We start from the raw sequence: 131,057 nt of genomic DNA, 5'->3' as shown, positions 1-131,057 counted from the left end.
GTTGTTGGAGCAAAACCAGTAAGGGTCTAGTTTTGAGCATGTATCTATAGCCCCTTCCCTTTTATCTGACAAGTCTATAGCACAACCCAAGATCCACACGTTCTTCAGCCTCCACCTCACAGACACTGGGAAGGGTTGTGAATTCCCCCTTCTACATCGCAAGTGGCATTTGGAGCTACTTCAAGTCCTGCTATCTCACCTTCTATCCAGGGCATCTGTTGCCTGCTTCCATTGTCTCCAAAAAAGAAAACCCCAAACACCACATGACTCTGATTTCCATCCCATCAGGGAACTGCAGGGACTGGCTTGTGACATTATTCAGGGTCATGGGTGACACCTCTCTGGAAACCTCCCTCACAGCCCCCACCTAAAACCAACTGCTCTCCTAATTGAGCTTCAAGACGGTACTTTGTTCCTCATATGTGTTCTCAGGTTCTCACGGAAAAGCAGCTGAGGATGAAGCTTTCCATCCCCACCGTGTGTACAGCCTAACCGAGTCTCCATTGTCCTCGTTGCTAAGTGACTTCTGCAGCATTCCTGCCTGCCTGCCTGCCACTCAGCCACAAGCTGAGCTCTTTCCGCATCCAGGTGGAACCCAGCTTCTCAGGCACCAGTTGCTTCCACAAGGTCAGGAGGATTAGAGCCGGCACAAAAGAAATCTCCGGATAGATCTATATTTAATTAATCATTAATGACATCACCACTCCCAATTCAGTTACACCCCCCCCCTTAAACAAATGGAGAGAAATTTCCAGACAACTATGCTTGCTTTAACTGAGTAAGGAAAAAAAAGGAGGGTAGGGAAGCGAAAACAAAACACAAAACAAAAGGCCAGAGCCCTGATGAAATCCTGGCTCTGGTGGAGCTCAGCGCATGCTGAGCAAGCAAAACCCCCTAAGCTTTCCACAAAGGCCCCCAAGGTGAGTCAGCTGAAAGGCCCTAATCGGCATGATCAGGGCCGCCTCAGAGGCCACAGAGCCACAGTGGAAGAGAGAGGGTAATGCGAGCTCTAACACAGTGGCTCTCAACCTTCCTAACGCTTAAACCCCTTAACACAGTTCCTCATGTTGTGGTGATCCCCAGACATAAAATTATTTTTTTCTTGCTACTTCATAATTGTGATTTTGCTACTACTCTGAATCGTAATGTAAATAAATATCTGTTATACAGGATATCTGACTCCTGTGAAAAGGATTGTTTGACAGCCCCCCCCCCCCGGGGTCTCAACCCATAAACTGAGAACCACTGCCCGAACACCCTACTGTGTAGAGAACGGATAGGGTAGAACTTGCTGGCCAAGACACCACCACCTTCACCTTCCTGCTTAAGTTGTGCGTCACTCATACAGCTTAGGCAGGACCTGCAATACGATGGTGTCTACTAAGCACTATCAGGTACCTGAGAAGGAGGCCCAGCTGATTAGCAAGGCCTGAGATTAGGTAACTGGGGCTTTAAACAAGGCAATCGGTCACCGAACTGAAATCATGGATAAACCTATTGGTGCAAAAATTATGCTGCAATAGTTGCCGGGAGCGGGAGGGAAGAAAGGGGACAGCAGTGACAAGAAACAGCACAGGAATCTGGCGGTGGGACACTCATCACAGGCTCACAGACTGAAAAGGAAGAACAGTTAGGATTCAGGAAATATGCCTCCTAGGCAGCAGTGCACACAGTCCTTCCTGACTTGTTGATTTGTCCGTGGTCAAAGTCCAGGGTTACACTGAACTGAATTCCAAAGCCCTTTGGCTCCAGTTCTAGCTTGGACCCCTTTCCACAACAGAGTTAATCCAGTTAAGAGCTTCTCTTGAGGCCATCGGATCAACTCCTATTAGTCAGAGGTCCATCCTGGGAGAAGCTCCCCCACCGCAGCCTGCTCCCAGGACATTCTAGATTCTCAGGAGGGTAATGTTAGCTGTCCCAGTAACAGGGGAGTTTAGTCTGGGCCCATACCTAGATGCTCGGTGTCTCGTCCACTTATCAGAGAAATGTCCCTTGTTCCAACCAAAGTGTTTGTGAATGAATGTCTTGCCGGCTATTTGTGTAGAAGACAAACACCTCTTTTCAGTATGAATACGAATTTCTTTCCCCACAATTTTATGATGAATTTTCTGATGACTTTTTTTCAGAGGTGGGGGTGGGGGAGCTGTGAACTTTATGTCAGAAGTAAATGAGTAGAGGAAGCTTTAAAATGATTATCATAAAATAAAGTTTGGGAGCTGTTTCCTGGGTCCTGTAGATTTAAATACTGATAGAAATTCCCTGACAACCAACCCCACCCAGAAACATGGAAAGCAAGATGTTCCTGGTTACAGCAATAGACCCAGGACGCACAGACGTGACGTTATCGGACCTCTCCACCACTCACTACAGTACAGGATGCTTTACTCCCCACAGCGCCTTAGTCCCCATGAGGACTTTTAAAGAAATCAATCCATTCAAGGTATTCCCCAGAGTTGTTGTAGTCCAATATTTTATCTCCCAATTCTCCCTTCAACTTCCTCATTCATTTAAAGCTTGAGCCCTTTATCTCCGCAGCAGTTTCCTTAAAACAGGATACTTTGTAATTTGCAGCTATAACATTCTGAAAACCCGGGGTGGGGTCAGGGCTTGAGCCAGGGTAGGACTGGGGGAGGGGGAGGGTCCTGCAGGAAGTTGGCTGTTACTCAGCACTAAAGAGTTCGCTCCTCCTCCTACAGCGCATGCTCCAGAACTTGGACTCTAAACCTGCTTGAAAACATCCCGGAGCTTGCTCCTTACAGAGCCATTTGTGTACTCGGGTGGTTCCGAGGTCACGATAACTGCATGCTCTAGCACCTGGCACACACTGGCTGACAGCAAATATTTGCAATAAATGAATGAATGAGTGAAGGGCTCAAGTCCAATACTTTCTGTGCTGCTATGCGGCCTGTCTGTACTCTAAATGATGGAGGATGGGGAAGACTCCCTAAACAAAGGGCAATACATTAAAACCATCAAAATAGCAAACCTCTATCTACTATTAAAACAACTGCGAAGAGCTACACACTTGTAAGTTAGCAAACATCTTGTATCAAATCTGGGTACCAGTTGCAGTCTGATGACACCTCAGCCGTTTGGGGGCTGCTATAACAAAGCACTACAGATTGTGTGGCTCACAAAGGACAGAAATTTATTTCTCACAGTTCTGGAGGCTGAAGGTCCGAGATCTGAGTGCCAGGTTGGTCCGGTTCTGTTGAGGCCCCTCCTCTGGGTTGCAGACTGCTGGCTCCTCATTGTATCCTCCAGTGTGGCTTCCTCTCCTCACATAGTGACAAGAATGCACAGATCTCACTGAGATCTCTTTTTATAAAGGCAGTGGGCGCATCAATGAAGACTCCACCCTCATGACCTACATTATCTGCCAAAGGTCCCACCTCCTAACAGCATTACAGAGAGGGTTGGGATTCCAACCTGTTGATTCTGGTGAAGAGACACAGAGAGTCCATGAAACAGACAGTTGTTCATATGGAGACTTGATCTCGACTGTCACTCAGCAGCCACACACTTTCTCTCTGGAGATTTCTAAAAGTCTCCCGACTGTTCGTCAGCTTGTTCCAGAGTTGCTTCCTTCCTGGAAAGCTGCCAGGCACTCTGTCTGTATCGGCACTCATTACATCCTAGATGGTGAGGTGGAGGACAGACCAGAGGAATGTGACTTATCATTGAGGAATGTGACCACTCCAGATGCCTCCGTTGTCAAGTTGTCAACCGAGTCAACCAGGAAGCCTATCTAGCCTGTAGCCAATACACTGACCAGTGCCCGGGCACCTCTATACACAAAGAAAATGCCCCGTTGTGAGTCTATGCTTTTAGGAAAGGCACCTCTGAATGTCACAGTCCCATTTATACAACTGCTCCCACCCCCACTTAGAATATATTCTTTGGATCCTAACTCAGAGGCTAGAGGAGAATTGGGGAGGGAGCTCACTTAGTGTTTGGAGCTTGTTGCCAAATCTTCCTGTTTCCTTTAGACCCACTTCCGGCAAACTCAGATTACCCAGTTTTCTGGAGCGTGGCACTCAGAGCTCCTCATTTCCTCATTTGGCAATGGCTGGATGTTCAAAACAGAACCTGGTGATGCTTTGTTGGGGATCTTCCCTTAGGACTAAAGGAAACGTGACTGGGTGGTCCTCAGTCACTCTCTCTCAATCCTGACTCCATATTGAGTCTAAGAAGACCAAACTGTATTTCTTGGAGACCCTGAGACTTGTGGGTAGAGGCTTGGGTGTGCCACATGGGCAGTCACTACAAAGCGACTGTGATTTTACCATCCATGTGCCACGTCCACACATCCCTCAGCACTAGTCTGGATTGCAGGCCTTGACGATATGAAAGCCAGGCCTCTGGTCATCAGTGTAAAAGGCCTCAGACTTGGTCTGAGGGCTCTAAGAGTTCTCAATGGGATTGTAAATATATCTAAGTAAGTAAAAACATTTTGCATTCTTCTCCATGACTACATAAGAAAAAAGTATCAGCACATTGCCTTTGCTTTTCTAGTTTTGATGGTGAGACTACAACTTCTGTCCTGAAATACTAGCACTGCACTTTTAATGCACTAGGAACCATGTCTGGCTGGTTTTGGCTCGCTGCATCCTAATGTTACGATTACGACAGTCTCCTAGCATCCGTGTGCTTATGAATGAAGAGACTTTTTCCCCTTTGCATTGATAATCAAGGAGTATATCCACAGGGGAAAAAGATCTAAGAATTATAACCTATTAAATACCATAGATACTGCAAATGAGAAGAATGATACTCTACAGTGGGATGATTCAGTGATTTGTCGTGACAAAGATAACATTTATACACAGACACACATATTCTCACATTCACACACACATGTTGGGCACATAAACTGTGCCACCAGAGGAACTGGCATGGAACTGGTGAGGTGGAGCATGCACAAATTCAGGATATCTCAAAAGCTGAGATTAGAATCTCATCCTGAGACCTGCAGGTGTAGGGCTAACTCCCTCCCTCTTTCTGTGCCTGCCTAGGAACAGGTTACCCAGGGACTGCCCCCTCCCACCAGGTGGTCACAAGTGGTCCATTTCATAGCGCAACATCTGGAATCCTCCCCCATGCAAATGAGACATCTCGGTAGCCTTAGCCTTCGGCCAACGATCTTCTCCCTCCCTGGAGAGTCTCACGTCTCTCCCCAGAACTATATAACTACAAATAACGGGTATTTGTTCAAACCCAATAAAGGCATATAACAGAGCCAAGACTGTCTTAGAGAGTTGCTTTACTAAAGTTTGTCAGAGAAAGCCTTCATCCAAAAGGGTCTAACCACCCCCCCCACACACACGCACACACACACCACACACATGTACACACACACGTACACACACACACACACACACACACACACACACACGTACTCCCAACCAGACCAGGATCCTGCTCATCCCAGACTCTGTATCATTGTCCCCAGGCGGGCTACAGACCCCACGTGTCCTAGACTTCGACCAGTCCTCTTGGAGCCAGTATATTGGTGGTGTCCTGACACCCTGGAAGGAGAGGCAGAATGCAGAACCACACAGACACTCACACTCACTCACACACACACACACATACACACACACTCATACATAAACTCACACAGACACATACGCACTTACACAGACACATATGTTTTGTTGATATTGTTTTTGAGACAGAGTCTCTCTATATAGCCCTGACTAACCTGGAACTTCCTATGTAGACCAGGCTATCCTGGAACTCACAGAGATCTACCTGCCCCTGCTTTTTAAGTGCTAGGATTAGAGGTGTGCACTGGCAGAATTAATCTTTTTTTTTTATTAAAGAAAATGTGGTATATATACACAATGGAGTACTATTCAGCCATTAGAAACAATGAATTCATGAAATTCTTAGGCAAATGGATAGAGCTGGAGAGCATCATACTGAGGTAACCCAGACTCAAAAGATGAATCATGGTATGCACTCACTAATAAGTGGATATTAACCTAGAAAACTGGAATACCCAAAACATAATCCACACATCAAATGAGGTACAAGAAGAATGGAGGAGTGGCCCCTTGTTCTGGAAAGACTCAGTGAAGCAGTATAGAACAAAATCAGAACAGGGAAGTGGGAAGGGTTGGGTGGGAAAACAGGGGGAGGGAAGGGGACTGATGGGACTTTCGGGGAGTGGGGGTCCAGAAAAGGGGAAATCATTTGAAATGTAAATAAATATATCAATAAATTTTAAAAAATTGTCATCTCAAAAAAAAAAAAAAGTGAAGTCAATCAAGGTAGCAAATGCTTTTAATCCCAGCATCAGGAGGCAGAGACAGGTAGATCTTGGTGTGTTTGAGACCAGCTGGGTTCTTAGAGCAAATTCCAGGATAGATCCTGTCTCCAACATTTTCATTACATTTTATTTATGTAGTCCTTTACTTTGTGTGCATGCATACACATTTGCTATAATGTATGTGGAGATAAGAAGACAACTTGTGGTAGTTGGACTCTTCTTCTGCCATGAGGGTCTGCAAATCCAGCTTGAGTCTTCAGGTTCAGTGGCAAGGACAGCTCAAAACCTGTATGTGTTAGTTTACTTGTTTGTTATTGTTTTGTTTATGTTTGGTGCCTTCTCCCCCTCTCCCCATCTCTTTCTCCCTCTCCCTCTCTCTCTCTCCTCTTCTCTCCTTCTCTTCCTCTCTCTCCCTCTTTCCCCCTCTCTCCATCTCTCTCCCTCCCTGCCTCCCCCCCTCTCTCTCTAGTGTGTGTGTGTGTGTGTGTGTGTGTGTGTGTGTGTGTGAGTGTGTGTGTGTGATATTTTTCCCTTTTTTCTTTCCAGTGTTAGGAACCAAACCTCCAGGACCTTCCTCTCACTAGACAAGTATTATATCACTGAGCTAAATCCCAAATCCTACTTTTTAAAAGCATTAATATATTCATTTGACAATTTCACCAAGTGAAACCCAAATAATAGCCTGGCCTATGATGCAAATGAAAATATGAGGTCCCTGGAATAAAGATAAATGGTGAGAAATTAAGCAATCATATGCCCTTTTGATAATATGGTTCACTGGCTATTCTAGTTCAAATTCTAGAGGGCAGTAAATCCACTCTCCTCTTTGCAAGTGGCTGTATTATACCGATCCTGTCCTCCACCATTAATAAGTAAAGAATATTTAGCAGCATCTCAGTGATGTGTTTGGGCATTGGTTACCCTTTAAGAATAATGAATCATCTGTTCAAAGGCTTGCATTGCTGAAGGGGACACTCAGCTGTAACAACAGCAACTCAGCATGGTACAGAAAAGCCAAAGCCAAGTTAGGCGAAGGGAAGTAGGACATAGGCTGAGTTTTCTGAGCTTGCACGTTCTTCTGTGTTTGGGGAATACACCACAGCCTGTCACGGCTGCTCTGGGTCAGGATCCTGGCTCAGCCTCAGCCCTCTGAGCATCGCCTTATTCACACAGACACACCCGTTCATCTTTACCACATTTCACTTGTTTTCTTTAGCTCATCGCCATCGAAAGCTTCCCATCCACCGTTTTCTCTCTGTTCCACACCCCTCCCCCCGGGGGGCAAGCCAAGAGAAGCTAAACTCCTCATCTATCTCTTGCATTATGGGGAAATCTCTGAAACACAGAACTCGATAGCACACAATGAATAAAATGATACTTTTAACTTGTAAGTTTATTCTTGAAGCTTGTATATGGACTAGTAGCAGAAAGATTTTGAGTATTTAAGTAATATTATGCTAGAGACAAGCTAAATTTTCACACTGAAAGTTATATATGGACGTTCATAGCAGCGTGATATAAACAATGTAAAATGTAGACCACCAACTGTCCATCAAGTGATGAGTGGATGAATGAACTGTGGTATATCTATACAACGACTTATTCTCAGCCAATGGTGGTAATGACGGGGCTGGTAGTGAAGGTGATACAGTGGTTGGTTGGATGGTTCAGTGGTTAAGGGCTCTTGCTGCCCTTGCAGAAGACCCGAGTTCAGTTCACAATACCCACCTCAATGGCTAACAACCATGTATGACTCCAGCTCCAGAGGATCTGAAATCTTTTTCTGACCTTGTGGACACACACACACACACACACACACACACACTCACATGCACATATTCATGCTCACTCACATGCAGTGCACATGCATGCATGCACATGAACAATAAAATAAATCTTTAAAAATTGCTAATGGCATCATGGAAGAGGGTGATGTGACATCCCAGCAGGACGTCACTCTACCTAAACAACTATTGAACTGACAGCAACTAGCCAAAATGATCGTCTCCAACTTCCAGAGCTTAAAACAACAACATTTACAGCATCCTGGGGGATAGGAAGACTTGATGAAAAGCATTTTGGTGAGTCTGGGCCTTTTTTCATGCTATGGCCTCAAGCCTTTGTCCTACCTTTATCCTTGCTCTGGACTGGCAGTCTCAGGGCAGCATCTCACATGCCTGGCATGACTTTCTGAAGGCAGAATAGGAAATAAGGACTTTGTCTTCCAAATAGGGAGTTATGCATTTATTGTAACTACCACCATGCCAAAACATGGACTGACAGGTTGTGTCTTTTCACAGCATTGGAATTAATAGAACCACAGTCAGTTCACAAGCTATGTCAGTTTCATTGATTTCAGTTTAGCAAGTGATCTTGAAAAACCCCAATAGCTAGCTCTGGTAACCATGGCTTTTTTTTTTTTATTTTGTTTTGTTTTGTTTTGTTTTCTCCGATCTCAATTACTAAAATTAATTCAGATCACACACTAGACCTCATGTAATTCACAAAGAACTAAAACTAGGACTAAATAGCATGCAACCAAATAGATCAGGGCATGAATAAAAAGGGTAGAAATACATTAAATCCAAATGGGAAAATCTAACCTGAAAACGACAGTTACTGGGATGGAGATTTCCCTGAAGACATTCAACAGCAGACTTGAGCAAATGGAAGAGATCTGTGAACACAGAGATAAGAAGATTGAAATCAGGCAGCCATACGGAAACTCGCAATGGTCAGAACGATGAGAAAAACTGACATTTGAGTGTACGACCCTAAACGAGATGTTTGTATTAGATCCTCCAAGGCTCAGGGAACATCAAAGAACAAGGAGTGGATAGGAGAGACTAGAGAGGAGCTCTGTGAAATGCGTCTGGGCACCGCACAGCAATGAACAGCCCTCAACTCAGTGCAGCTGTGCTTACCTGCACAAAACCTGTAGAAAGCCACATTCTAGCAGGTAGCACTGATTAGCATCAAGAAGCAGATGAGGAGGAGCAGGAGGAGGAAGAGGAGAAGCAGGAGGAGGTGAGGGATGAGGAGGAAGAAAAGAGGAAGGGGAAGAGGTGAAGGAGGAGGAGAACATTTTGAAAGATGGGTGAGAGAGTTGGAGGTCACTTCAATGATCAAGATACATTGTTGTGGTTGTTCAAATGAGAACGGCACCCATAGGCTCATATGTTTGAATGCCTGGACTACAACTAATGAAATTGTTTGTGAAGGATTAGGGGGTGTGGCCTTGTTGAAGAAGATGTGTTACTGGGAGTGAGTAGACTTTGACGTTTCAAAAGCCCATAGTATTCCCAGTTAGCATAGTATACTTGTTCTCGCGCCCTGTCCCTCCCTCCCTCCCTCCCTCCTTTCTCTCTCTCTCTCTCTCTCTCTCTCCTCTCTCTTCTCTCTCCCTCTGTCTCTCTCTGTCTCTTTGTCTCTCTCTGTCTCTCTCTGCCTCTGTCTCTGTCTCTCTGTCTCTGTCTGTCTCTCTTCTCTGTCTCTCTTCTCTCTCCCTCTCTCCATCTCTCTCTGTCTCTCTCTATCTCTGTCTCTCTGTCTCTCTCTTCTCCCTCTCCATCTCTCTCTCTCTGTCTCTGTCTCTCTCCATCTCTCTCTGTCTCTCTCTCTCTCTCTCTCTCCCCCCCCCCTTTGTGTCTCAGCCTGTAAGCCCTCAGACACTGCTCTGTCACCATACATGCCTGCCTGCTGCTATGTTTCCCACCATGTTGGTCATGAATTCTAATCTTCTGGATCCATGAGCTCTCGAATTAAATGCTTCACTTTATAAGTTGCTTTGGTCACAGTGTTTTGTCACAGCAACAGAGAATTAATGATGGCAATTGTGGAATAAGCACTCAGAAAGGGGACAAAAAGAAAATCAATATTATCCTGTCTGACAAGCTGAGCGAAAAAAGGAAAAAGTGTTTCCTTCTGACAAGCTGAGAGAAAAAGATAGTTTATTTGATTTCAATGATTTTCAAAAGCTTTGAGAAAATGTTAATTTGTTAAGACCTCACCTCAGGCTTGCCACAGGAGAACTTAAACCTCTGTTTGGTAGTCTCAAGAGGAATGCAGCCTTATTTATAATAGCCAGAAGCTGGAAAGAACCCAGATGCCCCTCAAAGGAGGAATGGATACAGAAAATGTGGTATATTTACACAATGGAATACTACTCAGCAATTAGAAACAATGAATTCACAAAATTTTTAGGCAAATGGTTTGATCTGGAAAATATCATCCTAAGTGAGGTAACCCAGTCACAAAAGAATACACATGGAATGCAATCTCTGATAAGTGGATATTAATTAGCCCAGAAGCCCTGAATACCCAAGGCACAAATCGTATAACAAATGACTCCCATGAAGAAGTATGGAGAAGGTCCTGATCCTGGAAAGGATTGATCTAGCATTGGAGGGGAATATAAAGACAGAGAAAAAAAGGAGGGAGGTCATTGGAGAATGGATGGAGAGAAGAAGGTTTATGGGACATATGGGGAGGGGGGATCCAGGAAAGGGGAAATCATTTGGAATGTAAACAAAGAATATAGAAAATAAAAATATTTATAAAAAAAAAGAGGAATGCAAATCCTAATCCCCTGGACAGTTAACTGGTGAGGGATAAATAACAGTGCAAAAAAGTCAATTGTTGGCTGTTTCAAAGCTGTCCTTTGGCAAAATGGACCATTAATGTAAATTCATATTTCTTCACCTCCAAGTAAAGTTTGAATATCCTATTATAAATCTGTTGCTATGTTAATACAAAATTATAAGATAGAATCATAAAAATATTTTATAAAAGAACTATATTTATTCCTTAGTCCAAACAGCAATTACATTGGTTATTGAAAAATACTAATATTTGGCCTATTGCATAACAAACTTTTTAAGCAAATTTGATAATCATTATTCCAAAGACAAGTTTTTAGAATTTGCCTCTATGCATACTTTTGTAAATATATACATACAGCCAACAAAAATACATTTGCTATATTTATAAACAGCTCCTCTAATGATAGAGAAATATATATAATTAGATCACATCTTTATTCTTTTAAATTTTCCTCCTGCTTCACAAATAATTAAATTATGTGCTATAGCCACTGTTTTTTTAAAACATTAAATAATCAAGCTTTTAATTTATAGACTGATAATTAAAATAGATAGCTCATGGCTTACAAGTGCTTAAAATTATATTTTTTATAGATATTGCTAATTTTCAAATTTTATACAAATACAGCTTAATTTAAGAAGCATGTACTGTTTCTTGCTTTTAGGACACTTAAAAACTCATACTAGATTGTCCAGAGTCCTTAATAAAGACAATGCCATAGCAGATTTATATATCAGGCAGATTATAGACTTTACACAAAGGTCTCATTCTTTACATCATCAAAATAATAATAGCTTAAGACAATAATTTGATATTTCTAGAAAATATACAAGTCAAATTATAAAAACTTGTCCTCAGTGTCCTCAATTTTTTCATGTACCACATAATAGTGTTAATCCTTAAAGATTCATACCTAATCAAGACAAATAGATGTAACTCATATTTCTGATTTAAAAAAATTAATTTAAAATGTATATATGACTATTAACAGCTTTTCAAACTTTCTAATTACAATTACAATAACAGGAAAAGCAACTAAAACTAAAATTAGTCATTGCCTATGTTGTTTTTCTATACTAGATGTTTCAAATAAAATTAAGACAAATATTATAACTGACTATTACAGTCAGTCATTTGAGATGTTTTGTTAACAATTTAATATTAGTCATATTACTGAGATTTCTTATGATCCTCAAGGACAAGATATTGTGAAACAATCCCATAGAACTTTAAAACAATATTTTTATAAATAAAAGAGGGGAGAATCATATCTTCGTACACCACAAAAATTTTAAAATTTCAGTGCCAAGAAATTCTCTGAGTGTGGGGAAGAGGGCGTGTTTGTGTGTTTTCTGCAGGATGCTGAAGGAGCATGCTAGCTGCCAGAGTGATTAATGAGAGATGCTGATCATTGAAAATGGCCACGATCCTTGACACCTTTAGGTGCCTCCTGCTAATGCTGATACTACAGACATCTGCAGACTCAACATCGCCCTGCAAAATTTTATGTCTTCAGAACATTTCAGAAGAGAGAAACGTGCATTATTTTTGCCCTTTGTAATCGGCCTTTCCCTGACTACCTCTGTGGTGGTTGCTGGATTGGCAGGTGGATCATTGGGACATTCTATTACAGTCACCAATACGTTAGCTGAACAATTTCAATTAGCTACAGAGACTTCTGCTGAATCTCTGGCAGCTGTAAGATGTTTTCTTCTTCTGGGAGGGCACAGTGACCATTGACCACCCGATCTCTCCAAGGTCTGTAGCTGAGGAGAAGTCAAAACCTAAGCCTTTCTTTAAAATGCACTCTAAACATAAAGTAAGGTCAGTTTGGCTCCTGGCAAGAAGAAGTGAACAGAGATTAAGGAGAGACTCTGAAATAGCACGTAGACCAACATACACATTATGAGAATTCCAGAAAGAGAAGAGGAAGAGGAAGAAAAAATATTAGAAGAAATAATAACAGGAAACTTTCCAAATGAATGAAATTAATCTACAGACATGAAAAACTCAACAGACTCTTACTAAGGTGTGCTACACATAAACTGGCACAGAAGATACATGGATGGTAAGGACACATGTGAGATGTCCAGCAGCATATGACATTGGGGAACTTCCACTTACATAACAATGAGATTCCCACCAAGCACCTATGAGAATGACTGAAATACAAAGAGCCAACGACATCTAGTGCTCAACCATGTGGACCACACTGCTGTTGGGAGTGCAGACTGGTAGGTATCTTAGAAGGGGCAATTCTTTTCTAATTTATTTTTTTTATTAAACTAGTACATTTATTTTAAAATATACAACTCAGTACTGACATTTTTTAAATCATCAAAATAATTTATAATAGTTAAATGTGTCTTAAATAAACATGATATCTTCTGAAGCTAAAAGTAATATGCACTCATCCAGTTTTTAAAAATCTATTGGGAACATTAAATATGATAGAAGTAGAAAAAAATCTCTTATGAAGTTCTCTATGAAAGGAAATTGTGACAGGTTCCTGATTAGAAACTGTTCCATTTCCAAGGGAGAATACACAGTATAACTGTGGTTCATAGAATGAATTGGGTCATGTTCCATCTGTTTCCATTTTGTGGAATAGTTTGAAAAGTACTGGTATTAGGTCTTCTTTGAATGTCTGAAAGAATTCTGCACTATAACCATCTGGTCCTGGGCTTTTTTGGGGGTTGGGAGTCTTTTAATGACTGCTTCTATTTCTTTAGGGGTTATGAGACTGTTTAGATGTTTTATCTGATCCTGATTTAACTTAGGTATTTGGTATCTGTCTAGAAAATTGTCCATTTCATCTAGATTTTCCAGTTTTGTTGTAATAGGATCTGATGATTTTTTAATCTCCCCAGTTTTTGTTGTTATATCTTTTCATTTCTGATTTTGTTAATTTGGATACTGTCTCTGTGCCCTCTGGTGAGTCTGGCTAAGGGTTCACCTATCTTGTTGATTTTCTCAAAGAACCATCTCCTGGTTTGGTTGATTCTTTGTGTGGTTCTCTTTGTTTCTACTTGGTTGGTTTCAGCCCTGAGTTTGATGATTTCCTGCTGTTTACTCCTCATGAGTTCTTCTTTTTGTACTAGAAAGTTCAGCTGTGCTGTGAAGCTGGCTGTGTATGTTCTCTCCAGTTTCTTTTTGGAGGCACTCAGAGATGAGGTTTCCTCTTAGCACTGCTTTCATTGTGTCCCATAAATTTGGGTATACTGTGCTTTCATTTTCATTAAATTCTAAAAAGTCTTTCATTTCTCTCTTTATTTCTTCCTTGACCAAGTTATCATTGAGTGGGGCATTGTTCAGCTCCCATGAGTATGTGGGCTTTCTATTGTTTTTGTTGATATTGAAGACCAGCCTTAGTCCCTAGTGATCTGACAGGATGCATGGGATTATTCCAGTTTTCTTGTGTCTGTTGAGGCCTGTTTTGTGACCAGTTTTGGTCAGTTTGGGGGAAGGTACCATGAGGTGCTGAGAAGAAGGTATATTCTTTTGTTTTAGGTTGAAATGTTCTGTAGATATCTGTTAAATCCATTTGATCCATAACTTCTTTATTTTCGATGTGTCTCTTCCAATGAGTTCTTCATGGTAGATTTTTCCTTTGATTAGTATGAAGTGTCCTTCCTTATCCTTTTTAATAACTTTTAGTTGAAAGTTTATTTTATTTGATATTAGGATGGCTACTCCAGCTTGTTTCTTGGGACTATTTGCTTGGAAAATTGTCTTCCATACCTTTACTCTGAAGTAGTGTCTGTCTTTGATACTGAGGTATGTTTCCTGTATGCAGCAAAATTCTGGGTCCTATTTAAGTATCCAGTCTTTTAGTCTATGAGTTTTTATTGGGGAATCAAGTCCATTGATATTGAGATATTAAGGAGAAGTGATTGGTCCCTCCTGTTATTTTTGATGTTATTTTTATGTTTGTGTGGTTATCTTCTTTTTGGCTTGTTGAAAGATTACTTTCTTGCTTTTTCTAGGGTGTAGTTTCCCTCCTTGTACTAGAGTTTTCCATGTATTATCCCTTGTAGTACTGGATTTGTGGAATAATACCTTGTAAATTTGTTTTTATCATGGAATATCGTGGTTTCTCCATCTATGGTAATTGAGAGTTTTGCTGGGTATAATAGCCTGGGCTGGCATTTATATTCTCTTAGGGTCTGTATAACATTGCCCAAGACCTTCTAGCTTTCATAGTCTCTGGTGAGAAGTCTGGTGTAATTCTGATAGGCCTGCCTTTATGTGTTACTTGACCTTTTCCCCTACTGCATTTAATATTCTTTCTTTATTTTGTGCATTTGGTGTTTTGATTATTATGTGGCCCAATCTATTTGGAGTTCTGTAGGCCTCTTGTATGTTTATGGGCATCTCTTTCTTTAGATTAGGAAAGTTTTCTTTTGTAATTTTGTTGAATATATTTACTGGCCCTAAAGTTGGGAATCTTCATTCTCTTCTATACCTATTATCCTTAGGTTTGGTCTTCTCATTGTGTTCTGTATTTCCTGGATGTTTTGGGTTAGAATCTTTTTGCTTTTTGTATTTTCTTTGACTGCTATGTCAGTGTTTTCAATGTTTTCTTCTGCACCTGAGATTCTCTCTTCTATCTCTTGTATTCTGTTGGTAATGCTTGTATCTATGACTCCTGATCTCTTTCCTAGGCTTTTTATCTCCATGGTTGTCTTCTTTTATGATTTCTTTATTGTTTCTACTTAGATTTTTAGATGCTGGAAGGTTTTGTTCAATTCCTTCACTTGTTTGGTTGTGTTTTCCTATAATTCTTTAAGGGGATTTTGTCTTTCCTCTTTTAAGGGCTTCTATCTATTTACCTGTGCTCTCCTGTATTTCTTTAAGAGAATTATTTATGTCCTTCTTAAAGTCCTCTAACATCATCTTGACATGTGATTTTAACTCAGAGTCTTGATTTTCAGGTGTGTTTGGGTATCCAGAGATCACTGTGGTGGGAGAACTGCGTTCTGATGATGCCAAGTAGCCTCTGTTTCTGTTGCTTATGTTCTTGCTCTTCACTCTCACCATCTGGTTATCTGTAATGTTAGCTGGTGTTGCTGTCTCTGACTGTGGTGTGTCCCTCCTGCAAGCCTGTGTGTCATTACTCCTGGGAGACCAGTTCTCTCTGGGAGGAATTTGGGTGTGGAGAGCTGTGACACAGGGTCATTTCTAGGGTGCAGATGGAAACTGGAAGGATCCTGTCCCATATTGTTCCTTGATTCGTGTCCTGATGACTCTGGGCTAGTCCCTCTTGGGCCAGGAATTTGAGCAGAAGTGGTGGTCTTACCTGTGCTCACAGGTGTGTCAGCACTCCTGGGAGACCAGCTCTCTCCTCATGGTATTTGAGTATGTAGCGCTGTGGCACAGGACCAGCTCTGGGTGGAAATTGGAAAGATCCTGTCCCAGGCTGTTCCTCTATTCCTGTGACCTGAGGACTCTGGGTGGGTCCCTTAGAGCAGAAGTGGTGGTCTTACCTGTCCTCACAGAGGTGTGTCAGCACTCCTGGGAGGCCCGCTCTCTCCTGGTGGTGATATTTGAGTATGGAGTACTGTGGCACAGGATGAGCTCCGGGCCAAACGGAAACCAGAAGCGAGCAATTTTTAATAAAGCTAAACACATTCATAGCATGTCTTAGTCAGGGTTTCCATGACCAAAAGCAACATGGGAGAAAAGAATTTATTTCATCTTCTAATTCTCCATCCCATTCCATGTCAGGATTAAAAGACAGGTGATCTGGGAACTCACCCAGGTGTCAGCCCAAGATTGGTGTGTACTGTCTACTTTCACATTTCTTTTATATCTAAGAAAGAAAGAAATCTCTCTTGTGTCACTGCTATTTGAAGGGTTATAGTAAAATCACACACAAGTAAGGATGTTTAGGTCAGTAAGGGACCATACATATGACTATAAGGTCCCATAAGCTTATATGGAGCTGCAAGAGACCTGTCTTCTAGGGATGGCACAGGTGTTGTAATTACTGCCCTCATGTCCTGCTTCCTCCCATGCTCAGCCTGCTCAGCCTGATGCTGCTATAAACTATTTTAAAGGTGCAATTATCTACAGTGGGTAATGTTAATACAAAATGACTACTACTGGCTTATGCATTTATTGTACTGTACCTTGTATCATTATTTTGAAGTATATACCTACTTATACAAACAAACAAGCAAGCCAGCCAGCAAACTCACTGTAAAACAGTCTGCTGTGGTAGCAGTCAGCAGCCTCTTACATCTTGTGTTTCTATTAACTTCCTGTTTGTGCCAAGAAGTCATGTCAAGTGACTTGCCTATACCATGTCTACATTCCAATATTCACATGACAAAGACATCTGATAATACATACCTTATAATATGCGCAGTGGTTTGAATAAGAATGTTCCCCATTAGGCTAATATATTTGAATGTTTAGTTGAAGAGGAAGTTTCTAGTTGTGTCATGTGATGCAGAGTCATGTGGTATTTTGCTGAGGCAAGACCCTAGAGAGAACACGTGATGTTTGGAGAGAGTATAAATAGACTAAGATGGAGAGTGATGGTGTCCTTGCATAGCTAGCTGTGCAATGCTCCATTTGTCTTGAGTCTTCCCTGATCTTCACTTCTTTGGGAGAGGCACATCTCCTGGATGTTCCCGCTGGTTCTGGTCACTTCCACTGTCTTATGCTGATTCTGCGGAGACTTGACACTTTCTTCTAGATTGTGGCATCATTATAGATTCATGTTTAATATCCTGACACTACTGAACTGGACTGCTGGTATCCTAACAATGGAGATTTGAATAGCCCCAAAGAACTACTTCTAAATAGGCCCACATCCCCTTGTCCTATTTAGAATCATTTTCCTTCTACCTTTGGATGGTGGACTAGAATGGGGGGGTCAACGTGTTCGAGAACCCTTAAATAAGTAGGTTTTGAAAAATCTAAGCCTACATTTAATCATCAGGGAGTGGCACTACTTGAGAAGAATTAGGAGTTATGGCCTTGTTGGAGCTGTATCACTGTGGGTGGGCTTTGAGATTTCATAAGCCTATGCCAGGTGCAGTGGCTCCCCCACAGCCTGCATATCTGGATGTAGAACTCTCAGCTCCTTCTCCAGCACCATGTCTGCCTGCATGGTCCCCACTATGATAATAGACTAAATCTCTGCAACTGTAAGTCAGCCCCGATGAAATGTTTTCTTTCATAAGAATTTCCTTGCTCATGGTGTCTCTTCACAGCAATAGAACACTAAGACATGACATGTCCCTATTGCTAAGTGACATATCTCTGTTCAGTCACAGTGAAGGCTAACCAGAGTCTAAGATTTGTTAATGTGACCATGGCCAAGGTGCATTCCTTCTCCAGAACGTCCCATGTGCTTAGTGTCAGATGAGTCTGTGTGTATGACCCAAGTCCTAGAGCCTTTGCCTGGCCAAGAACGAGCTCTCTTCTGTTGGGAACAGCACCCCAAGTCTTCTATTCCCCTCTGTTTTTCATCCTTATGCTTAAACAAGATAGCATCGGTCCTGGCTCCAGCAGGAATGGGACCAGGATCAGTGGGCACGGGAGCAGTTGCCATCTTGAGCTGTTGCTCTCACAAGCATGCTGAAGCAGGAACTCAGCAGCATGCCCACTTCTTAATCCTGACACAGAGCTTCTTGGGCATGCCAGGCTATGAACATTAAGCCCGGCTGAGGCTACTGATGTCCCCTAGCATCTGCCTGAGTTGGTAAAGCTTTGCACTGAGGTGCACCTGATCCTCCCCACCCCAGCAACCCGTCCTGTGTTGATGTGGCTGGCACTGCAACTTTGTCAGCCAGCCTGACATGAGGCATTTAGGAAACTGAGTCCTAGAAAGACAAGACTGCCCTAGATCACAGGAGGTGGGCAGATCTGGAGGATGTATTACTGTTCTGTTCCACAGCCCCAGGAAGAAGAGGTTGAAGGTACCTTCTCTATATGGCAGTGGCATTCGGTCCTCTAGAAATATGTCTAGGGGCCCAAAGCATGGGCATGAGGAATCCTAGGACTCCTTAATGTCTCCAGAAAGCCTTAAGAAGACAGCCCCATGGTCCTGAAGTCCTAGCACCCAGAACTACCTTCGCCATAGTATTTATTAATAGGGATAGAAGCTTCAAGGTAGAAAGCTTCTGTTTTCTCCATTATGAATTGGTGGGTTCAGAGATTGTGACCCCAATAGTTCCACATGCTCAGGAAGTATCTCTCAACCTAAGTTCTTCACAGTGAGTTACTGTGCTCTGTGCGCAGAAAAAATGCTTCTGTCCCCATGCAGGTTATTCAGTGTGGAGAGAGTCTTGGGGCTCTCCCTGGAAGAGAAGGTTCCAGAGTGCTGCACCCTGGTTCTGGAACAAAGACAGTTTTTGTTGGATCCCTGGGGAACTTCTTTGCCAGTGGGGGCGAATCGATGTCTTTTGTTGAATGGGAGCCTTTGTGAGTGAACTGGATCACCAAGCAGGAGGTGGGGGAGTTTGGCATAGATAGACAAGGGAGGTTCCTATGGTCCCTACATTGCTGCCCGGAGACCTTGGAAAACCGTAACCTTGAGATAACACAGGAAAAGCATGTGATATGTGCTATGGGACTCCTGGCTACCTGGCTGAAAAGGTGGGATTGGCCAGCAGTGGTGGACAGTTTCCTGCATCAGTCACACCCCTGGGTCATGATGAAACCATGAAGGGTCTTGCAGCTGTCATCTGTCATTCTGGCCATCCTCCTGCCTCAGGTAAACTTGCATCTTCTCTTGTCATCACCACACCGAGACTCTGAGCTGATCAGAATGGGGGAAGCGGGGAGGGTTCCACAGCCTTCCCTTTTATTTGGCAGCCTTGCCCTTGGGACGGATTCACACACAGGCACAGTGGTAGGCTCAACATGGCTTGGAGAACATCACCAGCTGGTCCTGGCTCCTTGGCTGGGGCATGGAGCAGATAGATACACAACCCAGGGCTGGGAGGTGTACATGGTGGAAAAGAGGGAAAATGGAGGAAACAGGCTGGGGCCGAGGATAAACAGGGCAAGGGGTAGGGGCCTCCGGAAGTGACATTTGTACCGTGAGCAGCTCAAGTCTGGGAGCTGTGTGCCAGCAACAAGCTCTGCTGGGACAGAGGTTCAGACAGAAGTGAATCAGGCACAGGAAGTTAGGACAGCCAGGGTAAGGGAAGGGGACCTGAGGGGACTGACTGGAGGGTCAGCTCCTGTGATGCCTGCCTATCTGCTCTTCTCATAACACAGGCACTGTTGATATGCTAACAATTCATCTCTCACAGAGTCTGACGACCAGGAATCTACATATGGCTTCTCCGGGAGCCTCAGGTCCCTCCGGATGCTGGTGATGCACTCTTCCGACGAGGCTAGAGTTGGGAGAGTCTGTGGGTGTCAGAAAGTTCAAGCTGCTGTCGGTGGCCTGAGGTCTCCCTGGCTCTGAGAGTTGGGTCTGAACTCTCGTTGGCTCTTTCAACATGAACCTTTCCCATAGAATGACTCTGAATATGGGCCCTTGAATCCCCAGTAGAGGATTCTCGGGGAGGGTGGAGGCAAGGCTGAGCTGGGGAGGGGAAAGGAAGAGGGCTGACTGTAGAGACAGGAAGGAGGGAAGATCCACACGGGAAGGTGAGAGAGCAGGGAAGTTATAGACAGTACAAGGAATGTTTATGGTACCTCAAAATCTTACATTAAATCCTAGTCCCCACGGTGATGGCACTGGGAGACGGAACCTCAAGGAAGTAACTAAGTTATAAGAGTAGAGTCAAGAGAGGACCTAGTGCTCCTTTAAAGGACAGCCCAGAGAGCTCTCCTCCTCTTTCAGCCCTGTGAGAAATAGCAGCAAGAAGTTGGTGCTCTAAAACCTTGCAGCCAGACCTTATCAGAGCTCGTCTGTATTGACATGCTGATAGAAAACGTGCAGCCACCAGCTCAGAGAAAAACAAACGCCTGTTCTACAGGGCACAGCCATGTTCTCAGATAGCTTATGCCCACAGCGACAGGGTAGCATCCCACTGATCTTGTCATATTACATTAGTCAGAAGTGAACCACTAACCACTCAGTGATTACATGAGGAATGGGAGGTCATGGCATGCTGCTGCTTACCACACAGGCTGGAAAGAGCACACAGTCTGATTCTGGGAAGCCATCAGAAGACTCTGGACCACAGGATGGCAATATATGAACTTTCAATCCCACGCCCGAAACAGCACAGAGAGGAAAACAAGGCCCACAGGCTGTCGACATGGCTGGTCAGTGTCACAGGGTGGAAGCCGGGGAGGCTTGAGCTGTATTCTCATGACTCCTCCCATTCTGAGTCTGAGCCTGTGCATGTGCCGCTTATGACCCTGACTGCGGGTTCTCTGTCAACTCACATTCACCTAGCGCTATCCCGCAGAAGCAGACTCAAGAACAAGCCCCAGTGGCTGGTCTGGAGGTGGGAGAGGCACAGTGAACTGTTGAGATCCTGGAGCCCACAGCCCTGCAGCCACGGAAGCATCCACGTCCTCTCAATGGCAGTGGCCAGGTGCAGTCAAGGAAGGGAGGAAGGGGAACAGCCACTAGATGAGGAGCTTCGTGGATCTCAGTAAAGGAAGGAGACCAGGTAATGGAACCTTGGAGAAGCGACCTCGATTCCTGGTGAGAGATCTCCGTAGCTCTTAGAACTTTGGGAAACAGACAAGCATATTCTACAGACAAGCATATTCTACAGACAGTGCCTGTCCCATGCCTTTCTCGTGAACAGAGAGCTTCAGAGGAGCAGAATACCTAACTGCTACACAGCTGGCTTTTCCTGTTGTTGTTTGCTTTGAACACATACTGTATATATGTATGTATGTATGTATGTATGTATGTATGTATGTATGTGTGTGTGTGTTTGTGTGTGTATGTATGTATGTGTGTGTGTGTGTGTGTGTGTGTGTGTGTATGCATGCATGTGTATGTGAATGCCAGAGGACTACTTGTGTGAGTCAGTTCTCTCCTTCCACCACATGGATTCCAGGAATCCAACTCAGGTCATAAGGCAAGCATTCGTACCTACTGGGTCATCTTACTAGCCTCACATCCATGTTTCCAAGGCTCAGGCACTGGATAGATCTAGAATGGGAGGCCTTTTCTGCAGACACCGGCTCAGCCCTCACCTCTGAAGGCTGTGGCCTTTTGGAAAGGTACCTCCCCTCAAAAGCAACAGTGGGTAAGTGACCTCACAACTTTCCTTATTAGAACATTCTCGTGGGGGGGGGGGGGCAGGGGGCAGGAAGCAATGGCATGCCCATCCCATCCATAGACTATCCCTGGTCCCTGTTGGCAGGTGGGCAGGTGAGTACTGAGAGCGCCCTTAACCTGAGTCTTTGAAATTTCCTTTCTTTCTCTGTTGAGAAGCTCATGCAGAGATCCCTTTGTGCATAATCTGAGGAGCATAAGATCTTTCTTTCTTTCTCTTTCTCTATCTCTCTCCCCACCTCTCTCTTTCCTGTGTGTGCGCACATGCGTGCATGTGTGTGTGTCTGTGTGTGTGTACATCTGTGGTACATGCAGATGCCCACAGATGCGAGAGGGGGCACTAGAGCCTCTGAAGCTGGAGTTACAGGGAGTTAGTTGTAAGCTGCTCAGGGGTGAGGACCCACCTTGGGTCCTCTGGAAGAGCAGCAGATGCTCTTAAGCACTGAGCCATCTCTCCAGATCCACGGGCAGGCTTTCTAATGGTGGTGTACTCCCACAATGAGGGCCAAGCTGGCCCCTGACACCTTCTGGCCTGGCTGCCTGGCACTATCTTAGCTGATCTCCAACAAGAGAGCAAAAGGAAGCATCAAGCAAGCCTCTGGGCGCTATTTTCTTGGAAGTCCTGGTATTCTATTTTAAGTGGCTGGGTCCTGGTACCCACCAACTGACCCTGCTAACCATGGGTCCCTTGATCCACATCTGTCTTATTTACCAAAGTGTCCGCATCTTTGATAAAAGTGCGTGGTGCACTGCGTGGGATGGAAAGTTGTAGACGGGGAGAGAAATGAAAACTTTATTTGAGGTACGGAGAAGGACGGGTGGAATAGAGGGTCTGGATGGTGCTGAGGGAACGCTTCCAGCTTTCCTTCCAGCGCTGAGACTCCAACAGCAGCGTCTTGAAGTCGTCCTGGATACCCTTCAGTTCTTTGTCAAACAGTGCCAAGTATTTCTGAAGGGAAGCAAGAGGAAGGCTTGGGGACTCCTGCCCACACAGACTTGGGAGCTCTGAGCTCTGGGGTCCCCCGGCAAGCACTGACCTCTGGTCCTCAGGAACAGCATTAGTCCTCCAAGCTGCTCCTCAGGAAGTCATCCCATAAGCTCTCACATAGGTGATGTTATTCTCTTACCTTACAATGGCAAGGCTGTGACCTATGGTCACCCAGCTCAAGAGAAACTGAGCAGGGGCAGAGACCCATGGGTCTCTGGTTCTGGGACCTGAGCATTCCTGACCATTGTCCTGCAGTGGAGCTCCCATGGTGGGGGGGGGGGGGTTCCTGGCTTTTTCAGAAGCCTGAGCCCTGGGTCTCTACTCATCACTGAATTCAGCCAATAGTCTTTCCCTCTACCTGGGACCTGGAGTGGAGTAGCAGCTAGGGACACAGCAGCACTAGGGATTTCAGGCTTTCCCTGGGGACCAGTGGATAAGACTAGGTTCCTCCATGGGCACCAGGAGCAAGGGTCTGTACATCTTCTGAACTGGGAGACAGCTCAGGTGGCATTTGGGTGAAGCCTCATTAGGTCAGTCCCACAGTCTGTCCGTGGGGATCAAACCCCGGCTCTGCTGTTTGGGAGTGAGGTAGAAAGGCAGGTGTTTCCAGGTGTTGTTGCCCTTGCTAGGGAAATGGGCGAGTCTCTTCATCCCTCAGCAGTGGCAGAAGAGGATGGTGCGAGATGTCTCATGTCTCATGTGGAGAACTGGAGGTACCGATTAGCGCCTAGATGCTGTGGGTGTTCCTGCCATTGCACTTCAGTGGACCCCTGCGGCTATGGGCATTGCTACACTGTCTGCCTTGTGCCCAACTCTACTGTCCCTCTGCAACAGGCTATCTCCATGACTACCAAGAGAGGTATCTCTCAGCTGGGTGTAGCACAAGGCTCACAGCTTGGCTACCATACTGGTCCTGGGGGTGACCATGGCCCTTGGCATGTGTCCTTGAACCTAGAGAAGAGCTGAGACCTACAGCTCTGGGGCATGTGCTGTTCCTCCATGGGCTGGCCAGGCAGTGGGTACCCAGTGGAAGGTAGCTCTCTCCTTCCCCAGGCAGCCCATCTGAGCTGCTTTGCTCCCCCTGATGGACACCGCCTGACCCTGACTCACCAGGTAAACGGCATCACGGGCTTCTACGGCAGCCAAGTGGCCCAGGGTGGTCTTATTGGTGGTTATTGATGGTGTCCTCCGAGTCAGTATCTTGTTTTGAATGGTGATTTCGTTGGGCTTGATTCCGGGCCATTTCCTACAGACAAACATGCTTGGCCTCATCTTTTGCCACCCAATGCACAGCTTGAAACTCAGCCATCAGCACGCATTTAGATGGCTCTGTTAAAGGTCCCCCTGAGCTTTTCCAGTTGGGCTCTTTTGTTTCTTATTTCCGTAATGACCTAACTGCGTACAGCCGTGGGGCCTGCTGCATGAGAAAGGGAAGCACCACACCCAAGCTTCTTCCCTTTTTCTGGGCCTTGGTTTTCTCATCACGTGGCCATGAACTCCTGGCCCATTTTCCCCACTATGCTGTAGGAACCTCTGTGGAGAATACAGTTGGGAGAGTCCCTGCCCACAGACCCAGGGCACGGGCACTCTGGCAACTGGACAGACAGCTGGAGTGGTTCACAGTGCTGGCAGCAGCTTGAGAATGCACCTCCCCTCTGTCAGGCCTCCTTTTCTTTGTGGCCCTGGAACTCTCAGTATGTGCTGGGTGACCTCACCTTTCTCTTCAAACAGCCTCACTCCTCTGAGAGATGGAAACTGAGGGCTGGACATCCTAGACGTTCCAGGGCTATTAAGTCTGTCTGAGTTCTGAACCTGAGTACCCCCTCCCTGCCCTCCCTCCAAACCCTTCCATCCCCCCACCTCCCCCACCTCCACCCCACCTCAGCGGATACAACCATTCTCCCTAGATTCTCACCTGCTCCCACGCTCAATCAGGGGCTTCTCGCTCTCTTCCTCCAGAGAGAGCATGGCCAGCTTCCTCCGTATGAGGATCGACACTTTCTGCTTTTGGGGCTCCGTCCCTGACAGGAGAGAGGTATGTCACTGACTGTGACCTCATGGACAGCTTAAGAAGCAGGGAGCTGACACTGTGGTCGTGGTCTCGTATTTAGAGACAAGAGGCCTCACCCTGGAAAGAACAGCAAAGGCTGCTCATCCACATCTAGCCTGGGGATCCAACTCTGGCACGATGCCGAGGCAGGATGGCCTGTGCTATATATGTCTCAAGGGTGTCTTCAAGCACAAGAGAGACTCTGGCGGGCTCTTAACATGCAGCTCTCTCTCAGTCATGCTATGTGTTGTGTTAAAGAGGAGAAGGAATGTGTTTGGGAGATGTGCAGTCAGATGTAAGGGAAGGGGGTGCCTCCACGCCTGTGCTAAGGCATCCCCTCCCCGTGAGGGACCAGCCACATGATGACGGTATAGTATAGAACAGTTTATTCAGGGCATGGGGAGGGGAGTCAAGAGGGTAGAAGAGGCAGAGAGAGAGAGAGAGAAAGAGAGAGAGAGAGAGAGAGAGAGAGAGAGAGAGAGAGAGAGAGAGAGAGAGAGAGAGAGAGGAGGCAAGAGGCCCCTCTCACAGTGAATCAGGCATGCCTGGCTGTTGCCACGTAACTGTGGAGCAAAGCCTAGACAAAATGCTAACACTATGTCCATGTTCTTCCTTGTAGGCAAGGGTTGGCCTTGTGCTTGCCACAGGGACTGCTTCTCTTGGGAAACACGTGAATCTGGGTTTTATCTGCTTTTAAGATTGACCTGTGAGAGTTCTCTGCACAGGTCTTCCTCTGACTCACGGGTTATGAGGAGGAACACACTTCAGATTTTTTTTGTTTCTCTCCATATTGACCTTCCCCACCCCTCCCTACCCCCATTTTAATTTTGGCGTACAGAAGTGCCTCCATTCGCTTTATGTCCTCTGATTCTTATTCTGTGCTCAGGAACAGTGGCCTAACCCTAAGAGCATGGAGCTGCTCACTGCCTGGGGAATTGTTCTATTTGCTCTTTGATTCAGCATTTACTTGTTCAGCCAAAACATTGGTTTTGATGAAAGTAAGTAAAAATCCATCAGTCCACCTGCGATGTACATTAAATTAGTAAATTGTCACGTGTTCTTTGAGCTCACTCAGAAGCTGGCCCTGGAAGTAGCCCGCTCATGGCCTCCCCCATTTCAGACCCAAGTATGTTTGTCTCAAATCATTCTCCAAGGCCACAAGGGAATAGGCTGCCCTCTGCCCCCAAACTCTGTGACACGGAGGGAAGAGCACATCAAAACAGCACAAGAACACTGTCCCTGAGAAGAGCTCCCTCCGACTTCCAGCATTGGTGAGCACTGTTTGCATCTATAGAGAGAAAGAGAAGCCAAGGGGACCAGTCCGTGGGGAAAAGCCTCAGTGGGGAACCCCAGCCCTTGGCTTCAAATTCCCTGGGTAGCCTGGCTGGCTGTTGTCAGTATCGGGTTGGCCTCTATCTGTTGCTCTGGTTTTTATACGTGGTGTGGTAACTGGCCGGGTAGACGTAGAGAGCTTCTAGAGAGGCACTGTGTCTCTCAACATGTCTCTCAGCCTGTTGAAACAGTGGACCCCAAGAAATGGGAATTTTCTAGAAGTCTCATGCTGGGGCAAGGAAAAGGACTCCACCAGAGGTGAACATGTCTCATGGACAGAGATTTTGCACAGTCCTGCGAACTTAGACCACCTCACAGGACGAGCCTGAAGCAGACAGCGACGTAGGCGGGAGTCCACGTTCACCCGGCTTGCAGAGATGGGCACATACTTGGTCTTTTATTTAAACTTCAACCTCATTTGAAGCAACCGAAGATGGATCTGGGGCTTTGCAGGATCTCTTTGACCCTTTTCTGAGTAAATCTCCTTTTTCTGATTTCCACTTTAGTGACTTATTGAAGACAGGAGAACAGATCTGACATGAGGAAGAGGTTGTGACCCCCCAAGTTTGGTAACAGAAGCCTCAGCTGAGGGGGTCAGCCTGCTCTGTCCAGGATTATCTACCAGTAACTCCAGATGAGAGCCTCAATGGGACTTCCCCAACTGTATGTTTTGAGCACTGCATGATGACGTCTTGCTATCCATCTACTGAACTATCTGCAACCTGCTATTTACTTTGCTACTTCGGCTTGGCACATACTCAAAGCCACAAGCATGGCTACTGTACATCATTCTGGGGCCAGAACCCCACTCACTGAAGAAAATGTTTCCACCCTAACTGAGGGACAGCAGACACCCCTAGGACCCAACCACCCTATACCTTGTGATCTCCCTAGGGCCAACATCACGAGGCTGGTGTACCACTTACGGGGAACCTGAATGTCATCAATGGTGATCACTTCATCCAGCTGTATCAGGAACCTCTCTGTGAAGGAAGCCAAGTTTGCTATGAAGAAGCGGGCATACTTCTTGGCAAATTCCTGGAAGATACAGAGTAAAAATGGACTTCAGAAACAAGCCACTACCAGGCTAGCAGTAGGGGAGTAGAATGGCTCTGGGGAGAGCCAACTAGTGAGGCAACCCTGACGTCGTGTGAACAGCTGTGCTGGCAGCTAGCACCTGCCCTTGGGAGCCCAGAGATCTCTCCCAACATCTGGTCTGGTTTGAGACTAAGAAAGGATTCGGAGGAGTTAGAGAAATATCCAGTGGGTTAAGTACTCACCATCAAAGCATGAAGACCTGAGTTCAATTCCTATACTCAGAAAAAGAGCTGGGTGTGATGGCATGTGCCTCAAAGCCCAGCACTGAGGAAGCAGAGACCCGTTCCCGAGGCTCTCTGGCCAACTGGTCTAGTCTACTTGGTGAGTTCAAGGTTTAGTGAGAGACCTTGTCTCATAAAACAGGGTGAGTGTTTATAAAAACAGGAACAACACCCTACATGGACATTAGCATTCCATATGGACGGACACACATGTGTTCACATGTACGCCCCCCACACGCATGTGCATGCACACACATGCATGCACACATACCCGCACACTTCAGCAATGGCCAAGGTACAAACACAGACAATTCACCAAACAGAAAATAAAAGCAGCTATGGATCTTGAAGAAAACAGTCATTACTGGTTTTTGTAAATAACTTAAAACTCAAAGTATGGCCTCACCTTTAATCCTAGCACTTGGGAGGCACTCTGTGAGTTCTAGGCCAACCTGGCCTGGCCTGCATGGCAAGTTCTAGGACAGCCAGGACTATAGTGAGAGACCCTGTCTCAAACAAACAAACCATCGGGTGCTAACCATCAGGCCCAGCTCTCTGAAGGGCAGCATGGCCCCGAGCCCCTGGGGTGGAGACCGACGGCAGCCCTCACCTCCATCTTCTCCTGGTTCGTGTAGATCACCCGGTTCAGCTCCTGCTGCCTCAGCTCCTCCATGATTTGCAGTGACTCCATTTGATTGGCATATGTGGGATGGCCAAGATTTGGGTGGAGCTTCTGAGCATTTTCTTCCTTCAATCAAACAAGGCAGAAATGAGCAGAGATTTCGAGCTAGGCTTGAAATCAGGACTGATGTCTTCTGTCAGCTAAGGCCACGTGCAGACAGGTATGCCCTGGGATCTGAGTGTGGGAAAGTAGGAGTGCGCTTGGTACTCAGAGGGTTGGAGGGAAGGTGAGCTGAGTACCTGCTCCAGTACAACCTGGGCCTTTAGTTCAATAAAATAAGCACCAGTCATATCCCACAGTAGCCAAGGAACATGGTTGAACTGTTGTTGATATCAATGACCAAGGCGCTATCAAAGATATCAGATACCGCCTAGAGTTTGGGGAGTGCCTTCTGCCTACAAGTGTTGGCTCAGTTACCAGTTTGCCGGCATCCCTGTCCCCAGCAGCCTTGCTCGTGACCTGTCTCCAGTGTCAACTCCCTGCACTCCTGGCCCTGTGACCTTCACCTTCTCCTTTTCTAGCTGCTTCTGCTGCTGCTCGAACTGCTCCCGGACCTCCTTCATGGATGCACAAAACTTGCTCCAGTGCTGTTCCTTGTAGTTCTCCGTCACCAGCCAACACACCTGGGGCAGCAGTTCCTCAAACCTCCTCACCTGGGCACGTAATTCTGCCGGAAATGAGGATAGAGTATCAGGAATGACCAGAGGAGATGGAAGCTGCTGAGACTACCTCTCCAATAAGGGGAGATCATGGGTCTCCAGTGGGATAAGAGCTATCCCATCCAAAGGAGATCTGCAGCCAGACCAAGATAGGAAGTGATGGCTAAATGAATTCCGAGAGTGTGCTTAAAGTGTGTCTCATTATGGGCAAGTTCCCATCTATGGCTGCTTCGGGTGCTGCCTTGACCTTGCCTCTCTCTCCTGCACCTCCAGACGACACGGACTGAGACCTACTCTTTCATGCCTATCTTGTTACCTCTCAGGTCTTCGTCTCCTTGTATTGCTGGGTAGTTCCTCTCTGTATCTACCTTCCAGCTCGCCAGTTCCACATTCAGCTATGCATGATCTGGGCGGACACCTGTTCATCATTTTAAGTTGTCAGCCCTTGATGTTTCCTTTTCAGAAGTTCTACTTCATTCTCTTTGATCTCAAATCAGTCCTTCCTGTAGTGTCTTCCTCCTTGCATTTCCAATGTCCTCTTTCATCTCGCTACAAGCGCATCATTTTGTATTCTATGCCTGGTGTTTCACTCCTGACCCCTGACCCCTGACCCCTCTCACTTCCTCCCTCCTGCTCTTCCCCTTCCATCCTCTTCTATCTCTTTTTAAATCCTTCCCTCATTCTTCCCTGAGTCTTACCGTGTAGCCCAAGCTAGCCTTGACTTTCAAACCCTGCCTCCCCAGTGCTAGATCAAAGGTGTGTGCTACCACGCTGTTCCTTCAGGGTCTGAGATGTTTGCTGTTCTCATTCTGCACCTCTGACTCCGGGCGCTTTGCAACCACAGGGAACTTCATCTGTCGGGGTCTGAGGACTGAGGCAAAGGCAGGCTTCTCTAGAGAGGATGTCTCAGTATTAAGCAAATTCCAGGCACTGTCAGAGGGTGGTAGCTTGAAGCCGGAGGATCTGTTTCAGATCTTTTTGAATGATTCACATAAAATGGAATTCGTGTTTCAGTAAATGTGAATCGTGTTTAGGAACCACAGCAGGGCTAAACTTCTGCTTTGGATGCCCGTGAAGCTTTTTGTCTTTTGCTTTCATCGTCCATTTGTACCAGGGTTTCTACTGAGTCGTTTGCTTCTAGTTGGCGGGGCAGGGGACGGGCGAGGTGTGCATCGCCGGCCTGAGCGAGGGGCTTGGGCCACAACTGCCTTCCTCCGCAGGCAGAGCCCTGTGTGCTCCCGGCTTCACGTGGGACACCCCACCTTGGATGGCCTTGGCATGTGTCTCCTATTCCTAACACCTTGTCTATGAAAGAGGAGGCCGGGTCCCCTGGACTTCCGGCAGCAGCCATCGTCTCTGCTCTGTTTAGCATAGTTCCTATTCTCGTTTGATTTTTGGCTTTTGTGCATCTCATACTTTACAACCATTTTAAAAGATTTTATGCCCCCAATACTGTACTTTATACCAAAATGCTTTATATAGGATGCAGGGAGGGTGCTGGATTGCTACAACAAAAGGGACAGACGTCTCCACGAGTAGATTAGGCATCTATGGGAGAGGAACACAGTCTACAGTGCTTCCCAGGAATGCCTGGCTGCGGGGCCTTTGCTTTGAGGACAGCCATGGAGAACGGGACCCCTCTTGAGTTCGGTGGGCATTGTAGTTTGTGGCTTGAATATCACTTATTCTATAATCATGGGCTATAGCCGGTCATTCCTTGTGAGGGATTAATCCCCAAAGAAGCCTTCCTTGGCTTACAGACAAGAAAACGGAGGCTCAAAGAGGTAGAATCACCCTGCCAAGGTTACACAGCTAGGAGATAACAGGGCTGAGCTTTAGCCCCAGGTCTGGGTACCTCCTAATCTCCCTCCATCTCTGACATACCTCCCCCTGCTACCTCTGAAACCACATAGTAGAGATCAATAAAGTGAGATCGATATGCCCAGAGGAATATTATTCTGTGAATTTTTAAAAGTACCATAGATACCACAGCATACATAGCCTCAAAAAACATTCCATAAAACTAAGGAAGGAAGTCAAAAAAGAGCCACAGGAATCCGTTCCCACGGAATTATAGACAGTGTTTGTCAGCTGCTTGGGTCTGGGAGGGGATAGGTCGACGAGGGTTAACTCTGACAGCAATGACACTTCTCCAGCTCTGAGAGCCATTGGACCCACACTTCATGGGTGACCAGAAACAAAGGGGAAAACCAACTACGTTCCCGAAAACCAATGAAACTTATCCTTTAAAAAAAAAATTAAAACTTACAGTTGCTTTCTCTTAACTCCAAGAGACTGGCTTTTTCACAGAGCTGTCCTCTGTTTCTGAGTTAAAGGGACTCCCGAGTCAAACAGAGACTGCCCTACCTGGGGATTCATCCTATAAACAGTCACCAAACCCTGACACTATGACAAGAAGTGTATACCAAAAGGAGCATGCCATAGCTGTCTCCAGAGGGGCCCTGCCAGAGCCTTACAAATACAGAGGCAGAAGCTAGCATCCAACTATTGGACTGGGTGTGGGGTCCCCAGTGGAGGAGCTGGAGGGTGGTCTGGAGGAGCTGAAGGAGTTTATAGCCCCATGTGAAGAACAATGACTTCTGCCACCCAGACATCCCAAGACTCCCAGGGACTGAACCATCAACCAAGGGATACACATGGTTCCAGCCAAAAATGTGGCAGAGGAAGGCCTTGTTGGGCATCAGTGGGAGGAGTGGTCCTTGGTCAAGTAAAGGCTCAATAGAGGCCCCAACAAAGGGAAACCGAGGCGGGGAGGTGGGAGTATGTAGGGTGGAGGGGCATATATGTGGAGACAGGGGGTGGGAAGAGGGGTTTGGGGTCTTTGGGGATGGGGGAAATCGGGAAAGGTTTTACCATTAGCAATGTAAATGAAGACGATATTCAATTTAAAAAATGGGCTGAGGCTGACCCCTGGGTTCCCTGCCATAACTGCTCCAATGCTCCCCCTGCTGGCTCCTCAGCCTAACTGCACTTACCCAGAAGGCAGGAGTTGTGGTACTCATCCGTCTGATGGAGATATTCTAAGATCTTCTTGCTGATGTGGTCGGCGCACTGGTCAAAGTTTTCATACATGCATTCAGGCCTGGTGACTGGGCGTTTCTCTTTACGGTAAAAATCCTGCCAGAGAGAGGTGACTATGTATGGCCCCACTGGTCTATCCTGATCCACACCCCTGAGCTTTTACATGAACTCCCACCTCTGCCCGCGTGACCTTCTCTGCACTCCAGGCCCACCTAGCATGGCTACAAACAGATCGGCCTGAATTCTTGAATGAGTGGATGACAAACCCTATTTAACCCTAGAGGCCCGAGCCCATAGCGTCTCAGACTGGAACAAGGCTGTGTGTGTACTAGAGATGTGTACAGATGTGGACCAGAGACAGATGAGCCCTACCTGGCAGAACCCGGCCTGCAGGAGGCAGGCAGGAGGCCTGGATGTGTTCTGGGACATCAAAGCAGGACAGCAAGCCAAACCCAGCTCCCCATGTCCCACTATCCCTGGGCTGCTGGGACCTTTGGGGACAAGGTTGGGTTTGTTCCTCTTGGCATATTCTTTAACTGACACACAAACTATGTCCAAGTAGTGTTTGCTGAGGGCTTAAATAAATGAATAAATGTCACACTGATGAAAAAGGTTTAGTGTTTAGGAGGAAAAGTTAAAAAAAAAAAAAACTAAAATAACAAATAAAACAGACAACAGGCTCAAGGTCCCGAGCTGGAACTGTAGAGTGGCCTGACCCACAGACTGCATAAGGCAGGGGTGGGGCTGGAGGGGCTGGAGGGGGCTTCCAGGGTAGGCAAGGGTCTGAGGGCAGTGGCTCTCACCTCCACGACCACCAGCAGGTGCTCATTGCTCTCCCACAGGAGATTCTGGATGATGCCTTTAAAATCCCTGCAACACCAACAAGGCAGATCTGTCAGTCACCTCTGCCAGATGCAACAAGGCAGACAAAATTCTAACCCTGTCATTCATAGTAACTATGCAATACTGCCGCAGGGCCTCGACCTTTAAACAGCCCAATTCCAAAAAAAAAAAAAAAACTTCTTGGTCTCATTTATCATTTCTTCCTTTTCTTCCTCAGATCCTAATTCTGCCTGATTCTGATATTCAGCTTCTAAGATGCTCCCTGATCGGTGGTTTGGGGATTGATTGGTTTGGCTGGCTGCTTAATCTGTCTCTTCTAGCAGACAGTAAAATCTACCAAGTACTCAAAACATGGATTGAGAGAGTATAAGACAGACTATGTCTGGTACCTGAGTTTCCTGCATGAGCTCAGAATGAATGGATGGTCACAGTTGACAAAAATTAAACTTACCCTTAACTAATCAGAAATAGCTGATGGGACTCTAACTAGCGACTTTGCATGGTAGCTAATCAAACATTTTCTTCTTGCTTCTGTGAAGATGAACACAGTTCCCCTCAGGGCCTCCTCCATGGAGCTCTGGACCTCACGCAGTCCACAGTCCCGACTTACGAATGCCTATCTGCACAAATCAACTTGGTGGTGGCACTTTAGCATGCCCGAGTTCTAACCCTGGATGTAAACTGTGATGTTGAATATGCTTGGACCAGGGAGAGATACTATTAGGAGGTATGGCCTTGTTGGAGGAAGTGTGTCATTGTCGGGGTGGGCTTTGAGGGACCTTCCTCCTAGCTGCCTGGGAGACGATCTTTTCCCAATTGCCTTCAGATGAAGGTATAGAACTCTCAGCTCCTCCTGTACCATACCTGCCTGGATGCTGCCATGCTCCTGTCTTGATGATAATGGACTGAACCTCTGAAGTGTAGGCCAGCCCCCAATTAAATGTTGTCCTTATAAGAGTTGCTTTGGTCATGGTGTCTGTTCACGGCAGTAAAACCCTAAGTCAGGAGTGATATTCATCAGACTCCCTGGTGGTCCTTACACTGGTTGGCCCCTGCACTTTTTGAGAAAAGAAGGAGCTGGTCATGATAGACCATATCTATAATTCCAGCAGGAGGTAAAGACAGGACTGTGAGACTACAAGTTTGAGGTCGGCTGTGGCTACCTTTGGGTTCCAAGCCAGGTTGAACTACTGAAATCTTGTCTAAAAACAGTAACAATTTTTAAGAGAGAGAGAGAGAGAGAGAGAGAGAGAGAGAGAGAGAGAGAGAGAGAGAGAAGTTGTGAACAGTAAGCCAAAACTAGAGAGATGGCTCTGGGGTAAAAATGATTGCCAAGCAAGCTCCAGACCTGAGTTTAATCCCACGATCCCATGTGGAAAAATAAAAGGGCAGATGAAGTGCCCCTCTATAATCCCAGCATTCCCATCATGGGACGGGAGGCAGAGGCTGGAGAGGCATCCCAAAGTGAGCATGGGACACAGCAGAAACCAGAAGAGAGACTCTGCCTAAGAGGGCAGGAAAGAACCCACTCTTGAAAGCTGTTCTCTGGCTTACACACACAGTGGCACTCATGGGCTCACATTCACCCTCTCGGACTAACAATAAAAGTGTATTAAAAGTTTACAAATGAGAAGCCATTGAGTAAGACATCCAATGGGGGGAACTGTACTGGATAGCTTTGTGTTAATTTGACTCAAGCTAAAGAAATCTGAGAGGAGGGAACTGCTACGAAGAAAATGCCCTCGTGTGGTGTGGCTGCAGCCCCTTAGTTTATTTCTCTTGGCTTTCCTCCATTGGGTGTGCTAGGCCTTGTGGGCTGTTATCCATGAATGTGGTGCCCCCCTCACTGTCAGAGAAGACCATAGAGATGTAAGCTTCCAGAGAAGATGTTTGGAAAGCATTATTTTCCCTACCACATTCAATTTGATATTTTAAAAACTTATTTTTATTTCTAAAAATATTAACATTTTATGGGTTTATATATATATATATGTATATATAAATGGATTTGTGCAATTTGTACAGTGCCTTCAGAGTCCAGCAGAGGGTGCGAGATTTCCCAAGGCTGGCATTTCTAACAGTTGTGAGTGAGTGGGGCAGTTTCTTAAGTAGTGATAAGAAAGTAGGCTGACCTCGAACTCGTGATCCTCCTGCCTCTGCCTCCTTCAGCAAATCCTACCGGCATGCGCCACTACAACCCGCACAGGGGGAAAGTTCCTGAACAGAACACCAATAGCATATTTTCTAAGATCAAGACTTGACAAATGGGACCTCATAAAATTACAAAGTTTCTGTAAGGCAAAGGACACCATCAAAAGGACAAATTGGCAACCAACAAGTTGGGAAAAGATCTTCACCAACCCTACATCAGATAGAGGGCTAATATCCAATATATACAAAGAACTCAAGAAGTTAGACCCCAGAAAACCAAATAACCCTATTAAAAAGGGGGTACAGAACTAAACAAAGAATTTTCACCTGAAGAACTTCGGATGGCGGAGAAGCATCTTAAAAAATGCTCAACTTCATTAGTCATTAGGGAAATGCAAATCAAAACAACCCTGAGATTTCACCTTACTCCAGTCAGAATGGCTAAGATTAAAAATTCAGGAGACAGCAGGTGTTGGCGAGGATGTGGAGAAAGAGGAACACTCCTCCACTGCTGGTGGGATTGCAAATTGGTACAACCACTCTGGAAATCAGTCTGGAGGTTCCTCAGAAAACTGGGCACCTCACTTCCGGAGGATCCTGTTATACCACTCCTGGGCATACACCCAGAGGATTCCCCAGCATGTAATAAGGATACATGTTCCACTATGTTCATAGCAGCCCTATTTATAATTGCCAGAAGCTGGAAAGAACCCAGGTATCCCTCAACGGAAGAATGGATGTAGAAAATGTGGTATATATATGCAATGGAGTACTGTTCAGCCATTAGAAACAATGAATTCATAAAATTCTTAGACAAATGGATGGAGCTGGAGAACATCATACTAAGTGAGGTAACACAGTCTCAAAAGATCAACATGGTATGCACTCACTAATAAGTGGATATTAACCTAGAAAACTGGAATACCCAAAACATAATCCACACATCAAATGAGGTACAAGAAGAACGGAGGAGTGGCCCCTGGTTCTGGAAAGACTCAGTGTAGCAGTGTAGGGAAAAACCAGAACAGGGAAGTGGGAAGGTGTGGATGGGAGGGGGAGGGAAGGGGGAGGGAAGGGGGCTTATGGGACTTTCAGGGAGTGGGGGGCCAGAAAAGGGGAAATCATTTGAAATGTAAATAAAAAATATATCGAATAAAAATGTATTAAAATTAAAAAAAGAAAATGTAAAAAACAACAACAACAACAAAAAAAACAACAACAACAACAACAAAAAAAGCAGGCTGAGCGAGCCACAGGGAGCAAGTCAGTGAGCAGCACTCCTCAATGGCCTCTGCATCAGCTCCTGCCTACAGGTCCCTGCCCTGGGTGAGTTCCTGCCCTCAGGGCTTTTGATGATAAACCACTATTTGAAATTGTGAGTGAATAAACCAAGCTAATTTTAGTTTTATCACAGCAATAGTAACACTAAGACAGGCACCTCCCCTGATCACTCTTAAGTGGCCACCAGGCCCATGGTTCACACTCCAGGGACATAAAAGCAAATGTCTACTGACCGTGGAGAGTCCCACTCCATGAGCTCAACTCAAAGGTGGGGAGAGGAGACAATGCCTCCAGGGCTGTGGGGGCACTTAACAGTTCTCGATGACTCTGACAAGTCTCAGAGATTGCTACCCATATGCAGTATTGATCACCAGATCCGAGCACCCATGTGCCTGGGTCAGCGGTCATTCATTCCAAAAGTTATTAGTTATACTTTTAAAAGACACGACTATATTGAAATGATGAGAAAATTAACACCAACATTTCAGTGAGTTCTCTCCAGCTAATTTTGCTTAAAATCAGACACAATTAGATTCACATGGATTTCATGTAATCCATGCTCACAAACTCTTGCTGCCCCCTGGACTGGGCTATGGACTTAAATGATTGTGGAGTATCATTAAATATGGATACACTGAGGTTTACAATCCTTTGGTGTTTGGAATTTCAGAGGGTTTTTTTTCCCTGTCTGTTTTTAATTGGCATGGAAAGCATTGCACAAGTCAGCAGGAATATAACTGAGTGGCAGAGCACTCGCGTGGCATGCGTGAGGCCCGAGGGTCATCGGATTGCTACAAAATCAGTAATAAGGTATTGCTTGGTTTTGTTTGTTTGTTTTTCCTCTTTGCACATTAGGCAATTCGTTTTGCCAGTCTAACGGGGAATTTAATCCTTGTCCTGCTTGAGAGTGACAGGATGGCCCACCAATCAACTTCCTCCAGTAACTTTCACATATTTCTCAAAGGCTGGTGAAGGCCTCCCAATATTCTAGTTTCCCAGGGGAACTCCTAAGGGAGGTCTGTCAGAGATGGGTAGAGAGAACTCTAACAGGAACCCACAAAAAAACCAAACAACTGGCAAGGGCGACCTTGAGTAACTTCCAGAGAGACGATTGTACTCATCCTGGTCGGCAGAGATTAGTCCCAGGTTTGTTGATGAACCCTGAAAAGGGTGGCATTGAGGTCACACTCTGTCAGTGTGGACCCACCACTGTGACTAATTCTGGCAGGAGGCTGTGAACCACCTCTCCAGGTGATTGAGGGTGTGGCTCTTTGCCTCAAGGCATCGGAGGTATTTGTCCTTGGGCAAATACTCACTCTTCTGCCTAGAGCATCAGTGGGGTGTTAAAGTGCTCAGGTAACAGCCCGCCATTCTTTCTTGCTGAAAGTGTGCATGTCTTTCCTTTGTGGGAGAGGATGAGCTCTTTGGGAGAGAGGTATGCAGCCATGCAGTGTGGCTTGCTTTGCTTTGACGGTTCCCATTAGCCTCTGCGGATGGCTTTGCGGAATCTCTGGAAGGATGCTAGTTGGTGACCCCCATGCTCAGCGCGGGACTTCTGCTTTCCCTCTCTCGGCTGGCTGCTTCCTTGCAGTCCTGGGGTTAGTTGGTCAGGCTCGGGTGAGGCACAGGGTGAGCTTGGCTCCCACCATTTCTTGGTGCCCCACTGAAGCTGAGCATTTACCTCGTATGTTTATTTCTAGCACTGTTTCTTTTCTTTCTTTCTTTCTTTCTTTCTTTCTTTCTTTCTTTCTTTCTTTCTTTCTTTCTTCTTTTGGTGTATTTTATTTTAAGCTCAAGGGCAATTTTATTAGAATTTAAAAGAAAAACATAAGTGAAAATCCTGGCAGCCACCAAGAGATGAAAAAAAAAATCACTTCATTAAGTCAGGCATAGAACTGTCTGGCTGTGGGTGAAGAGATGGGCTTTAGTGGTTAAGCATTTGCTTTTCCAGAGGACATGGGCTTGATTCACAGCACCCACACGGTGGCCCACAACCACCTGTTGCAGGGATCTGACCCCCTCTGCTGGCCTCGACAGGCACCTGCATACACATAGTGGAGACATACATCCAGGCAAGCACACACAGAAGATAAACGCAAATGAAGTGCACATGTTGGAAACCCAGTCCCCAAGGCCACGCAGTTGAGAAGCTCTGAGGTCCTGGAGGCTCCGCCCTCAGGGAGTGTGGGTTAGTTATCACAGGAGTGAGGTCCTGGAGGCTCCGCCCTCAGGGAGTGTGGGTTAGTTATCATAGGAGTGAGGTCCTGGAGGCTCCGCCCTCAGGGAGTGTGGGTTAGTTATCACAGGAGTGAGGTCCCGGTGAAAAGACATGGTCAGTTCCTTCCTCTGCTCCCTCTTTCTCTGCCTTCCTATACCCTCTTGTTCCTCTCATTCCCAAATGGGATAATGCATCCTTCCCCTTTTTAGAGACAGGGTCTTGCTACGTTGCCTAGGCTGCCCTAAACCTGTGGTTTTCATGTGTTAACTCCTGGGCTCTAGGATTATAGGCAAGAACCACTCTGTCCTTGGCTTGATGCTGGTAATTCTGGCCCAAACCTCACAACCTTCACAACTTTAAGAAAGAAATCTCTGATGTCATCCTTAGACATTCCATTAGAGTAGCAAAATAAGATTAAGACAGGGTCAGGGGCAGTGTGTCGTCACCGAGAAAGTCAAATGCAGCAAGTCAGTTTGTATGATATTCTCCAGCTGACAGAGTTACAAAGGAAAAAAATCAAGCAGATTCCTGATTGTACTGAAGGGAGGGAATGGTAAGAAGGAGATGTTTGCGGGAGTGGGGTGGGTGTAGAATGGTTCTGTATCTTGACTGTGGTGGGAGTTCACCTCTTTATGGGTTTAAAATGGTGTGGAACTAGAGTGAGCAGAGTCAGGATTGCTGTGACACAGTATATCACATGCACAGGGTGAGGGCACATCAGTCTCTGCCAAGTCACCTGATGAGTTAGACATCCTCACATCATTCCCCAGCTCTAGAGGTAAGACTCTCCTGGGGTCAAAGGTCAGCAAGAAGCTGTTTCTAAAGGTCCCTCATTGAGAGAATGGGACTCCACTCTAGAAGTCCTCTTGCTGTCTCTGAGGGCTTCTGATTTCTTCAGCTTGAGAGTCTGCTGATTTACTTGAAAAGAAGCCCTACTAATAAAAATGGCTTTCGCTTTGATCATTAAAGTACTGATGAAGTCAAAAAGGAAGGCGGTGGAGGTAGAAATGTGTAAAACAAAAGCAGAAACAAGATAAACAAGCAAAGCCCTCAAACCTCACATGGGTCTCGGCACCATGAGTGCTGAGCTGGGAAAATGGGAACGTTTATGGTGAAAAATGTCTCTCAACAAACACATGGGTTAGGCTAAGACCAACTGACCTTGACATGTAAGCTTATCTTTCCTACTTCTGCACTGTCCTCACAGAAGGACAGATTTCTCACAGAGAGAAAGGGTTCTTACAGAGGGGAAGGCTTCTGGTAGAAGAAAAGGATTCCACAGTGCTGGGGATTGGGTCTGATGCTTTGATTCAATCGGGAATCTGCGTGTCTAAACACTAAAGGTCCTTGTCCCCAGTTGTTTTTTGGTTGATCAATAAAGAAGCCAGGGGCCAATGGCTGGGCAAAGGGACACAGGGTAGGACCCCTACCGTTGTACAGGCTGGGACACGGCGGAGAGGAGGAGGAGAAGTCTCCATGAAGCAGTGGGGTAAGGGTGGATGGATGGAGGAGCTGCAGGAGGTGAAGCCCCCCAGCTGTGTGAGAGATTTCAGGGAAGTGACCACTGGTCACTTCCCCCTGTCCGGCCTAGGGTAGCAGGTGGAGGATTAAAGTGCCCAGTCATTGAGCTGGTCAATATATTAAACATAAGCTAAATACATGGGTGTGTCTTTCATTCATGGATCCAAGGATTCCCCCGGAGGGAGGCTGGGAGCATGACCCACCGGGAGCATAGAGCGGTGTAGCTTAAAACTCACCACTACACCACAGAGGGAAAAGGCTCCACGGGGGAAAGGGCTCCACAGGGGATACAATGCGCTACTACTTACTCAGCCTGAGAAGAAGGCTTTTCCCCGAGCACCTGGTACTTTTTGTCAGCTCTGATGTACTTGGGATGTCGTGTCATGCTGTGGGACAGAAGGAAGTCAGTACTTTGTACACGGTGTGGGGTTCTGTACTCACTGAGCCCTGCCTGCCTGCGGCGGCTGGGAAGCTGAGCTGCCCATGGGGCAGGAGAACTGGACTCCAGAACAGTCTTTCGGGATGCTTTCCCACTCCTCTGAAAATAACTGTGACTTCGGGTTTATTGCCAAGTCACACTCAAGGTTAGGTGGAGAGCAAGAGGCAGGGGTGGTCAGGCCCAGAAGTTTGCAGCCTCCTGCTCCTGTTTGAAAACTAAAGCAAAGCCATCTGGTCAGTAGATAAGCATATGGCACTTCTAGTTAGAGGTGAACTCATATACTCAACAAAATATGGATATGGATATGGATATCGATATGTGTGTATATACATGTGTACATGTATATGTATATGTGTATATATCCAGGAAATATCAGGACATATTATATCCATATTTATATCTTTCTGGTCTAAAGAGTTAAGCATTGACCTTCAGTTAGATTGAGCTTAGGTTCCTCTTTTATCTGACAACACTAGATTGTCATAGTGACATAGCTATTGCTCTATGGTTGAACCTCTGAGAGAGCAGATGTAGAAAGAAGAGCTGACTGGGCCACCTGTTACAAAACAGAACTCTTGATTAATAATCTGGAGTGCTGTGCCCAGAGCACCTGCCATCTGCCTAGGACAAACAGCCTGAAGCCAGCCTGCTGGCCGGCTGGACACTCAGGCGGTCAGACTGCAGTCTCCTGATGGTCCAGGAATGGAAAGATAGGCTCCAAATGGCCAGGGCTTGGTTACTGAATGACAGACAGCTTGCCTCATTCCTGTTGACATTTCCAATTTAGGACCGTGAACGATGATGCCCTGTTCCCATGGGCCAGCTTGTAGCTTGAGGTGCCATACCTCTGACGGAGAACACTCAGGGCCTTCCCTGAGTTCCACCAGAGCCTTCCTACTCCCCTACCCGCTCTTGAGTCTGCCGAAATCAGCTCACTCGCTGCTGTCTACAGCTGTGAACCAATGGTTTTTGCTCTTTTCATTTGGCCACTCTTCCTCTCTCTTCAGGGTTCAAGAGACCTTGTACTGGTTGAAGCAAAATGGGGTCTCCTTTCATTTCTCCTAGTCAGGCATTCAGCCATGTTATCTAGGGCTTAGCAAAGAGCCAAAGTTGGCTCAGGCATTTTCTGTTTGCTTTCCCTAAAGCATGCTGGTTAGAGCAAGTGGCCAGAGATGCTCATGTTTGGTGACCTCTCCAGAGCTTAGCAGGTGACCACGGACTGGGACACCCTGTTCTGGTCCTCCTGTTCTGTGAAGTTGCACCAGGAAATCCACCTGCTCCTAAGCTCAGTCTGTCTCCCTTTCTAATGCTGTCCAGCCTGCTGGGAGATTGAAGGGTAGGGATCTACCTGCCATCCCAAGAATAGCCACCCAGAGACTTCTCCAGGTACCAATGTGTGGGAGCTTCGATCCACCCCAAGGTTGAACTCAAGCCACCATTAGTGGTACCCATCCCACCTCCATCCCACGCAGTTCCTGAGCATAAAAACAAAAGACAGGCCATCTGGCCTCTGGGGACAACTGGGCCCAGGGTGGGTCTAGGAAGGGGAAATTTAGAGTAGCCTTGAATTCTTACCTCCCTGCTGAGGTAACACTGGAGCTGGCCAAAGCCTTCTTTAAAGCCTTCTCTGCCCGGTACCGATGTCTCTTCAAGGCTTTGGGTGACAAGTATCCCGGTCAACAACAGAGAAGAGGTGATGATAGGTTACAGCTGCCACCAGCTTCCCTGCCACTGCCTTCCCCGAGCCCCACAGGTCTGTGTTTCTACCTGTTTGCGAGCGATCCTTATCACATGGGTATGTTGATTTTGCCTGAGAAATTCTGAAATCAGAAGAAAAGACATGAAATGTTCCATGGTGACATACCAACAAGGGCCCAGGTCAAGCCCCGGGTGACAAACTGGGCTCTCACCCATGTGTCTAAGTCTCACCATGAGTTCAAGTGTTTGGGTGAGCAACTAGGTTCTAAGAAGGGAAGCCCCTGGCCTGAGGTCAGAGGCCCCTGGATCATCACTCCTTTGATACCACAGTGAAGGAAACCCCAAAGCCATCCCCTGCTGGTCCAGGGCAATGGGCCATGGTGTGGGTACTCACTGAAGGATCCTTCTGACCACGTCCACAGCAGGGTCTTCAATCATGGGCCTCCCCATGCGGGTTGGTTGGGCAAAGGACTCGGGGGTGACAAGGCCCACCTTGGTGTCCTCCTCAAGGGCCTCTGCACTCATGTGGATATCACTCTCCATCTCAGTGTCAGTCAGGATGGTGTCCTGCAGTCCAGAGAGAAACGCTGAGTACATGGACCACATTCAAAGGAGGCAGCAGGTAAGGTCCACAGCCATCTTGTCCAGGTGATAGCTGGAGGCAAGCTGCCTAACTTCAAGGTAGAGCTCATTTTCTCTATAAAGTGGTTGTGCTCACTCAGGAAATTGACTGATCAAGTCAAGCTTTCCCAAGCGCCTGTTCTCACAAGGCTCTGCCTGAGGCCTGGAGACATGGGTAGAGAGGCCTAGAGTCCCTGATCTCTTGAAACTTGCAGTCTAGGTAAGAAAAACAGACACTGCATGCGCGCGCGCGCACACACACACACACACACAGTCAGAAATAGGACCAGTCCTATGAAGGCAAAGTTCCCATCTCCTTTGAGCATGAAGTGAGACCTACAAGAGTCAGCCACAGAGATGTCCAACTGGTTGGTGTCTTGACCACATGGGATGAGGGGACAAGTGAAGACAAGGCTGGGAGTGGCCAGTGAGAAAGGGTAGTAACACAGAGTGATTCATCTGACTGGTCCATCATTTATTCTGAGTCTCATCTCCAGTCAGTCCTTGGAAAGGGCATGGGCTTGATCCCTGGGGCCTCTATATTGCCATAAGCAGTGGAGGAAGCGACTGGAAGCTAACCCAGCTACACAGGAGGGGAAGCCTCCCTGTGGAAGGAAGAGTAGGCAGAATGTGACAGGGAGAACTGAGGCCAAGGCCAGCCTACTCATAAGGCAATGGGTTCTTGAGTTCCCTGGGAATGGCTGACCCTCAGGAGCAAGTCTGAGGTGGGCATGGGGAAAGCCCATTAACCCATTAACCAGAGACCTTACCTCATGGTCTGTGGACTCACAGGGTAGTGGGAGATACTCCAGGGACGGAAAGGAATGAAGGAGTATTGATGACAGCACCCCATGATGGTTGAAGAGTTTGGATTTGACATTGACGGCAGGAGAATGACAAAACTATTTGGGCCTTGGCTGTACTTTGGGGGAATGGGCATCAAGCATGGGAGAAGACTTAGTAAGTAGACAGAAGGACACTGGGGCCTTGCGACAGGGCGGATGGGACTGCTCACGGTGGGTGGGAAGCCAGAGGCTGAGGTGGGCAGGCTTGACTGAGACCACATGCACTGGCTGACTTAAGAGCCCTGGGAGAGAGGAGGAGTGTCAAGGATGTGAGGAATTTCCTAAGAGACAAGTGCATGGAGCTGGCCCACAGGGACCTCGGCTCGGACCCAACGTCACAGTCTGCCATCAGCAGATCACCCCAGCTGGTCTGGTGAGGCCTGGGAGCCTCCTCTCCCCACCACGCTGTACTATATCCCGTGTGGTCTCCTGGGAGCCAAGCCTGCATACAGCCTGTCTACCCTTTCCCCCATCCCTTTGTGTTTCTTACCGTAAAGACCTCCTGAGTGATGGACACCATGTCCAGGCTGCAGTTGAGGTACTTAATCCTCAAGCTCAGTTTTTCTTTCCAGGTTCGGACAAAGGCAAGGAGATCATCTGTGGTCACCATCTGGTGGAAGCACAGAGGGAGGAAGCCTCAGGAACCAGGCAAAATCACCACAAGTGCAGGGAGGGACAGGGGCTTATCCAGGAAGGACAACTCTTGGTTCTTCCAAGCTCTTAGAGAAAATGGTCCTGGAGGGGGAGGGGAGGGGCTGGCACTGGCTGTCTCTTATGGGCAGATGTCCTGAGGTAGCAGATCCTTCATGGATGGGGAGTTCTGTTCCTGGTCTTATAGGTCTTATAGGGCAAGTGACTCAAACCTGTGTGGCCCCGCTTCCTCATCTATAAGATGGGGATACAGAACATGGCCCTATATTTCCACTAGCTTTAAAATTCTATGTTCAGAAGGATGTATTTGGTCCAGTTGGCACGGGTGTGGAGAGCTGTGCAGGAGGGCTGACTGTCTCTATGGCAATATCTCACAAGCATTCCCTTTAGTGGCACCCTACAGATTCAGGCATGCGCCGTCAACCATCTTTATCCTCACTGAGTATCTACGGCACTATTACCATTCTCTCCTAATCATTGCTCTGCAGACTAGAAACAAGGCTTTCTGGGTGAGTCTCCTGACATCTCCTCAAGACAAAAGAACTGGTGGAGCTTGGAAGGGTAAGGAATGAGTCTAAAATGTTGCTATTCAGACAGTTAGGGCTTTCCTAATGAACCTATGGATGGTCCTAGCAGGGCGGTTAGTTTGCCCCTTGATACCAGGAAAAGGAGACCAGGGAAGTGACAGGTGAGACATAGGAACCTTTTGTCTGCACATCTGCTCTTCAGAGTGGTAACTCAGCGGTCTGTAGGAGACCATGTGAAGGCACACAATGTAATGCAGAGTGTCTCTGTCTCCAGAGGTACATTTATTCTGCATATGATGCTCTGTGGGAACTTTTCTCAAAAATTGTGTGTCATTCCATACCAAAATTTGCAAATGATGATTTAAAAAAAAAAAAAAAAGCATCCTCTCGGTGCTCACATCAATGGAGACAGAGCCCTGAGCTGCTGACGTGCAGAAAAAGGGAACAGGAAGCATTTCTCATGGTCTTGCATGTCAGGTACCAGTTCTGGAGTCATCTGGGTGAGCTGCCCAGGGGTCATACCTTGACATATGTGAATTAGGGCAGACGCAGGCACTCGTGACCCAAAAAACAAGTATGAACACACCAGAGACTTGTTCTGCTGACTGGGGAGCCAGAAACAATCAGAAACATGGCCCTGTGGAAATCTACAGCAATTCTGACATTTCACACATTAGACATGAAAAATCCATTTTTAGGCTGTGATAAAAAAAGGAGCCCAGAGCACCTGCTTTTTTCATTCACCTGGGGCTGAGTTATCAGTCCAGAGAGGAAAGCCTGATAGCATTGAAGGGGGAAGTAGGGTCCCCAAATCCGGGCTCAGACTCCTATCTTAACTGACCTCTGCATGCCTGCCTAAGGCTGGTGGGGGAGGGGAAATTAGCTGGTTTTGTTGTTGTTGTTTGTCTTGTTTTAATTTCTGCCTTCCATTGAATAGCACAAAAGTTAACCAGTGAGGCTCAGAGACATTCCACCATCTCTGTGCTGGGGAAATCTGGTACCCAGATGCAAGTCTAACACCATCGGTTGCTGCTCTTGACTGGGTACATTCAGAATCTGTGATCCACTCACTTCCTTATCTCCTCGGTGGCCTTGGCACGTTTGTATCTTCTGCTGAAGCTGTTCCAGAGAAGAATTTAATCCTTCTGCTTGGGAATTGGACTTTGCCACCTAGAAAACCAGGGGTTTGGAGATTCTGATTTTAGAATATGTATTTAAAATAGAAAAACATTCTTCAGGATACATGAGAAATTTATTAAACACTGGAGGGAAAATCAATAAGAGAGGAGTATGCAGCCTTATCAGAAAGTAGATCAACACCAGTTTAAAAGATTTGTTTTCATATCAAGTAGTTTGGTTTAAATGAAATTGGTGTCTGTACTGGCTGGTTTTGTGTCAACTTGACACAAGCTGGAGTTATCACAAAGAAAGGACATTCAAGTGAGAAAATGCCTCCATGAGATCCAGTTGTAAGGCATTTTCTCAATTAGTGATCAAGGGGAGAAGGCCCCTTGTGGGTGGTGCCATCCCTGGGCTGGAATCTTGAGTTCTATAAGAGAGCAGGCTGAGCAAGCCAGGGGAAGCAAGCCAGTAAGCAGCATTCCTCAATGGCCTCTGCATCAGCTCCTGCTTCCTGACCTGCTTGAGTTCCAGTCCTGACTTCCTTTAGTGATGAACAGCAGTGTGGAAGTGCAAGCTGAATTAACCCTTTCCTCCCAACTTGCTTCTTGGTACTGATGTTTGTGCAGGAATAGAAACCCTGACTAAGTGTCACACAGTGCTATGGTTTGTATATGCTTGACCCAGGGAGTGGCACTATTAAAATGTGTGGCCCTGTTGGGGGAGGTATGGCCTCATTGGAGTAGATGTGTCACTGTGGGTGTGGGCTTTAAAGACCCTCACCCTAGCTGCCTGGAAGTCAGTATTCTGCTAGCAGCCTTCAGATGAAGATGTAGAACTCTCAGCTCCTCCTGTACCATGCCTGCCTGGATGCTACCATGTTCCCACCTTGAAGTAATGGACTGAAGCCAGCTGTAACTAAATGTTTTTATAAGAGTTGTCTTGGTCATGGTGTCTGTTCACAGCAGTAAAACCTTAACTAAGACACAGAGTGTAGTTAAGTCTGTAAGCCCATCAGAAAGCATACAGAGCTTTGGAACACCCACACTCAGACACAGAGTTCCAGGTTTTAAGATACCTTGAGGACATAGGTAGTAGCCTGGATAGGGGTGTTTCTCACAATCCTGGATAGGACCATGATGAAAGACGATTCCCAAAAGAAAACTGATAGCCCAGTCATGACAGGGAGAGTCTGGAGTTAAAGGGCTTAAATGGCTGGATCTGTAGGACTGAGGAAGGTGAGTCAGAGAAGGCTTATGGTTGTGTATGAGACAGCCACGGGGGCAGATAAGAAGAGAAACGGGCTCTGGGCCACTGAGTGCTGCCTGTCCCCTGTGATGTCCTCAGGGAACAGGTTAGTGACTACGGTCCTTCAATCATCCCTGCTTCATGTAGCTCGTTGTAACAGACCAAAGTGTAAGGATGGATGGCTTCTAACCCTCCACTGGGAGATCATTCACCCACCCTATAGAAAAGGGGCTTCTGAGAAAGAACTCAGAAAGATGCAGCTCCATCTTGGTGGCTGTGGTCGAGCTAGCTCTGCCATGATAGAGCGACATACTGATCATGTAAGCGTGAGAACAGAGAGAGCTCGGCACAATAGACAACAAGGCACCTTCAAGATCTGAGGTAGCAATGACACTTAATGACCAGCAGCTAGCTGATAAAATCGGTAACAAACAAAACCAGAGATGGGCAGAAGAGGGCTTCCGCCACCCCTAACAGCCCATGACCAGCGTGTGATTATCACTCTGGTTGGGCCCAGGAGATGTGCAGAGAGTGGGGCATGGGCTCCATTTGCTTGGCTTATGACAGACAGCCCAGGTGATTAACCAATTTCAATAGTTCTTTCCAGTTCCTGACGCTGCCTTACAAAACCCTCCTAGACAACAGAAATACAGTATCTTTCCATCTCTTAGAAACCTCTCCCACTTTCAGGAGTTTCTCTTACTTTTTCTCCATGTCTTACTTTCCTGTAGTAATTAATTATTATCAAGGACTGCTTCCACATTGCATACTCCCATGGGTGTCTGAGCTGCTAACCATCGCTGGTGTGGTTATCAGAGACAGTGAACTCAGAGCCTCTGTTGCAGCTCCATCTTCCGTGACTGTGAGTGGCCAGCATCTTAAGCTCTTTAGTTATGTACACCTGGGTTGGTAAAGTTTTGTACTTAACCCCCTAGGTCACTAGGCAGTCAGCCTAGGCTCTTCATGTCTAGTGTATCCCAAGCCCCAACTATCCCATGGCCTCTCAGTTCTGAAATCAGGACATGTCCCTGCAGACATGCCGTGCAGACCTATTGCATCAGCCTTAACCTTACCCTGCCTCACACTCACCACCAGTTTTGTGCAGCCAGCAGCCAGCAGCCAGCAGCCAGCAACCAGCCGCTCTCCTCATTTATGTCCCTGAGCTCTCCGTCCTGTGGGAACCCTCTGTGACTCTTGCCATCTGACCAAAGCCCTGTAGGCTGACTGTAGCTTATCCAACCTCAGCTTCTCACTGTCTCTTGTCACAAACATTGTCACACAGCACCTGGATTCTTTCCAGCACCTCTCTAGGACACGCTATTCCCTCAACTCCAGCCGACTTCTGTCTCATGCTTTGGGGCGCCTTTGTTTCCTCAGTCCATGTCTCTTCCCTTCTAGTCCTCGAGTGCCACACGCACCTTCCTTCTGGACACAGGCATCCTTGGTCATGGTTTAGGCCAGCATCTCTTGTTCCACACAGGCCTGGATTCATATTCTGGCTCTACCACTTATGAGTAAGGCATTCCCTAGGGCTGGAGAGATGGCTTAGAGGTTAACAGCACTGACTGCTCTTTTCAGAGGTCCTGAGTTCGATTCCCAGAAACTAAATGGTGGCTCACAACCACCTCTAAGAGGATCTGAGGATTGTCTGTAGACAGCAACAGTGTAGTCACATATATAAAATAAATAAATCTTTTTTAAAAAGTTATGCATTACTAAGTCGTGGAATTACTATTAGCCTCAGTTCTCTCTTCCCTTTCTGAGTGTGTGTGTGTGTGTGTATGTGTGAAGACAGTGGCCAGAGGTCAACATTATATGTTATTGTCAGGAAGGATGCACGTTTAAGTATTTTTATTGACTCATGAGAATTTTATACAATGTATTTTCCCCATACTAATCCCCAACCCCCAACTCTAACTTCTCTTAGATTTTCTCCACCTCCTTACCAACCCCAACTTCATACCCTCTATTTATTATTATTATTATTATTATCATTATTATTATTACTTAATAACCCATCAGCTTCGATTTGTGCTGTCCACACAGGGTCTCTCATCGACCTGGAACATGCCAGGTAGGATAGCCTGATGGGTCAGCAAGCCCCAGGGACCTGCCTAACTCTGCCTCCCCCCCCCGCCCCCCCCCCGCACTGAAATTGCTAGCATGTAGCAATTTTTAGGTGTGGATTCTCGGGACTGATCTCAGGTCCCAGTGTGGGTCAAGCACTTTAAGGACTGAGCTATCTCCCCAGCCCCTGCCTCTGCTTCCTTAACCTCTACAAATGGAGCTAAAAGACCATTCATTCAGGTCTTACATGGACAGATAGTGCTGATTTAAATAAGGGGGTGATTGCAGTGTGTGGGTGGGTGGATGGGTGGGGCTACTAAGAGTTAGTAGTCTTCCGGCTATGGCACAGCCACCAGCTTGCTGGGCAGTATTGGTGTCTGTGCCAGCTCTTCACTAGATGGAGGATGGGCTTGTCCTACCTGACACTTGATATTCACTTGAAGGTTTGTCATCAGCCGCTGGATTTTCTCTACGAAAATAAGGTCTGAAGATAGGTTATGGAATTTACTCTCAAATTTGTTGATGACATCATTGGCCTGTAAGGAAAGGTAAGGAGTAAACTGGGGGCCTTGGAAGAATGCGGGAGCTTAATTATTGCTGTGACCCAGATGTGCCCTTTCTTCAGAAGTGACAGCCTCTGGCCGGCCATCCGGGAGGCTGTTTGGAGGGAGGACGGGGAGCCCCCACCTGGTCCAGGTACTCCGTCTCCATCTTTTCCATGTGGATCATGATTAAACTTTCAACAAACTCAATCCGGGTAGCTTCCTTCTCCAGTCGGTGGCACAGTGTCTCAATTTCTTCAGGGGAAAAGTTGCCACCCTCTGAGAACAATCTGGAGAAAGATTGAGGAGAAGCAAAGACCACCAGTCAAACGGAACATCCCCGCGCATCCCAAGGCCCGTGGCTTTATATCCCAGTGTGGGTGATGGAAAGACGAACGCAGGCCATGCATACGCAGAGGCAGTAGCATTGCTGTTTTGCTGGTGTGTCAGGTTGGGTGCCCTGATAGACCAGCTGAAATAAATGAAATGCTGCACAGACTCCAGATGGGGAGGCTCAGCCTGCAGCTCAGTGGTAGAATGCCTATCTAACATGCAGGAGGCTCTTGGTTCAATTCCCAACACCACTGAATAAAAGTGAGAATGAATGAATGAATGAGTGAATGAATGAGTGAGTGAGTGAGTGAGTGAGTGAGTGAGTGAGTGAGTGAGTGACAGATCTATATAAGGATGAGATGGATGCCCTCCCCAGATGAAGTGAAAATAGAGGAGTCCTCGGGATGTGGGTGGTGCCTAAGCTGACTTTGACCTGGAGACTTTGACTCTGAGCCTCTGTGACTGTACGTGGGGGAGGGCCAGCATGGGGCTGGAGCCTGAGCGTGACACTTTCAGTATGACACTGAGTGACACAAGAACCCCACCAGGTTCCAGGATACTGAGATCCCAGGGCAAGGAGGGAAAGTTCTTTCTTTCCTGAAAATTTGTTTACCAACTGAAAATGTGTTCCTTGGAATGACACAACAAAACAAAACTTTTCATTGGTCCTGAGTAGACGCTGCCCCGAGTGGTCCAGTAAAAAGAAATGTGGATCCTCTGAAGGGATGCCACATGAGTTCAGGCCTCAAAGAAGATGCTGCTGATAAAATCCAAGGTGGGGGTGGGAAAATGACTTCTAGTGAAAAAAATCACAAGGAAGTAAGACACCATAAATAAGAACCAAGGGTTAACAGGGAGCAGAAGGAAGGCCGTGTTACAGTTATCTGACATGAGTTACAAAACAACCAAATGTGAGACATTTGAAGAAGTAAGAGGCCTCTGCTTCCTGGTGAGGGGAGCAATGGGGCCAGCCACTACACATTCCTAATGTCACAGCGTATGTATCTACAAGTCATTAAAAAAAAAGTTAAGAGAGAAACATGACCTGCCCCCAAGAGCAAACAGTGGTGGCTCACGGAGGCATAGAATATACACTGGTTCCCACCTGCAGTGCTTGACAAAGTCGATGTTGGTGTAGCGGAGCTTGCCCAGACTCTCTTCCAGGTACTGCCGGAAGCTTCGCAGGGACACCTGGATGACATCCACATAGCTGAGCAGCTCCCGGTGTAGTGTATTGGTGAGACTAACCAGCCTGTGGGGACAGGGGAGGTGTTTGTAGTGAACGGGGAGCCTGTGGGAATCAAGGCAGGGCTGGGTGTGGCCTGAGCCTGGTGGGAGTCTGAGCTCTGGCAGACACACTACCGAACTCCTCTGGCCAGGAAAGGGAGAGAAATTAAAAGTCGGTGTGGTGGTACAAGCCTACAATCCCGGCACTCATGGGGCTGAGCTAGAAGGATCACAAGTTCCAGGCCAGCCTGTACGGCAGTGAGCGCAAGGCCGACCTGGACAATTTAGAGTGACTCTTCCTCAAAATAAAAAGTAAAAAGGTGTCGCCAGCACATTAGTAAAGGAGTCCCAGGCTCCACTGAGTCCTCAGAGCACCTGACTCCACAGCAGTGTGGCACTCACCCTGTGCTTCCTCAAACACTGCCCTGAAAGTTGCAGCTCTATAACAAAGGCCTCCGGAGCCAGCTGCCCCTGGGATTGGCTGCTGCAGACCCACCGTGGCCCTTCTATCACTCGAATGAGTCCCACCTTACATCTCTGAGTGGCCATGCCTGAGACTCTGGCTCTATCTGCCCTGCCGATAGCCCACGGTTTGACTGGAGCCTCTGAGGTTATCTGCAATGCCCTCCTGTGGGAAGCCCTTCTAAATGCACCCCGGGGAAGTTGTTTTTCTCCTCGTGGACATTTTTGGGGCACAGCATCTGTATCCTTGCATATGGACTATGCATACCTCTTCCCAGTAAAAGAGGAGCCTTCTGCCCCCTTGCCAGAAGGAGCTCAACCAGGACTGGGAAGGCGATGGATGCTCCAACCCCTTACTTTTGGCTTTTGGTGGCATTCAAGAAAATGTGCTCCATGTCATAGATCTTGCGGCGGAAGTTTCTGCTCCGTACAGCTTGCTCTTCTTGGAACTGACAGAACATCAGCCTCTCCTTCTTCAGTGTCTCGATCACACCGGCACAGTGGCTGTCCAGCCTCTCTTGGTGGAGCAGGAGCTCAGCTGCAAGAGGGCGAGGAGAGCCACTACCGTCTGCAGCCCACCCAAGGCAAAGCCCACTCATGCCAGTGAAGGTCTCTCACTGTGCCCCAACTGCCCACTCCAGGCTGGGAGCCTTCTAGCTGCCAAGAGGGCAAAATTGGGAATACAGAGAATCTCAGGGAGCAAAGGGGTTGGGGTGGGGATGTTTGGGGAGCACTGTGATGTTGGTGGGAGCACCTCAACAAGCGCAAAGCCAGGAAGTCTTGATCTGTTGATTTGCACCAGTAAATACTGTGTCCAACAGTCCAAATTCCAAATGGCTCCAAGGCGAGGAGGAATGAAAAGGGATCAGGTTTCCAGAGCCACTCATGGTCCTTTGTGGCAGGCAGAGAGCCAGACACTTCTTATGTGAGTGTGCTACTACCTGGAGTAATTAGTAGAAGGGCTATGGGTATGGTTTTAATTTTTAAAAAAATGGTGTCAGCAAACCACGCAGACACCTGTACACCCACTCACCGCAATTGAACCTAGGTGGCAATCAACACACAAATGGCTAGCTGAATGGCGGTATATAGTCCTAATGGAATATTACTCAACCATGAAGGAGAATGAAATTGTGTGGTTTCCAAGGAAATGGCACAACTGGAGATTATTTTAAGCAGAACAAGCCAGTCTCTGAAAGTTAAATAGTACACATTTTCTCTCATTTGTGGAATACAGCTGTTATATAAGTGGATATCTGTCTGTCCGTCTACCTATCTAACTGCCTGCCTGTCTGTCTCTCTGTCTGTATGCCTGTCTATGAGTGACATGAAATAAAAAAGGAAGAAGGTGGACCACCAGGAGCAGGCATGGGGGTCACGAGACGGCGACGGGGGATGACTATGAGCAAAGCAAAGTGATACGAGTATAGACACAGACGAGAAAGTTCCATCTCATGATGAATAATCATGAAACCCATTATTCTGTGCAATAATTACTTTTTAAACTTTGAAGAACACAGTGTGGAGCTGGGGCTTCGTTGCTGTGATCTGAGTTTCCAAGTTGAGCATTGGTCAGGGGAGCCAAAGAGGCGAAAGGAGTCAGCCTTCGGTGTGGTCTCTTTCACCCCTCGGTACATTTGCTTCACACATTTCCCAGAACTCAAGCCTGCAGGTCTGGGGGCCTGCCCTCATCACCGCTCCATGCCTTGGGAGTTTGGGTGGGATCTATGGACTGTCAGTGGGGACCACCCAGGAATCTCTCTAAAACTGTCCTTCCCCATTAATGGAGCTTCCCAGCTTGCAGAGAGAAAGTTTGCCATTCTAAGACCAGTATGAATAGAATGGCTTCCTTCTGGGGCACTGTGCCTCAGACCACCTGCTCACCGTTCCTCCCCACACCACTTCAACACCTTCTCCTGTACAGGAGAGTTCTGGTTTCTAAGCTACAGACTTGCTGCTAGATCATCCATCACACAAGTGTGTGTCTGACAGATGTGTGAGAAGATCGGAAATCTAAGAGCTACAGTGGGAGGACAGCCTTCCTTTTGCCCTCCCCCCACCACACACACACACACACACACTCTGCTGAGGAAGAGAGGGAGGAAGAGAGGAAGAAAGGGAAGACTCAAGTAGGGTGTGTGGGCTGTGCAGCCAGACAGACAAGAACTGGTGAGGTGGGGGAATCTCAGGGATCTGAGACGGTAGGAGGGGAGTTACCCCCTCCCTGCCTCTAGTGCCTGCTCTGGAACAAGTAACCACAACCCCCAATTGAGAGGACCACAAGCAGTCAGCGGTGTAATGCAGCACCTAGAACGCCTCTCCACGCTAATGAGGTATCTTAATAGCCTTAGCTTTTCACCAATGACCTTCCCTTCCTGAATATTCTCACATTCTTGCCCCGAAATTATATAATCCCTGGTTCATCCTGAATAAAGCATATGCATTCACACCCACATGCTATAAAGAAGAACGAACAAGCAAAGATTGTCTCAGAGGGCTGCTTCACTAAGGACCAGCATGGGAAGGCCTTTGCCTAAAGGAGTGGTGATTCTAAGACTCCAGAAGAAGGCCTTTTCTCTTCCCCAACTTGCTCCCAGTTGAGCTCTCATGCCTCAAAGGGAGACGGGCCCTTTACTGATTTCTCCAGGTGGTACACTGGCAGTGGCACCTGCCTGGGTACCCCAAGAGGAGACCAAAACCCACATTTGTCCTCCAACCTGTGCTTTTCCCTTCTGGTCTGGCTAACAGTCACACTCTGTGAAGAGAGATGCAGGCTGCAAACTCTGCAGCCCCAGACTTTGCCCTGCTGGTGGTGTATTGGCGGCAAGAGAGGCAGAACCCGGGATTCACAATGAACCCCGGATACCACAGACTCACTCATGAGGGTGAGACAAGGAAATTCCCACAAGTCAGAAGCTAGCTTGGGCTACAGTAAGAAGTTCAGGCCAACCTAGGCAACCAAGTGGAGATCTTGTCTCAAGAAGGAAGGGAGGGAGGGAAGAAGGAAGATTTCAAAATCTTATATGCTGATTCCCGACACACCTTCTGAGTGTGATGATAATCTATTCAGCACTTCATGGGGGAGGGGAGTAAACTGGAACACTTAAAAAAAACAAAAAGATGAGCCCATTGTCCCGCAGACCCTGCAGGGGATCTCTGAGGACAAGGTGGCCTGTCCCAGGACAGCTCGAACCTGCCCTGACGTTGTGAATATCCTTCTCCACTTGCTCGAGTCTTGGCTTGTGCAGGTGCAGCCGTAGCTCCAGCTCTGAATCCAGTTCATCAACCTTGGCGGCCACTACGATGCGAGCATTGAGGGCACACTGGTCAAACCATTTCTCAAGGTGTTCGAAGAAGCCAGCTCGAAGCCTGGAGAGAGATGAGCAAGGGTCAGTCATCTCTGCCGGCCGTCAGGACTAGGAGGAGATCGTTCACACGGAGACCAAACGTGCCTTCTGCTGTCAAGCCTCGTTCCCACTGTACAGTTTACCTCACTGAGCGGATGGACACCATCCATCCACTCCGACCGTGGCTGGGTAGTTTCCAATCTTTTATTCCCCCAGAGAAGGCTGCTATCAATAACCCTGTGCTTATGTCAAGTACAGAGGAGTTCAAAGGTTAAAAGACATGGGCTTCTACTTTTTTTTTTAATCACATCTCCTCAGGAATGGTGCCTCAGAACACTGGGATACAAAGGACTCAATAATCGTTTTTTTTTTTTTTCTTTTCCTTCTTAAGACTACAGGCCATTCCTTCATTGTCAATAGTTTCTTTTCCCTTTCCTGTCTTGGTTAGTACAAAATGCCACACAAGAAGTAGCATACCTTTGGCCTATATAATTCTATATCCATAGAATTTTTAAATAAAAGAAATGTTAGGGGCTGAAGAGATGGCTCAGTAGTTCAGAGTACTTGCTGCTCTTGTAGAGGACCTTGGTTCAATTCCCAGTACCCAGAAGACAGTTAACAACCCTGTGTGACTCCGGTTCTTGGGATTCTGGTCCCCTCTTCTGGCACTGTACACAGGTGATATAATACAGACTTACAGGCAAACATCCATACACACAATATAAGACTAAACAAATCTTTCAGAAATAAACTTTAACATTATGGATGAATTATGGGAATTACAAGCCAGAGTGGGCAGCAGGGGAAGTCTTTCTATGACAAATCCCAGACCTACAGAGCACCCTGGGAAGGGTGCTGGAGTCACAGTAACCAAGGCTATCGATGCCTGTGGGGCATTCTGGGACATTTTATGTTTCCTATGGTGTTTCTCATCCCTACCCTTCCTCAGTCACCTGAGCTTTTAGTCTTTTCAGCTAAGGTGAATCTTCAGTTCTAGCACCTCCCGTAGAAAGTTCGGGTAAGAGAATGTGAGCACAGTGGATTGTCCACTCACCCTTTCTTAACCTGGAGGATTAGTTTTTGAGGAATAGCCACTTGCTCTATGTACTTGGTGCTGAAAGAGTCTTGGAAGAGCACACCGTGGTGGGAGTGGGGCCTACTGTGGATCTGCTGCTCATCTTCCACAGACAGGAAAGCAAAGTAAGTGTTCCCACTTGCAGTTGTGAAGAACTCCATTTCTTCATAGGGTATCTCCTCCACAGACTCTTCCATGCCTTCAGCCTATACAGAGAATGAGACTTGAAAATCAATGTCAGCTGGTGCAGGTGAAAGGTTTTGCATCAAGTTACCAAGAAGATCTTTCCTTAACCTCCATCCCCACACAGAGTGCTTTTTATTTAAGCTCCTTTGTTTGCAGAGCTGACCCCAGGGCTTTCTGCATGCAAGCCCAGGACTCCTGAGCTACAAACTCAGTGATTTTAAAGTGGGAAGTTTCATATATAAATCTTGGTTCTCCATTTCCTTTGAAACAGCACCAAACATGCTATTTATCATCAGCTGAGACTCAGTAGTGACAGCACTTTTATTTATTTATTTATTTATTTATTTATTTATTTATTTATTTATTTATTTATTTATTTTACCACTTGTCATTTTGACCTACAGCCTCCAACCCTCTTTTCTCAATACAAGCATCAACATTTGAGTTTGGAATTCATGCAAAGGAGGAGGAGGAAGAAAAGGAGGAGGAAGAGGAAGAGGATTCAAAATATATTTTTGCTATTCTACTACCATAGAATTCAAGCTATGGCTTTGTGTGTTTGGATGCAGTTTGAAGACAAGGTTTATTAAAATGAATCGCCAGCCCTCAAAGGAGACTGTCCTAGTTGCCTTTCCTAATGCTATGATAAAACATCCTGACAAAAAGCAATTGAGAAAGGGCTCGCAATTCCAGATTACCGTCTATCATAGCAGGAAGTCGAGGCTGCAGGAGCTTGAAATAGTCGCGTCGCATCCACAATGGGCAACAGAGAGAAACGAATGCCTATGTGCTCCGTTGCTTACTTGTGCTGGCATTATCTCTCTGCTTGTATACCATTTAAGATGCCCTGCCTAGAGAATGGTGCTGCCCATGGTGGGCTGAGTCTTCCCACATCAATTAACTCAAGACAACGTCCCCACAGACGTGCCCACAGGCAAACCTGAGGTAGACAGTCTCTCCCTCAAACTCTTTCCAGATGATTCTAGGTTGTAACAAGTTGACAATTTAAAACTGCCCACCAAGGGGAGCTTTGCCTGAATTTTTTGTTACATATCCTGGTGACCAGGAAGAGAGAAGGGCTGAAGTCTAAGAGACCTGAGGCAATCTGTGCAATAAACAGGAGTCAAGAAAGAGACCCCATGGGGGGTAGTAGAGGGTGGGGTAATGAAGAAAGCCTTGGGAAGATGACGCCAGCGTAGACTACAAAGCCTGAAGAAAGGATGGCAAATTTTAAAAGTCCTTGCTGTGAGGGAAGAATTGAAGCTTTGTTGACAAAATTAGGAAAGAATGAATACTCTCGTGGGACTTTCTCTGGCCCCCTGTAGAGACTGAGCCCCTGGGAACCTAGCTTATCTGAGAAGTATATATAAGACAAACATAGTAAACTTTCTTCATACCCAACAAGGAGCCAGTGGCTGGCTTACCTGACCCATAAAATAGCTATCTTGATAGTACTCCAGCTCGTCTTCATTCATATCTTCATCTTCATCCTCCTCATAATCTCGTATTTCCTCCTCCTCCACTTCTTCCTCCCTCTCCTCCTCCTCTACTCTCTCCTCTTTTATTTCCTCTTCTTCTCTCTCTTCTCTTATTTCTTCCTCTTCTCTCTCCTCTTTTATTTCCTCCTCTTCCTCTATCTCTTCCTGAGACTTCGGAGTTTCTAGGCCCTGAGACGCCTCTGAGGAGGTCTCTCTCATGCCCGGCATTTCTTCAGCTCCTTGGGAAGACTCGTCTTTGGGCCCCTCCGTCTTGTCACTCTGCGGGGACTTGTTCTGCTGGCTCAGTGCCTCTCCAGCCGTGCTGGGCTCTGATTCTTCGCTCCCCTCTCCTTTCGTGCCTTCTGTTGGCTTCTCGGACCCCAGGTCTGGCTCTGTGCTTTCTTCATCTTTGTGTAACCTCACTGCCTCCCTTTGTTTTTTCTTCAGTTTCCTTATTTTATGCATGAAGAGTGTCTCGTGGGATTCTGTTGGTGACCAGTATTAAAGGGTAAGGACTCAGTGACCAGTGAGGCCCAGACTGGGACCCCCACCCACAGAGGTGCAGGGCAGATGGATGGCAGGAAGGGCCGGACTCGGGTCGTAAGTGTTACCTGGTTGCCTGAATTTAAAAATCACTTCCCCAGCCAAGTTCTAGAAGGAAAAAAAAAAAACCATTACAAGTCACCCATAGGGCCAGCAAAGTCTTTCTCCAGAGTGCTACTTCTAAAGCTTCATGTCTCTTTCAGTTAGAAGGCTCCAATGCAGGCCGTGACCCACTTCATTTGCTGGGGCAATCAGTGTGTCCCAAGTCCAGCAGGCTACCACACCTGCTGGGTAAGCACTAGAGGATGGACTCAGGGCTCCTTCTGACACAGTCTCAGAAATGAACTAGAGAGAAGGGTGAGCAGGATGGTGAGAACCCACTGCACCAGTGTCCCGGGACAGGGGATGGAATGAGTCTGACTGACATGATCCTGAGTGAGCAGAGCCAGGGAGGAACATCTGGGTGAATGGGGCTGGGCTTAATTTTAGCAGAATCACGTGGTAGTAGTAGACATTATGAATGAAACTCAAAGCAGTATAGAAATTAGGCCTTTCATTTGAAGGCTGGAACCTTTGATCGTGTGTATGTTTGGGGGATCTCTATGTCTGTGGGGGTGCACATGTGTGTATTTCAGAGAACAGCTTTGGATATCAGGCCTTACTCTCCACGTTCTCATTATTATTCACTGCATTATTATATATCAGGCTGGCTGCCTTCTGAGCTTCTGGGGATCCTCCTGTCTCTCATTCCTATCTCCCTGTAGAAACACAAGGACTTCAGGTGTGGTTACTGTGTACATATATACTGTGGTTTGTATATGCTTGGCCCAGGGAGTGGCACTATTAAAATGTGTGGCCCAGTTGGAGTAGGTATGGCCTTGTTGGAGTAGGTGTGTCACTGTGGGTGTGGGCTTTAAGACCCTCATCCTAGTTGCCTGGAAGTCAGTATTCTGCTAGCAGCCTTCAGATGAAGATGTAGAACTCTCAGCTCCTCCTGCACCATGCCTGCCTAGATGCTGTTATGATGATAATGGACTGAACCTCTGAAGCTGTAAGCCAGCCCCAATTAAATGTTGTCCTTCATACGAGTTGCCTTGGTCATGATGCCTCTTCATAGCAATAAAACCCTAAGCCAGTTACTGTGCCTGACTTAATGTGGGTTCTTAGGATTTAGACTCAGGTCTTAACACTTGCAAAGCAAGCACATGATTTGCCGAGCCATCTACCTAGTCCCTAATCTTCCATTTAAACTATGAAGAGAAGGTCTTTGATCAGTCTCTTCATCCTTGGCACCCTAACATGGATTCGTATTTTGTGGAATTAAGGATGGCTTCTAGATGTCCAGCCGATCAGATAGGAAGCCATCCTCTCCCCTGTCCTACTTAGCAAGTGGCCAGAGGTGCAGAGGCACAGAGGCCCACCCTCTGTCCTTCATACCTGCTCAAAGATTTCCCGAATGAAGAAGTGTCGGCTGAGGGTGAAGCTATAGCAGTTGAGTTCTTTCAGCACTAACCCCGGGTACTCCATCACTTCTTTGGTCAGCAGGATGTGAAAACATTCGTACCTGGGAGGGAGGGAGGGAGGGAGGGAGGGAGGGAGGGAGGAAGGGAGATGAGACTACCGTGTGAAGGGAACTCTGCAGAGTGTGGCAGACCCTCCTGGAGCCATGCTCCTGCCTCCGTCTGGCAACTGGCATTGTGGAGAGCTGCTGGATGGCTCCTCTTTCATAGAAGCAGACTTTGGGCCACTGTTCTATTTTCCTGATCATGCCGAGGAATGCATGCTGCTTGTAGGGACTCTGGGAAGCCCATGAGCTTTTTGTTTGTAAGGTGGTGTCTTAGGATTTGAACTCAGGTCTTCACACTTGCAAAGCAAGCATGTTAGCTGCCGAGACATCTACTTAGTCCCTATTCTTTTTAAACTATCGAGTAGAGGTCTTTGCTCAGTCTCTTCATCCTTGGCATCCTGGCATGGATTCCTTCTTTGAAGAATTGCTTTTCTTGTCTGTGGTCCTACCTCTGTCCCGGAAGTTAATCTACGTCACCCCATCAAACCCTCAAACATCATCAGGCTCAGAGATGTTATCTGTTCCTCGGGCAAAGTAAACAAGGCTCAAAGTTTACTCAACTGCCCAGACATAAACTCCCAGGATCTATGTGCAGCAATCAGATGGAAGGTGGGTCTAATTCTGTGAATGATCTTTACAGAATCAGCTATACAGAGGCAGGCAAATATAAGGCAGTTCACAGAGAACTGTTTGTAATTGTGTATGGAGAACCTGGAGCCTATGGGGAAAAGGTTGTCACGAGATGGCTAACCTATGATCAAGTGTGTGTGTGTGTGTGTGTGTGTGTGTGTGTAATTATAGTAAGAAATTCTACATGGTCACTTAAAAATGAACTAGATCTATAGTTACAGACTAAGTTGCATCCTGTAACCCATCCTTTATTTTTAAACGCTGTTTGGTATTTTGGTATGCATCTGTGTACATAAGTGTGTGTGCTCATACAAAGGAACAGCTAGGAAAGAAGCTTCTGCCAACAGAAGCTGACTTTCCTCTCCCTTTAACATAGAGTATACATGTTTACACTTTCTTGGCCTTGAATTTCAATTGCCTTGGCACTGCCCACTACAAGTTTGCCGCAGTTCTCTCTGGGAAATTCTGTGGGCTCCCGGGTGAGGAGCAAAGGATGGGTAATGTCCTCCGGTATTGAAGCCAAGGCTTTTATCTGAGTTTGCTGCTCACACCCCTGGCCTTCTGTGCTAGCTGGAGATTGAAGCCAAGGCTTGCTCACAGCCCTGGTCTTCTGTGCTAGCTCCCGCCCATCCCCGCCCATCTTCTGAGGTCTGACCAGCCTACCTGGACTTCATGTTCTTCAGAAAGATCCTGGCCTTCTCCATGTGTGCCTTCAGCGACTCCTCTTGACTTTGCTGTCTCATTTGGTCTAGAAGCTTATCCAGGGAAGTCTCTTGGTTCTGGCAGCCATTCCCCAAACAAGAGGAGCACAGGTGAGCATCGAGAGCTGATGGAATGGTGATGACCCCAGACCCTGCTGCCTATGGGGCTGGGGTTAAGCCAAAAGCCTGTGAGGGCTCCCAAGTCTATGACTAAACTCATTTCACCCAGCGCACGCTTTCGGGCTCTTCTCTGTTTCTGGAATGTTCTTTCTCCTCTATCAATCTCCCCAAGGACCCAGCTCAGATGAAGCACTTCAAGGACACTTCCCATGTACCTTGTCCCCATAGCCAGGCCTGAACTACACCTTTCTGGGGCATCTGCACGTCAGTCATGCTCGGAATGCCCATGTGTGAAGGCAGGCAGGGCTGGGGCTGACTGCACGGGCAGGTGATTGGCTGACACGTGCTCCAATGTCCCTATTACATAGCTTTGAATGATCCTGGACACACAGCTCACTACATGAATGATACTTGTGATGCTGTACTGCGAACTCGAGGTGTATTCCCCATCCCTAGGGGCGACTGGTGTCTTACAGGATTCCTTAGGTGACAACTTGGAGCCAGTCCCCTGAAATGCTGCCTATGCCTGTACCACTTTACTAGACCACATTCCAGAACGAGACTTCAAAAGGCATTTGAACTCAAGACTTAGATACTTTGAGAGCTCGGGATTCAGCAGGGGACTGCCACCGAGTCCCCTGTAGACTGGCACAGGCTTGGGAGTTAATGTTGGCACTTCCTCATGGCAAAGCAACCTTACTTGTTATGTTGGGAACGGGGTTCTGGCCAGTTTCTCCATAGAAACTTCTCATTAAAAGGTTCACATGTCTTTTAGACTTTACTTCCTACAAAGGTCTGTGTCCCCTCCCCTGCCACTCGAACAGCTGCATATGAATAATTTTGGCATTCCCTATGGGGACAGTGCAGTTCCTGTGAGACCTATGGTACTGCTACCTTCTTTCAGCACTAGGGGGTGTGGCAGGAAGAATGCATTCTCTTTGCTCTGAGCCATGGCTCATGAAATTACACCCTGAGCATCTTGTTTTCTTATTTTCTTTATTTATATAAACCCTTTGTTTTTCTAAGTCTCTCTCTCTCTCTCTCTCTCTCTCTCTCTCTCTCTCTCTCTGTGTGTGTGTGTGTGTGTGTGTGTGTGTGTGTGTGTGTACTGGTCCATGAGTATAAAGGTCAGAGGACAATTCTTGGGAGCTTCTCATGGCACTTCATGGGGCCCAGTGATTGAACTCAGGTTGTTTGGCTTGCCTGCAAGAGCCCTGGCCTGCTAAACCACCTCACCAGCCCCAGATCATGTTATTTTAACCATGCAGACTACTCTCCATTCAGTCAGTCTATCTGTCTGCCCTGCCTCTCTTTCTTGTGCACACTCTTAGAGACGAGCTTGACTCCCATGATCTATCCTAGGATTCTGGCATGGTTCAAGTTTCTTCCTGTTACTCCCATCTGCCCCCAGGATCAAGTCAAGCCTCGGAGTCTCCACCAGCACACATACTGCACGTTTTAACATTTGGGTTTTGGATCTATTTTCAGTTCTTTTTTTTTTTTTATGGCGCTGTTGTTCAGTTGGTGCTTTTCCCCCCATCTGAAAGCCGGCCAAGCTCGGGATTCTGGAGTCCAGGTCCGCCCACATCTCCTTGCACGCATGCGCACACATCTCGCACGCATGCGCACACAGATCCAGGCTTCAGGCACCTGGGTCTCCTGGTTGTGCTTCTGCCGATGCTGTTCTATCCTCTTCTCTAGCTCCAGCTCTTGTCCCAACAGGACACTCTGGTGCCCCTCCCACAGTCTCACAGCCTCCTGGAAATACCTGAAGAGGTCCGAGCTCTGCAATTCTGTCTCCCTGGCCAAAGCCTCAAAGGAGCTCTGCCACGGTAGAAAACAGGAAAGGTTATATCCAAGCCTAACCTTGTCAGACTAACCCAGGCCTCGAGGACAGCCTGTCCACAGAGGCCTGTGCCTCCAAGCTACTGCCTGGGCACCATCCCTCAATGTCAGCTTTAGGCTCTGTGCTGGTTAGTTTTGTGTCACCTTGGCATAAGCTGGGAAACGAGATTCTTAACTAAGATAACTGCCTCCATAAGATTGGACCATAGGTAAGTATGTCGGCCATTTTCCTGATTTATGATTGACGTGGGCAGACCCAACCCACCTGGATGGTGCTATCTACCCCTGGGCAGGTGATCCTGCACTGTCTAAGAAAGCAGGCTGAGCAGACCGTCAGGAGCGAGCCAGTAAGCAGTCCTTCTCCATGGCCTCGGCTGCAGCTCCTGCCTCCAGGGTCCATCTTTCAGTTTCTGCCCTGACTTTTTTCAGTGATGGGCTGCAAGGTGGAAGTGTAAACAAAATAGGCCCGTTGCTCCCTGAGTTGATTTGATCTTGATGCTTTTGAAATAGAAACCCTAAGACAGGCTCCATCTGGGCTCCTGGCCTTCTACCTGCATGGGGTAGTAGGACCTGGGCATCTTTCTCTAGAACATTCTGTCTCTGAGCATCTGGATACAATTCCACACCTGCTGGTAAAAATCTCACATACAAATTTACCTTTTAAAAACTACGTGCCAGGGGCTGGGAAGATGGCTCAGTGGTTAAGAGCATGAGTTGCTTTCAGAAGACCTGGGTTATGTTCCCGGCACACACATGGTGGCTCATAACCATTCCTAACTCCGGTTCTCTGCTGCCTTCTTCTGGCCTCCTCAGGCACTGGGCACGCTCATGGTGCATATGCATACGTGCAGGCAAAACACTCATTACGCAAAATAAAATAAATATAAAAAAAATCTGAAAAGCATTCTATATGTTAGGCCTAGAGATGGTTGGTTGGCAGAGGGCTTTCTTAGCTTGTGAGGGGGGTTGAGTTTAATGGCGAGCGCCGCACATACGAAAAACAAAACCGCACAGGTTGTATGAATTCATCTGGGACAGAGACTGGCAGGCTAGACTGCGGGATAAATTTGGCCCTCTGTTGTTGTGTAGACTCATGAGCTAGTCACAGATTCTCCAAGTTTTAATTTTTTTTTAAAACAAATCAAAAGTAGTGAAAATATACCATAAAACTTAAATGAAGTACAGACCCTGGCCTCTAAGAAAGGTATTGGAACACAGCCACACCCTTTGCCTCCATGTTGCTTACTCTGATAGAAGTCACAGACTGTGACAGACACCTGTGGCCTGCAAGGCCTCACACATTACTTGGCCCTTCACAGAAAGAGTGTGCTGTTTCTGGGTTAGCACTACGGACTTCTTGGGACTGGACACTCTTGCTTCCCCCAGCCTCCAACAAAGGGTTAACAGTGGTTCTGATACACCATAGCCTGAGTAGCTTTCCCAAACCTAAGTAGCCCTGGTGGTTTCCAGGACCCAGGGGATGAGCCTGGGTGTGGTTTGCATAGGAGGCCTATGCTGGAAGGGACTGGTAAGGGCCAGGGAGTGGCTACGCCAGGGGCACCCTAGACCTCTAGGATTTGCAGTGTAGCCCTCCAGAGACCCACCCCCAGGGTCTCCAACACCCCTGAACATACATCCAGGAGCTCCAGCTGCTTCTCCACCTTGCTTTGGAATTCCCCCACCATTAGGAAGAAGGTTGGATTTACTAGGCTCTCTGCCTCTGCTTCAGAGAAAGCTCTCCAGTCCAGCAGCTGCTGCTGCAGGGGGTCGTGGGGGGGGGGGAGGAGAGAAGAAGGCAGAGAAACACGCAGTTGTCGATGAGCTGCTTCAGGGTCCCAAGAGGGCGACAACTGCCACGAGGATTCCCTGGGGTCTGATCCTAGATGGGGCAGGGTGCAGAACAGAGCCGGCCAGAGGTACCCGGAGAATGGGGGACACTCCCTGTGGGTAGTAAGTGAGCCCTCGGAGCTCAGAACGGTTCAAAATGCCTCGGCTTTTATAGACTTTTCATCTAGACACTTTTTACCAAGGTGGCATGGAGGGGTTGTTTTGACAAGCTGTTTCCCCAATATCACTGTCCTGGACAGGTTGGGAATAAACTCTTTACCCTGCCCAGAGGCAGGCAGGCCAGAGACAATGGTAGGACTGGAGCCAGGTATCAGCACTATCTATGAAAAGGGCCTTGTGGTGTCCCCTTAGAATAAGGCCTCCATCTCTGGCAAGGTCCAGTGCTGTGAGGGATACAGTCAAGGAGTTAACGACAGAGATGGCTTATGAATACCCATCTCCGTTTCACAGGGGGCTTTGATGCTGGACTAAGCCCCGAAGACTGCAGGGTCAGTGAGGTCGAGGGAACCAGAATGCCCAGTGGCCAGTGAGTACTGGTGACTGACAGGAAGGAAGAAAAGTCTAGATTGAGACTGAAGGGGATGGAGGAGGCAGAGCAGGTCCCAGTGCGCAGCTCCTCTTCCGGGGCCTCCAGAGCAGAAAACATACCTTGCATTCCTGCACACGGGACAGGCACTGCTGCCAAATCTTCTCATACAGGAAGCGAACCAGCGACATGCAGTCCATGTGGTAGGTGTCTTCAGGGACAGAACACAAAATGGATCAAATAAGTCAGGCATTCTCCCAAGAGGAAGAGAAACACGAGAAGGAGAGGTGTTCCTGTCGCAAAGGGAATCGGCTCTGCTCAGCAAAGAGCCTCCACAGCGAAGGTTGTTCGGCTCAGATTGATCAGAGCCCTCTATTCAGGTCAGGGGCTGGTATCTCCCTCCTCAGAGAGTTCATAGCACCCCAAGAGGATGGCCTCATATGAGGAGTTCGTCTCTAGCAGAAGGGGTCTTCTGCGACACAATGGCAACGGTGCATGTGAGAGTCTTTAATCTGAAATGAACACCATGAGCTCCGGTTCTGAGCACGCGTTTGCCGGCTAGGGCTAGGTGGCACTATCGGAGCGGCTTTGAAGCCTTTGGAGGCAAAGCCTAGCTGGCTTTTTTAGGGGGTGGATCTTTAGAGGTCACAGCTCTGACCATGGTTCAAGTACCCTCTCTGCCTCCAGGTCCACTGTAACATGCGGAATCTCTACCACAGGCTCCCACCATCTTGCTTGCAGCTATGTCTTGGACATCCTCTAAAACCATGAGCCAGAACAGAGCTTTGCTCCCTCTCTTCAGCTGCACATCAAGCATTGTGTCACAGTAACGCACGGCCACTGACTGACCTCACTGGCAGCCTCTGACTGACGTCATTGGGTTGTGGTGAGCCTCAAAGATGGAAAAACGATCCTCAAAAGTGTGGCTTGGCACCCTCTGTCCACAAAGTGACAGACAGACTCACTATTTCTAGCCTTGTGGTCACACGGTCTCTGCTACAGTGAGCAAGCAGCCCGAGAGTGCAAGAAAGCAAACTAGCGTGGCCAGGCCCTGTACCCTATTTCCAAACCAGGCGGCTGGGCTGTGGCCGTGACCTGACAGTCTTGATGCGGGATAGTCTAAATAGTTACCACTTACGGTTGAGCCTTCTGGCTGTGAGCTAGGAACTGAACTATGAATAGTCATTAATCCACAAGGTAGGGCCACAGTTAGTCCTGTTCACATCTCTGCTCTACGGGGGAAGACACGGAGGCCATGATAGGACATGGCTTTCCCAAGGGTACGCATCAGGACAAAGCAGGGCTGGGCCTTAAACTTGTACCTCCAGCTACAAGACTCTCGGGACATGGCCCTTGTGACATCTTGAGAGTTGAGCAGAGACTCTATGTCTTTACCCCCAGGCTTGGGTCAGGGGTCAGGGGTCAGATGTGAGGGGTCAGAATTTGAGGCTAGCATGGCCGTGAACTGGGCAGTGAGCAGAGGAGATCTTCGGGGTTCACACATCCTCAAGGCCCAGGGTAGAGGGACCTCAGCTCCTCAGACACATGGCTGGAGGACTGACTATAACAAGCTACTACTTGGTCTAGAAAGTTCTGAAAACCCCACACAGACATTGCTCACCGAGCTGCTTGTTGAGGGAGGTGAGAGAGTCATACCACTCAGACAGCTGGGTTTTGTTATAGTTAGGCGGGAGGAGGTCACTGGGGAAAGAAGAGATGACAGGTACTCATCTGAAATTTGTCAAAATGGTTAGCATATTTAACATACTGAAGTCAGTAACATACTGAAGAAGCTAAAGAATCTGTTGGGGTCCCCTGCTACCCCAAACCAGCCTCACAGAAAGGCCTTTTATTATTTACAATGTTGCTAGCTGAAAGACTCTCAATGGAGCCTCCTCTGTGACAGCAGCATCCCAGTGTTGTGTCATCCTACCGGCTTCTAAAGCGCCTCAGGATGCAGCAGACCTCCTGTGTCTTCCCTCCTCCCTCCTCCTTCCTCCTTCGCCTCTTGTCTTCCCTTCTCCTTCCTCCTTCACCTCTTGTCCTCCCTCCTCCCTCCTCTCTGCTCCCTCAGCCCTGGCCACTATGTCCTGGTGAGCTCTTTGGCAGAATCAATCTAAGCTTCTGCTTCTTTCCACAGCAAGTGACCTATGACCTTTCTTGCCATGGGGCTGGGGTGGTCAGCCCAACCCTCTAGCACCAGGAGATAACCCCTGGTGCAGAAGGGTTTCAGGGGGAAGATCTAGGCCACATGGTCTCCCTACAAGATCCCCAAAGGTGCTGGTCCCAGTGGTCCTCCTTCCTGTAGACCGTACCAGATGGTGCAGATGTGATCGAGCCTCACTCTTTGAAGGGCCTCCTGGTTCTTCTGCATTGCTTCTAGCTCCTTCTTCACCTCTGGGGGCTCCTGGATGTCCTCACTGGCCATGAACTCACTGGGCAGCCAGACACAGAGGGGAGAAGTAGGCAGGAGGTTCCGGCAGGAATGCTCAGAACCCTATAACCCCGACCTCCCACCCTAGACTGTAGTGGTCCCACCTGGGCCTCCATCCGGGTCACTGAGGATAGAAGGGAGGTGAAGGGAGCAAGATGGGCAGGAAGAACTGCAAACCATCTCTCAGCACAAAGCTTCAGATGCCATGGAGTCCTGACCCTGAACAAGTCCCACTTCCACACTGGGCCTCAGACTATAACATAGAGCTAATGGCAGCACCGTCCTCATTAGGAACGTGTAAGGACTCAGAAAGACAGACAAAGCCCTGAACCCTTGCCCTGCATCATGGGGAGTGCCCAGGAAAACTCAGCTGTGGTTTGACCTTTGACCTTTGTAACAGTCCCAATCCTGGACCCAGACAAGCTCTCTTTATAGCATCTCACTGAGTCACTGCAGAGAACCCAGGGCCAGTAGGGGAATAGGGTGGTGCCTGCTGTGTGGAGGAGGCAGGCTTGGAATACTTGGGGACTTCATCAAGGTCACACGATAGGGCAAGGCTGAACCTCAGCACTCAGTGCAGAGATGGGTCCTCTCCTCCTACAGAGGAAATGTGCTGCTGAAAGGTGGGAGGTATCCACCTGAGAGATGTCTGTCCTTCCAGGCCAAGGGTTATAACCAATACAAAAGCATAGACATTATACAGATAACGGCACGAACACTCTCTGATAATTTGTAGTGAGCCCAGAGAATAGTTGTGAAATAACGCTTGTTGTGGGGGGGATCTAAAATGGTGTGGGCTCTGTGGGTCTGAAATGCTCCAGTCCTAGCTGTACCCCTCCTTCTGGTGACTCAGTTTCTTTTTGATGCTTTAATCTAACTTTAAATATAGGACACAGAAAACAGTAGCATTTGCAAATGATGAAGAAGAGGGCAGGAAAAAGCAGTCTGGGGGCCAGGAGAGAGCTGTAGGTGGGAGGGGGCAATGGGGGGGGGCCCACACCGACCTGAAGCTCTGCAACAGGGCCTCCTTCTTGAGAGCCTTCCAGGTGTCCACCAGCCCCTGCCAGCGGTGGCGGTTGTCAAGCTCCTGCTGTAGGGTGGCCTCAGTCAGGTTGACTAGGAGCTGGGCGATGGCCCTCCGGTTGCCCAGGAGAGCCTGGTTCATGGCCTGTGGTCGGGGTAGGCAGGGCTTTAAACTGGGCAGTTCTCTGGCCAGAGTAAGGCTCAATAAGCGGGACCAGGGGAGAAGTCAGGAGAGGGGCAGGCCAGGGCTAAGTGAGACTGTGGTTGGCTGTGGGCCGAGGACCACTTCTTCAGGGCTTTTCCTGGGAGGCTCAGATATGTAGCTGCCCCGGGTCACTGCTTAAAACACGAGAGTGGGTAGCACTCCAGTGACCGTTTGCTACCCTTATATATAAATTTGTTCTGAAGGCTGAGAGCCCTGCCGTCGGGCCCCTGTCACACACGATAGCTTTGAGATCCAGACCTAGGGATGTGTCAGATCCAGATCCAAGTCTGGTCCTCCCGGGATGGCTCAACTGCATGCCCTGGCACAGGGCAGGACGGCCCCCATCACACACCATACTTCTGCCCTTTATTAGCACTGCCACTAATACGAGAGCAGCTTTCCCTTCCTCGCTCACGCCACACCACACCACGCCACGCTACACCACATGAAAAGCCCTTGATGCCGTCCACTTCCCAAGTCCTCTAGGGAGGTGAAGACACAGGCAGGTAGGTATACGGGAAGGAATCTCAGCGCGGCTCTCCAGCAGGGCCCGAGGCAAGCCCTGTGCCGCTGGGGCCTAAGCAGGTATTTCTTCACCTTGCAGGTCCATAGCTGTGCTTTGAGGACAGGGCCGCAGCAGAGCAGTTTTGGAATAGGATGAGATTAATGCACACAACATGGGTAGCATGTGCCGGCTGGCATCAGTGAGGAGATGAGCACTGGCTCACAATCCAGACTAGAGGGCCTCCAGGGACACACAAACTTCTGAGGGACAGGGACTGCATCTTCTCTGTCCTATGTGGCCCTGCTGATGTTAATTTGTGGCTAATGTACACGTGTGAGTGTGAGCATAGGTATAAATTATGAAATTGCAGAGGAGAGGATGAGGAGAGAAAAGGGGGTGTCAGGGAAGGGGAGGGGTAACAACAAGTGACAAGAAAGCAGGAGGCTGCTGGGAAGGGGACGGGTAGCGGGGGAGCCACAAAACAAATCATGTTCGGGAAATGCCACAACGAAATATATTTTGTATGCTAATTTAAAAATTAAACTTTAGGGGCCGGAGAGATGGCTCAGTGCTTAAAAGTGCCTGTGGCTCCTCCGTGGGACTCAAGTTTGTTCCCAGCACCCATACTGGATGGCTCACAACTGCCTCTAACTCCAGCTTTGGGAAATCCTGTGTCCTGTTTTGGCCTCTACAAGCATTTACATACATGTGGTATATACACACAGAGAGACATGTACATATACACATAACTTTAAAAATAACCTCTCAAGAATAAACTTTTAACATGAGGACAGTTGTTGCTGTCAAGACCTCTGTTGTCATCCTCTAGCCACATCCTGTCAGAGAGCACTGCTGTCCCCAGGTGAAGACCTAGGGCATGCTCGGCTCTGCACAATACCACAATGCACCTGTGAACAGCCCAAGCAAGCGCCCTCTCACATAGCAGAAGAGCCAGGCTTTCTTCTGGAGACATCATGAACAACCTTGAAATTCTTCCTCCCTCCCCACGCACAGACAGCAGTGTGGGGAGAACGGGAGGAGAGATCCAACAGTTAGGTGTGGTACAGCCACAGACACCCCTGGCCAGTAGGAGAGTCAGGAAACAAGAGAAAACCAGAGTAGTCTGGGACTGCCAAGCAAGCGTAGGAGGGACAGCGAAAGCCCTAAGGCGACAACCTCAGAGTGTAGCGCCCATAGCAGCACACACATAGAAGCTGGGACATGGCTACTGCGTGTGATTAAACTACTGGGCATGCAGCTATAGACAGCAGGCATTCATAAACGCAGTCCACGATGACTGCTATTGAAAACAAGCAGTTATAAAGGTTTGGTTCCCAACCAAAAAGCCTGCCTGAGTTACTAAGGTACATCACAGATGTGATGCCCTGCATTCCTGAGGCACCAGAATACCCTGGATCGCGCTCCCCCCACCACAGAACACCACTCACCATGGCCTCTTTATCTATCAACCTGTATACATCGGGCTGCAGGATATAGGAGGTCTTCTCTATGATGCCGACGTATCTCTTCAGCACTTCCTTTAGCTGGAGAGGAGAAGGCTGTGTGTCACTCTCAGTTCCTAGACCACCAGCAGGACAAAGGAGGGTGCCCACAAAGCCTCCTAGACAAAGCCACCGTGGAGATCATTTGCGGCCATCTTGCCTTGTCAGCTCGAGAGACCTCCAGTGCCAACAGCTCTTCATCCAACTCCTTAATCTCCTGCTTCTGCTGCATGAATCTTTCAGCCACCTTTTCCCACAGTTCCAACAGGGTCTGCAAAGGGGAACTGGATCAGGCCAGGAGTTCCTGGAGAGGTGGGGCGGGGAGCAGGTGTGGTCACCAGGGAATCCCTACTTCAATAGTGTAGCTCTCGAGGTCTGGTTCCACTTCGACTTTCTTGAACAGCTTGTCAACATCCTCGTCAGACTTCGAAATCTTTTTCAAAAGAAGATCCCCTTTCTGCAGGATGAGCGGTTCCATCGCCTGTGACAGGCCAGGAGGTTGAGGGTTAGGGCAGCAGCACCCCAGATAGGAGGCAGCCCTCCCTAGTCAGGGAGGTGCCAGGTCCCATCCTGTCTCAAGAAAGATCATTCTCTAAACCCGGAGCTGAGAACTGATGACAAACTCACACCCAGAGAAGACCAGAACACCTTGCAGCATAGCAGGCACAGTGCCCAGGTGACGCCTGTTCCTACTTGAGTCTCCCCTCTGCAGCTGAAGGAAGAGCCGCCATTGAGTCTAGCCTGACAGGTCCCAAAGAAACTCAGGACAGACGGCTGAGGCGTCTACCTAAGTACCAAAATGTCTGCTTGGCTTTGAGACTCATTCAGCACCTATGGTTCCTCCAACAGTTCTTACCACACCCCGATCCTAAACTTCCCTCCCCTCCCCTCCCCTCCCCTCTCCTTCCCTCCCCTCCTCTTTCCTCTTCTCCCCTCCTCTCTTCTTCCCCTCTCCTCTCTCCCCCTCCCTTCCCCTCCCCCTCCTTTCCTGTCCCCTCCCCCTCTCTTTCCTTCCCCTCCCCCTCCTTTCCCTTCCCTTCCTCCTCTCTTTCCTTCCTTTCCTCCTCTCTTTCCTTCCCTTCCCCCTCCCTTCCCCTCCCCCTCCCCTCCTTTCCCTCCTCCTCCCCTTTCCTTTCCCCCTTCCTTCTCTCTCCTCTCCCCTCCCCCTCCCCTCTCTCCCCCTCCCTCCTCCCTTGCCCTCCCCTCCCCTTCCACCTTCCTTCTCTCTCCTCTCCCCTCCCTCCCCCCCTCCCCTTCCCCTCTCTCCCCCTCCCTCCTCCCTCGCCCTCCCCTCCCCTTCCACCTTCCTTCTCTCTCCTCTCCCCTCCCTCTCCTCCCCCTCCCCTTCCCCCTCCTGTCCCCTTCCCTTCTCTTTCTTATATAACTGCAGTTTTGACCACATGCCCTCCTGGTCCGCTTTTCTTGGTTCTCTTGGCTCCTGTTGTTGGCTCTTGGTCCTCTCTCCTCCTCTCTCTCCCCTACCTCTCCTCTCACCTTCAGATGCCTCTGGCTGCGCTCTCCCTCACACCTACAGTAAAAACCTTCTCCCCAACTGTACAGAGGAGCATACGGTTCATGTCGTTTCAGTCATAGCCCATGACTGGTGTTCAACAAACTGCAACTAAAGGAGTAGATGAGAGCCCAGTTTGCTGTGGACCCAGAAGCCAAGGCTGTTGGAAGCGAGGACCAGTGGCGGTGGGGTTGGTGTCAAGGTGGGACATGAGGAAGGCAGGCTGGAGTCTGCTCTTAGTGCCTTGGATGCACAGCAAACACTTGGGACTCGACAGTGGGCAAGAGAAGGGTGGAGAAGTGTGGAAGAGTCTGTGGTGGTCTGAATGAGAAATGTCCTCCCCGGTCTCAGGCACCGGAACACGTGGTCCTTAGATACCTCTGCCCCTCCATCGGCAGGACTGGCAGTGAGTCGGGGACAGACCCAAATGAGATTCTGACTTGAACCCTTTCAAACTTATCCTGGCAAGACTCTGGGCCTCTCACAAGATGAGGCAGCAGCCTTTAATTTATAGGGATTGTCTGAGAATTATGGAAGCCTATGCCATAAGAAACCCTTATGCCATTCCTCTAACAAGCCCTTGAACGTGCCCCCTGTGATTCCATCTGTGTGTGTTTTGGTGAGACACGGAGGACACAGGAGGAGGAGGACAGAAGCTGGGAGCAGTGAAAGCACGGCTCCCCACCCAAGGGATGCTACAAGAACTGAGCGGAGGGGGCAGGGCCTCACCACCCCAATCTGCTCCAGCTCCTCCTGAAAGCACGCCAGTGCACGCACATACTTCCTCTTCTTGTATTCTTCTTGCTCTTGGAGGTCGCTCACCCTCTCAGGAACTGCGGGACAAACGACAGAGCTGATGAGCAGAGTGCTCCCAGAGAGAGAGCTGATGAGCAGAGTGCTCCCAGAGAGAGAGAGCTGATGAGCAGAGTGCTCCCAGAGAGAGAGAGCTGATGAGCAGAGTGCTCCCAGAGACACCTGATGAGCAGAGTGCTCCCAGAGAGAACTGATGAGCAGAGTGCTCCCAGAGAGAGAGAGCTGATGAGCAGAGTGCTCCCAGAAAGCTCAGCATGGCAGAGAGCATCTTCACTGAGGCCTGAATTCTTCAGAGGCAGACCCTGAAGCCAGGCCAGCAGGGGTAGAAACTTGAGAATTATGAGAAAAGATGCAAATGAATCCACGTGAGCAAGTGCTATGAGGACCTGGGTTCTGACTCACAGGCAAGGGACTGAGGCACGATAGCTTAGTTCTTGCCTGCTCACAGTCCTGGGTTCAACCGCTGTACCACGGCTGAGTAAACAGACAACTAACTACTGGGGCAAAATTCCCAATAGGTGTATATAGAGCGTGTATATAGAGTGTCTATGCTGTTCCTCAAAATGATTTCAGCCAAGCGTGGATGGCACACACCAGTCATCCTGGCACTAAGACGGCAAATGCAAAAACAGCTGGCGCTTGAGGCCAGCCTAGGCTACTTAGTAAAAATTCATTAACAAAAAAAAATGTTTAGAGATTCAAATACACATACAGGTGCCTTTTTTTTAATTCCAAGGAGTCCCGATCTGATGAAATCAGTATAAATAGAAAGTACTATAAGCTGAGAATATATTCAATTACACCCAATCTACTGAGCGTCAAAGCTTAGTCCAGCGTCTTAAATGCACCCAGAGTACTTAGATTTGTCTACAACTGAGCAAAAACTATACAACACAAAGTCTGTTATGTGTCAAAATGTCGACTATCTGAGCAAGGATCTGTACTGATTGTGGGAAGGGTAGTAATAGTTTATGAGCATACTCTTGTGCCACTGTGAAGTTGAAATATTACCATATTTAAAAGCCATATAGTACAGATAAAAGCCAGGACTAGTGATGAGTACTTTGAATCTCAGTATTGGGGTTGGCAGAGGCAAGTGATCTCTGCAAGTTCGAGGTCAGCCTGGTCTACATAGGGAGTTCCAGGACAGTCCAAAAAAAAAAAAAAAGGCAAGCAAGAAATACGTGAACCAGAGAGAGACTATTTGTGCAATATTAGTCGATACTGTCTGCTTATCACATGGGTATTGGCAGCCTAAGCCTATTGCGTCCAAGAATCAACTCAGGAGACTGGTGCTGTCACAAGCCTTCTGTAAGGTGCACACTCTGATATGGAGCAAGTGCAATAGTGGGAGGGGGTGGGGTGGGAGACACAGACAGATGGACGGACCTGGAGCAACCGTGAGGTAGAGATGTGTCCAAACCCCGAAAATCTCATCTTGAGACCGGCAGGAGTGAGGATCCATACCTCCCTGTTCTAGACCTGCGAGCCCCCGGGGTACCTAGCCCGAAGACCCACCCACCTCCACCACCTTTGAGGTAGTTACCTAGCCTCATGGCCAAATTCAAGGTGTAAGCACTGGAATTCTTCTTCATGTAAATGAAGTATTCTCGGCACCTCAGCCCCAGCCAATAAGGTTCACTCACCCCCCACCCCACCCCACTCCCTAAGGTTTCTATAGCTCTGTTCACCCCGAATAAAAGAGAGCTGTTTCACTGAATACTGTCTAACTGAGACTAAAACACATCTCAAAGAACACCCCCACCCCCCACCCATCCCCCTACTCACAGCCAGATCAAGATCCTGCTAACCCGCCCCGCCTGGACAAACTTCATTCCTTTCCTTCCTGACTGGCTCAGTGCTGCTGGAATACCCCAAGGGCAGAAGCAGAGCCAGGCCTTGGCACTCTGATTTGGTGTTAAAGAACTAAGTCACGGGTGGCTGTGGCGTGTGGGGTGTGGGGTTGCAGAGCAGGTGTGAAGCTGAACCCTCAGCCCTGAGCCTGCGCCCCTCCCCGTCCTCTGCTCTGCTTTGTCCTGTGTCTATCTAGGAGCTGGAAGATGGCTGCCACCCTGGGGCTCTCAGCAAGAGAACGGCACTCCTGCTGAGACTCCGGCAGTCTGTGCCTTCTGTCTTTCTATACTGAGTCACTTTTTAACCATATGAGCACGGGCAAGGGCGCCCACACGGGGATCATGTGAAACTGGGACATTCGGGGAGGAGGAACCATGGCTTGAGACATGCCAGGGCCAAATCAAACAAGATAGTGAGCTCCGTTTGTCTGTCTGTCTGTCTGTCTGTCCATCCTTCCTGCCTTGGAATTACCCACTGTGCAGTAACCACTGGCTGTCTGTCCCTCCTGGGGTTACAATCAAAAGGCATCCAATGGGAAATGCACCCCAGTGCGGGTGTCAAGCGCCTCTGAGGAGGAGCCATAGCAGACACTGCCATCTGGAGACTCTCCTGCCTGGGGCAGGCCCGCCCTTGGAACTGAAGGGCGAGAGACTCACCTATGTTGTCCAAGAGGCCCTGCACCTCTTGGGAAGCAATCATGTCCTCCGTCAGACGCTCCCTCTCCTTCCTGGCTTCTTCATTTTCCCTGAGGAAACAAGTAGAGAAGAGTGAGGCCTAGCCGGGCGGTGGTGGCGCACGCCTTCAATCCCAGAATTTGGGAGGCAGAGGCAGGCGGATTTCTGAGTTTGAGGCCAGCCTGGTCTACAGAGTGAGTTCCAGGACAGGCAGGAGTACACAGAGAAACCCTCTCTCAAAAAAACAAAAAACAAAAAACAAACAAACAAACAAAACCCAGAAAACAGAAGAGTGAGGCCTGCCCCCACACCCACCCAGGACACCACAGGCATTGGCCGCTGCTCAGGCCCGCCTCCTACTCCAGATGGCCTTGGAGGTGATGCCAACCAATGTTGCTATGTCTCTAACCTTAGTCTCTGAGGGTTCCTGGACAGAGTTGGTTCCCTGCCCCAGATATAAGCTGTAAATTCCTTGGCTGGCAGATATGGGTCGGGGCTGGAACCATTTCCAAATGGAAACCAAGTATCATGATGGGTAAACAGCCCAACAAAGAACAAAGCTCTCAGCATGTTCCCTTCTTTGGCCCTTGGCAGATGTCTCTGGTAGTCTGAATAAGAATGGCCACCATAGACTTGTATATGTGAATGTTTGGTTTACTTTTGGGAAGGTGTGGAGGTTGGAATAGGTATAGCCCCTTCATAGACTCATGTGTTTGAATTCTTGGTCCATGGGAAGTGGTACTTCTAGGAGGTGTGGCCTTGTAGGTATAGCCTTGTTGGAGTAGGTGTGGCCTTGTTGGAGGAAGTGTGTCATTGTAGGGTGGGCTTTGAGTCTCAGATGCTCAAGCCCGGCCAGTGTGTCTCTGTCACTTCCTCCTGTGTGCCAATCAAGATGGAGAACTCTCAGCTCCTTCTCCTGCACCATGTCTGCTTGCACACTGCCATGCTTCCTGCCATGAGGACGATGGACTAACACTCTGAAACTGTAATTGAGTCCCCAGTTAAATGCTTTCTTTTATAAGGGTTGCCTTGGTCATGGTATCTCTTCACAAAAGTAAAACCTTAACTAAGAAGTATTAAGAGGTGTGACCTTGGGGCTGGAGAGATGGCTCAGCGGGTAAGAGCACCGACTGCTCTTCCAAAGGTCATGAGTTCAAATCCCAGCACCCACATGGTGGCTCACAACCATCCATAAAGAGATCTGACGTCCTCTTCTGGTGTCTGAAGACAGCTACAGTGTACTTACATATGATAAATAAATAAATATCTTTAAAAAAAAAGAGGTGTGACCTTGTTGGTTAGTGTATCACTAAGGGGAAAGTGCTAAAGTTTCAAAGGCCCGTGCCATTCCCAATTAGCTCTCCCCTCCCCTCCCCCTCCTCTCCTCCTCCCCTTCCCTCTCTCTGCCTTATGCGAATGGTTCTGATGTAAGCCCTCAGATTCTGTTGCCATAATCTCCACCATGGACTCTAACCCTCTAAACTGTAACCAAGACATTTTCCTATGAGGCAGCTGCAGTAAGTCCATTTTCTGTAAAAGGGATGGAAAGGAGCCATTGTCTCAAGCAGAGCTGGACGCTCAGAGCCACTCCATGATGTCAAGGCCCATCGAGTTTGGATCTAGCTAGAGTGGACTGAGATCTCTCAGTAAACCAACTCACAGAAAGTCCTGGGAGGAAAGACTGTGGCATCAACTCTGGGATAAAGTCTACAAATGCCCCATCTATGAGGCAAGCATCAGAGAAGCCAGCGGGTTGGCATCCGTGAGCTCAGCTCAAGGCCCCCAGCTGAGCTCTTTGCACAGGAAACGCCTGCGGAGGAACATCCTGCGGAGGAACATCCTGCGGCTTATTTTGATTCCTGTTTTCCCTCCCGGTGTGGTAGGGGCTTCCCAGGTACCTGAACTATGGCTATGATTGTTTTTTCCTGATGTTCTTCCTGGCCTGTAGTATATATTGCTGGTCCCTCAGGAAAGCTTTGCCATTCTCCTTACTGAATGACCCGAGTCTGTGAATTCTGTCAATCCCCCAGGTCTACGCCCAATACTTGGTACTGTGGCAGCGCAGGTGCTGTCACCAGAGTGCCCTACAGTTTCTGGAGGCCCTAGGCAGGTGGTATCTGTCATCTATTCTCTTATGAGTCGTGCTGTCCCACGGGTAGGAGAAGACAACAGGTATGGACTGCAGCTGATGGGGAAACTTTGTCAGACCTTGATAGTTCAAATGTCTAGGACCCAAAGCAGCTCCATAGGGAACCCACAGGACGATGAGGTCCACTGTCACCAGGATTGGTATGTATAGTGAGAATCTAACTCCCCCCACACACACACCACCCCCAGACCAACCCATACGTGCTGTGGATTGGTCTCCCCAACCTGAGGGGAATGAGCATATAGATTTACTGTCCTTTTACTATTCTGCATGGAATTCTCAAGCACTTGCTCAAGGGCCCCTAGGAAGATGGACACTGTAGTTCTGTCAGCCGTCCTAGTGTGGCCTCTGCTAACCCTGGAGGAACCTCCCAATGGCCCAAGAAGGCACAAGAGCTCTGACTCATAGAGAGAGGCAGGAACAGTTGGGGACAGAGCCAGTTGACAGGAGTGCCCGGGAGACCTCAGCAAAAGCAGCTGGGGTGGACACAGCTTAGGGGCTACTGCTAAGGTAGAGGCTCTTTCGGGATTAAAGGCAGGAGGGCAGCAGGAATGAGGCAGGTTCCCTTTTCAATAAGGTGAGCGGCCCTGGGGTTGATGGTTGAGGACTTGCTGGGGAAGTTAAGTAAATCAGAGAGGAAGGGGGACATTACAAAAGTCACCAAGGAAAGCCATAGGGCTGCTTTTAAAATCTGCATACCACCAAATGGAGATACCTAAGAGTTTTGAAATAGATGAATTTCTTGATGTAGACAACCTACCAAAGTTAAATCAAGATGAAATAAACATTTCAAATATACCTATAACTCCTAGTGAAATAGAAGCAGTAATTAAAAATCTCCCACCCACACCCCTCCAAAAGAAAGGGCAGGATGCATCCAGTACAGAGTTCTACCTCTAACTGCTTCTTGTAAGTCTCTCCACCTTTCTGCATAGACTTGCCAAGGGGACTTCAGATAGTCAAATCAATCCAAAGTTCAAAGCTATGATTGGCTTGCAAACTCCCAGCCTCTGCTCCAACCCTTTCTTCCTCTAGGTTCTCAACCTGTGTGTCACAACCCCTTTGGGGAGGGGGTCAAATGACCCTCTCACATGGGTTACCTGAGACCATCGGAAAACTCAGATATTTACATTATGATTCATCACAGTAGTAGCAAAACTACAGTTGTGAAGTAGATATGAAGTAGATGTGAAAAATAATTTTATGGTTGAGGGTCACCACATGAGGAACTGCATTAAAAGGCTCATGAACTAGACCCACCGACCTCAGTCATCCCCACTGTGTCAAAAACGAGTAAAAGCTGCATCCCCTCCCTCCTCCCTTAGCCTCCCATCTCAGCGGTGGCGCCTCCCTAGGGAGTTTTCCCAGCCCAGTCCTCTGAGTGGTCTTCCCACTGGTGAAGGAGTGTGGCTATTCACTATCATTGAGAAGTCAAGTTCTGTGACAGTGGGGGCTCTTCTGCCCAGACACTGGCCCTAGACACCCCATCGAAACTACTGAGGGAGAGGAAAAACATCTTTTCAAGCAGATGTGACTAGCTCCCTTTTTTGGAGAAGGTACTTGAGGCTCCGTTCCTGGCGGGCACACATCTTCCTGAGTCTTTGAAGACTGAGGACCTGCAATGTGGCTTGGGGGCAAGACTTACCTATAGAGAACTGGGTTTTCCGTGACCCAGTCGTTGGGGAGGCTACGCACCCACTTCCTCTGGCGAGGGGTCATGGTTTCTCCCTCAGGTAACGGCACCTTCTTCATCATGGGTGTCTTGGCATTCTTTGGAATCTCAGAATGCTCTGCAGCCCGCTTCCTGGTGGCTGCCAGAGACTGAACCAGCTGCACCTGAGTGCAGGAAAGATGAGACATAGGTGTAGTGAAAGTCTCAGGTGCCCAAGCTGTGCCCATCGTAGGAGGACGTGGAGGCACTTGGCATCCAGAAGGCACCCTGGACTCTGACTCCATGCCCACCCACTGCAGAAGATCTCTTAACAGGCACGGGCTGTTCTAAGGAACATGTGTGTAAAGAATTTTGAATGAAGATCATTTAGTGTACACAATTATTTTTGTAATCATAAGAAACTGAAAATAAATGAAAAACAAAACAAAACGAAAAGACAGAATAAAATAAACCAGAACCATTCAGCAAGAGAAGACTGGCTGAGTATAAAGATCCTTTGATGGAATGGTAGTTGCTTACTAAAGACAGAGATTACCACAAATTTCTTATGACAAGGAAACCATTACCCAATAATGTATCCTTAACACATCAACTAAAACACAGATTGCAGGGCTGAAGAGATGACAGCCCCAGGGCGAGGAGACAACAGCCCCAGAGCTCCACCTTCTGCATCTGCTGGGTGCCTCACAACTCCCTGGTGCCCGACAGCGCACCAGCCATGCACACACATATTCAGCCACATCACTCATACACACTAAATAAATATAAATCTTGTTTTAAAGCATAAATTAAAAACTAGGGGCAGGTGGCACTTTGAATACTGCTAGACCTGCTGTCCTTTCCGATACATTTAACAAAGTCACCTTTTTGCTAAAAAATAAAATAAAATAAAAAATTGCAACCCAAATTACAGTGTTGTTTCAAGTTTTAAAATACATGGACAAATGACAGAAGGTTGAGAATAATACCTTGCTTATATATAAGGAGCTGAATCGTGTGAGTAATTTGAGTTCTCTGGTTTCTCTATATGTTTATTATTTCTAAAGGTTATACAGACATGATGATTTATGGCTCAAATGAGGAATAAAAATGCCACTTCAATAAGCAGTACACTAGATTGAAGCTTGTAGGTCTCTTTGGTCTGCAAGGTCCATTCAGGAAGGGATAACAATTTTTACCATAGCCATGGCCAGTAAAGCTTTTTACACTGTGAGACAAGTCCTCTGCGGAGGCAGACACTGGGTACCAGTGAGATGTGTGAATAATCCTGACCATGGCCATGAGTTCTGAGAGGCTGCCAAAGAGCAAAGGGAGATTCAAAACCCTAGTACAGAAAAAGAACCACCACCATCATCATCACCATCAGTTTTTTGAGGCAGGATCTTCTTGCTTTCTATGTATATACACACCTGACTCTGCCTCCCAAGTGCTGAGACTCCCATGTGCCCCCATGCCTGGCCAAGACTCACTTTTTAAACAGAAAAATAAGAATTGCTTTTATACTCTATAAAAAGACTCAGGCACAGAAGGATTAATTCAAACTAATTCTGAATAATTTCTATTAAAACTATTTTTTTACCAAAATTAAGTTTTTAATTTTAAGACCAAATGTCCCAACGTTCTTCTATGTGTACACTATAATATATCTAATAGCAATTATTTTTTTAAAAAATCAAAGTAATGTCAAAAACTTTTTTAAAAAATTTGAGTCTTAATGGGGGAAAATCTAGGAGAAGATGAGGTGGGGATCAGAATAATAGTGTATGAAAAAAACTATTCTCAATAAAAAAATAAACTGGGCAGTGGTGCCACATGCTTGTAATCCCAGCACTTGGGAGGCAGAGGCAGGCAGATTTCTGAGTTCGAGGCCAGCCTGGTCTACAGAGTGAGTTCCAGAACAGCCAGGGCTATACAGAGAAACCGGGTCTCGAAAAAACCAAAATAAATAAATAAATAAATAAATAAATAAATAAATAAATAAATAAATAAATAAAATGGATCTTAGATGGGGAAACTCTCAGAACAAAGAGAATTAAAAGGGACCAGGAAAGTTTGGCAGAGCCCAGGGAAAGGGAACAGAGACCAGGAGGGCACCTACCTGGGCCTGGAAGATCTGCTGGTAGACTTTGCCATCCTGTACTTGGGACACCTTCCCCACTGGCGACATCTTGGCTGCTGGCCCAAGTCCCACTTGGGACTTGGCCTTAGTTTTCACTCAGAAGCTGGGACCCTCTTGATAGGACCTCCAGCCTCAAGACAGCACTAGATCGCACAGGACACCTTGTTAAGGGGAAACTTAGATTTCAGAGAAAATAAGGTGTGTGGGGGGTGGAGGGGTGGGAGAGAGAGAAAGAGACAGAGAGAGAGAGACAGAGAGAGAGGGAGGGAGGGAGATGGTTCAGCACACAGGGTGGAAATCCCACAAGCACTTCCTGTAAAGGGCTCTTCTAGGGACGGTCAATCTGCCTAAGATGTCAGGTGGGACTGGAACCCCACCACCTCCTCCGGGAGAAATAGGGGAATGGTGCAAAGGGAAGGAGCAGTTTGGTTCTGGCCTCGCTAATTAGATGCCTACAGTTTGCGACACGCCCACCTTCCTATCTGCTCAATCCGCCCGCTGCCCCCAAAACCCAGCGATTTTGAGGTCCTGACCCAAGCCTGGCGGCTCCAGCACCTGAAGTTCAGATTTGCCTAGAAGCAACTGCATCGAGACGCTGCGGTCTCCTAGGCAACGCGAAGGGGCGGGGCAACACGAGGGGGCGGGGCCGTCCCTGCTCACACTTCCTTCTCAGGGCTTCCTCTCTCAGCAACAGCAGAAGCCCAGGTAGAGGAGTGAAACTCTCCACATTTTTTTAAAGTTGGGTCCTTGGATCTCTGCAGATCTTGACTGTTGTTGTCAAGGAATCCAGGCTCTGTTAGGCTGGTTAAAACCAACCCGTGCCGGCAGGCAGCACAAGGTGGCCCTTGCCTGTAAGAATCTGAAAGACACTTAAGAGACCAGATCTTTCCTAGTTCAAAGTAGGTTGGAAGGCTCAGAATTCAAGGCTTAAGACCTGCCTGGCCAAAATGAGAAGTTCATGCACTAGACCACAAAGACCCGTGGGTAGGAACCCTCTGACAAACCACTATACTCAAAAGTGTTTTCATTCTGATTATGAAAATAATTTGATGGTTGGGAGTCACCACAGCATGAGGAACTAAGGTGGCAGCGGTCCAGGAGCAAACCTGCTGGCAAGCCGGCCCACAGTGATGTCGGAGAGTGAGTGCTCTTCCTTCCTCGCATCAGAAACCCGAGGAGTGATGACTGAAAACACTAGTCTCGTTCTTTGACAAAACAGTGAATAAAAAACCCTTTTAGTCTCATTCTTTGGTCCAGGATGAAATAAAATAAAGCCTGGATTTATTTTAGCTGAAAAGGAAAGAAAGCATGAATGTGACCTTAGCAAGGGGATGAAAAACGTGTTTTTTTAAAAACAGGACTCTTTTTTGACTCTTGTTTTTGTTTGTTTGTTTGTTTTGATCTGTTCTGTGTTTGAGGAAGTAGGGGTTTCCATGTCTGCCCTTCCTCATCCAGGAAAGGTTACTTGCTGGCTTGAGCTTCCAACATCAGAAACTTCCCCCTTCCCTTCCGGTCCCGGTCCCGCAGTTATAGCTCCCCAGGAGCTGGCCATGGTAGCACGTCTATAACAAGCAGTGAGAAGAACAAGCAGCAATTTAAAATCTCCCAACTAAAGCCCGGGAAGGATGGAGCCCTGGTGGATTTTACCTTCAAAGAACTGGCATCAATCCTTCTCATCACAGTATTCCACCAAACAGAAGAGTAAAGAACTTCATTAACTTCATTTTATGAAGCTGGTATCATCTTGATTCCAAAACCAGGCAAAGAAGTAAAAAGATATATATATATATATTGCAGACCAGTCTCCCCAATGAACATAGGTCCAAAAGTTCTCAAGAAAATACTTGCAAACAGAATTCAGGAATACATCAAAAAGATCATTCACCACAATCAAGACATAAGGATGGTTCACTCTAAGTAGACCAATAAATGTTACAAATTTTATAAAGGGACTTAAAGGGGAAAGCCACATGCTCATTTCAATTGTAGAAGATGCATTTTGGCATCCCTTCATGTTTTCTAAGTGTCTTCCCCAATTTCTCTCTTTGGTGTTTTAATATCTTCGTTACAGAATTTGTTCAAGTCTTTCACATCCCAAGGTACCTTTTCTAAAGACTTTCAATGAATGTAATCCCACCCACCTCATTTCTTTCTTAGTAAGTTTAACTTACTAAGTATACTCAGCAGTGTGACTGAGTATAATGTGAATTTTGTATCTTGACACTTTGCTGAAAATATTTATCACTTCTTAAGAGTTTCTGGTAGAATCTGACAGGTTGCCAGAGGTCCAGTGGATGGCCCTATACCCATGTCTGTGGAATCAGCACTAACTGGATTCATGGAATTATATTTTCTAAAATAAAAGACATTGTGCTGATTAGTTTTTACCGTCAACTTGACACAACTTGGAGTCTCCTGGAAGAGGAAACCGCCACTGAGGGACTGCTCAATCAGACTGATCTGTGACTATGGGTATAGAGCACAAATTGATGCTCCCAGCCCACTGTGGGCGGTGCCACCCCTAGGCAGGTGCTCCTGGGTGGATTACAAAAGCAGGCTGAGCACGAGGCAGAAGGAGCAAGCCAGGAAGCCGTGTGCCTCCATGAATGCCTCCATAGATTCCGCTTTAGTTTCTGCCTTTGGGTTCCTGTCCTGCCTGAGTTCCTATCCTGGCTTCCCACAGTGATAGACTTTGACCTGGAAATGGAAATGGAAACAAACCCTTTCCCTCCTAAGTTGCTTTTGATCAGAATGTTTTATCACAGCAAACAGAACACAAACAGAACAGACATGAGGGTAGGAGGGGGAGATGTGTTGGAGGAGTCTCTGGGAGAAAAAGGAAGAGGGAATTGGGGGTGGGCAAGTAAGACATATACATCCATATACATGTATGACCAAGATATATGACATACATATATGAAACTTGCCAGGAGCCCAAACTTTTATGTTTAGATTCCATTTTAGGGATAGACTTGGGTTTTGGCTTCTCCTCAGCTACAGACCTTGGAGAAATCGGGTGGTCGATGGTACTGTGCCCTCCCAGAGGAAGAAAACATCTTACAGCTGCCAGAGATTCACCTTGGCTGAATGCCCAGGCTATGTGGAAAATCCCACTTGCCTTACTTCTTCCCCTGCCTGTATAAGTTCCCTGAGAAAATACAGTTTGGGGCCTTGAACAAGGCTTATCTTGGCCTCGTTCTTCCCATCTCCTGTCTTTCTATTTCTCTGCCCTTCTCTCCTAGGGTCCCCCACTGAAAACCCCACAGGCTGGGGCAAAACTGTCAAAGAATAAGTTTAAAATGTTTTAAAAGTAAAAACAAAACAAAAAAACCCACTTCCTCACTATGAAATGAATGTACTTATAGTTGTTTCTGGAGGTGTTCTATTATTAGAAATATTCCATTTTATTTATATTTTTAATGTACATTGGAGGTTTCCCATTTCAATTTGGAGCTGCTTGGCTCCAGGGACTTGACCTGAGTGGGGACATGAGGAAATTTAAAAAAAAGAAAGAAAGAAAAGAAAGCAAGCAAGCCATGTGGTGTGGTGGTCTGGGCTCTCAGGTGGAGAAAATACAGCACCTCGGAAGCTTGGATTGTTTATTCTATGGAGTTGAGCAGAGAGGTGGGATTGTTGCATGCAGGCAGATAAACAAGGATGCAGAGTTCTTGGTATGAATCTGAAACAGGAGGCTGACTTAGTTAATTTCTGTAGGAGCAGCCTCTGTAGAGGAGCCATCTTTAGGCCATAAACATCTGGATGGAGACCGCTCTGGTGGACATTTTCTGCATTGACTGTCAACTCTTACACTCAGACCCCCCACAGAAGATTTCACAATCCCTCTGAGTCTGAGGCTGTGGGGTCCCATGTCAAGAACACATTTACTCGGGACTTCACACACTCAGGGTTTCCAGCATTCTCTACAATTTGGGAATGTATCCAAATCCCTGCTCTAACCATTCTTCTGTACGTTGAGTGTGATGTGTCAGAGTATGAATGTGTACATCTTAGAAGATACTATCAAATGTCCTGAAAGTGGTAAAAGTTCACACACACCACAGCATACCATAGTGTTCTGTGTCCTCACCAACACTTAGTAGTGTTACCAGACATTATCCTAGACATGATGTGGTGGTATAGTATCATGGTATTTTGCATTTTCCTGATGAATAATATGGACATAGATACACAGGCATGTACATACACACACACCCATACCCACAAGGCACACACTTGCACACACACACACATACACACACACACACCTTGGATCTTTCTGTGACATGAGATCTGTATTAGCTCCCTGTTAATGCATGCCTCCAGTGACTTACGGACCTCCTACTAGGCACCACCTCCAAAGGTCCCACCCCTCTGCACGGTGCCATCTTAGGTACCAAGGTCTTAACTGGGTCTTTGGAAGACACTGCTTACACTCAAACCATAGAGACAACCAAAGTTGGACCTCTTGCTTTTGAGAGTGTAGAGTGTCAGGCACAAGCTTAGATGTATCTGTGTGCTTTGAATAATTTTATTCTCAAGATGATTCACAGATCTGGGATGCTGGTCCCTTTTGCAGATATAGATATCTGTGAATCAAGAAAGACAAAGTCATTTGGCCACAGAGTTAGTGACATGTGTTACGTGTGGGGTGGGGAGGGGGCTCTTCAATTTCTCAGCTTCTCAAAACAAACTGTCAAACAGCTGTTGTAAAGATTCAGCTGAAAGAGACAACCCTGGCGCATGCACCAGCAGAACCGAGTATACACAGCAACCAGGGGCAGGCACTCACAGAGACTGGGGCCTCACGGCACTTGCTCAGGCTCAGGAGAGACTTTCAATGGTCAGACTGTGTCTGTCCTGGGCCATTGTGAGCATGAAAGTTCGGGTAGTCCTGGGCTCTGCCTAAGGACAATGTCCACACCTCCAGCCTGACACCTGTGTCTTTTGAATAAGCTTCCTCTTCTTCCAGCATTTGTATCCATCATGAACACCATCATCAAATGCCTTGGGTCTCCTGCTCACCCAGAATTAGTATTGTGGCCTCCACCTGGATTGCAGGCCTTTCCTACTCTGCCTGGCTTTTGTAGGTGATCCCGCAGGTAGACTCAGACCTTCTTTAGGAGGAAGGCCTAGATCATCTCTGATTCCATTCCCAGTAGGTCATGGGGCAGAAAGTTCACTTCACACTTCTTTTAAAAAATTGTTTTAAAGATTCATTATTTTATTATTTTTACTTATGTGTATATGTGTCTGCCACATTTGTGCAGCTGCCTGAAGAGGCCAGAAATGGATCAGATCCCTTAGAGTTGGAGTTACAGACACTTGTGCTGTCCAGTGTGGATGCTGGGAACCAAACTTGAGTCGTCTGCAAGTGAAATCTAGTGCACTCAGCCAGAGCTGTCTCACTTATCCAGCATCGATTGTGTGCTTCTTAACAGGTGACCCATGGCGGCCTTCCCACAAATAGTAGAGGTCACTGATGGGCAAAATTTGCTCAACAGACATTGCTTTTTATGTTGTTTTTCCTTTTTATATTGTTTTTCTTGTTTTTCCCCTCAAGGGATTGAGGTTGTTCAAGGCTTAAACCATTGGTCTATATGGCCATCCCACAAGCGGTCAGTGCTGTCTGTCATGTGCATGAAGAGTGCCCAAGTCATCCTGTCCTGTAGGGGATGGCTGCTCGTTAAGGCCCCGGTGAGAGGGGATGGCCTGGCCTTGAAGCAGAAGTTGGTGACCTCATCAGCAGTCTGAGCAGGTCAGCAGAATCTGTGTGAACTCTCCCGAACTGTGACCTGATTCTGATTTTCTAAGCGTGATGAGCCTGGGATTGTTGATCAGTGTCTGCAGCAGAAACCACCTCGTTCTGGCTCTGGCTGAGAATCGGGGACCTAGGACAGAATTGGAGGAGAGGGATCAGGGGGTGGGGGTGGGGTGAGCTACCTACAATGCAAAGTTGTAACAAGAGGCATTGATTCAGGACTCCTGGGGGATGAGAGGTAGAAGGATGCGAGCTCTCCTACAGACCTGTAGGGAATATTAGTGTGTATATCTGAGCCCTTTGAGGGCGGGAGGAACTCAGAGCACTTCCTGTAAGCAATAGGGGAGAAAATCCCACAACTGATCTCCATTTTGGAAATCGAGTCTGCTGTGTAGCCTGAGGTGTGTAACGGCATCCCAGGACAATAGGATACAGATAACTGAGCCTGCAGAACTGAGGTTCAGTTCCAGATGAGGTAGGTAAGCCAGTCTGCAGGACAAGCCAGGCAGCCTGCATGATGAGGGCTATGGCTCCCGAGCAGCTTGGCCTGAAGGGATGCAGAGCAAAGGGATCAGGAAGGAGACCTGGTGCCTCTGAGGATCCCAGGGAGTCCACGGGAATCCATTTTCCACTCTGAACCCAGCGCAGGTCCAAACAGGAGACATTACCTGCTGTCTGGTTCAGGTACCAGTATTTCACAGTCTTCTTCAGCTTCCCATCCTTGTGGCTTGTGATCAGAATGTGGCAAAAGCTGACCAACACAGGGTTGGTGTGGTAATGGTCCACGAAGAGCATGCCAACCCATGCACCGAAGCCTGGAACCCAGGTCAAAGCAGGTCAGCCAGGCTGCACCTCCCATTGCCGCCCAGTTGGTGTTTTTATAATACAATTGCTGTTCTTCTTTATTTAAATTTTATTGTTGAGACAGAGTCTCCCTGCATAGCCCTGACTGGCCTGGAACTCACTGTGTAGAACAGGCTGGCATTGAACTCATAGAGATAGCTCTGCCAGCCCCTGCCTCTCCTATGCTGGCTAACTGCTATCTACAGAGTGAGTGTAAAGATCTGGAAGGATACTTGGAGAGAACGTTCTACTCTGTGCACTCATGGAGAACTCAAAGCTTGAAGGGGCCGAGAGCAGCAACGAAGAGAGAAGATATCACTCAGTACAGCCACAAGAAGACAGAGCATGCGTCAGTGCAGATCTTAAACAGCAGAGGGAAGGTATGACCAGGCTTGAGACTGGAAGCACTAACTTCTCTTCCTCAGGAACAGATAGGCAGCTTTGCGTTTAGACTATATTAAACTAGATACTTTCTTCACTAAATGTTCAAGCCGCAATACTAATATGACGGAGCTGTGTTCTAGTCTCCAATCTATTTGGAAAGTCTGAACCACCTATCCTATACCTCAATGGCCTGTGGAACGGGAAGAGTTCAACAACCTTCAAACTTTGACCACACACCAGAATACATATTTCCTGTGTGTGTTCATAGGGACTCACTGATTAAGCTGAGCTGGCTGTCTAGTCAGCCTTAAGGAACCTCCTGTCTCCACCTCCCTAGTACTGGGATTACAATCAGAGCATACCATGCATGGCTTTTTTACATAGGGGACCTGGGGATCAATCTCAGGTCCTCAGGCTCACACAGCAAGTCCTTCCATGACTGAGTCATCTCCCCAGGCCAGAACCAAGTGCCTGGCTTTATGACCTCTGCCAGAAGCCAATTGCAGGCCCAGGTGAAGGTGTGAACTCATAGCCATCTGTTCCCCCAAGGAGATAGCCGGCAGGACTGCTACGCACCCATGTCTGCATCCTCATAGCCACTCTGCATGATGGTCCTGTCGATGCGTGCAATCAGCCATGTGCCCAGGAGGCAGCTGATGAGCAGCCTGGAGAGGCAGGCACCCAGACCCAGCAGCACATTGTAGAAAAACAAGAAGTAGTTGAAGTTGTGGAAGGCTCTCCTGCAGACAGAGGCAGACAAGAGGTAACCCTTCTATCAGGCAAAATGGCAGCACAGCCAGCTCTGGCTTCATCCAGACTGGGTGTTAAACTCTGCAGCTCTGTCTCCTAAGCTTATGACCTCATGCTTGGTGGCAGGTGAAGCTGAGTGTTTGTCCACAGTGCTGGAGGGATGTGTGGTCTCTGATTGTGGGGTTGGGGTGGGGCACTGAGCATATCACAGGGTAAATGTTTCTTGCTTTGTATGGCCTTTGGATTCTGAAAGGTCAAGAAAAACAATGGGGCTACAGCTGGCTTAAGGGTTGCAACAACACTGTGGTTCACCTCGCCATTGCTATAAGGACCTACCCCAGCCAGAGCTGTCACTGGTCCTCCAGAGGAAAAGTCCCAAAGGACCCCCTGATGACATGGTCCTGTGGCCTCAGGACCAAACTGCATCCTGAATGTCACAGACCCCCCTGACAGAGGACTGTTTGGCCTTGTCACTCTGTATCCCTTGGTGCTCCACGCTGTGTCACACTCTATGGTGGATATTTGGGGTCCTCACTGATCTCCCAACACATGTAGTTTATGTCTTACGACTTCCATCCACGCTGTGGTAGCTGTAAACCATGTTAGTTCCTCATTTCCACCCACTGCTCTCTCCCCTCCTCCCGGCCTCTGCTCCTCCTCCTCAGTCTCTCCTCATCGTCTTTACATCACTCGGGAGATTTTGGCTTTTACCCATGTGCCAGTCCTCTACAGCAAGCTATAACGCTCTCAGAGGTGGTAGGTAGGGATATCTATCTCTCTGTTGTACATGCTAAGGTTTCCTCAATGAATAAATGAATGAATGACAAAGGATTACTGTTCTGTCCATATTTTATGTTTCATCTTTAAAACACCTCTTGAAAGAATGCACAATAACTACAAACAGGGAAGCTGAGGTTCACACCTTTACTGAGGCTGCACAACCTCACTGGCTCTCCTACTACCGGAAAAGGCAATTCTGGATCCCAGATCATGTGGCCCCAGATCTCACCCCTGTGCACAGCTAGCCTCACAGAACTCAGAGCACTCCAGAGCCCGGCCACCACTAGACAGGAGGTGCAGGAGCATCACCCCACAGAGCAGCCATCTCCCTCCTCTGCCCTCACCTGTTGTTGAGAGCCAGGGGCTTCTGCTTGTCGCCTGTGCCCAGCTTGGGCTGCAGGAAGAACGTGGCAGCAATCCACACTTGTAGGCTTATAAGGCCCACGACTACGGATAGGGTGAGGCTGAAACACAGGACAAGTTCAACCTGGAAGTGTCTGTTCTACTGTTCCAGGACCTTCTGATACACAGTGGGTAGAGAGAGAAAGGGGGAGAGAGAGGGGGAGAGAGAGACAGACAGACAGACAGACACATAAAGATAGAGAGACAGAGAGAGGGGTAGAGAGAGGGGGAGAGAGAGGGGGAGGGAGGGAGAGAGACAGAAGCACAGAGAGAGACTGAGAGACACACAGACACAGAGAGAGGGGAGGAGGAAGGAGGGGGGATGGAGGAAGGGAGGGAGACATAGAGACAGACACAGAGAAAGACAGACACAGACAGACAGACACAAACACACATACACACACACACACACACACAGAGAGAGAGAGAGAGAGAGAGAGAGAGAGAGAGAGAGAGAGAGCCCAACCAAAAGAACGGTAGAAGAACAAGTTCTGAGCTGAGATCTCCACCCACTCCCCAGCCCATGGTGCACAAATGGGAGGTGTGCCTCCCAAGACCACATGATGATTCTCAGCTCCAGATCATAGCCTGTGGTTGCCCATGATGTCCCTTTTTGCCAAGGGTGGCAGTGGAGTGACCATCCTAAGAATAAGTATAACGCAGAGCCACACAATCCTTCCATGTTGAGAATGAAAGCCTAGAATTAGCTGGGAAAGCCGCCAGGGAGCAGACAGGCATGCACTGCAGGCACACAGGTGGCTCTAGGCAAACATGGCATCAATGTGTGCAGAGCAATGAGTTTCCTGGAGAGTGACACATGCTAAGTTGACATAAGTGGCAGTTATGGTGGTAACTAACTAACAGGGGCTTGGACTCCAGCCTGTTCCTCTACTTCAGGCCTTTTAGCATGTGTCTCCTGGCTGCACCAAACTCCCAGAGCTCTTACAGGAAAGGGGTTCGGCAAGCGCTCCACAGTCAGCCACTCACTGTCTCCACAGAGAGCTGAGTGAGGCTCTAGAAGGGTAGGGATCTTACCCTGGGTAACAGCACATCAGGTAACTTCTCCATGATCCCGGCCCTTCCTTCCGGTCCCTCCTCTCACTTCATCCCTCCCACCCCCGCAACTTGTTTCCTTGATGGGAAGTGGGAGTTTAAGTATCAAGTACAGGACTGTGAAGGACCCACAAAATGATGGGAAAGGAACCCTGTTGAAAAGGTAAGATTCCCTCCCTCCCCGTGAGGTGCTGTGATGACCCATCCCTGTGGCATCAGAACAAGACCTTGGACCCAGGGCTGGGTCCCCAGGATCAGTAAGAAGACATTTAGCACTTACACCCCAAGGCCAAATCCTTGCAGCATCTCCAGGCCTTGGTGGTGGACGATGGGCAACACCAGGCTGTACATGAGCATCACCCCACAGAGGCTCTGTACCACATGGATGATGAGGTATCCTGGAGATGCAGTAGAAGGCATCACTAGGGATCCGACATGGCCGACTCCCATCCTCCCCTCAGGCAGACATGACTTATGCCCTCTTCCTCCAGAGGCACTTGGCACACCTGCTGGTACTGTGTCTTCTGCCTAGTTTTATTCTCCTCTCCATGCTTTGTCCAGCACTCTGCCAGAGCAGTTCAAATGTCAACTCCCCTAGGAAGCCCTCGGGTCCTGAGCTGGCATGAAGGACCGTTTCTTCCTCTGCTCCCTGATGCCCTTAGCAAAGGCAGCCAGTGAGATGGGGGTGAGGGGGAGATGACAAATGCTGTTTCCCTACTATTCTACGTACTCCCCAAAGCTAGAAGCTATGACTGCTTCTCTGGCCCTCTGTGTTTCTCCTCACAGCTGTGGCTCTGCAGGTGCCCAGGAAGCACACACTGTGTCACATGGGTCATGGGGTGGCACTTACCCCAGAGGATGTAGGCTATTTGCCAGCCAGAGTACCTTGCAATGGCCACCTGAGAGATAGAAGGAAAAGGGGGGTTTCAGAGTAGAATGGGAGACTCCTTCCCCTCAAGCCTTATACCTAGGAACCCCCCCCCACCTCCCGCATCTGAGGGTAACCCATTAACCGAAGCAGGTTCTTCTCATGGCTGGGTCTCAGGATGGAGGCCTGGTTTGACTCCTCTGTGCTCCTGTTCACCTGCTGCCCTGTCAGGTGTGACCCAGCTCCCCTACAGACTCACCACACTCGCTGCTGAAGAGGGACTGTGGAACTTCTGAGGGAGGAAGTGTTTGTCTCCAGCCCATAGCCTCTTCATATGCTTTCTGGGGAAGAGGGAAAGTAGGTGACATTCATAACTGTGGTGCTTTCTGTGGGGTCCGAGCTCAATGAAAAGGCTGTGGAGGCCTGTGGCAGTCAGGGGGTGTCAATCGTCTCTCCTCCAGAGTTCTGATTTCTCTTCCGTCTTCAGGGTTACTATAGTTCATAAAAATAATACTCATCAAGTCATAACAGCAGTTGAATCTGATGGATGAGAACACATGGTTTATCTTCATTCTGCTTTCTATATTTCTTACTGTTATGGTGAATGCATATTACTTCATAATATTTTTAAAACAGTAAATTCCAGGAAGTCAATTTGTTGACTTAACCTTACATCAACATAAAGAGAAATCAAGGATGGGTGAGATGGCTCGGCAGGTAAGAGCGCTCTGCTGCAGAGCCTGCTGACCTGAGTTCAACTCACATGGCAGAAGGAGAGAACCTTTTCCCACAAATTGTCCTCTGAACTCCACACATGCCATGCCATATTCACCCACAGAAACACACGAGGCACACACCCGCACACACAATAACAATACATTGCTTTGTTTTGCTTTGCTTTGTTTAAGACAGGGTCTTTTTACATAGCCCTGACTGTACTAGAACCCTCTATGTAGACAAGGTTAATCTTGAACTTACAGAGAGCTGACTGCTATGCTTCCTGAGTGCTGGGATTAGAGGTGTGTGCCACTGAAGTGGAAATCTCTGTTTGCTTTGGAAATTCAGTTATGTCATATGATGTTCTGCTGGGGCAGACATGTGAAAGGATGTTTTGCTGAAACAGACATGTGAGAGGATATGTGATGTTTAGAAAGAATATAAATATAACCCCACAGACAGTGGGAGGAGGCTCTGGCATTGATTTGCCTTGCATCAAGTTGCTGATCTTCTCTTGTCATGACTTTGTAGAGAGTAGCTTGTCAAAGAACTCATGATATTCAGGAGGCTTCTCGCTGCTCCTTCAGACTCAGGCTGATTGGCAGAACCTCGAGGTTTCTTCTGGATTGAATTGCCTTTGCTGATTCATGGGTGGTGAGTGCTGAGTGGACTGGACTGCCACTGCTGATTTGTGTTAAGTGTTTGCTAGAGGACTGGACTGTTGACAATGAAGACTAGAATCGCCCCCCAAGGAACTATTTCTAAGCAGGTCTACGATGCCTGTTTCCTACTAACCTTCCTTTTCCACTACTTCTGGTGGGTGGTGGGCTAGAAGGGAGGTTGATGCTTTTAAGAACCCTTATTAAAGTAGGTTTTGAACAATCTAAGCCTACACACCAGCATGTCTAATGATACATTTTTAAACAGAAAAACTTTAAAGGGTCAATAACCCCTCATTGATCCCCACTCCCTTCACTTTACTTCCCACACCCCTGTTTTTGGCAGGGAAGTAGCCAGATGTGGCTTAAAAGACTAGAATAGATTAATATTGCTCAGCTATTGTGCCTAAAGCTTGATTAAATAAATCTTATGGCCTCTGTCTCATTTATTTGGGAGCTAGATGGGATAAAGAAAAAGCTGTCACTTTTAAGACTGCAAGACTACCCCTGTCCAGTTCCTATATCTGAAGGTCAGGTTGGAGGCTTTCTGTCCCTAGGCCACACTCACATTTGAGGGATACTTTTCCCCCCACTTTTTACTCAATCTCAAACATCTTCTCCCAGCTGGCATGATCCCTGCTACATTTGGAAATTCTTAGCCTGAAAGGAGAAATGTAGCTCTTGGCGTTGACTCCCAGGGAACTGTGCAGACTCTACAGCCTCCTCAACCATTCCTTAATACCAGCCACCAGCACTCTCTCCACTGGCCAGGAATCAGATCCTCATGGTGGACCCAGTGTCCCCCCGCACCCCAATGAATGCACTTAGCGTTCGGCCCTGCTCTCCATCCCCATTCCTTATATCAGGCCCCAATACCAAGAAATAAGTTCTACTTGGGATCCCCAGTGGCCACACCTAGTTGGAACTCAGAAGCACTCTCTAGCAGGCAGCCCATAGCTACCACACCCTCCTAAGATCCAGAGAGAGCAACAGAAACCAAAGAAGGAAAAACCCACCCAACAAAGACAATGTGAGAAATGCCATATTGTTGAAGAAACAGACAAAGTCTTCAAAATGGCTTTTTATGACTAATGATGAAGGACCTTAAAGGCGATATGAATAGATCCATTAATGGAAGCCACGAAGACACAAACAGTAGAAAGAAATGAAGAAAACTGTCCAAGACACTGAAGGGAAAACAGAATAAAGAAAACCCAAATGGAGGGGAAACTGGAAATGAAAACTTAGGACCTCCAACGGGATCCTCAGAGGCAAGCCTCAGCTGCAGAGATGGAAGAGAATCTCAGGTGCTAAAGACAAAATGCAAGAGTTTGATACCTTGGTCAGAGAAAATGGCAAATGTAAAACCCACCCAAGCACGAGCATCCAGGAAGTTTGAGACACTATGAAAATACCAAACCTAAGAATAATAGAGTAGAGAAAGAAGAAATACAGATCAAAAGCACAGAGAATATTTTCAACAGAAATCATAGAAGAAAAAAAATTCCCTAACCTAAAGAAGGAAGTGCCTAGCAAGGTACAAGATGTATACAGGGACCCAGACACACAGAGAGACTTGCAGAGAGAAAGCACAAGCCTGCTTCTTCTTCCTGCACCACTGTTCTTGAGGTACATGCTCCCACAGCACTTGACTCCACCTCTGCAGATGTTCCCTCAAGCTAGGGTTACCTGCTAGGAGCCTGGACTCATCAGCCCTGAAGAGTGGGGCAGATCTGATACCCAACAATGAAGCAGCATACACAAGATATACCAAGGTCTCAGGAGGACATGCCTCTCTGCTCAGAGCTTGAGCACGTCATCTTATTCTTGTTGAGTCTCAGCTTTGTCAACTGTAAACATTGAGAGGAAAATACTCACCTCCCAAGTGTGGGGCAAAGTCGACTTGAGGACTCTAAGCATATTGGTAGATCGTCATAGATGTCCAACCTGACAGTTAAGCTTACATTCTTCTCAACCAAAGGTGAGCTTGGCCACACCTGGCCCTTGTATTCACCCCTCATAGTCACACTAAAACATGCGGGTACTGGTCAGAGATTCTGGGTAAGGAATGCCATGCTTGGTTTTGTTTGTTTGTTGTTGTTGGTGGTGGTGGTGTTTTGTTTTGTTTTGTTAGCTGAAGTCTTGTGAATGACTCTTACCTGTAACAGGCCAAAATGTGGAAGAGATAGGTGACACACGTGAGGGCGGCAGGCAAAATGGTCACCACCCAGACACCTGAAATATGAAGGCTGACGTGAGAGGGCTTGTAAAACACTCCTGAAGTGGAACTGCAGAGCATAGATCTGTGTCAGCAAGGTCTAGGCAAGCCTGTTCCACTCCTTTACCTCCTTCTGTGTGGGTGAGCTGGTGCCCCGTTTAACCACACACATTCTTGGTAGAGGTGATTTCCCACGTGGTCCTCTGAAACCTTTGACAGCAAAATGTTCCAACTATATTCAATTAATTTGGGGAAGGCTATGCATGATCTACATCATCCGTAGGGCCCATGAATGGAAAATACCATTAGAGCTGACTTTTGATAGGGCGGGCATGGGGCATTGGTTACTTAACCTCTGTCAACCAGAGGCCGTAGCGCTCATCGACCAGCAGGTTTCACTGCCTGGGCTCAGTCTTGGCTACTTTTCTGTTGGTTCAGTCAGTCATGGGGAGGAGTCATGGCATGCATGTGTATGCGTCGGGGAGGCCAGAAGTCAACCTTGGGTATTGTTCCTTAGGAGCTGTCCACATAGGTTTGTCTGTTGTTGTTGCTATTTTGAGACAGTGTCTCACATTAGAACCTAGTGTGTGGGCAGCGGGCCAGCAAGCCCCAAGGATCTCCCTGTTTCTGTCTCTCCAGTCCAGAGATTACAAGCATTTTGCATCATACGTTTTCGTGTGGGAACTCAGATTGTCCTGCTTGCACAGTAAGCACCTTACTCATTGTGGTGGTTGAGTAAGAATGGCCCACCTAGGCCCACAGGTTTGAATGCTTAGCCATTAGGGAGTGACACTACTTGGGAGGGATTAGGAAGTGTGGCCTTGTTGTTGGAGGAAGTATGTCACTAGGGGGCAAGCCTGGAGGTTTCAGAAGCCCCAAACCAGGCCCGGTGACTCTTCCTGCTGCCTGAGGATCTGGATGTGGAACTCTCAGCAGCTCCTGTACCAAGCCGGCCTGTACGCTGCCATGCTTCCCGCCATGATAATGGACTAAACTCTGAACCTGTAACCCAGCCCCAATTAAATGCTTTCTTTTAAAAGAATTGCTGTGGTTATGGCGTCTCTTCACAGCAATAGAATAACCACTAAGACCTTCATTTAGTCATCGCTCCCACGGGCATTTATCCTGACATCTTGTACACGATTCTTTCTTACTTAGAAGACAGTAGACATCTCCTCTTCCCAGAGATGATATACATATCGTGTCATTTTCTTTTCTTTTTCTTTTTGGTTCTTTTCGAGACAGGGTTTCTCTGTGTAGCCCTGGCTGTCCTGGAACTCACTTTGTAGACCAGGCTGGCCTCGAACTCAGAAATCCTCCCTGCCTCTGCCTCACAAGTGCTGGGATTAAAGGTGTGTGCTACCACTGCCTGGCAGATTATGTCATTTTCTAAGAAATTTTCTTTCATAAGTACCTTTCTTGTTACAAAAAAAAAGACATTCCTCCAAAGAAGACACACAAATGCCCAACGGATACATAGAAAAGATGGTCATTATTCATTTTCAGAAGATGCAAATTAAAAACACAATGAGAAGTCCCTTCACAGCTATTAAGGTCATGGTGGGGAGGCATGGTATCGGGCAGGCATGGCGGCTGTAGCAGCAACTGAGAGCTCACATCTTCAATAATAAGCAGGAAGCAGAGAGAACAGCTGGAACTAGAGTGGACCTTCAAACTCTCAAAGCCCTCCTCCCGGGACATATTTCTCCATTGAGGCCACACCTCCTAAGCTTTCTGAAACAGGACCACCAACTGAAGACCAAATGTTCAACTGTATGAGCCTATGCAGGACTGTAACTAAAACCACCACAGCATGTCTGAGAGATTATCTTGATTGCATTCTATGAAATGGGAAGACCTGTCCACTGTGGGTAGCAACATTCCCACGCTTGTTCGGTTTAAATGGAGAAAGGGAGCTGAGCCCCACATGCACGTGCCTCTGTTTCCTGACTGTGGGTACGCTGTGACCCACAGATTCAAGCTCCTGCCACTTTGATTTCCTTGTAGAATGATGGACTGTGCCTAGAACTAGAATAAAATTTCTTCCCTGTGTTGCTTTTGTAGCTATAGTTTATCACTACAACAGGATAAAACAACTTAAAATGAGAAATTTCTATTGGCGGGTTCAGTTCAGCCTCAGCCCTCTGTCCTAGTGGACCCAGGAAGACACAAATCAACTCTCACACAAAGGCAGTGTGGATGCTACTTGGACGATGGGAGTGGGCGGCCTTACCTTTAGTGACGCTGATCAGTTCTTTCACCTGTAGGATGACTGGGGTCAAGGCCTCCGTCTCGTTCATGTGGGTGAGGTAGCTCTCCAGCTTGTCTTCAAACATGTCCACCTTGTCTCTCACGTATAGAAACACACAAAACTCAATGACGATGAACTGCAGATGCAGAGCACAGGGGTCAAGGTCTCTTGGGACCAGCTCAGCATAGAAACAAACACAAATGTCTCTCGGGCCGGAGGCCAGCCTCTCCCAGACAGCCAGAAGTCTCTTGACCATGAGAGTGTGCAAGCTTGTTCTTCACCTAGAAGACTCAAAAAACACTTGAAGGTTATAGAATCTGGAAGTAGAGGGTGACCCTAGGCGCAAGCCCAGCCCCATCTCCCATGGTCCCTTTCACTGATCTAAACAAGAGCTACACTGGAGAAGGTATTTCACATGATTGCAACGCTTGCCCACTGTCCTGTCTTCCCGCCACCACGTTCTTGCTTTTCTGGTTCCCACCATCTTCTTTCTCCAGCAACCAAATCATGTTTGCTTTTGAGAGTGGAGTACGAATGCCGCCACCATCAAGCAGTTTCACAGTCCAGAATAATCACTGGCCTTCAGAACGCCTTCCCCATCTCTTTTCTCTCTTAGAACGGCAGAGATCTCCTTTCATGTCTTACTCCTTCTCTTGGACCCACAGCTTCTCTCTGGCTAGGACAATGCTAAAGCAACTTTCCACCTTCTCCCAGCTCTCAAGATGGTGCTTAGTATATGGCAGATGTTCAATAAAGTCTTAAAGCACACCATAGCACCAAGAGAGGTATTCATTGCTGCAGAGCGCTTCAGTCATCCTTCCAAGTCCATCCTCTGGGGGCTGGGGAGATGGTGAAGTGGATGGGATGTTTGCAGAGCAAGCACAAGGACTTGAATTTGATCCCCAGCACTCACATAAGAAGTTCAACATGGTGGCACAGGCTTGTAACTCCAGAGCTGGGGAGGCAGAGACAGTCAGATCCCAGGACCCCAGTGACCCCTCCCTAATCTAGCCTAATCAGAATCTCAAGGTCTCAGGGGAAGACTCAGTCTCAAAAAAGGGGGATGGGGGCTTGAGAGATAGTTTAGGGGATAAAGCACTTGTGATATAATTGTGAAGATCAGAGTTCAGATCCCGGCACCCATATAAAAGCCTGGGGTCCATGGCAGCCACCTGACATCTCAGTGCTGGAGAGCAGAGCCAGGAGATTCTCCACAAGAAGCTGGCTGGCTAGAATAGCCCCATTGCCAAAATCTGGGTTTAGTGAAAGGCCTGCCTAATGAAATAAACGAAGACAATTGAGGAAGGCACCTGACGTCACCCTCTGGGCCCCACAAACGCACGGGAACACACACACACACACACACACACAGACTTATATAACCAAATTAACTACTACATCATTCTCCCTTCTTTAGTCACAGAACTGGACTATATTTCCCAGCCTCCCTATGTTAGGTGTGACCACACGACCCCATTAGGACAATGGATGAGAAGCAGAAGGGAAAGATGGTACACACCCAGTCTAGGAAAACCCTGTGCAAGCATTTTGCTATTTTTCCCTCCCTGCTATTGACTAGGAGGCCACGAGGTCCTAGGAATGGGGAGGCGCATGACAGAGGATGCCAGGTGTCTGAGTGAAGAAGAGAGCTGCCTCCCGACCTGCACACACCCTCAGTGGGGACGGGGCAGGGGGCACAGAGAGGGAGCCACTGGCATTTAGAATGGCATCCATGCTTCGGTATAACCCAATGAACGCATTTCCTTAAAACCTGAACAGCAAGCTGACTCCACAGAAACATCACCCCCACTTCGAAACAATCAAAGGCAACGAGGCCTTCTGTCTGTGTTCTGTGTATTGCAGCTGCCTTTGACTCAGCCAACTTAATTTCCAGTGACTCAGGGCATGTGCAATGTTTTTATTTTATATCTGATAAAACACTGAATCCTAGCAACACTAAAAACATTTTCTTGAGGAAAAAAAAGCAAATGAAAGATAGTTCAGCTTTGATCCATACCATAAGTCAATTCTAGTTTTCCACTTTCATATTTAAGTCACTGAAATTATTTTTGTGAGAATCAGTTACCTGCTGGGCAGTGGTGGCGCATGCCTTTAGTCCCAGAACTCGGAAAGCAGAGGCAGGCAGAGCTCTGAGTTTGAGGCCAGCCTGGTCTACAGAGTAAGTTCCAGGGCAGCCATGGCTACACAGAGAAACCTGGTCTTGGAGAGAGAAATGGGAGGCAGAGGGCGGGATTTAATTTTTCACAAGATAACTTACTGTCTATAATTGTGTGTTTTCTCTGGATATCATTATTTCTATCAGCTTTCCTGGGTCAGTTGAGCATATCAAATGATATAAAACATCTTTTCCTTACCTTTTTTCCTTTCCTTTTTTGAGACACGGTCCTACTATGTAACCCTGGTTAGCCTGGAACTATATAGCTTAGGTTAGCCTTGAGCTAACAGAAATCCACCTCTGACCCCTGTGTGCTGGGATTAAAGGTGTGAGCCACCACCAGTTTCATTTGTGATGGATAACTCTCCAGTGAGTGTCACCACACGGGTGAAGTGTCCTTGCAGGTCAAAGGGTCGATCACTGTACTTCCTTAATTCACCAAGTTTCCGTTCTGACTCAAACTTTAGACACACACTGCTTGTACCAAAGACTTGGTGACCCCAAACTGGGTACTGCTCTGTTTACAAAACAGGAAAGGATTTTCCTGGAGCTACTCACTCACAAGGTAGAGGCAGATGAAGGCCAGCACGAGGGTCCCGATCATCCTGCTGGGGAACTGGAAGCAGGGGTCCCACTCATACACCCTGGTTTGAAACCAAGACTTTCCGCCTTCTCTGTGAATGAATGAACACACTGAAAGGAGCATTGGTAGTTCCCCGAGCTTCCTGTCGTCCCTTATCCTTAAGGACACAGACTGCAGTTTAAGGAATAGGGCAACAGGTTATCAAAAACTCCAAAACAAACAAAAACTAAAGTAAAGTAAAATAATAAAATAAAACAAACAAAACCCAGAAACTCCAACTTTCCTAGCAGCTAAGAACCTGGCTGGGTTGTCACACTCAGGGTGACTTAGGGCAGACTGCCCAGGTGGAGCTGACACCGTCACAGACCCCTTCTGTTCTGTCTTGTTTCCTTCTGTCTGTCCGCAGAAATGCAGATTAATGGCTGGTCCCGGGGTGGAGCCCGTGAGGCAGCACTGGGGGTGGGGGTGAGGGTAGGGTGGAAGGTGGGAAGGAGACTAAGACGCTGGAACAGAGAGTTGGGAGCCCACATCACGAGCAGTCTAGAGTCACTGTGGAGTGCTTACCTCCAGAGTTCTTACAGATGATAAACTAAAACACCTGGGTCTTGTTAGTGCCAGTGTTATTTCAAGTCTAGTTCTCCAAACCTAACTCTCGCCACAGTAGGAACTTTGCCACTCTGTGATTTGGGATAAGATGCATCCCTTCTCTGGATCTACCCAGTATGAGCGGTGGCTGAGGCAGGGGCGAGCTGGACTGGACCATCTCAGACGCTCTGGTGGGAAGCTATTTATTCCCACCCTGGGTCTTACTACTTAAGTGAGGTTGTCGCTCCTGTCTCTCTTCTGTCCCAAGAAATGGGCTTGGCCAGTCATCCAGACATAGTAATTGATCTCAGCTGGCATATGACCCGAGGGAACATTCTCAAGTGACTGTTTTTTAAAAAAGGGAAAAGTGTAATGTGTCTTCCCTCCTAAAGTCTAGAAATGACAGTGGGGAGAAAGCTTACCCAGAGTGCGGCCCAAGCAGTTAAGAGCACTGTAGGGAGCACTAATTAACAGTCCTGAAGTTGTCTCTTAGGTCCAGTTAGCCTGAAAGACTCTCTCTGACTCTCTCTCTCTCTCTCTCTCTCTCTCTCTCTCTCTCTCTCTCTCTCTGTCTTTTTAGAGCTCCGATCCCCCCAGCCCCCCACACACACCCTACCCCCCTCCCCGGTTTCCCCCCTGCTGTGTTCCGCTTTAAGCTGGTTCCTGCTATCAGCATGGACTCCTGCAGTGTCTCTCCACCATCCCAGGGCCGGTAGGAGAGGCCTGGTACAAACTTTAGGGGCGAAGGGGCAGAAGAACGCTTACTGTGGGCGGGGCTTCCTCAAGAGCTGCTTCACGTGCTCCGCCTGGTGGGCCTCCAGCATCGACTTTGCTTCCTGGGAGGAAGGAGGGGATGTGCAGGCTCACAGATGCTTGCTAGGGTTTGGTCCCTTAAGGGGTCATCGACATGGAGGCCGGGATTTGGAATCACACTTAGCGGTCCCTGCACAGGTCATGCCTAGGAGTGGCCTTCAACTTTGTCATCCTGCGTTCCCCAGAGGCCAGAGAGCTGGTCCTATTCAACTCTCCTAGCCCAGGGTGAAAAGGTCCCTGCTCCAAGTAGCTTGTCGCCCCCACCAGAGAGGCTGTGCAGTAAAGCATGGGAGAAGCAGTAACAGATTCCCTGGGAAATCAGTGTCCAGCACTCACTGTCTGTGGCTCCAGGCCCAGGTGGACAGGCAGAGCCTTAAGGAACATGTGCAGGAAACGACCCAGCAGGAAACCCAGGCACAAGAGCGAGGGCCAGTAGAAAATGAGGGTCTCGAACCTCCCCAGAAACTACAACAGAAACAGAGACAGGGATGAGGGAATTAGTAGGCTGAGGTGAAGTACGGCCAGAATACTGCTAGGAAGATACGTCAGGACTCTGGCTGCTAGGAAGATAGGACAGGACTCTGGCTGCCCCGCGGATCCGCCTTCTCTAAACTACTAAAACAATAATCAATCCTTGCTCTATATGGTCAGCCAATCTCTGACATGCCCCGCCCCGCCCCCATGGTTGACCAATCCTGCTCTCCTCCCCTAGATGGTCAGCCAATCTCTGTTCCCCCTTCTTACATGCTCAGCCAATTCCTGCTCCCACTACAGTCAGAATGAAAAATGGATTTTGAGTCCAGCAAACCCAGGATGGAAAATTTTGAGCCCTTTTATTTTATGAAAACAGCTTTTTGGGTTTTGTTTTGCTTTGTTTTGTTTTGTTTGTTTTAATTTAATGAAAAGAAGTGAATGTCCCTTCGGGGAAATGTGAGAGACTGGGAAACGGGTGGGTAGATAGACGGAAGGAAGAGGTGGGGGTGGGGAAAGGAAGAAATAGAAGGGCAGAGAGGGGTGAAAGGAGGGAGGGAGGGATAGTCGTGGTGGGAGGAGACAGAAGGGAGGAGGGAGGAATGACCTATAACCAAGGATGGGAGTTGGGTGGTAGAAAGTTTAACAGGTTTCTCAAGGGAGTGTTCACAGTTTTTCTTTGTTTTTATTTTTTATTATTTTTGAGATTCCTATTTTTACTGCTTTCAGACCAATGTTAGCGGAACTCGGCTTTCACAGTGTGCTGGCTAGTTTCATGTTTTGTTATATTCTAGGGACCTTGTTCCTCAGGGGAATCGGGGCTCGATGCTGCTGTGATGTAACAGTACAAACACAATAGAGAGGGCCCGAGACGGAGGTACCAGTTAGTTCCCTTTCCTCTCTCACACGTTTCTAGCTCACCTTAACCATGACTAGCATTTTGGTGTTTCTCCCTCGTGTCTGGGAGTTGTTGGTAAACCCTGAATTCTGGACCCAGATAACCTTATGAGTCCCCCAAACCTCCCTGGGAACCCCTCTAAGTGCATTGTGACACCTGAAGTCTGTGAGAAGGATGGACAGACAAGGAATAAGCAACTTGCTGACAGTGCAGGCCTGTACTTGGGGAAACCTGCAGAGAGGAGGCGACATCAGGACCCCCTGCTGCCTGCAAGCTGGGGCAGCTAGGGGCAGAAGGGGGGCCTTGAAAATCTTCTGGCTTTGGCCCCAAGCTGGCCACTACTAGGAGTGGTCAGTTAGAGAGTGTCCATTGTTAGAGAGAGTCCATTTCTGGGGTCCTGGAAGCAAGAATCTAGAGAAATATATTCGTTTTCCACAGCCCCTGAAATTGTCGCAGTTCAACCAAATGGAACTTTTACAGAATGGCGTGGACCTGGCCAATAATATCCTCTTTGTTTTGTTCCTTTTCTGGGTTTGGAGACCAAGCCTGCAACTTTCAGTAACTCTGAGAAGGCAATGAACGGCTGGTCCTGCTAGGAAGGCTTCGTCTAACGATCGATCGATTTTACAGCAAGAGAAGCTGGAGCTCACTGGAGTGGATAGAAAGGAGCCTTGACCACGGGCAGGCCCGGCCTCAGCTCCCAGGTTTGCTCATTCCTGGGACTTACTCGGCCAAGTTGGCATCGTTTCCTCACCTGTAAAGTAGGTTTGATGACCAAGCAACGCAGCGAGTGAAAGATGCTACGGGAACAGAAGTGGGGTGAGCAGTGCCTGCTCCCCTCCCCCACAGGTAGGGAAACTGAAGCCTAGAGGAGGCTCCTCTGAGCTCACAGCGCCTGGTGGCCCTGAGGTGGTGACTGAACATCCTGAGAAAAGTCGGCGAGGACTTACCTGCCCATGGGGACACTGTGAGATCTGAAGAACAGTGACCACAAACCTGCAGAAAAGAGGCAAGGTAGGGTTGGCTTCTGTCCCAGCACAGCCCAAAGCAGCCTGGGGAACACAGCCCAGACACTGCCTGCCACCCCCAGGACTGTACCTGCCCCTTCCTAATCGGATTCCTCCTCGTGCCTAGCTGAGTACTACATTTTCTGGGTTCTACCTTGATGGGAACACATCTCAGAGTCCTTGCAGATGCCCCTCCCCTCTCCCTCTAACATTCAAGGAGGCAGAAGTCCAGGTTCAGCAAGTGATTTGTCCAAGCCACTTACAGACGCATAGAGCCAAGACAAGGTCTCAGGTCTCCTGACAGGGACTGAGGCTCTTCCTGAATGTAGGAGTGGGTGGGTGGATGGGGGAGAGGGAGCCAGCACTGGGCCTCAGGGACTCAGGAGTGGAACTGTTCCAAGGTGGGTCGCTCAGCTGGCAGATGACCCTGGTGCTTGCTCTGCATAAGTGTGCACTGCTGAAGCAATTCAGCACAAGCCGAGACCTCTCCCAGGTGGAGAGATGTTCTACACAAGGAAGAGGAGAAACACAGAGGCCCAGGGACCAAAGTCCATGAGGATCATAAAGGAGGCTGTTGAATGGATAAGTGGAGAGAGAATGGCAGGTAGGCAGCCGTGTGACTGAAGGTATGTGCCTGGACATGCTTGGGGACTGGGGGAGGAGGAGGAGGCCAGGTCTGGATGGCCCTGAATGCCAAGCAGAGATATAACTTTCTCTAAGAGAAGCCACAGACACGGGGCTCCTACCTCCTCTCTCTAGGGACCCTTGTCAGTTCCCAGAGTGGATTTTCCTTAATTCCTGACCTCCAGGAATATTCTAGCCATGGGCCCCTTCTCAGGAGGCACACAGCATCCTTGACAGACGTTTGGAAACCTCAGAAGTACCCCCAAGAAGAAGCCGCGATGGGACATTGAGCTAGTCGCCTCTGCCCTCTCTGAACCTTGCTATTCTCTTTCTCCACAAGGAACTCCAACCCAGCTCTGTCCTCTTGCCTAGAGTTCAGCCATGGCCAATATGGCCGGAAAAAGGCAAGCAGAGTCATCTTACCAGGTCAGGGAGTAGGCGAAGCCCAGGATGGAGCTGACCAGCTGGAACTCTGAGGACAGGCAGGCAAAGAAGGGGAAGTAGGAGAGGCCGACCTCCATGCCCCCGATGAGAAGCACAAAGGCTGCAAGAAATGAGGCCAAGACACTGTGGGCGCCTCTGCTCTCCTCTCAGAGGCCAAGACACTGTGGGCGCCTCTGCTCTCCTCTCAGAGGTGACCAGGAGAGCTGCGGAGCTCTATCCTGAGCTCGAGCCAGGGCCTCAGGACCCAAAGAGCTGACTGAAAGAGCTCTTGGCCATGGCGGAGGGATGCAGAAATGTCCTTCATTAACCATGCTCCCCTTCCCATGACAAGTGACAGCTGACCATGAAGATGAAGACTTTATACCTGAGGAGCTCACACAGTAAGGCAGGGCCAGACAGGCCAGCCAGCAAGCCAAAATGGCTGAGAGGCCCACACAGGCATGTTTCATGTCCTCTGGGGAGTACTCTAAGCAAGGTGACAGTCACATTGCCCCAGCAATGCACAGTGTAGAGAACGCTCTATGGAAGCGATGGTCACATTGGTCCCACCGCTGGCTAGCTCTGAGATGGGTCGACAGCTTCTGAAAAAGGCTGAGTCATCCAGGCTGACCTTTACTCTGTGCTAGGCACTGCATGGCAGAAATGGCCAGGGTTCTTGCTTTAAATATCGACAGTGCAGTGGGCAGGGGAGTGGTCTGAAATGAGCTGCAACAGAGGCACATTCATCCTGCCACAGGGACACAGACAAGGAAGCCAGTGACACTCCATCTCCAGGGGGCAAAGAATGGAGCAGCCTTCCCGCAGGTGCTGACTTTACCCCAGCAGTGCACTGTGAAGAGTTTGTACAGTGGGGAGATGGTTCTGGAACTGTATGGGAGCTCACCAAACCTTTCGATCAGGGTTACATGAGCACAGAGCCTGGGGAGGAAGGCCTCTGGCCAATGGACACAGACACAGGGTAAAGGTCATCTCCTCAAGGAGCCCCAGAAATTGTTGCTGTCAGAAGACAGCAGGCTCAGGGGACTGGCTGAGGAGGATGAGGAAGACTCTACTTCCAGTGCCTGTGTTATATAAGTTTGTCTAAAGCGCCTCAGTCTAACTGCAGGGAAGCCCCCAGGCAGGCTGTGGTGTTTGCCAAGCATTGACCTTGGGCAAGTAACAAACTAAGAACAATATGGCTGCTCATGTTGTTTTACCCCTCCAGACAGCCCCCATGGCCTCAGAGCAAGCATGTCCAGGTGGCATTCCCAGGATGTGTGAGGAAGCCCTGGTACCTTGGGCCCACTGTGGAACTTTCAGGGGCTGGTAGCCTTCGGAGAACAAGAACATGACCTTATTGGCTGTGGCCCCAAAAGCAGCTCCATAGGACCATCGGTTACTAAAAGTCCCCAAGAAGTCCAGAGGCCTGTAGACAACAGAAATGGTGGTGTGTGAGTCTCCAGGTCACCTCTAAAATAGCCATCCCACCGGTTGAGAGTGAAGGATTGTGGGAGAGTGAGCTGCTCACTGCCACCACGGTCTAAGCACACTACTAAGCACAGATTCTGTGCTCTGAAGTGAGGAAGATGGAGTCTTTCCCATAGAGGACCTCAGAACCTAGTAGGATGCCGGGAGCCTTGACACCGAGCAAAACAGAACAAGCTTTTATGAGATACAGCGTGATGTGAAGACCAAACAAAGAATGTATCTCCTACAGTTGTAGGGAGACTTGGCAGGGACCCAGACATAGCCTATGAAGACTTTTCCCTGTGATAAATTCCCCGAGGAAGGCCTGGATATCATTGGCTAATTTAGTACCACATAACTATGGGAGTTAAAACTACTCCACCTCAAAATATGTCATTTCAGCATATAGAATATTTTGAATTAAAGACACTTGAGTAAAATGACAGTTAAAAGACAATATGGGACTAGAGAAATGGTTCGGTGCTTAAAAGCACTGGTAGTTCTTATAGAGGACCCTGGTTTTATTTCCAATAGCTATGTGACTGGCTCACAATCATCTATAATGCCAGTCCTAGATATATGCAAAGCCCTGTCCAAGCCTCTATGGGCACTGCATGCACATGGTATGTAGACATACATGCAGGAAGAACACCATACATATAAAATGAAAATGAAGGTTATAAAGAAAAACTTTAGAGGGAAAAAAAAAACCACCCAGAGAGGATGAGGAGGCAGAGATCAGACTTGGCAGGTAACAGTGTACACCACGTTTGTGGAAAACCTGAGTTTGATTTCCAGCACCCATGTTGCGGGGCTCACAACTGTCTGTTAACTCTAGGACCAGGGAGATCTGATATCTCTGGACATTGAGTGCATCTACACTCAAGTAGGGGTGTAGTGTGTGTGTGTGTGTGTGTGTGTGTGTGTGTGTTCAAGTTTAATTGCATCTTTAAATTTTCATGTCCTTCTGGGGCCCCTGTGCCTGTGAAAGTCACATTAAGTAGATTTATGTTTTTATGATTCTGCCAGTTTGTCTTCTGTCAGTTTAATTCTCTTGACATTTTGGTTGTGAGTCTAACCTTTAACGGCTAAGCAAAGAAAATGGCTCAGGACCTGGGCCAAGAGCAGTGCAATAAATGCTAACTGCATGGTGGTGATAGTGTTGATGGCGATGAAGAAGGAGGAGGAGGAGCAAGAGGAGGAGGAGGAAGAGAGAAGGAAGAAGAGGAGAAGGGAGAAGGAGAAGGAGAAGAAGATGATGAAGATAGGGTCATGAGACAGAATAATTAAAACTCAAAGAAAAAAATGTGCTAAGGGACGCCACAGTGCAGAACGGCATAACCAGGAAGACTCCGGCAGCCGGGCAGGATCTCACACACGCTTCGTGATGCCACCCCAACCGGAACGGTGACCGCTTTTGGTCAAGGTGGCCACAGTCCCCTCAGCGGGAAGGCATTCTGGTTTGGATGTAAAATGTTTCCCACTGTCTCGTGTGTTCGAAGAGTTGGTCCCCAGCCATTGAAGGTGTGGTATGGACCTTCAGAGAAGGTTCTAGATGGCAGAAGTACAGCAGTAAGGGTGGGCCTTTGAAGGTCATAGCGCAGAGTTGCTTCCTGCCTGTCCTCTGTTCCCTGTCACACACTGCTGCTGCTGCCGCAAGCCAAGCTGTTCCAGCCGCTGCCCCTGCATCATTGCGATGCATCGTACTCTCCTAAACTGTCAGCCAAAATAAGCCTCCACTCCCTCAAGTTGCCTTCGCCTCGTGGCTTGTCACAACAACGAGTGAGTGACGTTCACGGAGGGCCCTTTTCCATGGTTGTCTAGGTTTCCTTGAGAAGTTTCTTGCCATCTAGGCAGCCCTGTGTGCAGATGGCGGGCGGCAGTAGCCGCTCAGAGCACGGTTTAGGGAACAGGTACAGTGGGAGAAGATGGGATCCTCTGAGCTACCTGGCCTTGCACTGTGTGCTGGGCCCAACCACAGGGTACACCAAGCTTCAGGAAATGACCCTGAGTCAACTTACACGATGATTCCAAAGTGGTTCCCCAGGAGGTAGGAGGTGCCGTCCCTTTGTCTACGATGCTCTCGTCTTTGAAGGAAAGACAAGGCCAAAATGATGAAGATCTGTAAGGAGAGAACAGTGTGTCTGGGGACCCAGTCACCCTTGGGGTGGCCTCAGTGTCGTCACAGGAGAGAATGTGTGGGCAAGCAGAGAGCTTGCATCTGTGACACCTGGCACTCCATGTCCCTCAGAGCTACCAGAAGGTTCTGTCTTGACCCTTCCTCTGTGTGACTCTGAACAGATAGAGGTTTGAGTCCAGTTCTCTCTCTCTCTCTCTCTCACACACACACACACACACACACACACACACACACACACATACACACACACATCCTCCCTGAACTTTTGTTTCCATCTTTTGAAAGGCAGCCATGCCTATCAGTTTTCAAATCTTTCTTCCCTTCATTTCTGTATAGTTGGTTATGTTTCAGATGAAAATTCTTTATTGTAATTTTTACTAGAAAAGTCTTGAGAACTGTCTGTATGTGCTCTCTCTATTCCCTTATCTCTGCTGGTCCTTCAGACCCTGCCATTGCATTGCAAGGCTATGACGTCACCAACAGCCCTCTCATCTACCTCCCAAGGCCATGCCAACTCCAGCTGGTCTACTTCACCTTCTCCTTAGACCCTCTTCCCTGGGCTTCGGCCACTGTGTCTTCTTGTCTTCCCCACTCTTCTCTGGAGCCTGGCTAGGTCATTCTTTCCCTGGTTTCTGGACAGAGAGTTCCTGCAGCTCCTTCCAAGCCCTGTCCCTGCCTCCTCCCTAGAGAAAACTTTTAATGACATAAAACATTCACAAGTTTTTGCCTCCAGCCCCGACCCTCCTCACCCAGTAGCTCCAGATCTGTTAGCTGGCATTTCTGTTGAAAGCTTCTCAAATCAGCATGTTTTACCTGAAACTCATGGTTTTCTTGTTGCCCTGTTCCTTCATCCACCTCATCCCGGACCTCCCTTCCCCGCCCGCACCCGGTCCTGGGATTGCCTCTAGGGTCCTGCACATCCTGGGCAAGGGCTTTACCACTGAGCTACATGCCTTGCCCTCTTTTTGACTTTTTATTTTAAGACAGGATCTAATGTCTCATTAAGGTGTTCAGAAGAGTCTTGAACCCACCCTGTAGCCCAGACTGGCCTGAGCTTTCAAACTTCCTGATTCAGCTTCCCATATTGACAGCAACACCGGCCTACATGACCAGGCCTGGTTCTCCTCACTTTCCTGAACTCACAGGTGACAGCAGCTGCCATTGTGCCTGCAGCCAAGGAATCTCAGGAGTCCTCCTCCCTTCTGCCTCACAGATCCTCCCACAGGGCTCCTTCCTGCCGAGCCCCGCCCACCTCTTAGAAAATCCCACTTCTCAGTACTCCGCTCTGGGTTTCAGCTCCTCTGCCATCCACAGAGCCTTTGCACATACTTTCCTCTGTGTCTGGAATGTTCTTCAGTATATCTTCCAAAATAACCTTAACTCTGTCTTTTATCTCTTTAGAAAAGTCCTTCCAGGGGGCTGAGGAACTATCATAGTTAGAAAAGCACTGGTTGACCAAGCTTGAGGACCCGAGTTCGATTCCCAGCATCCACATTAAAACAAACCAGCAAACAGATGTGGTAGCATACATTTATAATCCCAGTGCTGGAGAGGTAGAGACAGATAGATCTCTGGTGCTGGTTATCTACCCAATCTTGTTTAACCATCAAGCATCAGGTCCCAGTGAGAGACTCTGTCTCAAAAAACAAGGTGAGGGCTAGAGAGACGGCTCAGTAGTTAAGAGCATCATTGAGAGACTGCCAGCCTCCACAGGACCTAGGTTCAATCCCCAGTTCCCACATGGCGATTCACAACCATCTAACCCCAGTTCAAAGGCATCCAAGGGTACCAGACATGCATGTGATACACAGACATGCATGCAGACAAAACAACCATAAACATATTCATTAATTTAAAAATGAAAAACAAAAATAAAAAGTGACTTTCACCTGGCAAACAATAACCTGGATTGCCTCTGGGCTCCACATGTGTGCACAGACGTGTTCATGCACACCTGTACACACATCTAAAAAAAAAAAAAGGAAGGAAGGAGGGAAGGAATGAAAGAAAGAAAAGAAAACCTTTTACTCTGCCAAAAGTCCTATATCTCTGTTTCTAGGACCCAAAATGCTTTCTTTTGCATATGCACTTGGTTGTGCACTGTAAGAAACTGAGTTGGGGTTCTGGAAGAAGAATCATCAGCTCTCTCTCCTGTGTGATGCAGGCCTGCCCACAAGCTGTGTGGTGGAGCATCCCAAATCTCCTCCCTCCCTCCCTGGCCCTCCCCCCTTGCTGCTCCTGGCTCAGTGCCCCACCCTTCCTGGGCTGTGCTCCCTTTACTTACTGATGGGATGAGGGAGTAATGCAGAAAGTCCTCCCGGTCGAATGAGTTGTCACAGGTGACATTTAGCTGCATGGTCCTGAAAAAAGCCACAAGTCACATCAGCCACATCACTGGTCACCTGACAGCACTGACTCCAGCCTGGAGGATTTCTCTCAGGAGTTTGGACCATCTGAACTTCCTTACTTGCATTCCCAAGACCAAGCCTACCCGCTCGAGGTAAATGGACAGCTCTCTTCCATTGCTCTAAAGATCTCCAGCATCCCTGGAGTTAGCACTCAGACCCCCATCCACATCTGGATGATAGATTTGGGTTTGTAGGGAGTTCTTTTTACAAAACACTACAGGGATGCCTGACTTTTTCATGTTTTAAGGAAAACGAATGACTATGGAGACCCTTAACTCTTAGAGTGGAGCCCTTCCCCTCTTCCCAGAGCTCCGGAAGGGCCCTGTGTAGGGAGGAGAGTGAGACGGAAGCAGGAAGCATCCTTAGCGTCCCAGGAAGTCAGTCTGTGGACCTGAGCTTCACAGTCAAGGTCAGAAACACCAATGAAGTACTGGGGCAGGAGGGGAGGGGGGACAGGGGGAGTAGGAGGGGAACGGGGGGGGGAGTAGGGGAAGCAGGAAGAGCAGGGGGGCAGGGAGAGAGGGAGCAGGGGGAGCAGGAGGAGCAGGGGCAGCAGGGGCAGCAGGGGGAGCAGGGGGAACAGGGGCAGCAGGGGGAGCAGGGGAAACAGGCAGAGCAGGGGCAGCAGGAGGAGCAGGGGGAGCAGGGGCAGCAGGGGGAACAGGCAGAGCAGGGGCAGCAGGAGGAGCAGGGGGAGCAGGGGCAGCAGGGGGAACAAGGGCAGCAGGGGGAGCAGGGGGAGCAGGGGAAACAGGCAGAGCAGGGGCAGCAGGAGGAGCAGGGGGAGCAGGAGGAGCAGGGGGAGCAGGGGGAACAGGAGGAGCAGGGGGAGCAGGAGGAGCAGGGGGAGCAGGGGGAACAGGGGCAGCAGGGGGAGCAGGGGAAACAGGCAGAGCAGGAGGAGCAGGGGAAACAGGCAGAGCAGGGGCAGCAGGAGGAGCAGGGGGAGCAGGGGCAGCAGGGGGAACAAGGGCAGCAGGGGGAGCAGGGGAAACAGGCAGAGCAGGGGCAGCAGGAGGAGCAGGGGGAGCAGGGGGAACAGGAGGAGCAGGGGGAGCAGGAGGAGCAGGGGGAACAGGAGGAGCAGGGGGAGCAGGAGGAGCAGGGGGAGCAGGGGGGGAACAGGGGCAGCAGGAGGAGCAGGGGGAGCAGGAGGAGCAGGGGGAGCAGGGGAACAGGGGGAACAGGGGGAGCAGGAGGAGCAGGGGGAGCAGGGGGAGCAGGGGGAACAGGGGGAGCAGGAGGAGCAGGGGGAGCAGGAGGAGCAGGAGGAGCAGGAGGAGCAGGGGGAGCAGGAGGAGCAGGGGGAGCAGGAGGAGCAGGAGGAGCAGGGGGAGCAGGGGGAGCAGGAGGAGCAGGGGGAACAGGAGGAGACATTCGACTACACATTGCGATGTCTTCAGGACAAAGCTGGTGGGGTCTCAAGTCAGAAGCACGGGGAAGCTTTCCCTAACAAGGGACCCCCTCTTTCCTAGGCTGCATCACACCTTGTCCCTGCTGCCCTGACTCCACAGCACCGCCCAGGCCCACTCTGTCACTTCTCTGATCCTCGCTCCTGCCATTCTTGACCCCAGTACACCCAGCCACCATCTCCACAGGTCCATCTTGTGACTCCTGAGGATAAGAAGGGAACACGGGTCCTCTCTGCAGTGGACACTAGGGGGCGAGCTCTCCTAGGAAAACCAGAGGAAGAGCACTGACAAGGGATTGGTGACACACTGCCCTCCCTCAGCCCTGGGGATTTGAATATGTAGATATTTATTTTAAATATACAAATACCAAATGCATTCACCTGTACTATTCCATTTAATAATGTAGTCAATGCATATGTATAAACACAAGAACTGAAAATTATTCTCCATTATAAACATGCTCAGGTAATAAACTTTTCCATTATAAAAATTCTCAGGTAATAAAGAGGAACCCATGAAGGAGAGTTTAAAAGCAACAGGAACAGAAGAACACGTAGTCGCGCACAATAGCCATTGAAATTGGTTGTCGACTTTATAGAATAGGATGTCTGAGGCAGCATCAACTTAAGCACCAAATGACTTCCAAATGGAGGACAGAGAGAAAGAAAACTGTGCAGCTGTGCTCTCTCCCGATCACGTGGGAATACAGACTCTTGTCTCCTCCCGCTGTGGCTTAAGAGTGAAAATGAACTTCTAGCTGAGCGTAGTCATGATTCAGTAGCAGACGGCCAGAAGAGAATAGCAGAACACAAACCACCACGGTAAAAAGTTACACGAAAGGAAAAAAAATGAAGAAGAGAAAGGAAGTGAAGTTAATATAAGAAGACACCACAAGACTAGTGGCGTCTGAAGACGGGTAGCTAAGCCGCTGGTGGAGGAAATGGGGGGATTTAAAAATACTTAAAATTCAAAACTGGCAAGTGGCCTGGCGTTTCATTTATTTTTTAAATTTGTTTGTTTACTTATTTCTTTAATGTAGATGGGTGCCCGCATGTATGTAAGTGTGCCTGCCTGGTGCCAGCAGAGGCCAGAAGGTGTCAGGTCCACTGAAACTGAAGTTGAAAGACGGCTCCAAGTCACCACGTGGGGTGCTGGGAATTGAACCTGGGTCCTCTGAAAGAGCAGCGAGTGCTTTCAACTGCTGAGCCATCTCCTCCTGTGCCTCCCGGCCTTTCATTCCTCAAAAGAAGCCATCAGTAGGCCACAGGTATGTTCACCGGTGTGGAGCCTCCCTGGCCACCCAAAAGTCAGAGGGTAACAGAGCCAGTGAGGGTGCAGAGAGACGGTAATGCTTAGAGTGTTGGTGGGAATAAAAACTATAGCCATGGAGTCAAACAGGATAGAGGGCCCTAAAAACTAAGCAGAGAGCTGGGCATGGTGGCATAATCTTCTACTCAGGAGGCAGAGGCAGGAGGATGTCTGTGAGTTAGAGACTAGCCTGCTCTACATAGTGAGTTCTCAGCTAGCCAGGGATGCATAGTAAGATGCTATCTAAAAATAAGCAAGCTGGCTAACTAAGAACGGAACTGCCACACTCAGATACGCCATTCCTGAGCGTGTGCATCTAAAGGAGAGAAAATATGTTTGCTCCCGTGTTCTCTGTAGAGCTATTTGCAGTAGCCAACTGACCCTGCCAAACAGATCCAAGCCAGCCTTGGCAACCCCCTCTCCCCCTCCCCCACCCCCTCCCCTCCCATCCCCAGCACCGCAACTCTCCAAGGCCAGAGTTGGTGCATTCGTGGAGTGGCCTCAAAGCATTCTTTATTGCTTTTGCCTTTAATCAAAGCAGGGGTTGCTGGGAGTTCGAGAACAACCTAGGCTGGATTTTGCATTTGATGTTAGTCAGGGCTCCAGAGCAAGAGAGTGTCTTCAAAGACTGAAGAGAAACACAAGAGAAAGAGAAGGAGGAGGAGAAGAGGAAAGGGAGGAGGAAAGTTAGTTAGCTAGCTAGCTAGCTAGCTAGTTAGTTCGTTAGTTTTATATTTGGAGAGCTGAGGGGGATTCCGGGAGCTGAGTAGCTTGCCCAGACCCCAGAGTACCTGGCCAGCTTTCCTGGTGCCCCTCCTCCCTGGATCAGCCCTGTGGCCCCTCCCCTCCCCTGCTCAGTGAGTCACTGTCACAGGGCTGCAATGCCAGGCCTCTCTCTCCTGGGCCCCTTGCCATCTGCAGGATTGCATGGATCGCAGTCCCTTGCTTCGTTAACCAATAGCCAGGGTGGCTGCCCGGCTCTCTCTGGCCTCATGAGCAGCCCAGCAATGTGGCCCGGGGGGACGCCTCTGCTTAGCTGTCCCAGCTGCCCCCTTGAGCTGCCAGCCTCTTCTAGCAAAGAAGCCACACAAGCAGAAGGACCCTGTGGCACCCCAGCTCTGTGCGGTTGCTGGGATCCTGCGGCTCAGAGACTCTCTGCTCTCAGCTGGTCAGTGGGGAACAAGGCCTAAGAATCAGGAGCGAGACTCCAGGGGCCCACACACGCGCATTCTGCTTCCATTCTGTTTCCTCCCTGGCCCCTTCCCTTCTCTGTGTGCAGATGTCTGTTCCTTGTCTCCATCTCTCCAGGCACGGCCAGCTCCTGGTTGCTGCCCTGTCTTGGGGAGCATGCATGGCTGTTTTCATATGTGTCTGGGAAGCTCAGAGCAGCTGCCATGAAAAAATAAAAAGGGCAACTGAAGAAGAAAGGGGTCTGCTTCTACCCCATGCCATTCCTTGTTAAATGGTTTATTTTATCAGTGGCAGGAGACGGCTCATAGTTAAGAGCCTTGGTTGCTTTGGGGGAGGATCCGGGTTTGATTCCCAGCATCCATATGGACCCTTAGAGCCATTTATAACTCCGGTTCCAGGGGATCTGATATTCTCTCCATGGGCACAGAGCATCAGTGTGGTGCGTGGACACACTTGTAGGCAAAACACCCATACAGATGAAACAAAATGGGGAAAAAAGAAAATTATAAAAATATTTTATGATTTAGTGTGTGTGTGAATGTGTGTGTGAGTGCATGTGTGTGTGTGAGTGTGAGTGTGTGTGTGTGTGTGTGTGTGTACATATGTGTAAGTGCCCAAGGAGGCTATAAGAGACTTTAGAGCACCTGGAGCTGGAGTTACAAATAGATGTGAAACACTAGACAGGGGTGCGAGGAACCAAACCTAGATCCTGCGCAAGAGAGGAACATGCCCCTAACCACTGAGCTGTCTCTCCGGACCTTCCCCACCATCTGCCCCACACAGCAGTGCTCACCTTCCTTCGTGCCCCTTCACCAAGTGTGAGCAGCAGCGAAGAGGACCTTTCCCCTTATGCAGGGTGGCAGGCAGATGGACTCCTAGCTCCTTTCCCACCAGCCCCTTCCACAGCCCCACAGCGTATTTCAGAAAAGCCAAGGAAAAGCCCAAAGTGCCCCTGGGAAGCAGAGCTGAAAGTCTGGACATTTCCTGTCTGAACATTTCCAAATGGAGAACATAGTCACATACTTGGATGTATAGATTCTGAGGAAGCTTTGTGGCCAAGGTCCTTGAAGGAGAAAAGACCCCAAGTTCTATGCTTGAGAAACAACAACAACAACAACAACAACAAAACACCTGAGCAATGTACTGAGGCCTGATTCCTCCCTGTGAGAAGGCCCAACCAGCCAGGCCACAGCCAGGGAGGGGACAGTGCTTGAGGGAGGCTCTTGGGGACAGGACTGACATTGCAAGAAGATCAAGGGGTGGGAAGTGATGTGCAACTGGCCCAAGGTGGACTGAGTCCCCTCAGTACAGCCACGCCAGTCGCCTTCCTCCTGAGGAGCGCCTTTCTCAGTGTCCCATGGAGCCACAGGCCAGCCTGTCCCTCTAACCAGCTCATCCTCCGAAGTCATCGCAGGAGCGGTGGCTCCACATGCCTGTCCAGACTAGTCACAGATCTAGAGCGGCTCTGCCTGTCTCCTCCATCCCTGCGGAATCCGTTCAGCTCAGGTTATCAAAGTAGATTATTCCCCTAGCCCAGGTTATCATCATCTTCACCAAGACCTTCTGCCCCATCTCTGCCCCATCCGCCATGTGGACCAGAGCCATCTTTCTAGGAACCCACATCTGATAGCATCAGGCCCTGTCTCCGCAGCCTCTCCTGCTCTCTCCTGGCCACAGAGCCCACTGGAGAGAGGGACGGGTTCTCCTGGACTCTACAGCACACCATTGCCTTCCCACACCCTCCAGAGATGCTCAGCCCGCTCCAGCTACCTGTGTTCTAGACAACTCCAACTCCCATCATGCCCTCTTTGCCTCCATGGCTTCCCTCTCTCCTGTCTACTTTGGGATCCCTCAGCATTCTGACCAGATCCGGGGACTCCAGAGGCAGTGGACCTGTTTCCTGTTCCTGATCCCTGCGTTCTCAGACCAGAGTGCAAGTCTCAGTTCCTACCATCTGAGCAGGACTCCCCGATCCTCCATCCTTGCCTTCCCAGTTCCCCTCTGATGATCTCAAGTTTGTAGGTCACCCCCTCCTGTCAGAATGGCTATTCTCAGCAAGATGGCAGATGCAGCTGAGGGTGAAGAAAAGTTGCATGCACTGGGGGTAGATCAGCCTGACCATCATGGGAGAGGGCATGGCAAGTCCTCAGAGAAAACTAAAAATGCAACTTCCTCATGATTCAACATTCCCACAAGTGAGGACCCAGACCAAGGAAATGAAAGTAGCGTGTCAAAGCGATAGCTGTACCCTTACTAAACATTCACAGCAGCCAGAACACGGCATCCACCTGCAGGTTGAGCTGCAGGGCAGAGAAAATGTGGTACGTCCGCAGGGTGGAATACTATTTAATCTCAAATCAAGAAGGAAATCCTGTCAGCATGGATGAACCCAGAGGGCATTGTGGGAAGAGGAGCCCGGGACAGAAAGACAAATAGGGCATGACATCGCACCTCTAGGGCGACCAGAAAAGGCTGACACATGCAAGCGCAGGGTGGGGCAGCAACTAGGAGGGAGCAGGAACAGCTGGCGAGAGGCTGGACACCATACAAAGTTAGAGTTATGAGGAAAAAGTGCCCTCGTTTTGTGGCCCAGAAGGGTGACTAGAATTAACTATTGGCTACCTAGTTCACAACTGGGAGGGACTGGGGAGGGGGAGAGGGAGGGGTATCTTATCACAAAATGGTAAATGTTTGAGGTTGGATCAATGTATCATACACATATCAAAGTGTACTCCATAAATGGCGGACAATTATAAAATATCAGCTAAAAAGGATGAGGACATAAAGTTTTACACCAGAATAACAGATAAAGAGACCATAGCAGGGAAACCACAGAGTCAGGATTCCATTAGGATCCTCTAACTCCTTACCTGAGCTCTGCCTGCTGACCGTGGCTCTGACTGACTGACTGACTGACTGACTGACTGACTGACTGACTGACATGGAGGAAATCTACCATAGTTCTGTCTCTTCACGTCTGCCTGCCTGCAGGTCAGCCACCCTGTGCCTTTCTCCCAGTCTCTGATAATCTCCAACATCAGAAGAGCCGGGAGGAGTGAGGATCCCGGCTCAGCCTCTGCTGCTCACCTTGTGCTTGCAGCAAGCATCTTGCTGAAGAAGGACTACTGTGGGTGGGGCGCGGTGAATGCTGCTGTCCTGGGGCTTCTCCGTTCCTCAGGATCTTGGTAATGCCGGCTTCCCATGAGCTCATATTCTCCCCGGTGTGATCTGTAGAGCCAGACTCTGAGAAGAGGCAAACATCCAGTCAAACATTTACTTGGGAGTGAACTCGCTCGGCAGCCCTCTTCCTGGTTTCACAACAATTCTGGCTGCTCTGATTCTTACTCCACAGGCATAGGCTCCTCTCTTCCGTAGCCTCCTCCTTGGCCTCACTGCTATTCCTTTCACTCCCCCCTCTTTACCTCCCTCCACAGCTGTGGTCCCAGGACCACCACCCCCACCCCAGCAGTCTGCGGAGACTTTGCCTGGCAGCTGTGTGACTTTGGCTAGCTATAAAAAATTATTATAGATAATAAACTAGGATTCCAAGCCATAAACCAGGGCGGACACTGGCAACCAGTCTCCTGCTTGGAGAAGGGAAGGGAGACAGGTCTGGGATAGAACCCCAGACACATGACAGAGCCTGCTGCCGCCCACCCCTGAGCTTCACAGTCTCTGGGCGGAAAGCAAGGCTGCTGCCTTGTAGCTCTTCGCCACAAAGGCCAGACTCCAGCCACCCTGGCATCTGAGAGCAAACACCCAACGAGGATTCCTGTGGGATGGGTGTGGAGTGCCATGTGCCCCCTCTGCACAGTGTGCTGAAGGACAGAGGGAGCCCGCCACTTCCTCTTTCCCTCAGGAGGGGGAATCACAAGAGCTAGGGAACACGAGACCTTGAGTCACCATGCTAAGAACATTGGCCCTTACATGTTGTCCCCTCACAGTTTAGCCCACAGGCAAAAAGCTAAAGTTGACTTACTTGTAAGCTGTCAATGACACTTGGGCTGACTTGTCACAGAGCTTACCCGACCTTTCTAATACTTCCGAGAATGCAGAGAACTTTGTTGGCACCTGAAGCTCCAAGTCCCCTATTTTAAGAATAAGGCTTCAAGTTAGCCTAATGACCCTGTCTGTCTCCGAAGATGGTCACATCCTAAGTGCTAGGAGCCCCCATCTGAGCTTAGAGCCTACCCAGACAGTCTAATCAGCTATGGTAGGAGGAAGGCTTGGAGCTGGTGCAGACATTGATAGCCCAGACAATGGTCACCCACTTGCTCTTTCTACCACTGCCCGAAACATCCCCATGCGCTCCTGCAATGCCATCTTGGCTTGGGTCACATTCATCTCCTGTCGCACTGGTGAGTCTTCTTGATGTGTAGAACCCTGATGGGTGCTGCAGTTTGAAATCTTGAGAGTCAGCTCCGCCATTATGAAGTCTCATAACTAGATAAGCCGTCAGTCTCCTGCGCCCCATCTGAGGATGCCTGGTTTGTGAGCATTTGGGGCTAGAATGAGCAAAGGCACTGAAGATGTTTAGTGGAGTGTCTGACAGTGAGTCCCAAGCACCCAAGCATCCAGTCACGCCACAGATACACCTGACGGATCATAGCAGTTCAGACGCTTGACCAGATCTGACTCAGCACGGTTTGTGGGATATGGATGAGGTTCCAAAAATGCTTGGTGTCATGATGGACTTAAAAGAAAGATAGAAAAGAACACAGGCGGGTCCAGCGCAGCGCAGCTCTCTTCTAGGTACCTGCAATCAGAGGCACGGGGAGCACCCCTGGGAATGGCTGCTGCTTTCCTGGGGTGACCGTTCCCTAGGATGTGCCCCCAGCTCTTCACTAGGCACCCAGAGTCTGTCTTCTGGAGGTGCCCGCTGCAGGTCCTCCTGGCTCCTGGCCAGGCTGCATGGGAATGTGCTCCACTCTCAGACGACTGTGGCCACTCTCCTACACCCTTAAGAAGAGGTCATTGTTGAATTGTCACTAGCACAGGGCATGATGGGAAAGCAGTCACCTAACCCCTAATCTAGAAAATCCAAGGCATTTGCTCCCAGGTGAATAAGTTCAGGTGAGTTTCATGTATGAGGCCTCAGACAAGGCCCCATACCTGCGGGGCTGCCATGGCCCCATATCTGAGGGGCAACCATGCCTCCTCAGACTTGCCTTCCCTGAAGATTCTATGTTGAATCCGAACCTAGAAGTCGTTATGTGTCTAAGATACTCCCACTGCTGATTTCTCTCCAGGATACCGGCCTATGGGAGCCTTTGTGAATATTGTTTCTTCTAGGGAACGTACACTGATTCCTTTTTCCAGCTTTGGGATGCATGAAGGGTCTCTATGAGTTTGTACAGATCATTGATTTATAGAACAAAACAAGCAACAAGAGCCCTGTATAGAGAAGAGCCCTAGGACCCTCACCCCGAGACCCCTCTGTGGAGGGGTGCTGCATGTGGGCAGGGCAAGGACAGCAATGGTGGAATGCACTAGAACCTAGGAGAGAAGTCACTGTCTTGGGTGCCTGTGTTTGTCAGGGTTCAGAGTATGGGTGAAGTCTGGACAGTCAGTCACAATGGCTGTACTTGCTTCCTGAGGGTTAGGAGTTTTGTCTTGGGACAACCTCCATTCCTTCTATAGAAATACAGCTTAATTATTAAGTTCAGGAACAAAGAACCCTGCTGTCTGGGACACCTAGTATGGTTTTATCACTGTGTGACACTAAGTGTTTTCTGGGGTTGGGAACAACCCTTGACCGAGAACTGCTTTTCTCTCTTTGAGAAAGAATTTATAGTTGGCTTCCGTTCCTTCTGTGTTCACAAATAGACCTGGGAACTAAATAAATAAATAAAACCAAACCTCACAGCTGGGCATTCCATGACCTTTGATCTGAAGGAAGGATGATCTTTCCAGGCTGTCCTCAGAAGGCTTGGCTCTCATGAAGCCATCGAGATGGTAGGCCCAGAAGTTATTCGAGGGATACTTTTATAATATCAAGAGTGAGAGTCACTTAAACTAAAGGCATTCAGGGACAGAATAAGAGGCCTGGGCTGGGAGAATCAGAAACCAGGACTTCAATCCTGCTCTGCCTAAGAGCAGTGCAGCTTATATGGGTGGAGTCTTGCACAGTCTTTACAAAACTCGGTGTGCTCTGTCACTGTTGTAGGGGTGAGTGTGGAAGGTGATGGGGAGAGAAGGGGGAACCAATTAAAACCTTTCTCAGGTGAGTTTTCACTACACAGGACTGGGTTAGTTCCTGCCATAGCTGGATGTTATAAATGTGTCCCTGGCTTGGGGGCTATCTCTCAGTTGGTAGAGAGATTACCCAGCAGGTACCTGTCCCCAAGTCCCACCCCCATCACTGCGGAAACGAGATAATGTTGGCTCAGGTCTATAACCTTAACACCTGGAAGGTAGAGGTAGGAGGATTCAGAGTTTAAGACCATCCTTGGCTACATAGTAAGATCTAGGACAGCCTGGGCTGCATGAGACTCCATCTCAACAACTGAAAACAATAAGGCAAAGCAAGCCCTCTGGCGTTGTGTTTGTCATCCAGGTCTTCTTGCCCTCTGCCTTCGGCCATGAGTTGAAACACAGCCGGTCCTCTCCAGAAGCACAGAAGATGCTGGCCACATGCTTCCACCTTCCCGGCTGCAGAACTGAGGGACAAAGCTACCCGCTTGTTTATAAATTATTATTCTCGGGAAAACTAAGCAACCGGGCCTAAGTCCCTCTCAGCCCTGGGCTGCAGTTGAGTGAGGCATCAGCAGTTGGATCCGAGCGCTCTTCTGTCTACACTGCTCCCTCTGAAGGTGTCACTGCTCCCCACACTCACCTCATTACTGAAGGATGACTCACAGCTCTGAGCATCTCTCCTAATCAACTCTGGCTCTAGCATTGAGCCCATGAGAAAGAGTCATTCTTGCATTGTCCACACGGTGGCGCTATTCCAAGGCGCTGATTGCAGAAACTGTAGACACCCCCCACCCCACCCCCACCCCACCCCCCCGCAAAGCCGAGGTGGAGGAAAGGTAAATACACCTTCTAGTTTCACTCTGAAACACTGCCCAAAAGCAACCGAGGCGAGGAAAAGGCTTCTTTCAGCTTCTCTGTCACAGCTCTTCACCGAGGGAAGCCAGGACAGGGCCCCAAGCATCAACCCTGCTTGCCGGCTCGCTCACTGGCTCGGGCTTAGCTAGTTTTCTTATCTAACCCAGAGCCTCTTGCCTAGGAATGGTGCTGCCCACGGTGGGCTGGACTCTCCTGCACCAGCTAATAATCAAGACGGTTAACCCCTGCTAGACATGCCCACAGGCCAATCCGAGCTAGGCAATCCTCAACTGAGGCCCTCCTGGCCAATGACCATAAGCTGTGTCTAAGAGAGTAATTTGGCGGTTTTTGTTTGCTTTTTTTTAATGGCCTTCAGTTACCTAGATATTAAAATAATAGTATCTGCCACCTCCATCACAGAGACCTTTTCTCCAATGCTAGGTGTACATGGGAAACTGCCAGCATGTGTCCATTGGCAGTGTGTGGTGTGCCCAAAAGGACAGGCAGTCAGAGGTGATTCACACAGGTGGTTGGGAACATTTCCTCTCTCAAGTGGTAGTGTGCAGTAAAGCGTTCTCGGAGGTGACTCAGTGGATCTGTGGCGTGAAGCACTCTTTCCGCCCAATGCTGTTGTGCAGACAATAATATTTGGAGGAATACCAGATGCATGCTGTTAAACAGAGTTAACCTTAAGTACCCCCTTCTCAGAGGCGATTATCCTGGCCGGATTCAAGGCTTTTCCGTACATAAGACTAACTATTCTCCCAACAGGCAAAGTGTAACCAAGACCCACCCGGAAGGATATATACAGTTTCCACACAGGATAGTGTTTATTAAACATGTCACTGTATATAGGTCAGGGATCTTGCTCCAGTAATGGGACATAAAGAATTTTGTTTTGGTATGGGACAGAGCGCTCCTTAAAGCCTTGCCCCTCCCCGCCTTGTGCAGTGTGGGTGTCTTAGCACTGAGGCAGGACTCTGAGGTAACCCACCCTTGGGACCTGCCAGGCCTCTCTCCATTTCCTCCTCCACCCTCTCCCCTACCCCAGGCTGTGCCTTGCTCCCGTGGTCCTCAGGCCTCCTGACTCTGCTTTCAATACCCACTATAGGGGTTCCTGCTTATCTCCCCTCCCAGACATATCCCCCACCCCCAGAAAAGAGCTTCTAGCACTTAGAGTCACTTGAGATAACTTCCCCCCAAACTTTCTGTTCTTTTCATCCCCCCCCCCAATATGTTTCGATTGTAATACTCAAGGGTGGGGCTGGAGAGATGGCTCAGCAGTCAAGAGCGTTTGCTGCTCTAGCAGAGAACCTAAGTTCTGTTCCCAGCAACCACATGGTGACTCTCAGGCATCCATAGCTCCAGTTCCAGAGGATCCAACTGTCCTTTGACCTCTGTGGGCACCAGTCACACTTGCGGTACATACGCATATATGTAGGTGAGACATTCGTGTACATAAAAATAAGTTTAAAATAAAGAAAATGAAACAACAACAACAACAACAAATTTCTTTTTTTAAAAAAATGCCATCCGGGCAGTGGTGGCGCATGCCTTTAATCCCAACACTTGGGAGGCAGAGGCAGGCAGATTTCTGAGTTCAAGGCCAGCCTGGTCTACAGAGTGAGTTCCAGGACAGCCAGGGCTACACAGAGAAACCCTGTCTCAAAAAACAAAACAAACAAACAAAAAAACAAAAAAACAAACAACAACAACAAAAAAAAACCAAAACAAAAATATATGCCGGGCGGTGGTGGCGCACGCCTGTAATCCCAGCACTCTGGGAGGCAGAGGCAGGCGGATTTCTGAGTTCGAGGCCAGCCTGGTCTACAGAGTGAGTTCCAGGACAGCCAGGGCTACACAGAGAAACCCTGTCTCAAAAAAACCAAATCCAAAAAACAAAAACAAAAACAAACAAAAAAAAAAAATGCCAGGCATGGTGGTGCATACCCTCAATCCTAGTACTCAGAAGACAAGCAACAGAATCTCTGTAAGTTCAAAGCCCACCTAAACTACACAGAGTGTCCCAGCTAGTGCTACATAAAGGGACTCTGTCTCAAAACAGGCAAACATGAAAGTAATACTGATGCTTTGCCTCCCCCAGGTCACCTTCTTGAGCACACAATGTGTGTGTGTGTGTGTGTGTGTGTGTGTGTGTGTGTGTGTGTCCTGCAATGTGTCCAGGACAGGCTTGGCGGCCTGCAGTGGGAGCCCCCCAGACAGTTTGCTGAATGAAGACTGAGCAAACGGATGACTGGCCGTGTGGTGTGTGCGGTAGTGAGGTGAGCGGAGACCCTCACGCAGCGGTGCCTTGACTATAGGAAAGCACCCAACTCTTCCACCGACCTGGTCAGGAAGGCATCCACCTCCCCACACAGGAATGGTGCTGACTTCGAAAGAAGGGCTGAGGCCTGCTCACAGGAGGCAACACTTTCCTCACAGGAGGCAGGCTACCTTCTGAGGAAACGCATCCTGCTGGCAATGTGGCTTCTCTTCCAGAGATGGTTGAGGAAAGCAGCAGTGGTTCCTTCACTGAGGGGAAGTTCTGGGCTTCTATGTCTGTGTCTCTTGTTCCATAACAGCTGAACTCTGTGTCAGGGTCAAGACTCAACCTGCTGGTGTCAAGGGTGTCTGCCCATTCAGGAACCCTGGAGGTCACTCCAGAACGGAGGCCTTGCGATCTGAACCAGTGCAGCAGCTGCATCAGCCCTACTGGACTGTGGCTCACTATAAAGAATGGTCAGAGAGAGAGAGACGCACAGAAAGCGTCTCCTCAGAACCCTTGAGGGCCGTGCACATCATTTCAAACAGAGGTGCTGTGTCTAGGTTAAGTCTGAGGACTGAGGAAACCCAGGCTCTTCACGGCACTGATTCAAATCCATGTTGAGACATCAGATGCGAGCTTATCCCATGTGGTAGAGTAGGCCTTCAACTCTCCTCGCAATGCCTTTTCCCAAAGAAATTTCTGTATCAGTAAACAGGTAAATAAACTAGGTATACAAATAGAACACTTACTGATAATGAATCAGAGAGAAATTTACCTTAAAGCCATCCTTTGGAAGACATACAGCTTTAACTTTTATTAAGGATTAAAACAGATTTACATATCACAGACAGGAGGTGCTTGTTCATTTTTCTGCGCAGTTTACCCTGAGTGTCTCATACTGCAGTCTTGACTGCTGCTTCATCGCCTTTCACAGCCGATCTGCATTTCAGTCATTGATATTTCGACTTTATAATCAACAATGCTAACAACACTACTTTGCATAGATGTGTGATACAAAATGCAGAAATACACTGTGGCCATTTCAGAAATTGTTGGAAAAATTTTTTTTTTGACAAGGTTTCACTATGTTGTCTAGCCTGGAACTCTCTATGTAGACCAGGCTGACCTAGAACACCACCAAACCTGGCTTATTTAACTTTTTCTTTTTAATGGAACTCAAGTCAACAATTCAAATAGCATTTTTTAAAAACCAAACATTCTAATACCATACAGTCCAATAATGGACCTCAGCCTCGCACCTCCATGCTGGAATTTTGTCTGGCTTGCACTGGTTTGTTCATGCTGTTTGAACTGCCACAGATTTATATATACAGCTGCTACCGCGTGTCAGTGTCATCTCTGGGCCTTACGATCTTTCTGCCCCGCCTTTTTCAATGATGCCTGAGCCTTGGAAGGAGGAAGTGTGATATAGAAGGCTGATTTGGGGCTATTCATTCCTAAGTCTCTTACTCTCTGTGACTTGACCGGCTATGAATTCCTGTGTTAACTGACATCTACTGAAGAAAGAAGTTTCTCTGATGAGGGTTGAGAGATGCACTAATCTATGGGTATGCTAATAATTCATTAGGAGTGGGTTTGATAAGATGTCCATAGAACAGAAGAATAGCGGTAGATCACCCTCTTCTTCCGGGGACTATGACCATGTGTTCTAGTCTCTGATAACAGCTCCAGGCTTCGGTTTCATCTCGAATGGAGCTTAACCAATCAGAAAGTGGCTGGTTATGCTCATGATGCACAGGCCACTACTGCACGAGTAGGAGTGTCTTACCAGGATGGTCGTTAATGTCTCTTGAAGGATCCACAGCGAGCAAGGATGACGATGATTTTCTCCTCTGGTAGCATGCACCAAACTCAAAAGCCTAAACATGGAGCAAAGAACACAATATAACAATGGGACACAAAACTAAACAGACCGTTCTCCGAAGATGAAATACAAGCGGCTGAGACATATAGTTTTGATCGTCAATACCCTTAACCACCAGTAAAACACAAATTAAAACTACTTTGAGGTTTTTTTTGAGATTTCACCTTACTCCAGTTAGAAAAAAAAAAAAGGCCACACCCAAATGCTGGCGTGACTGTGGCCTACGTCACTTACTTGGGAGAGTTCAAACCCATGCAGATGATGGAAATCAGTGTGGAGGTCCTTTAAGGTTCTTCTTGCTATTGGTGTGTGGAGCCATTATTTACCATGATAGGGTTCACAAAGATATTTTCATTCAAGTATATCATGAATTTTGACCACATTTTCCCTCCCAAATTTCCCTTTCTCCTCACCACCACCTGCTAGACCCTTTCCTTTTCCCAAAGAGTCTAGTTTATACTTTCATGTCCTACATAAACTTACGTACACACATACACACACTCACGCATGCACGCACACACACACCACCTCTGTGTATGATCCACATATATGGGAAAGTACACATTATTTGTCTGAGTCTGGCTCATTTCCCTTAATGTAGGGCTCTCCAGACCCACCTGTGTTCCTACAAAAGACAAATTTTTGTCCCTCTGTATGGCTAAATAAAGCCCCATTATGTATCGACACCACATTTTCTTGAACATTTATCTGTTCTTGGGCTCTGGTGCTGATTCCACAGCTTGACTGTTGTGACTAGTGCTGTGACAGACCTGCAGGTGACTCTGTAATATGCTACCTTAGATGCCTTTGGGTTGATTCTCAGGAGAGGTACAGACAGACACATGTGACTCTCTCAGTGTCACGGTGACAGGAACATCCCCTGAGCCCACTGGGGAACTTAGTGAGTGGGCAGGCATGCAGGTTGTTATAACCAATCTCTTCCAACATCCCCCTATGCCTTTTCATTGCTTCCTCTGCAGCACACTAAGGGGAGCCTCGCACCTCCATATTACTACACAAAGGTTATCGCACCACTAAGTCCTAGCCAAGAATTAACTGCAATGTCACCTCCTGCTACATGAGTCTGACCCCAAGTCCAGAATCTCTGATCAGGGCATGTGGATCAATAAATGCAACTTCATATTCCATTTGCCCTGTTCATGCATGTCCAATTCCTGTTGAGACTCTGGGGGTCACAGGAAGTAAGTTTCCAGAGCGAAGCATCATTGTCAGGCAGCTGCCTACAGGACTTTATTGCAGGATTTTCAGTAAAGACACACCAGGCAAGCTTTCTCTAGCAAGGGAGGCTCTGCTCCTTCAGAGTCCACACTGATAGGCCCCTGTCAAGATTCAGGTGCTCACCATTTCCAAACCCATATCCTGACTTTGACACAGGACATTTGCAAGGCTGTGGATCCAGCTTAGGTTGTGATTATGCAGTGCACACAATTAAACTACATCCGTCATTTTCAGCAACGCTGGCCCTGCAGCTAAGAAACACATTTCTCACTTATTTTTTTCATAAATAATTTAAGTGATTATCAGAGCTTATTTCTACTGAAGCTCTCTGGTTGTTTGATTGTGATCCGTCTTTGAGGGCTGTTTCCCAGAACCACTTCCGGTATTGGTTAATACACCCTTCAGGATTTTATCAGATGACGGAGAGAATTTAGTGGAAGAAATTGTTAACTAGGTAAGACACAGGAGGCAAGGGCAGGAAGCAGCTGCCGCCCTCAGGGCTAGAACAAAGGGACATTGGAATAATTCCAACTTAGAATCCCAGAGGAAGGGAGCCTGGGTGCAGAACCCCACACCTCAGCAGGGTCATACTGCTCAGCTGATAGGAGTGCCACGGGCCTTGCAGAAGGGACGCCGGGAGACTGGGGTAGCCCACTCTAACCTGGACTAGACTCCGGCCTCCCGTCAAGAGCCACAGGGTCACTGCTCATCTCTCTTCCAGCAGCCGCTCTGTGCCAGGCCCTGGGCTTGCTCTGCATCCACATGGTGCAGAAGAGGAATTTTGGGGTACCCTCTCCTATCTCCTCCCTCACTCATGTCCTTGCTCTCTGAGTGTCCCATTACCCAACTCTAAACGCTGACCTCTTCCTGTCCTGTTCAGCCAGACCTTGCTTGGCCTACCTCTCTGCACTGTGGCCTGGAACAGATTCCCAGGGAGAAACCTGTGCACCCCCTTGCCCTAATGCAGCCCATCCAGGACCCATCCCATTACTGTTTTGAGCCTTCCAGCTGGAAGAGGAATCCTCTGTGGTTCTTTTGTTCCACGGCTCAGCATCCAAAAGTGCATCTTTGCAGAAGTCTGCATCTTGCTGTGCTCGCTGTATCCATCACTGAGGCCAATCATGTCCCTGGAAAATCCCTGCACATCACTCACAAGACTCTTCTTCTGCTCTGGGGTGGTCCGCTGAGAGTCTAAAACCACAGAGAGGCCTTCCAGGAGTGGCCTGATGCTGGGCTATTCAGGAGAGGCCTCCTTTGCTTTCCGTCCTCCCAACAGGAACACCTGCTACTCACTGGATGAATGAACAAGTATGCATGCATCCACTTTGGGCCATTAATTGGTTTTTCCTTGTGTTTATGCCCAGGCCCTGCGTGTGGCAAAAAGTCACATCCATTCTTGTTGCTTAATCACTACCTAGGTGCCTGGGATCTCACCACCTGCCCCAGTTCCCTCCCCTACAAGGCGAGTTCACCCCCATCATTTCCCACAATCCCCTGGGGTCCCCATCTGTGCCCCACAGGGTTAGTTGGCTCCCTGAGAAGCATACTGAGAGAAATAACTCACTCCACTGGGCTATGGACTGGGGCAATTTAAAAGAGACAGAGCTGATCATCTTCAAAGCCTGGTCTGTTTCCCCACCCAGACACACTCAGACTTTGATGCCCCAGGCTCAGGGCAGGAAAATGAATCCTTTGCTTTAATTCTCAGGGCCATTATGCATACATAATGCTTTCCCTACCATTTAAAAGGAATGTAGATTGTATGTAAATGCGCCTCTGTGGAATTGTATATCCCAACCTGCATTAAGCACACATGAATTTCACAGTGACATCATTCAGCGGCTGCTCCCTCGGTGTCTGCATAAAAAGCAGAGAAACCTTGTGCTGGATGCATTTGTCATGCCTGCTTCATCCTGCCCTCACCGGCCGACATTGGAGCTCAGGAATGAAGTTCAGTTTGAAGGATTTTTTCCATCACCTCTCCCAACCTCTAATACTTTGATCCCTTCCATAGATTCCAAGGCTCAGCCTTGAACTCTTCCACTGACAGGGCACTCACTCAGTCTGGAGCTGACTGCCCTCTGCTTGGAGTTACCAGAAGGTCGTCCCTGAAGGCAGTGAGTGCACTGTCTATCACTTTGGTTTCCAA

At 48.2% G+C, this 131,057-nt stretch overlaps 2 protein-coding genes across 2 annotated transcripts; both read right to left on the bottom strand.

Annotated features, from left to right (window-relative positions):
* Positions 1-22,867: 22,867 nt before the first annotated feature.
* On the bottom strand, positions 22,868-82,327 carry Ccdc180 (coiled-coil domain containing 180). The gene is given in 37 exon segments (XM_052175783.1): positions 22,868-23,037; positions 24,187-24,322; positions 24,992-25,097; positions 27,385-27,496; positions 28,388-28,525; positions 28,966-29,126; positions 32,115-32,256; positions 32,964-33,030; positions 40,483-40,560; positions 42,189-42,351; positions 42,354-42,423; positions 42,681-42,878; positions 44,268-44,387; positions 46,027-46,125; positions 49,809-49,925; positions 50,077-50,221; positions 51,370-51,516; positions 52,311-52,491; positions 55,147-55,322; positions 56,355-56,563; positions 58,085-58,524; positions 58,651-58,690; positions 60,020-60,146; positions 61,443-61,558; positions 63,251-63,424; positions 65,080-65,202; positions 65,942-66,030; positions 67,441-67,520; positions 68,135-68,254; positions 69,258-69,421; positions 71,435-71,530; positions 71,649-71,759; positions 71,841-71,969; positions 73,728-73,831; positions 76,322-76,410; positions 80,134-80,324; positions 82,259-82,327. Coding segments are annotated over 37 exon segments (4,983 nt in total). The 3' UTR covers positions 22,868-22,881.
* Positions 82,328-87,479: 5,152 nt separating this feature from the next.
* LOC127680758 (stimulated by retinoic acid gene 6 protein-like) lies at positions 87,480-119,780 on the bottom strand. The gene is made up of 18 exons (XM_052176431.1): positions 119,556-119,780; positions 112,434-112,509; positions 110,031-110,131; positions 107,838-107,968; positions 106,543-106,663; positions 105,439-105,484; positions 103,456-103,584; positions 103,072-103,142; positions 101,701-101,812; positions 98,945-99,098; positions 96,653-96,728; positions 93,377-93,458; positions 93,100-93,148; positions 92,530-92,647; positions 91,139-91,258; positions 89,841-90,004; positions 88,706-88,852; positions 87,480-88,167 (listed from the first exon to the last, which is right to left on the bottom strand). Exons 1-18 carry the CDS (start codon positions 119,573-119,575, stop codon positions 88,019-88,021), a joined length of 1,866 nt encoding a protein of 621 aa, XP_052032391.1. The 5' UTR covers positions 119,576-119,780; the 3' UTR covers positions 87,480-88,018.
* Positions 119,781-131,057: the final 11,277 nt, after the last annotated feature.

Source organism: Apodemus sylvaticus, chromosome 3 (assembly GCF_947179515.1).
Source record: "Apodemus sylvaticus chromosome 3, mApoSyl1.1, whole genome shotgun sequence".
Lineage (NCBI taxonomy): Eukaryota > Metazoa > Chordata > Mammalia > Rodentia > Muridae > Apodemus > Apodemus sylvaticus.
The sequence above is the reverse complement of the archived record's forward strand: the minus strand, read 5'-3'. Positions and strand labels throughout refer to the sequence as shown.

Bases quoted from the DNA above. Each gene is read 5' to 3' on its own strand.
- LOC127680758 (XM_052176431.1), bottom strand. From the start codon at position 119,575: ATGCTTGCTGCAAGCACAAG. The intron at 110,132-112,433 runs GTAAGTAAAGGG...CTCTCCTTACAG, and splicing joins ATTACTCCCTCATCCCATCA to ATCTTCATCATTTTGGCCTT. The intron at 101,813-103,071 runs GTAAGCGTTCTT...ATTCATTCACAG, and splicing joins TTGAGGAAGCCCCGCCCACA to AGAAGGCGGAAAGTCTTGGT.